Source organism: Dendropsophus ebraccatus, chromosome 12, assembly GCF_027789765.1.
Source record: "Dendropsophus ebraccatus isolate aDenEbr1 chromosome 12, aDenEbr1.pat, whole genome shotgun sequence".
Lineage (NCBI taxonomy): Eukaryota > Metazoa > Chordata > Amphibia > Anura > Hylidae > Dendropsophus > Dendropsophus ebraccatus.
Genome location: NC_091465.1, coordinates 52300466 through 52411146, shown reverse-complemented (window position 1 = coordinate 52411146; position 110681 = coordinate 52300466). Strand labels below are relative to the sequence as shown.

The 110681-nt window shown below is 43.6% G+C and overlaps 2 protein-coding genes across 3 annotated transcripts; both read right to left on the bottom strand.

Annotated features, from left to right (window-relative positions):
- Nucleotides 1–8492: 8492 nt before the first annotated feature.
- Nucleotides 8493–44508, bottom strand: TNNI3 (troponin I3, cardiac type). The gene is made up of 10 exons (XM_069946663.1): nucleotides 44387–44508; nucleotides 24829–24850; nucleotides 22727–22789; nucleotides 20000–20170; nucleotides 19715–19756; nucleotides 19467–19598; nucleotides 17653–17742; nucleotides 9909–10094; nucleotides 9031–9136; nucleotides 8493–8655 (listed from the first exon to the last, which is right to left on the bottom strand). The coding sequence occupies exons 1-9, from the start codon at nucleotides 44506–44508 to the stop codon at nucleotides 9035–9037; spliced, it is 930 nt and encodes a 309-aa protein (XP_069802764.1). The 3' UTR covers nucleotides 8493–8655; nucleotides 9031–9034.
- Nucleotides 44509–53668: 9160 nt separating this feature from the next.
- On the bottom strand, nucleotides 53669–99137 carry DNAAF3 (dynein axonemal assembly factor 3). Of its 2 annotated transcripts, none has more exons than XM_069947091.1 (12): nucleotides 98943–99137; nucleotides 98674–98754; nucleotides 95057–95196; nucleotides 92489–92582; nucleotides 82876–83033; nucleotides 67716–67892; nucleotides 67476–67598; nucleotides 58116–58238; nucleotides 56703–56928; nucleotides 56474–56588; nucleotides 54779–54853; nucleotides 53669–54055 (listed from the first exon to the last, which is right to left on the bottom strand). In XM_069947091.1, exons 2-12 carry the CDS (start codon nucleotides 98747–98749, stop codon nucleotides 53890–53892), a joined length of 1473 nt encoding a protein of 490 aa, XP_069803192.1. In that variant the 5' UTR covers nucleotides 98750–98754; nucleotides 98943–99137; the 3' UTR covers nucleotides 53669–53889. The 2 variants fall into 2 exon arrangements, with proteins under 2 accessions (XP_069803192.1, XP_069803191.1); XM_069947090.1 differs by lacking the exon at nucleotides 98943–99137 and adding an exon at nucleotides 98839–98936.
- Nucleotides 99138–110681: the final 11544 nt, after the last annotated feature.

Sequence of the window (110681 nt, the reverse complement as noted above, 5' to 3'; positions counted from 1 at the left end):
TATTTTAAACCATATGGTGATCTCCGTCAATAAAGGTATTCTCCTCAGGTTTTATTCCCCTCCTTAACAGATTTTGCCATTTCTTTTTATTAGAAAAATTTGAAAAACCTCGCAGCCTGCAGAGGGAGGGGGAAAATTGACTGCAAGTAGGCACTTACCTCTCCTTGTGCCCGTGGGAGTGAGCAGCGGGTGTGTCTGCGAGACCCCTGCAGGGCTCTGGGCTCTCCAGGGTGTTCACGTCATGACCCGGCTGATATATTGGACACTCAGCCAGTCAGTGACTGGGGTGGGACGCCGATCCAGTCACTGATTGGCTGAGTGGCCAGTTCAGCAGTTGGGACAGGCATTTTCCCCCAAGTTGTGATGACGTCACAACTCGGGGGGAAAATGAGTTCCGGCGGGGTTTCACACCAGCTTGGATAGTGGACGTAGGCCAATCCTTGAAGGTCAGCTCACACAGACTGTAGATTGAGAGGAAAGCTGATACTAGGCAGTCAACTATGCTGTGTACATGTATAGAAAAAATAGAGCTCACACAGCACATTCTACAGGCTGTACAAGGTACAATAAAAAGAACTAAGCCAATTTTCATTTTTGCACTTTTGCTTTTTTCTCTTCATATTCAAAAGGCCATAACGCTTGCATTTTTTCACTTATTTTTTGTGACACCAATTGTGCTTCTCAATGACAGACTTAATTTTCCCATAAAATATGCTGCAAAACGGAGAAAAAATTATTTGCATTGTGAAATTGAAAAAAAAGCAATTTTTTTTCATTTCTGGGGTTTCATATTTATGCCGTTCGCCCTATGGTAAAATTGACACATTGTCAATGTTCCTCAAGTCAGTACGATTACAATGATTAAGAAACTTATATAACTTTTACTTTATTTGACAGCTTTTAGAAAACTAAAAGCTTTAAAAAAATGTGTTTAAAATTATTCTACTACCATATAATGCTTTTATTTTTTGGTCTATGGGACTATTTGAGGTGTAATTATTTTGTGCCACAGTCTTTACTCTCTATTGAAATCTTGTAAAATCTTGACAAGTGAATTGACAAGTAAAAGGTGAATGGTATAGAGATACAACACATGTAGAATGTGTATCTGTGCCCTTCTTGTCCCCAGACAGCTGTTATAATGAGACAATGACATATTATTCCCTGCATGCAGCATACTGATGATGACTGGTATGTAAGCCATGTACAGAGAACTTTCAGCACCGCACAAAAGTCTTTCCATAGACAGAAAAGACAATACATAACTAAACAGAATGTGTGAACATCATGCTCATGGAATGAAGGATCTGATTTTTTTCAACTATTAATGTGCATGGAATGAAAGAGTTCATATAAATGACTACACGTACTAGATATGCAGCACATTGCATTAGGGTGTGTCGATGTCCCCGGGAAACTTCATTATATTGTATTTCTTTTATAACTCTGAATGAACTTTCAGTTCTGCTAAACCTATGAGACTCATGAAGACATGGAGTAATTAATGCAACTTTCAAAGAACAGCAGCAAAAAACATGCTGGGGTGCAGCTAGGATTCATGGGGCCCCACAGCAAGAAACTGTACAGGGCCCCATGAATCCTGTACACCCCCTGTCCATACTCACATTCATACTCACTTGCAGTCCCATGGCATTCCGTTCTCCCAGATTCCCAACGCATAAGTGACATCAATTGCGTGCTGGGGAGCTGAAGAACGGAACGCTGAGGAACTGTGTTAGGTCATGTCAGTATGTGCTTTGGGAGGGAGGCGTCTTGTGGATCGAGGTGCAATGCTGCCTTCCTCAACATAAGGGACTCTCAGGGCACTGTCAGTGTGAGCTGTGAGCCATAACTACCACAGAGGCAGCCCCCACTATCTCACTGACCCTGTAGCAGTTGCATCCTCTGCCTCCATGGTAGCCACGCCACTCAATTTATGTTTTCTACTAACCCATTCTTGCGAAACCTTTATGTCAAAAGACAGTGGCTCAGATTTACCATTGCAAATGCAACAGAATGGGTGAAAGTTACATGCAGGCCCCAGGGCCGTCTTAACAGTATTATGGGCCCCTGGGCAGAGGTGCGAATTGCCCCCCCCCCCAACCGCCACCATCAAATCCCCCACATCTTTGCATATAGTGCCCCCCATAGTAGCCAATCCCCCCATAGTAGCCAATCCCCCCCATATAGTGCCCCCCATAGTAGCCAATCCCCCCATATAGTGCCCCCCATAGTAGCCAGTGCCCACATAGTAGCCAGTGCCCCCCATAGTAGTCAGTGCCCCTCATAGTAGCCAGTGCCCCCCATAGTAGCCAGTGCCCCCCATAGTAGCCAGTGCCCCCCACAGTAGCCAGTGCCCCCCACAGTAGCCAGTGCCCCCCATAGTAGCCAGTGCCCCCCATAGTAGCCAGTGCCCCCCACAGTAGCCAGTGCCCCCATAGTAGCCAGTGGCCCCCATAGTAGCCAGTGCCCCCCATAGTAGCCAGTGCCCCCATAGTAGCCAGTGCCCCCATAGTAGCCAGTCCCCCCCCCATAGTAGCCAGTGCCCCCCATAGTAGCCAGTGCCCCCCATAGTAGCCAGTGCCCCCCCCCATAGTAGCCAGTGCCCCCCATAGTAGCCAGTGCCCCCCATAGTAGCCAGTGCCCCCATAGTAGCCAGTGCCCCCCAAAACAACAAACCAGTTACTCACCCGTCCGGCGGCCCCAGCAGCTGATGTCTCCCGTCAGCGCGCACTCCCGACATCCTCCGGCACAGGCAGCGGGGTACGGAGAGACTGCCTGTGCCGGAAGTGACCTGCTGCATGACACATCCAGGACACAGGCAGCGTCTCTGTACCCCGCTGCCTGTGCCGGAGGATGTCGGGAGTGTGCGCTGCCGGGAGAGGAGCTGCTGGGGCCGCCGGACGGGTGAGTAACTGGACTGCCCGCCCCTTCTATCGCCGCTTAGCTGAGTCGATCAGAAGCCCAGGAAAGGGCTGCTCATTGCACTTTCCTGGGCTTCTGATCAGCTGTCAGCTGAGAAGCGATAGAAGGGGGGGGGGCGGAGGGGGGGGCTCAGGGCCGCTCACTATGCATATGCATAGTGAGCGGCAATACAGGGGGCGGGCGGGACGGCTTCCTTGCGGTGCTCAGCACTGCTTGGGAGCCGTCTTTGCTTTATAGGACGCACTTAGTTTTATAAGTGCGTCTTATAAAGCTAAAAATACAGGTCACAAAGGGCAGGGGCCCCCTAGGACGCAAGGGCCCCCGGGCAGCCGCCTACCCTGCCCAATGGATAAGACGGCCCTGGCAGGCCCGTATCTGCCATGAGGCGAAGTGAAGTCTTCGCCTCAGGCGGCAGATAACACAGCCCTTGAGGGGGGGGCGGCATCAGCGTCCTGTGTCCTTATCATTACAACTAGTTACGGCTCAATGCCCAGCCGTGTTTCCTGTCAGTTGCCTCATGAGAAGTGCTGAGGAGGCACTGGAAGCCTCGTATTCACAGGTATTCACATCACATAAGACATAGATATAGTGTCTCCTGCTGTTAACCCTTTCAATAATGCAGAGTTATTATACTCTGCATCACTTACACACTGTAGAAAAGAAAAAGTTAACAGCAGCGGGGACGCTATATTATGTCTGCACTGCCGAACTCCGAGCTGACCTCAGCATAGTGCAAGAGCAGGAGAAGAGGCATAAAAGTAATGTTCTGCTCTGCTGTTAACTCTTTCTGTATTGCAGAATGTAAGTGATGCACAGTAATACTCTATATTCTGCAGTACTGAAAGAGTTAACAGAGCAGCCCGTTTTATGGCTCTTCTCCGGCTCCTGAGGTCAGAGGTCAGCAGTTGCAGATTGTTGTTTGGGGCAGCTGCCTGAAGCTCTCAGGGGGCCCATAGTGGCTTAAACAGTTAAAAAATCTGGTCACCGCACGGCACACACTGTTATCTATAGTCAGTGGCGTAGCCACCGTGGTCGCGGGGGTCGCCGCCGCGACCGGGCCCGCCACAAGGGGGGCCCGCGGGGCCCCCCGATCAATCACTCTTGTGACCGCAAGCATTGTTTTGCTTGCGGTCACAAGAGTCTGGCTCCGTCTTTCCCCGGCTTCTGCGCGGCTGCCGGGGGTGTCGCGTCTTACCCCCGGCAGCGCGCGCATCCCAGAACTCCCTGCGCGCCTTGGGCCCTGACTTCCGGTTTCCGGCGCACAGGGAGTTCTGGGATGCGCGCGCTGCCGGGGATAAGACGCGACACCCCCGGCAGCCGCGCAGCAGCCGGGGACAGACCGAAGGCGAAGGAGTGAGGATCAACGTGGGAGCGCGTTGTCAGGTGAGTTAAGTTTTGTTTTTTTATCAGCCTGTACGGGTGGGGGGAAAGAGGGGGACATCTATGAGGGTGGGGGGAAAGGAGGGGGGCATCTATGAGGGTGGGGGGAAAGGAGGGGGGCATCTATGAGGGTGGGGGGAAAGAGGGGGCCATCTATGAGGGTGGGGGGAAAGGAGGGGGCCATCTATGAGGGTGGGGGGAAAGGAGGGGGCCATCTATGAGGGTGGGGGGAAAGGAGGGGGCCATCTATGAGGGTGGGGGGAAGGAGGGGGCCATCTATGAGGGTGGGGGGAAGGAGGGGGCCATCTATGAGGGTGGGGGGAAAGAGGAGCCATCTATGAGGGTGGGGGGAAAGAGGGGCCATCTATGAGGGTGGGGGGAAAGGAGGGGGCCACCTATGAGGGTGGGGGGAAAAGAGGGGGCCATCTATGAGGGTGGGGGGAAAAGAGGGGGCCATCTATGAGGGTGGGGGAAAGGAGGGGGGCATCTATGAGGGTGGGGGGGAAGGAGGGGGGCATTTATGAGGGTGGGGGGGAAGAGGGGGGCATTTATGAGGGTGGGGGGAAAGGAGGGGGCCATCTATGAGGGTGGGGGGGGGGAAAGGGGACCATCTATAAGGGAGGGAGGAAGGGGACCATCTATAAAGGGAGGGAGGAAGGGGACCATCTATAAAGGGGGGGAAAGGGGACCATCTATAAAGGGGGGGAAAGGGGACCATCTATAAGGGAGGGGGGGAAAGGGGACCATCTATAAGGGAGGGGGGGAAGGGGACCATCTATAAGGGAGGGGGGGAAAGGGGACCATCTATAAGGGAGGGGGGGAAAGGGGACCATCTATAAGGGAGGGGGGGAAAGGGGACCATCTATAAGGGAGGGGGGGGGGGAAGGGGACCATCTATAAGGGAGGGGGGGGGAAGGGGACCATCTATAAGGGAGGGGGGGGAAGGGGACCATCTATAAGGGAGGGTGGGGGGAGAGGGGGCCATTCATAAGGGAGGGTGGGGGGAGAGGGGACCATCCATAAGGGAGGGTGAGGAGAGAGGGGGCCATCTATAAGGGAGGGGGTAGAGGGGGCCATCTATAAGGGAGGGGGTAGAGGGGGCCATCTATAAGGGAGGGGGTAGAGGGGGCCATCTATTTGGGGGGGCAACATAGGGGGAGAGGGAATACACAGAGGGGGGCATATATTAGGAGGTCACATAGAGTCAGGGCTACCCACTAAATGAGGGTGTAAAGGGGACAGTACAGATGTGCATTGTGTAGAGAGATGAGGATGGTGTCAGAGTGAGGAGACTAATATGTCTGTCTGGCAGATTCTGTGGATTCGTGGCTTGGTGAAGTTCTCATAACGGCCCAGGACGGATGGAGAAGATGAAAAGGAAAGAACTCCGATCAGAAAAGACGTCTCCTGTGAGTCACCTGATATATTTGCACTGTAATGTATACGGTGTATAGAGCCTGTGTAGAGCTGGGGCCACCTCTATATGACTGGATGAGGTGATTTAGTATACTGGATTTGGTCAGTAACAATATGGTGGTGATGGTAGTGGTTGTGGTGTGGCGGTAATGTTTCCTCCCTATATACTGGTATTACTGGTAATATTGGTCTCAGTATACAGGATTTGGTCGGTAACAGTATGGCAGTAATAGCTAATATCTGTCTTGGTGTGTGTGTGTGTGTGTGTGTGTGTGTGTATATATATATATACACATATATATATATATATATATATATATATATATATATATATATATATATATACAGTGGTACCTTGGTTTAAGAGTAACTTCGTTTAAGAGCGTTTTGGTTGAAGAGCTCACAGTTTTTCAAAATTGTGACTTGGTTTAAGAGCATTGCTTTGGTTTAAGAACTTCCTGTATTGGGTGGGAGCGCGAGTGGAGAAGGGGCATGGCCTGCATAGCGGGGTCTACAGCACTGTACTCTAAACACCTTCCAAATCATAGCAGATCCCCTTCAGGCTGGGGCTTACATCAGGGGACAGGACTGTGGGGGGGGGGTAATCTCTCCATAGCTGTAACCCCTCTCTCCCCGGACAGAGAGTGCTGCATGTATGTGCCCACATCTGCCCTGCTCATTCCTTCATACTCCCTGCAGTCTCTGTCAGCCCTTGTGTTTCCCATCCTCTCCATTACTGTACAGTACAGAATAATAAATATATTTGGGGTGTGGAACCAATTGTCTGCATTTACATGATTTCTTATAGGAAAATTTGCTTTGGTTTAAGAGTGGATTTGGATTACAAGCACGGTCCTGGAACGAATTATGCTCATAATCCAAGGCACCACTGTGTATATATATATATATATATATATATATATATATATATATATATACACACACACACAACAATAGCATCACTTGGTCGTGAAAGGAGGGGGGGGGGGGGCCCAAGTTGGCCTCTCGCACCAGGGCCCAGGAGACATTAGCTACGCCCCTGTCTATAGTGCTGTCCCATACACACTGCGATGCTGCACTGTTATCTATAGTGCTGTCCCATACACACTGCGCACACTGTTATCTATAGTGCTGTCCCATACACACTGCGATGCTGCACTGTGCCTGTCCTGGATCTTCTCTCCCTGACTATTGCTCTGAGGTCCCTGAAGTTTAGACTGCTGTCAGGTCACAGGATAGGATACTCAGCTGAGGCATTAATCATGTTGGATGGGGGGACCTGGGAGTGCTGGAGTTCTTGTATGGGGAATGTGAGGGGCACTATGGGCATGGGGATGTTACAGGGAATGTGAGGAGGGCAGGGGGCATGGTGATATTACAGGGAATGTGAGGGGCACTATGGGCATGGGGATATTACAGGGAATGTGAGGAGGGCAGGGGGCATGGTGATATTACAGGGAATGTGAGGGGCACTATGGGCATGGTGATATTACAGGGAATGTGAGGGGCACTATGGGCATGGTGATATTACAGGGAATGTGAGGGACACTATGGGCATGGTAATATTACAGGGAATGTGAGGGGCACTATGGGCATGGTGATATTACAGGGAATGTGAGGGGCACTATGCACATGGTAATATTACAGGGAATGTGAGGAGGGCAGGGGGCATGATAATCTTGTAGGGGGAATGTGGGGGAACAGGGATATAATGCTGAAATGCAATTTTTCAGCTCATTCAAGTACAGCTGCTATACTGCTTCATCTGTGTCTTGGTGTATTTTTTCTGCTTATTTAACATAAAAATAGAAAATCGAGATTTAAATATCGCCCAGGGTGGGGTGTGTGGGGGGGGGGGCGCTTTGTCAGTTCTCGCCTCAGGCGTCAGAAAAGCTAGAATCGGCCCTGGTTACATGACTGGTACTACATTTACTAAGGGCCAAGGTATAAGAGGCGCAGTTTAATTTAACTTATAGTTGGTCTATACTGAGGGTGGAACAGCCTTAGCATACAACAGATTTGTCATCGTTTAGGGAATTAGACAGTGTGGGTCAGCATATCTTCCCTTTGTAACAAGTCATAAGCTGTTCTGAACTGTAGGCAAATATTCATATATCTGTTAAAGAGAAGGTGTCACACTCAAAATGTCATCTAATCTGTAGGCAGCATTGTTATAGAGCAGGAAGAGCTGAGCGGATTGATAGTTCAAGGATAACTGTCTGCTCCTTTTGGGCTATATAGAAAAGTGGGTGGTCCTACTTAGGATTGACAGCTATCTGTGTATAAGTGTGCATTTGCTGTCCCACACTCTGTGATTGACTTGTTGATCAACTAACTTAGGGTCTGACCCCTCTATCGGCTGCTTGCCAGTATTAGCTCAGTACAGGTTGTGCTAGGGGAATATAGCATTACCTGGGTTTTTGAGACACATTGGTAGCTATACAATAAATGGTCATACAGTATTTAGTCCCAATGGGGCATATGGAAAGAGATTCTAGATGGAACTACAGTACATCTTTAACCTCAGTGGTGCTTTTATATCAATGTGACCAGCACTGAAGAGGTTCGGGTGCATGGGTAGGTATTGCAACCTGTTTGAACCTGGCATCACTATGGGGTTGGTTCCGGTAAAAATCACCTTTTAAACTGATTTTTATAAAATGTTTGGTCTGTTGAATAGAAGCAAAGTCTGTAGTCAGTGACTGCTTTCACTCAATGGCTTTAGTATACAACTGCAGCTCCATAAACTGTATTTTTTACATAACCTGAATTTTTATTCTTGATGAGTAATACAAAGCCCAGCGGACTTGTGGCTGTAACCTGATTATTCTCCCAATACATGCACAAAATAATAAAATTACAAATACACTTAAGATGACGGAATCCTGGCCAGTGAAACAATTCCTCATATAACTTCATATAGCTTCTTGTTACCTAAAAAAAAGCAAGTAACAAGCTTAAGAATGATGGCAAAAAAATGAGAACTATGTATAGAATACTACCTCTTTAATGTTACACATGAATGAACCGAGCATTCCTACAAAATGCATTACACAATAGAAGACTGTTCCTGCAGGACATACAGCTGCTGATAAGTACTGAAAGACTTTTTAAATGTAATTTACAAATCTGTATAACTTTCTGGAACCAGTTGATTTGAAAACACATTCTTTCTCCTGAGTACCCCTTTAAATAATTACAATTATACACAAAGTATTTTAAAAACCTAAATTGTGCCGTCATAAAATGTATAAATATAATAATGTATTATTATTATAGGGAAACAATAAACATGGACAACATCAATACCTTCTCAACCCTGCACTGCACCAGATGATTCAAATTTCTTTTTCCTTCCCTCCATTCCACTGAGAGCATCAACGTTCTTTCGCCAGTCTCCTACTTCACGTATTTCCTAAATAACAGTCAAAGAACAAATTGTCATGATTACTAATTATTGCTCCAGAACATCATTGCCACACATGGAATACTATGTACAGTTTTGGGTTAAGAAGGACACAGCTGAACTGGGGCGGGTGCAGAAGAGGGCAACAAAGGTCCTTAAGGGAATGGGTGGGTTATCAAGCTTGGGGTTATTTACTCTAGAAAAAAGACGTCCTGGGGCGATCTGATCACAATGTACAAATATATGAATGGACAGCATAGAGATCTTTGTAGTGATCTTTTCTCTCCTAGGTCTGTAACCATGACAAGTCGGCATCCTCTACGTATAGAGGAAAAAAGATTTCACCAGATTCTTTACTGTAAGAGCAGTGAGACTATGGAACTTTCTGCCACATGAGGTTGTCATGGCTGATGCTTTTGCTCAAAAAAAAAAATAATATTACAAGTTATGGGCATTAGATTTCTTGTGATACGTTGATCCAGGGATTATTCTGATCGCCATTGGAGTCAGGAAGGAATTTTCTCCCTGTGATGGGGCAATTGTCATCTGCCTCATAGGGGTTTTTACCTTCCTCTGGATCAACACAGTAAGGTTATACTGTAGGTTGACCAAATGGTCAGCAGCTCCAAAAACAGAATAATTTATATGTGCACATTGTTTCTGTCTGCAGAACAAATCCTGCTAATCTATATTTCTAGTCTAGTCTAAATGGATTAGTGGCTTTAGTGTCCTTTTTTTGTTTGATTTTTTTTCATATATATATATATTGGAAAACTCTTACTTTATCTACATCATCTTTTTTGACTTGCTTCACTTGCTTGAGATTAGCTCTTAGGTCCATGGCAGCTTTGTGCTTGGTACCCAGGAGAGCCCGCATCATGGCATCGGCTGATAGACGCACTCTTCTCAGCGGTGGGCGTTTGAATTTTCCACGCAAATCAAAAATCTTTTGCGTCAAATCCCCAATCTGTAAAGTTAAAAGAGACTAGAACTGTTATCCTTTGTTTTGTTTTCTTAAATGTACCTTAAAGGGGTAGTGCGGCAGTAAACAATTATTCACAGAATAACACACATTACAAAGTTATACAACTTTGAAATGTATGTTATGTCTGTGAATGGCCCCCTTCCCCGTGTCCCACCACCCCCACCCGTGTACCCGGAAGTGTGGTGCGCTATACATACCTGTCACGTGCCGACTCGTCTCCGATCTTCAGTCAGCGATGTCGTCTTCGGACGGCCAGGCCGAATCCCTCCGAGCGCCCTGAGTGTCGGCCGCCCTCTTCAGCGTCATCAGATGCTCAGCCGCGATTGGCTGAGCACAATCTGCTGCTCAGCCGCGATTGGCTGAGCACAGTTATGCTCAGCCAATTGCGGCTGAGCAGCCGATGACGCGGCAGAGGGCGGCCGGCACTCAGGACGCTCGGAGGGATTCGGCCTGGCCGTCCGAAGACGACATCGCTGACTGAAAATCGGAGACGAGTCGGCACGTGACAGGTATGTATAGCGCACCACACTTCCGGGTACACGGGCGGGGGTGGTGGGACACGGGGAAGGGGGCCATTCACAGACCTAACATACATTACAAAGTTGTATAACTTTGTAATGTGTGTTATTCTGTGAATAATTGTTTACCGCCGCACTACCCCTTTAACACAACTTTACTTATGCTTTCTTTATTGCAAAGATTGTTTACACACTGTTATGTATACCCTTGCAACATTTCAATAAAAAATAATATGTAAATATAATTTTTTTAAAAGAGACTGCCTGTTGCTATAAATGCACAATGAATAATTTGAATATTGGATTTGTCTGGTTATATATAAACATATATATTAGGAAACATAACAAAAAAATGCAAAAGTATCCTGTTAAATTAATGTCTGACCCTGTTATATATGGACATGCCATTTCTGCCAGAAGTAACCACAGTTGAGGGGGGAGGGGGGGGGATTTATCAAACATGGTGTAAAGTGAAACCGGCTCAGTTGCCCCTAGCAACCAATCAGGTTCCACCTTTCATTCCTCACAGACTCTTTGGAAAATGAAAGGTGGAATCTGATTGGTTGCTAGGGACAACTGAGCCAGTTTCACTTTATACCATGTTTGATAAATCTCCTCCACTGTTTGTTAATGGCTTTATGATGAAGCAATTTTTGGGGGGTTGGTGAAAATTTTTCTAAAATTACGCAATTTTTAACCATAAATTTTGACACAGAAAAATAATTTATTTTCAAAGTTATGTAAGTTACAAATATTCTAAATATTGATGACTATGAGAATATGCAAAGTGGTACAACGACAGGTGCTTTGTAAAGGAAAAACTATAAGCAGGTTAGAAGCATCAAACCTGCTGATATGTCTCTATAGCGCACAAGGCGCTGGGGATGAAGGTAATTTTCTTAAGTTGATCCTCTGTGCCGTTTTTGGGAACTTTGTAGTTTATTAGATATGTAAGTGAGGTTGTTTGGTGGCACCCCAGCCTCCCAGCCCTCCTAGTGAATATTGGGGCTGCGTTCTGCAGTGACGTCACTCTGGTGCTCATCACTGCAGATCAATATTCATTTGAAGGGCCGGGCTGACTGGTGCACTGGAGGTGGTAGTTACATGTCTAATAAACTACAAAGTTCCTGAAAACAGCACAGAGGATTAAGGTAAGCCTGGGTTCACACATTTTTGCAGTTCGTTTTATGCAAAAAACGGATAAAAAAAACAAATGCATTTGTAAGCATTTTAATCAGTTTTTCAATTGACGTGCATTGTAAAAAAAGGGATAAAAAAACAAACAAAAACACATCCGTTTTTTAGCAACCACAAAAAATGTGGTCAACCAAGCTTTTTCTGTACGCTAAAAAACGGATGTGTCTTAATCTGTTTTTTTTATGATGGGAGTCAATGGAAAAACGGTTTAAAACAGTTGCACAAAAATACATCCTTTTTTATCCATAAAATGGATGAAAAAATGGACTGCAAAAACGCAGTGTGAACCCAGCCTAAGAAAATTACCTTCATCCACAGCGCCCCGTGCACTATAGGGGGTTAACAGTACACAATTAAAAAGACTCTAGAAGTAATCTAAAGCTATAAAAGTTGGGTGGTGCTCAATATGGCCACTGTTTGAGTTTCCAAACATGAATTTCTAGTCAACCTGTTACTAGACATCAACCTAACAGACACATACAATATTTAGTATTTTTAAAGGATACCTATAATTTAGGCTGATACCTATAATTGAGGTTTGTATCGGTTGGTGTCTGGGTGCTGAGATCCCTGCCGATCTTTAGAATGAAGGGGAAGACGCGCAGAGGCGCACACGCTACCTCTTCATCTGTCTCACTGCTAAAGTAGCAGTCGATGGAATTTTACAGCGATTACCAGAAGTTCTATTATAACTATTATTACTTATTTATAAAGTGCCCTTGATTCCAGAGCGCTATACAAGCGATAAGGGTAACAAAATGAAAAAACACATTACATGAAGGTAAATGGCAGACTGGTACATGGGAAAAGAGGACTCTGACCGCGAGGTCTTACAATCTATAAATTTTGTCCACCATTACTTTAGCAGTGAGACAGAGATGAAGAGGCAGAGCCTGCGCTCCTATGCACGTCTGCCCCTTCTAACGATGGAGAGGGGGGGAGCACCCGGACCCCACCAGTACAAACTTAAACAGCGACATGTCAGAAGTTTGTTTAAGGCTATGTTCACACAACGTACTATTTTTGAAATTAATGCAATGCGCTTGTTCCATGTACGCGCTGCAATAAAAACGGCTGTTGTTCGGTGTGGCTGTGCAAAAGAATGATCATGTCAATTAATAATGGCCGCTGTTCCACTACAGTCTGTATATCCGTAGGGTGTATGGAAAACAATGCTTGAATGATTTCCATACACACCTCGAGTGGGCCATACGGACTCTGATGGCCGCAGGAACATACAAATACCTGCCCGTGCTCTGGCCAGTATAACAGCGGCCGTTGCTAAGCAACAGCTGTTATACTATGTGAACATAGCCTAAAGCTGCATTACCCTGGAATAGAAGAGGTTGGGAAAGGGTTAACTGCGCTGCTGTACAAGACTTCTCTTAATATCTAATAAAACATGTCATAGTTTCACTCTATACAGAGGCCCCAGGATGTGGCTTCAGAAGGTTGGGAAAGACAAGTGAGGCAATGTGAAGATGATAAGAGCAGCGCTTCCTTTTTCCTAATAGGGGAAACTTTCTAGTGTCACATAGACATAGCTGAAGAGGACATTGGTGCAGATCTGCACAGTGCTGCTCATCCTGAAAGAGGAACAGAGAGGGAGGGATCTGTGCCAACATTCCTATCACCCAAATGCCTAATTTAGAGACTGAAGTTGGCATAGGGTGGTGATGGTGGTCATGGGGGTTGAGGTTAGCATGGTGGCAAGTTCCTCTAATGCCATAAAAGCTGCATACTCTCCCTTTATAGCAGGTACACTATCTCACTGGCCTGGGCTGGCAGACTAGATCTCAACATTGACATTTAATTCACATCAGGTCACAGTAATATTGTTGCATTACCTCAATGTATCACAATCCCATTGGCCCTAATTTACTGACGTGTCTCCATAATTTATTAATTTCATTCGTTTTTCCCTGTCGGATTCTTCTTTTACCATATTTACTAACATTCTGTGCCACAAAAATCTCTAAAAACTTGCTTCAATTAGAATACTAGTTTTGTATTCTAAAAATGAGCCACCCCTAGTGTTGCGGGAAGGTCGGGTTATAATTTTGTCATGTGGAAAACCTGCCAGATTTACAAAGAGCAATCAGACGCTAAAACCCTGAGGTTTTTATTGAAAATCAGACAGACAATCTTAGTACAGCAGGGTCCTAACCTAATGTTACCATAGAGCAGAGGTGCACAGTTGTTGCATACTTGTCACAGATCTTCCCGGATAACGTCATAGTCAAAACCTGCAGTCCTGTGTGAACATACCCTAAAAGACAATTGTTCCATATTGGAGAATACAGCCCCGAGCAGTACTGGTTTTGAAAATGTTTTTTATGAGTGCAGAGAATCTAAATGTTTTTCTTCACATTTTATTTTAAATTAAAGAAATCATATTTTATCCCATGTATATTACATTAAACTGTGTGTTGCCTCCTCATAGACTGAGCCTGAGGGCCACCTAGTGGCTCCTTCTGGAACATACAAAGTTATTTCATGGCTAGGAGAACACTGATGAGACCTTAAAAACGTGTGTTGCTGAGTGCGTCTACCCTTTCATTTTACCAATCAGCGGTGGTCTCAGCACCCGGACTCCCACCGATACAAACTTCTGACATGTTCCTCTGACATGTAAGAAGTTTAAATCATAGTTACACTGTAGAGCAAAGCCCTGGTTTAGGGCTACACAGCAGTTCTTTGCTCCACTCCTCATGCAAGTGACCTCATAGGTGGATTATTTCTGCCTGTGGAGCTGCTGCTGCAGTCAGTGACCACTGTCTCACACCAAGAGTCCAGGCGGCACCACAGGTAGCCAAAATAGGGTGACCCCAGAGGAAGTTCTCCTGTAGAACAGAACGCATGGGAAATCCTTTCCTCCACTCCCTGGTGAACATTTGCCTTGTTGCCTTTTTACTTGTTTAATCATGCTTGACCCTGCTGGTCTGTTGTGCTTGCTTTTATTTGTTATTTGATGCACTGTAGGCCATGTAGTTTATCTTTTTTGTATATGGGTATGTATTTACAGATATATGTGATTACGTGCAATATTAATACTGCTATGTACCTGTAGGGGGTGAGTGGTGACACACTGTGCTGTATTTTCTATTTTAATTTAAACTTTTTTTAGAATTTTTTTCATTTACATTACATCCATTTTTTCTTACAAAACAGTCCTTTTAATACAAAAAATGCAAACAACCCCCCGCTAAATTTGCCAATGAGAAGGGGAAAAGAACAAAACACACATACACAGATAACTTTGATTATTTGATTATTGCATGTTTTGTAACCTCTCATATATACATACTATGCTATATGTGAGCCAGGATTGGCGTTTTTGTATATGTTTTAAGTGTTTTTAAGCTTTAAGCTGGGCCAGCAGCACTACCACACCGTGTAGGGACAGCAACTCTGCTCAGGCTGCTGTTCGGTCATGTGAGGTGCAGTACTCATCTGTGCTTTTGATTGAGCGCCCGCCACAATACTGCAGCAGAGGAGAAAGTGGCGGGTCCCTTACCCTCTGTGGCCCTTTTTCCTCTCTGGGCCAGGACATATAGCAGCAGACAAAAGCCACAGACAAGGCACAGCAGCACCAGCCGCCATGCGGGCCACCTGGTTACACTGTTCCCTGGCAGTGGCTAAGTTGTCTGCCACTTCCTTCCAGGACCTCACTCCAAAGCTCTGGATCTGGGGGTGTGCAGCTAAAAAACTGTGATGGGTGGAAACGTGAGGAAGAGCGTATTCTACACAGATGTGTAACATGCACATGTCACACTCTCATCTTGTTATCCACTGGAAAACCAAGCTTGGAGAGGGTGGGGCAGTGTGAGGTCTGGGGGTCTTGTGCCCCTTAGCAGTTGGCACGCTGCGTGGTCACCCGTCTCGCACAGTGCTAAAAGGGCAGATATAACTGTTTTGTGGTTCTTAAAAGCACAACAAAATCTTAGACCTTTTACACACAACTATAAAACAGATTTATAATTGCAGAAAGTATGATATCCATTGTTTTCTCTGGGCCAATACACAAATGTAGATTCCACAGTCTCTGCATTTTCTCATAGCCCAGATTACAAGAATTCTGAACAAGACATAGGGGGAGATTTATCAAAGGGTGTAAAATTTAGACTGGTGCAAAGTACCCACAGCAACCAATCACAGCTCAGCTTTAGGCAGTGCTGAAAGGAAAGCTGAGCTGTGATTGGTTACTGTGGGCAGTTTGCACCAGTCTAAATTTTACACCCTTTGATAAATCTCCCCCATTATGTCTTCTGGAGTTGAACTCCTAAACTACTATTGTGGCATGGCACGTATTTGCGGGTGGTCCACTCCAGGGTCATTCATGCATTAAGGGTCCATGGTTTTGCCCTCTTAACATAGCAGCAGTGGTTTTGCAGTCTACAAAACTACGGCTCTGCAATGCATGGATGGCCCACAAAGTGTCATTTGTGGACCACCTGCAAACATGACAGCAAGCCACAATAGTGGTGTAGGAGCCCAGAGGCTGCGGTCTGCTTTGCAGTTATTCATTAGAAGGGATGGGCCAGGGGCAGATCGGTTCACTGGGGCCTATAATCCTGTTCCAGTGCAACAAAACACATAATCTGCATAGTGGTTAAAGAGGTACTCCAGCATTTTTTTTTCTTTTAAATCAATAGGTTTTATAAATGGTAAACAGCTTTGTAATGTACTTTTATTTAAAAATATCAAGTCTTCCAGTACTTATTAGCTGCTGTATGTTCTTTCAGAAGTGGTGTATTATTTCCAGTATGACACAGGGCTCTCTGCTGCCACCTCTGTCTGTGACAGGAACTGTCTAGAGCAGCAACAAATCCCCATAGAAAACGTCTCCTGCTTTAGACAGTTCCTGACGTACAGGGGTGGCAGCAGACAGCACTGTGTCAGACTAGAAAGAATACACCACTTCATGCAGGGCATACAGCAGCTGTTAAGTACTAGAAGACATGTGATTTTTAAATAGCAGTAATTTACTTTCAACTTTCTGACACCAGTTGATTTAAAAGAAGAAAAAATTCACCATAATACCCATTTAAACTGGCTTTGAAGGAAAATTGGATCTCTTTCTATATCCATGATATTGACTCAGGATTAAATACAGAGCCATGATTAAGGGCCAGCAGCTCTAAAAAAGAGCTGGAGAGAATTGTTGTCTTATCTACTATATAGGACCCCAATGCCCCGGGGTATCTTTTGCATGCTAAGAAATTGGCATAAATGCTGTGAGACATGAAGTTGGATGCAAGTGAGTGCTGACCCTTAAGGCCCTATTCCACTGAACTTTTTCGAACGATTATCGTTCATAAAATCGTTCAAACGACCGCTCGTTAACGATATTCGTTCTGTGGAATAGCTGTAAACGAGCGAACGACAACAGCGAAACCGTCGTTGAGTCGTTCACTATTTTTTTTCAACAATTCGCTAATCTTTTCGTTGAATAAAAAAAATCAGTCGTTCTTGAAATGTCTACCTACATTTCCTTACGTTTTAAACGACCATGTAACGATGTAACGACCGCAAAAAAATCGTTACACTACAGATATCGTTCACGTTCCCACTCGTATTATGTGTTATCGTTTGCTTAAAAAAAAATCGTTAAGTGCTCGTTAACAAGCGGTCGTTGGAGCGAGTCTATGAACGATAATCGTTCCGTGAAATAGGGCTATTACATGTGAACTGTGATACTATAATAGATTTCCTTTAAGCACTGAATGGCTATATTAGGTGAGCATAGTATGGAAATATTTATATGGCATACCTTAAAAAAGCATATATTTTCATCTACTTTTTTGACGTAGAAAAACAAGTACCTCCGTAATGTTCTTGTTGACTTTAGCTTCCATGTCATATCTTTCCTCATCCACAACGGCAACCCTTGTATGGAGCTCTCTGCACAGATCCTACCAGATATATGAGAAACTTTGGTTATCATGTGTCAGGGTCTAGGCATTCTTTGCACATTTAGGGGATGTCTGAGTGAGGTCCCACCTCTATGGCACCCCAAGAGAAAACAACAAAAGATAGGGGGGATTGATTAAGGTCTGCGCTTGGCCCAGATGAGACAAAAAACACCACGGTTTGCACAGAATTTGGTAGTTTTTGGGTGACCTGTGCTCTGCTTGCCAAGTAGACAAGAGTAGGCATAACAGCCCCCACCTGCGGTTGTAAATTGTGGAAGAAATTTATGCGAGCTCTGAGCTGGTGTAGATTTCTGAGGATGATGTATGAGCAGATGTACATGAGTCATGCGCACCTTCATAAATCCCATATGATCTTACAATGGCGGATTATAACTTAAAGGAGTAGTCTGGCGTGGAGGGGGTGGGGGCAACAACAAAGAAGGTATATTTACCCATCCCGGTGCCTGCGCAATGCCATGACCTGCTCATGGACCCCGCTGACAGACTGCATATCTCCTCTGCTACTACGTCATGACCCAGCTGATGGATGCCCTGCTCAGCCAGTCAGTGACTCAGACAAAACACCACTGCAGTCACTGAATGGCTGAGCGGGCCAAATCCCACCCTTTGGTAACGTTTCAGCCAGGTCTTGACGTACCCTGAAGCTGAAAGAAAGCTACATCCAGCAGGGTATGGGAGCCCGGTGATGCTGGTTGAAAAAGAGACTAAACACATGAAGTCCAGGCCAGTATAGAGCGTCGCAGAGCTCAATGTGTCAGTCAATCACATGACTGCCTTCTCTGTGAGCGCTCGGATGACCTGGGAAACACTGGACTTCCTGTGTTTAGTCTCTTTGAAAAAAAAAAAAAAAAAAGAGAACACAGGAAGTGCAGTGTTTTCCATGATAACTAAAAAAAAAACAAAAACAATGAATGTAAATTGCTAACTTGCTTTATATCACATCTACTGTTGATTTAGGTTTTGAAAGTTATAATGACAGGTTTACTTTAAGATTGCCATGTGAGACTCCGGTCTTAATAAATTCCTCCAAACTGTACAGTATAGGATTATCTTTTCTTTTTATAGTAAGCTCTGTATATTAGGATATGTGTACTGTAATATACAGTACTGTGCAAATACTCTAAGCAGGTGTGGGAAACCACTGCAAACCACATGCTTTTAGAAATTGAATTCATAATAGTTTTTTTTTTTCATCAACCAACAAAATGCAAGCAAGTGATTAAACAGAAGAGAAATGTAAGTCACACCAATCAGTTCTTCTAGGTAACTTGTACACAGTGTATGAAGGAACTTAGTGACATTGGCTGGATGCTGGATGCCACAGATTAAAGATGTGTAGCCACCTACCTGATGCGAAACATCTTTTCCCACACCCGTGGCACAGTACTGTATATAACCTGAACCTCTGACTACAGGCGTTGTTCAGCTAGTAGAGCATCCTTAGCGGTGTCATCTACAGAATGCAGGTTTGGAAGCCTCTATGTTCTGAATGAATCTACCATGCATAGAGACTATCACAATGAACAAACAAGATCTGGACAGATAAATATTGGTGAACTTTTAAAAATGTGATTTCCCAATATGAGCTTCAGAGTTGCCCCACCAGATCATGACACTTGTAGATTATACTGTTTGGTTCCATGTATATCTTGCATGTTGAGTACATCTCCCTTTGTAATTTGCACTAAGTCTTTATCCTTTACCTGCAGCTCAGAATGAGACAGTCCGGACAGTTGTAGAGGCTCGCAGTGTTCAGACAAGAACCTCTCCTTCTCCTGGGCCCGCTCTTCTTCTTCACGTTCCATCTCATTCTTAGCAATTTGCAGCATCAGACTCTACAACAGATTCTTATTTTATTACCACATTTTATGGTAAAAATATAGCCTATGATTATAATGCTCTGCCATCTAGCAAATACATCATTATTTTCATCATTTATTCACTTTAGTACCTTCAATTGCAGTTTCCGAGATGCAGAAATCTTTGGTTTTCGCTGGGAAAAAAAAACAAAAGATAAAAAATATTTTATTCAGTCAATACTATTAGAAATGTAAGCGACACCTCCAATTATTACTAGGAATTAAGACAACAGTTTATTATAAGGACTGCAAATCCGTTATCTATAAACCCCAATAAGCATTGGGTTGCACTAAGCTGCTGGTTTTCGGTTGGTCAATACTTATCTACAATCATTACTGTTTTTTTCCCCTTGCATCCCTGACATTTTTTTTTTTACCTTGATCTGTGGTTCGGTGGCATAAGAACGATAGTTGGCAGAGGACTTCCTTCGGAGTGGAGGTGGAGCTACAACAGGAGGAGGAGGAGGTGCATGTTTTGATGGCTCAGGTTCTTCTTCTTCTTCCTCTACAATTTCCTCTTCTTCTTCAACATACTCCTCTTCTTCATACTATTAGGGAGAGGCTTTATTGTTATAGAGATAGAGTGTGATACTTTATCAGTAGCAGGTTTATTGAATGGACAGGTTTTAAAGGTTGTAAACTTTAGGCTGTCTAAAGCCCCTATTAGGAGAGCCTATGTTAAAACAATATTTCAAGTGCTCCTATTGAACTAATAAATCTATGTACAGAGCTCCTCAACTCGCTAGTGATGGCTGAATACAGCCAAAATATTTACTTAGAATAGTGAAATAGTGAGTTAAAATTTCTGACAATTTTAATAGAGGCCACTAAAAGAAAAGATACAAGATATGATACAATATGGTTAGGGCAGCACAAACATTCTCATCCACTTTAAGCTCATGCCACAACAAATGAAAGGGGTTTTCCTGGCAGGGATTATTTTTGAAGGGGTCAAGATGTCTTACAAATAAAACATAATGCATACTTGCCCACTTGATCCCCTCCAAAGGTGTCCCGGTCCCCACTGCTCATGGATTCCTGATTATTAGTAAGCATTCAGGAAATTCTCCTTCAGCCAATCAATGGTTTGGCATGGTATGGCTAGTGATTGGCTGATATTTCCTGCATGTGACCAGGAAGCGAGGAGAGAAGCTGGACACCATCAGTGAGAGGTTGAGCCATTTTAATATTGAAAATCAAGCTAATCATTCTATGGTAAGCTAGTAATTGTGTATACCTCTGATGGGAGGCTGCAAGGTATCCTATGGTAAGGATATATAGTGGGATAGAATGTAACAATTTATATCTCTCCATATATGGACAGTTACATCATCTGAGGGAGGTCACCACCGCATCCACTGATTGGCAGGGCAGGCAATTCTATATGCTGACCTTAACCCCAGAAGTGCTACATAGCAGAGATGGAGCTCCTCATGGCTGCTTGTAAGGTAAATATAGCATTTGGCTGGCTGCAGGGGCAGGTAAATATACCCCTTTTAGCATATGTGCCAGATTGTCATGTCCATGATTGAGGCAATGTATCGAGTACTACTGTGGACACTCAAGTATGCTGCCCTTAGACAACACTTGGACAGGGATATGAGTAAGCATATTGAGGAGTTTCTTATTTTACGGAATTTTTTCTTCTTCCTTAGTGGGAGGTGAGGATGATTCATTTAGTTATGGGTGCTATAACTGAAACATTAGTTACAAATATTAATAGCACAGCATTCTTAGTGTACAGAAATCCTCCGCGTTGTTTTTCTTTAGTGAGCAGCTTGTCTGATCTAGTAGTATAGATGTCATGTGACAATATGGTCCCTTTCCGTGTCATGTCATAGACCACTTTACATCATACTACCAATATATCAACTCGGATCTGCATCTGAATGCGTCATCTCTGAGCAATCTCTTCTATGACTCATACCAGCTGAAACCCCCATATGTTATTTTACATCTTGCTGATCCAGTGAAATGTCAGCTTGGATCTGATGGAAAATTCAATTTCTCCCTCTTCACTTTTCATTAAATGAGTATTACCAAAAATAGAAACACATTATCTTCTATGCTAAAGATCTTATTAGAGGAATCCTAGCCCAGAAAGACAGTTACTGTCTTACTGCTGGATAGTGGCACGCATTGTAACAACTCTCAATTCATTAAGACCTTGTTATATTTAGGAACTGCAAAAAAGCTAAATAGACATTAAATATAATGAGTGTAATGAGAAATCCAGAATTCAGTCATTTCCATCGGGCATACTCCGAGATAATTTTACTCCAAAACGATAAGATTAGAGGTATTTTTGGTCTTTAGGATTATATTCATTTTTTCATATGTTACTGTTTATTTTTTATAATTAAAGTGGGGGGGGGGGGCAAGACAGAAGGTAAAAACCCCTTAACTTAAAAAAAAATTCTGTGGAGCTGTACAACAACTTGTTTTTTGTGCACTTATCAGTAGTTTTCATTGGTACCATTTTAGGGAGTGTTCGATAAATGAAAACCTTCATTCTGCCAGTTGCCAGTTTTTCAGAATTGTAAAGTGCTACAGAATCTGTTGGCGCTATCTAAATAAAAATTATTATTATTTCTCATTTTTCTTAATTTTTGGCAGTTACATGGCATTTACCATACTAGATACATAATGTCATATTTTAAAAGTTCTGACAATTATGCATGTAGCAATATGAACTAGTTTATTTTATTTTTATTTTTTTTTTTTTGAAAAAAGGAAAAAGGAGGAAAATTTTTTTCTTATTCTTTTTAAAAACATAAATTCCCCCCTATACATTTCTAGTATACATATGTATTGTAGTGTACTGTCAAACTTCCACTTCCATTCCTCCATTTCCATACCTATGGAAAAGTGTCATAGAAGTTTTATCAGAGGCCCGGGTGCCATAACAACCAATCAGTGCCCATCTACCTATAATAACTGCCTAGATGTCGTTTTGCTACAGTATTTTTGCTAACAGAATATTTTTAAAAAGAAAGATGGCTAATTCCTGCTTTTATATAAGAATACTGGGAGAAATGAAATAAAGAGAAATAAATGTCGCTAAGTCATATAGAAGATTAAATAGAACCACACAAAATACTTACAGTTGCCTCTTCCCTGCAAGAAATAGAAAGAAAAAATACATTAAAAATCAGGTTTCTTAGTTTCTATCGGCTGTGCCAATACAGTAGCAGCAGTCCCTACACTGCTAAGTGCTGGGGCTGTCAGGGGGAGAAAAATGCACAGTACGTGTTAGAAACCACCAATGTAACGGCCATAAATAAGAATGAAGAGAGTAGTCAGAACCAGGAGAGACAATACAGAATCGAATCAAAATCAAAGGGGAAACTGTAAGCAAGCCGAGGTCACAACACAAACTAGAGTGCGGTACAGAATCAAGAGACAAAGCTGAAGTAAAAAAAGAACAAGCAAAGGGTCAGGATACAGAGAGTTAGTCAGATATAGAATGCTAGTGGCAAGCCACAACTACCACAGGTATCTGCTGCATGCTGTTTAAATATTCTTTTATAGATAAGTGCAGGAGTACCGAGTCACACGATTAGCCCGGTGCTCCTGCATCACTCATAGGCTAGTGTTGCTGAGGCCGACCACCCTGACACTCCCCTGGCTGCTGATTCGCTTCATGCAGATGAACCTCAGGCCTTTGCCCTGCTCCTTATGCCGCAACAAGGACGTAATGGCCAAATTCCTAACAATTTCTTTTTTACCAAAAATTAAATGGTGGACATAAACTTTTATTAACATATTACATTCTGTGGGGGCATCAGTGAGGCATAATTTGAGTTCTGCTATAGGGTCCATATGATTTTTGCAGCCCTGGCAGCATGATCACCGAGCTGTGTAATAGGCTCAGTAAATGATCAACTAGATCAGCGTCCATTTATTAAACAACTCTAAGGACTATTATTACTTTTTTTTTTTTAGCGATATGCCACAGTATGGCTATGTCACAAAACGTCAAAAAAAGAGAAAAGGTGTCTGCCTTTTCTATTTAAATTGACGTCCGTTATTGCCCCAATTTAATCCAGTGCACACAGTGAATTAAATAACAGATGCTGTCTGCGCGGACATCAAAACAATGATCAGGTCTATTATTTTCAGACGTCTATTGCAAACAGTGGATGTTATTTTTTAGTTCACACTCGGTTTTTGTTTTTTTCACCGTCCTTACTATTAAATTCAATGAACTGTTCAATTAAAGACACACCCAAAGGCCAATTAGTCTACCTTAGGGCCCTATTCCACAGTAACGATAATCGGCCGGATCGGCTCCATTTGGCCCGATTCAGCCGATTATCGCTCGCTGAAAAAGAGAGAACGATCAGCCGATGATCATGTCATCTAATCATCGTTCCCCCACCGCGCATCGCTACGGTTGAATAGTGGTGCGCGGCGGGCGACCGACGATTTGACAAGCAGCAGCATCATACATTACCTGTCCAGGCTTCTTCTTTGTGCTGTCTTTATCCCCGGGTCCCGCGCTCTATCTTCAGAATGGCCAGTCAGCTGACGGAGCGCTCCGGCCTGTGATTGGCAGAGTGTGGCCTGTCAGCTGACCGGCCATTCTGAAGATAGAGCGCGCGGGACTCGGGGATGAAGACAGCGCAGAGAAGAAGCCTGGACAGGTAATGTATGATGCTGCAAGGGCTGCAAGGACATCGGTAACAATGTCCTTGCAGCCCTCTCTCAACGATCATCGGGCCGTGGAATAGGCCTAGTAAACAAGCGGTGATCTAGCAGATCGCCGCACGTTTACATCGTTGATCGGGCCCTCCTCGGCACGTGGAATAGGACCCTAAGGGTCCATTTACACAGAAAGATTATCTGACAGATTATCTGCCAAAGATTTGAAGCTAAAGCCAGAAACAGACTATAACGAGGGAGCAGGTCATAAAGGAAAGAATGAGATTTCTCCTCTTTCAAATCCATTCCTGGTTTTGGCTTTAAATCTTTGGCAGATAATCTGTCAGATAATCTTTCTGTGTAAATGGACCCTAAACTAGAATAATGTACCAACAGTCATCATTGCACTAATGGGGACCAAACAGTAAAATGATGGACATAATTTTAAACTCAAAATAATAGACTTCATTAAATACGGAGATGTATGTTGAGATGTAAAGAGAAAATGTGTGAACATAGCCTATTAATATTAAGAATATTAATAATATTAGAAAATACTTACCCGTCCGACATCTTGGCTTGATCTTTAAAAAAAAGGAGAGAGAAAAAATTAGATTACAAACATTAAAATAAATATATAACATAATACAAATATTTATAGTACATCATTTGTTCATTTATAACATGGTGACATGAAGGCTACATTGCTGATTTAACTTTTTATCTGCTCAAACAACTGATGTAAAATATGTAATTTTAGTAGTCGTGTGCACAGTCTATGCCAGTGCTTCTCTATTCTAGTCCTCAATGCCATCAACAGGTCATGTTTTGAGGATTTCTTTGATATTTCACAGGTGATATAATTATAGTCAGTGCATCAGGTATTATCACAGGTGTTCTTTCCATGGGATGGCCTCAAAACATGAGTTTTTTGGTGGGCCATGAGGGCTGGAATTGAGATGCACTGGTTTAATGCTATACCTACTTCCATAGTATTGACCAGCGGCTCCTAACCAGCATGCTGTGGCACACTGGAGTACTGAGCGAACCCTCTGGGATGCCATGACATTTCGGTGGGCATGTTCACTTTAAGCCTCCCTAAAAGCTGCGGCCACGCATTCTAGGAATGCTCCGCTTACTATAATGTCATCCTGCTCACTGTATTGCCAATACAGTGAGGGGTGATCGGGCTGAACATTAAAGTACAGAGAATAGAGAATTGTGGAGCTGTCAGCATTCCAATCCTCCATTCATTTTCATTTGTTGCGAGCATGAAGTGCCATTACTATTATGGGGGCAGAGCAGGGCAGTGGGCATTATTACTATGGGGCACAGCAGTGCAGAGGGCATTATTACTATAGGGCACAGCAGGGCAGGGGGCATTATTACTGTTAGGGCACAGCAGTGCAGGCAGCATTATTACTATAGAGGCACAGCAGTGCAGAGGGGATTATTACTATTGGGACACAGGAGGTCAGTGGGCATTATTACTATTAGGACACCTCAGTGCAGGGGGCATTATTACTATGGGGCACAGCAGTGTGGGGGGCATTATTACTATGGGAGCACAGCAGGGCAAGGGGCATTATCAATATGGGGCACAGAAGGGCAGGCAGAATTATCACTATAAGGCACAGCAGCAGAGGGAGCATTATCACTGTGGGGGCACATCAGTGTAGGGGGCATTATTATATGGAGCACAGCAGTGCAGAAGGCATTATTAATATAAGGGGTTGCACAGCAGGGGGCATTATTACTATGTGAGGGCACAGCAAGGGCATCTAATCATATAGATAGGGACAGCAAGGGGCATTATTACTATATGGAGGAGAACAGCAGAGGGCATTATTTCTATATGGTGACACAGTAGGGATTCTACATACAGGGGGCAACCCACATAACACCAAACAGTGGAATAACTGTTGTTTGGGACCCTATCGGAGGAAAAAAGTTAAGGAAATTGCTGGAAAAGTGCAGAGCCTAAGATGTTTGTCTGGCAGGTCCTGAAGAGATAATTTTGTAGCTGGAAGAAATCATCATATAGGTCTGGGCTGGATAGAGAGGATAGAGAACAGATCAAAAGAAGATGCCACCTGTGAGTCATTAAGAGCCATTTTTTGCATTTTGTAGACCGTTATTTAGTTGGGGCACCCTAAGGTGGAAAAGGTTAGGAAACACTGGAATAGCCTGGTGTAGGCTGTACCTGGTAAATACAAATAACAAATACAGATTAGTACTTACACCTAGTCACGCATTTTGCACAAAACAGGGGTTGCAAAAATTGTGCTTTTTTTTTTTTGCAAGATATCGCTAGACACAAAAGTTACACCCCCCCTTAAAGTGCACTTCAGATTTGAATTTATTTGTACAAGTTGAAAATAAATTATTATGCAGTTTTTATTTATCTGTCACCACTTTCTGTGCCATCTCCATCTTTGTATTTTCATAGCAGCAGCCCCTGGCCTCTAGATAGCCACAATGACCTGAATATGCCACTCATAGATATGTCAAGATAAGTTTCATGTATTGACTGACTTTGTTTGTTTCGTGATACTGTGACTAGTCAATCACACTCTCTCCCAGTATCTCTCATGACCTCTCAGGCCTCTGTTCTCAGCTCCATATTTGGTCTGACTAAATGGTGCAGCAGTAAAGAGATAAGAGACAAGAACTTTCTGCTGTGCTTTCATCTGCTAAATTTACTTGCCTGGATGGTTTGCTGACTTGTACAGCCCATGGGGCACTGATGCCATTCAGATGGCAGACAAGACTGTGACCGGTGCCTTGTGACTTGTACTATATATTGTTGGTAATGACTTTTAATCAGAGTTTATCTTCCATTAAACACAGACTTGTAACGCCGGGAGTAGTGGATCCACTGGACCGTCACTAGCGATGGCACTAACCTCACCAGGGAGCAGAGTCTAAAGGGCCGCTGGTTTTCACCAGAGCCCGCCGCAAGGCGGGATGGACTTGCTGCGGCAGGCGACCCCCAGGTTGCTACCCCTGGCTTGGTTGCTAGTGACGGCAGGCGAGGCGTGGCAGGAGCAGTAGGCAGGAGATCAGGCAGAGGTCTGTAGGCGTGATCGCAGGTGGCGGACTGGACTCAGGAACAATGGGAAGGCAGCGGGCAAGGACTAGGGACAAGGACTGCGGACAGGAACAAGGGACAAGGACTAAGGTCAGGAACAACAGGGAGCTGGGCCAAACGCTATGGGAAGCATGCAGAGGCTCCAACACCTGTAGTGGGGCAGGGCTGGAATATATAGGGAGTGATTGGTGCAACTAACCAATTAGGGGCGGACTGGCCCTTTAAATCTGAGACAGCCGGAGCGCGCCCTAGGAGGCGGGGACGTGCGCCGGCCGGCACAGACGGAGACAGGAGCGGGGCAAGGTAAGACGCCCCCCGGGGCCGAACAGGTAGCAACGCCGGGGCCCTGCACAAGGACCCCGGTGGCTGCATGGGGCAGAGGGAGGTCGTGGCGGCGTCCCGGAGCACGGGACGCCGCCGCGGCCGTGACAAGACTGAAACTGAGGTTCCAGAATTTGTTGGTTACCCTAGAGATTGGTTAATCAAGTGTTATACTGGGCTTAAATTCTGAATAATAATGAATAAAGCAGCAAGAAATGGAGATTCATGGAGCAACTATTAAGTATTGCTCCTGCAATTTTCCAGCAAAAGTGAGAATGATTCCAAATAAAATGTAGTACACAGGTATAAGCCATCTGGGTCAAACATTATGGGTCTTTTATTTTCACAGGACTAAACATCGTTGTAAAGACTGCACATTGGGCCCCTAATATAAGGCTGTAAGAACTCCATATGCTGCTTTGTGGTGACAGATATTATATTCCTGCCTATGGTACTAGACTAGAATACTTGTAGCATGCCATGACTTTTCACTAAGGTTTTTCCTCACTGATTTCATGTACCCTTGTGTAAAATCAAAGGCACAAGGTGTACAAAATTGGCCTATATACTTCTAGCAACACCTTATTTGTCTGGGTGTAAGCACTTTGGCTAGACTGGTAAAAATTATTATTATAAAAAAGAGGAAGGGAGCCATCTCAAACACATTTTACCACCTCACAAAATCTAGGCTGACCTAATGAATTCTGAGGAAAGCAGTGTCTCTCAAAGCTATAGTTCTTTGCAGTAGTCTCAGCACCACTATAAAGTACTACAATTATATATTTTTGGCCTATACTATCTATGAACTATACTGTACTGTACTAAGAAGCTTTCAAAATGGATTGTCTGGTTTATAAAATCCATGATGCATAGAGAAGACTACTAAACTCATATATAGAGAGGACGACTTATCCCAGATACAGAACAGAGGTCTTCTTACTGTGCAGTATTTTATATATAAGTGAAGAAAAGGATAGAATTTGCAAATCATTAAATCAGATTTAGCAAAATTGTGTCTGACTTTTATTTTAGACAGATATAAACCAATCACAGCTCCACATAAAATAGCACGTTATGCTGCCCTTTCTTTTTCCAGATGGATAGACAGAAACATGATAGATAGATACATAGATAGATAGATAGATAGAAACATGATAGAGATAGATAGATAGATAGATAGATAGATAGATAGATAGATAGATAGATAGATAGAGATAGATAGAATGTTTTTCAGATATTTACGTGGTCACTGACTCTGACTCACACTATGTATAAAAAAAACAGCAGAAAGTCAGTGTCATCATTCTGGGGCTGGAAAGTAGGAGTAAAATGACGTAATGTGCAATAAAATTTAGTTTCGGTGAACTGACAATGTTTTTTCTTTCCTTTAGGCAGATTGCACACTATGATCTGTAGTCTGCAAGATATCTACAATACCCAACCATACAAGTCATACTCCTAAAATACTGAATAGTGACACATAGTGAGGTGGAAAAAAGACACAGATAAAATATATATACATATATATTTTAATTACATATTCGGTGTAAGAATGTGTACAATACAGAGAACACCCTATTTATACGACTGGTAAATAAAAAACTGTGTAATTGCCTCTTCCCTGCATTTAGTTCACAAAAAATATAAAAAATATTATTGTAGAATTAGTGACATAAAAAATAAAAATGTTATACCTATGAGGAGTCGTAAAAGAAAATCTGAAGCCTGAACAAGTAAAGAACTCACAGTTTCTAGCAGTAAAAGGATTAAATTTCAAACTTTGTGGCATCGCTATTTTTCAAGGTATTATTATTATTACACTTATTTATGTTATTTTTAATGAAACATACAAAAGATGTGTACTATAGCCAGAGCCCTGAGGCTTAAAGTGACACTGTCACCCCTTTTTGCATTCTGGCTGCTCTACACAGGTGTGAAGGTTAGCCAGTTAGCCACGCCCCTTAGTGACGTCATCGCTGCATAGGCCATGCCCCCTCTGCGGCCATTGGAGTGGGCCAATCTAGTGGGGGTGGGGCCTAGAGCTTTAGGCCGGCCCTTCCAATGGCTTGTACCTATGCAACAATGATGTCACGGAGGGGGCATTGCTAAGTGGTGCTTTGGCTGTGAAGCCCCGCCCAGGTATCCCAATCCCAGATGATAAAACATTAAGTTTCACTGGAACAAGCATCATGAGGTATGATAGAAAATGGGGTATGAAAACTGCTAAATTTAACCTTTACCCTCCAGCGGGCATAAAGTAGATAGAGGTGGAGTAGGTAGAGTGTTGTCCCTCTGTAGATAAAATTGCTCTCAGTAGGTAGAGACATATCCACCGCTTGGTAAAATTTCCCCACAACAGATACAGTTATTATTATTTATTTATTAAGAAAGCGCCCTTAATTCCAGAGCATTATACAAGAGATAGGGGTAATAAACAGGAAGAATACAAGATCAACACATTACATAAAGGCAAATGGCAGACAGGTACATGGGAAAGAGGACCCTGCCATTGAGGGCTTACAATCTATAGGGTACTGGGAGAGAAACAGGAGGTAAAGTGCAGCCAGTCAAGTGTGATGCCGAATTATTATAGGTTGTAGCCTAGTTTGAAGAAATGGATTTTCAGGTTACATTTGAAGGATTTGATGGTGGATGAGAGCTGGATGTGTCGGGGTAGTGAGTTCCAGAGTATGGGGGAGGCTCGGGCAAAGTCTTGGAGGCGGTTGTGTGAGGTACGAACAAAGGGGGAGCGCAGAAGGAGGTCACTGGAGGATCGAAGGTTTCGTGAGGAACTGTAGTATGATATCTATCAGGTCAGAGACGTATGGAGGGGACAGGTTGTGGATGGCCTTGTACGTAATGGTCAACAATTTAAAGTGAATACGTTGGGCAATGGGGACCCAGTGAAGAGATTTGCAGAGGGGAGAGGCAGAGGCAAAGCGAGGGGAGAGGTGGATTAGTTGGGCAGCAGAGTTAAGGATAAACTGGAGGGGAGCAAGGGAGTTAGATGGAAGGCGAGAGAGGAGGATGTTACAGTAGTCCAAGCGGGAGATAATGAGAGCATGAGCAGCAGTTTTGTGGAGTCAGGGGTGAGAAAAGATCTGTGATTTTTGAGGTAAAGGCGACAGGAGGTGGTCAGGGCCTAAATATGTGGTTTGAAAGACGGGGCAGAGTCAAAGGTGACCCCAAGGCAGCGGACTTGAGGGACATGGGACAGAGTGCAGCCATTGATAGTGATTGACTGATTAGACGGGATGGAGCGAGGTGGGGGAAAGATGATTAGTTCTGTTTTGTCCATGTTGAGGTATAGAAAGCGGGAGGAGAAGAAGGAAGATATGGCCGATGGACACTCTGGAATCCTGGATAGCAAAGAGGTGAGATCCGGACCAGGGAGGTAGATCTGAGTGTCATCAGCGTAGAGGTGGTACCTGAAACCGTGCGATTCTATGATATGTCCCAGGCAGAGGTATAAATGGAAAAGAGAATACAGAACTTTGGGCAACACCAACAGTAAGGGGTCGAGGAGAGAAGGTGCTGTGGGAGACACCAAAAGAGCAGTTGGAGAGATAAGAGGAGATCCAGGAGAGGGCTGAGCAAGTGAGGCCAAGGGATGAAAGAATTTGTAGGATGAGAGGATGGTCAACTGTGTCGAAGGCAGAAGATAGGTCAAGGAGAAGGAGATTGGCGCGAGGCTTTGTCAGTTAGCAGGTCATTGGCCACTTTGGTGATGGAAGTTTCTGTGGAGCGGTGGGGGCGGAAGCCACCGTTGGCCTGTTGGTGGTGTTGGGGGGGGGGGGAGTCCCTTTTGACTTAGCTCGTTCCAACAAACAGGGTGCAGCCATGTACTAGGTCTTCAAGAAAGCCATACCCTTTAACTTTGTGGAACCCTCAAAACAACCACTTAACCAATGGAAAGCAATGTGACATTAACACTTACTTTTTTTGCTGCAAAAAGAGAGTGTCTTTGTAGCAATTTTTGCTGTAAAAGAGTCCCAATAGTAGCTGCAATAGGAAAGGTGTTGCAATAAGTGGCTGCTGAGGTTAACCTAAACTTTCATGTACCCCTGAAAAAACTGAAAAAAAATCACAAACAGTGATCACCTATATGCTATTACTAGACTATTTTCTTTGTTTTTAAGTTAATCTAATAAATACATCTATTAAATTACTATAAAAAAACAACATCCAGCAACATGGTACTATAGGGAAACATTGTGGTGCACAGCAGCTACAGTTTCTGTGCCAAAGCCAGAAGTGGATTTAAAAGGATTGGGAAATATAAAAGAAGGACTTCTTAGAGATGGATTCACATCTGGCTTAGGTTCAATAACTGCAGTGGCAGTTTTCCACAAAAACTACTGTGTGTGACAGTACCATAGCTCTTGGGTGATAGGGGTAGATGTGTAGCCCTAGCATTAAAGGACAATTCGGGCGTCCCCCCCCCCCCCCCACACACACACCTTAACTAGCACATTATATTTATATTATGTGTGTTAATCAGCTGTTCGGAGGATCCCCCCCCCCCCTGGAATTAACTGTCAACTACATCCTCTTCTCCCGATGGTGTCGCGTCATGAGCTTCTTCCTCTGTAATGAATGGGAGAGAAAAAGCTACTTGCTCCGCCCTGAAAAGCCCTGCAAGCTGGAAACCATGTGATGCAATCCAACCAATGGAAAGGCTGCGGCCGATGAGAGTTTCAAATGGCAATCAAGGGATGGCAAGTATAAAATCTATGTTTGTCACTATTTTTTTTTATTTTTTTGCTAGCACCTAAGTTGTCCTTTTAAAGCAAGACCTGTCAGCAAAAAAACAGGGATGTAAATAATCAAATGGGTAGGTAGGGCTAGTTATTGGGATTCTGAGCATACCTTTATTATTTGTATAGTCCTTTCCAGGGCTGAGATATAATAATTTTTGTTATTATGCAAATTAGGCTCAAAAGCCCAGAGGGTGTTTCCCAGTATGGCCAAAACCAAGGCAAGTCCAGGTCATCTCATCTGTAGACTGTCAGTCAAATATTGAAGATGGATGTGCGCGGCTACAGAATAGGTGTATAAGAGGATATGCACTAGACATGGACTCTTGCCCCGCTAGGGAACACCCCATGGGCCAACATGTTTGAATCTTTTATATATTTTTTACTTTATGTTAAAGAAAAAAAAATCAAATAGAAAAATCACATGAAAGTGTTTCCACATTCTACAAAAGTAGATGTGAAAGGAACATCTTGTTGAAATAATAACATATTGATGACATAATTATCATTTTAGCATCTTTTTTAGTCCACTTAAATGTTAATAATTTGTTGACAAATCTAGTGCCTTCTTTCATTGCTCGGTGTTATTTGGTTCCTGTATTTGGGTGTTGAACATGCTAATGTTTACTATTAAATAAAAAAAAGTATTACCTATAGCAGTCACTAGGTGTCACTAGGTATCAACCTTATACAAAGCAATCTGTCTAATAAGCCTCCATGACTTTTTTTTTTTTTTAAATCGTTTCTGTTGAATTTCTACAATTCATGTATTTTTTTTGTATCAAGATGACCAGTGATTTATATTCAATATTAGATGGCTACCATCATAAACCATGTACATTCAATGATGAACTGTGGTATAGTAATAAAAATCTTAGAATTGTTGCACCTTTAACCTCTCATGGCACAGTATAGGATGCTCCAAAAACCTCCAACTTCAGTTGCAATTATTTTTTTTGTTCAAGATCATTGCATTGCATTTTTCAAGAGTACATTTTGGGGAACATATACTTTATTGATCTCTATTAAGACGTAGGCTACACATCAATTCTTTTTGTGTGAACAGGAATGAATGTGTTACGTGACCCCTTAAAAGGATTGTCCACCCAAAAATTTTTTTCTTTCAAATCAACTGGTGCCAGAAAAATGTATTTCTTTTAAAAATCTCAAGTCTTCCAGTACTTATCAGCTTGTACTTGTCCTGCAGGAAGTGGTGTATTCTCTCCAGTCAGGAGAGCAAGAGAGGTTTTCTATAGGGATTTGCTACTGCTCTGGACAGTTCGTGGAATGGCCTCAGAGTATGGTATCGGACGTTCTGTGTTATTGAAGACTTTAGAAGAGGATGATTTAGAGGTAGTGATTTCTGACAGCCTTAAACTGAGTCACCAGTGCAACCAGATTGCCCTGTTGTTCTCTGTCCATAACTGAAAGTAATGAGCATAAGTGCATCAGAACTGGACCATGATGCAATGGAAAAAGGAAGCCTGGTCTAATAAATGTTTCTTTACATTATGCAGAAGGCCGAGTGCATGTGTATTCTTAATTAAAGGGGTACTACAGTGTGAGAAAATTGTATTTAAAGAGGAACTGTACAATGTTTTACCATATCTGTACGGTTCTGCCACACTGGTAGCTGATAGAAATCCAGGAAGTGAAGAAAATGGCCTTTGTGCAAATCCACATTGTCTCCTGCTCCCCCCCCCCCCTTAGGAGACAGAGATTCCATGCCTCTGTCTCACATTGTGTGTGTTGGCTGGGGACAGGCTGATGATGCAGACAGGGGGCCAGGGCGTAATGTCACAGGAGGCTTGGCTGGATCCTCCAATCCCCTGAGTGATCAACCATCTCTGACCGGCCAGAAGCAGGTGCTGCAACTTCACTGATTGTGCAAAACTCACTATGCTCACACATGTTGGAGTTTCATTGCAGTACTTCAACATCTTCACAAAAATGATGCAGTAACACAAGTAAATGATGCTAAACAGGAAAGAGGATCAGAGCCGGCACTGCCAATCCCACCTGGAGAAAAAATAAGCCATAAAAAGTATATCCCATGTAAGATAATATCGGTTAAGTCCTTATTGTGGGGCTCAACCTCAAAGATAAAAGATGCTTGATTATAATATATGCATGGAGATAAAAATAAAAAAATTTTTTATTAAATTCAAAAAGTTTACTTTACTTTATTCCAATATCGACATTGTAGGTAGTAACTGTGCGCTTTGAGGTGTTACAGGTAGAGAATACAGCGTGCTGTGTGGTGTTACAGGTAGAGAATACAGTGTGCTGTGTGGTGTTACAGGTAGAGAATACAGCGTGCTGTGTGGGTGTTACAGGTAGAGAATACAGTGTGCTGTGTGGTGTTACAGGGAGAGAATACAGCGTGCTGTGTGGTGTTACAGGTAAAGAATACAGCATGCTGTGTGGTGTTACAGGTAGAGAATACAGCCTGCTGTGAGGTGTTATAGGTAGAGAATACAGCGTGCTGTGTGGTGTTACAGATAGAGAATACAGTGCGCTGTGTGGGGTTACAGGTAGAGAATACAGCGCTGTGTGGTGTTACAGGTAGAGAATACAGCGTGTTGTGTGGTGTTACAGGTAGAGAATACAGTGCGCTGTGTGGTGTTACAGGTAGAGAATACAGTGTGCTGTGAGGTGTTACAGGTAGAGAATACAGTGTGCTGTGTGGTGTTACAGGTAGAGAATATAGTGCTGGGTGGTGTTACAGGTAGAGAATACAGTGTGCTGTGAGGTGTTACAGGTAGAGAATACAGTGTGCTGTGTGGTGTTACAGGTAGAGAATACAGTGCACGAACTGGAGAGAATGGAACCGCTGCACATCCCATCTATGGCTGATACTAATGCCGCTAGGCCTATATTAAAGATCAACACCAGAGTGTCTGTATATGAATTGATCAAGCCATATTGCCCCGTGTACCACCGCGCAGGTCCTCTGGTCCACACGGGTCCCTACGCTAACTCCACACCGTGTCGGTCAGCGACAGCCAACCCCGCAAAGCGTGCACGTGCAGGGAAGGGAGGCCATGGAACGGCCCTGCAACCCCAATGTCACAGGACCAGACCCAAAAAGCCCCACCAAAACCCAGCCAGCACCACCGGCGGGGAAGGCTGCCCCCAAACGACACAAGTATGGATATGGTATTACACTTACCATTGCTGCTCTCACAGAATGGGGAAGACATAGGGTATCAGAAGACCTGCACGTGGTACATGAGGCAATATGGTTTGGCCAAATTATATACTAACTTCTGATGTTGGTTTTAAATGTAGCTGAATAAGCTTTCGTGTCAGCCATGGGTGCGATGTGCAGCCATTTCTGTCTTTTTGGCTTGTGCATATTTTATGTATTCTGTCCCTTTTTTCATTGTGGCTAGCACTCGTGCTGTGTAAGACCCATGTGATCCAAATTAGCAGGAAGCACCTGTGTACATAAGGGGAGGATCTCCTAGTATTCTCCCATTCTACCTGCAGAGGAATGGAGAGAGGTAAGAGCTTGTTCACACTTGTGTTGCTTGGCGTCCACTTTTTCCGCCGGTGGCGCCTGCGGGGTTTGGGGTGCCCTTTTGGGTCTGGTCCTGTGACAATGGGGTTGCAGGGCCATTCCGTGGCCCCTCTTCTCTGCTTGCGCACGTTTTGCGGGGATTGTGGTCGCTGACCGGCACAGTGATGATGTTTGGTTAGGGACTCATGTGTATCAGAAGACCTGCACGTGGTACATGAGGCAATATGGTTTGGCCAAATTATATACTAACTTCTGATGTTGGTTTTAAATGTAGCTGAATAAGCTTTCGTGTCAGCCATGGGTGCGATGTGCAGCCATTTCTGTCTTTTTGGCTTGTAGAGAATACAGTGCGCTGTGTGGTGTTACAGGTAGAGAATACAGTGTGCTGTGAGGTGTTACAGGTAGAGAATACAGTGTGCTGTGTGGTGTTACAGGTAGAGAATATAGTGCTGGGTGGGTGGGACTTCAATGAAATGATAAAGTACTGCAAATAATTTAGTAACACAGTGAAACTGCAATGTGTGAACACAGCATAATGTTCAGCAACAGATTTGGGCGTGGAATGGGCAGGGTGGGGGACTGCGATAAACAGCTGAGGGAAAGCAATGCATTCTGGAACCTGTAGTTCTGTGTGCAACTGCTCAACCAGGAAGTACAGCCACACAATACAGAACAAAGACCCCCAAAACAAATGGATTTTTGGTAGTTTAAAAACTGGGTCAGACAGGTAAGCAATGCTACATTGCTTCTGCAGCAGGTTTTATTTTTTCCCCTCTAGCTGGAGTACCCCTTTAGGGGAAGAGATGGCTATAGGATGCACAGTAAGAACAAGACAAGCTGGTAGCAATAGTGTGATGCACTGGGCAACCTTCTTATGGGAAATGTTTAGCAATCATCCTGCTGCTATTTTTATGTGTTTCAGACCAAATATGCTCAATTCTTAAAGGGGTTATCCAGAGCTACAAAAACATGGCCACTTTCCTCCAGAGACAGCCTTACTCTTGTCTCCAGCTTAAGCGGGGTTTTGCTGCTCAGTTCCATTGAAGTGAATGGAGCTTAATTACAAACCACACCTGAACTGGAGACAAGAATTGTGTTGTCTCTGAAAGAAAATGTCCATGTTTTTGTAGCACTGGATAACCCCTTTAACAATGATATCCCCTAATGGGAGTGGCCTGCAAATTTCAGAGCATATGTGAGATATGCAGATATAACAAGTCCAATTCATGAGGACCCCAACCTAAATGGTAAATGGTCAATTCACTTAGACATGAACTGGTGACATTAGGGTGGTTTTACACACAGCTTTTTTATATCATTTTTTTACTCCATTTTTTAACTAAAACCAGAAGTGGCTCCAGTAAGAAGTAGAAATCCTTCCTATTATTTCCAATTTCTTTTTAATCCACTCCTACATTTGGCTCAAAAACTATTGTGTGGGACAGCAGTCTTTGATAAAATTGTAATGTACATTCTATTGCTTTATTTTTTTGTAAACCTAAAGGAGAAGTCCGGCGAAAATTTTTATTAAAGTTTTGTATTGACCCCCAAAAGTTATACAAATCACCAATATACTCTTATTATGGAAAATGCACATAAAGTGCTTTTTCCCTGCATTTACTACTGCATGAAGGCTTCACTTCCTGGATAACATGGTGATGTCACGACCCGACTCCCAGAGCTGTGCGGGCTGTGGCTGCTGGAGAGGATAATGGCAGGGGGACACTGAGGGACACAGGACACTGGAGGGACACTGAGCATCCCTCTGCCATCATCCTCTCCAGCAGCCACACCCCGCACAGCTCTGGGAGTCGGGTCGTGACATCACCATGTTATCCAGGAAGTGAAGCCTTCATGCAGTAGTAAGTGCAGGGAACAAAGCACTTTATGTGCATTTCCCGTAATAAGTGTATATTGGTAATGTGTATAACTTTTGGGGGGCAATACAATACTTGAATAAAAATTTTTGCCGGACTTCACCTTTAAATATGTTTATCTGTTGGAACAATAAAAACTAGTTGCAGATCTGGACAATGAAATTAAACTATTTACTTTAAATTAAATAAATATTTGTACATTTTCTTATAATTATTTGTAGAATTTTCACATTTTTTTCATATTTTTGTTTGGAAGTTTCTTTTTACCTGTCTTTTCACAACACAAAGCGCTCAGGCACAGGTGCTCAGGCACTGTATAACATTGGAGAGGTTCTAATAAGATTGTTTCTACTGTTTATCTGGCAAAATAACAGATAAGCAATCCAATTCCATCTTGGAGAATTGTAGATACCGTTCTCCTAGCGGAAGATTGGAACAGATAGAGAGAGATAAAATCTTACAGAAAAGTATAAGCAAAGCCAGGGGTGATGTGACAACTATTGACAGCCGAAATTATTTTTGTCCTTTCAATTTATTTAGATGACGGCACTATTCTTATAGTTCTCTTTCACAGTAGCATATTACAGTGAATATAATTTATTCTAAAAAAAACAAAAACTATTAAATATAAGAAAAACTTTCTTAGGCCGCATTTACTTCACATTTTGGTGCTACAGTGGGATAACAGGAAAAAGTTATTACAAGTATACCATAACTGTAATATACCGGATGTAATCTACTAGCATGATGTGAATGCCCTAGCTGCATCTGTTTCTAGGAAAGCTACGTGATTACTAATGTGGTCACCCATGTTTCCTAGGCAACTGAATAAAAACTGCATAGTGCGTTTGGTCTCAGCCATGTCACATGACCTAGCTGGACTCAAGTAAGTCTGGGACTGTTCAGATCGCATCCACAAAGCAAGGAGATAAGTGCTTGTCACCCCCCTCGTTTTACTGCTCAACCAGGGTCTTAACACTTTGATATGTCACAGGTTTTTGTTTGGTTTGAGTTGAGAAAATTTCAAGCATGCTCAGGTCCCTAAGGCTGCATCCAACTTTAGCAGCTAATCTGCTAATGAAACGTTGGATGAACCAGTGTGCTCGAATTTTGCTTAACTGTAGTGACAGGTACATTTTATTGCGATGGTCACTACAATGTTTAACTATATAAAAGTTAAAATGGGAATAACCCTTTACCCTTAGAGGACCGGGCCAATTTCAAATTTAGCGTTTTAGTTTTTTCCTCCTTGTGCTTAAAAGGCCATAGCAGTTGCATTTTTTCACTTAGAAACCCACATAGGCCCTTGTTTTTTGCGCCACTAATTGTACTTTGCAATGACAGGCTGAATTTTTTCATAAAGTACACTGCGAAACCAGGAAAAAATTCAATGTGTGGTGAAATTGGAAAAACAACAACATTTATTTGGAGGGTTTTTGTTTTTACGCCGTTCGCCCTGGGGTAAAACTGTCTTGTTATATATGTTCCTCAAGTTGTTACGATTACAACGATATATAACATGTATAACTGTTATTTTATCTGATGGCTTTTAATGGCTCTATTCCCAGGCTTCTAACGCTTTTATCCTTTGGTCTATGGGGCTGTCTGAGTTGTCATTTTGCGCCATGATGTGTACTTTCTGTCGGTACCTTGATGGCGCATATGCGACTTTTTGATCACTTTTTATTACAATTTTTCTGGATTTGATGCGGCCAAAAATGCGCTATTTTGCACTTTGGGATATTTTTGCCCTTATGTCGTTTACCGTGCGAGATCAGGAATGTGATAATTTAATTGTTCAGGCGATTATGCACGCGACTATACAAAACATGTTTATTTATTTATATTTATTTATAACATGGGAAAAGGGGGATGATTCAAACTTTTATTAGGGGAGGGGGCTTTTATTAATACTTTTTTTTTTTTTTTTTACACTTACACTATAAGTCCCCCTGGGGGACTTCTAGTATAAGTACACTGATCTCTCATTGAGATCTATGCAGTATAGTTATACTGCATAGATCAATGAGATCGGCACTCAATTGTTTTCGGCTGCTGCAGCCGAAAGCAATTGAGTGCCGAGTCGGGATCAGTGCCATTACGGCACAGACCCCGGCCGGTGCCGGACATGGGGATAACATAGATAACATAGTGTAAACCTACCCTTTGGGCGGAAAGCGGATCTGTGGCAGAAAATTCTTATATAGTTACATAGTTAATACGGTTTAAAAAAGAAACATGGCCATCAAGTTCAACCAAGGAGGGGATGGATGCAGGGAAGTGGGGTATACAAGGAGGGGATGGAGGCAGGGAAGGGGAATATACAAGGAGGGGATGGAGGCAGGGAAGGGGGACAGATGATCATAGGTTCTATACATATGCATTTATATTATTTTGGTCTAAGAACTTGTCTAGGCCGGTTTTGAATACCTCTACTGTTTTTGCTGTGACCAGATCCTGGGGTAGACTGTACCACAGATTCACTGTTCTCATGGTAAAGAAGGCTTGTCACCAAATTAAACCTTTTTTCTCTAGGCGGACACAGCGCCCCCTTATCTTTTGAGGGGGTTTTACCTGGAACATCTTTTCCCCATATTTCTTATAGGGGCCATTTATATATTTAAATAAATTAATCATATCTCCCCTTAAATGTCTCTTCTCCAGACTAAACAAATTAAATTCTTTTAATCCATCCTAATACCGAAAGCCCCTATTCCACGGGCCGACTGTGAGGAGCAAACAAATGCTGTCTGCGCTCGTTTGCTTATCGTCCCCTGCTCGCTGCCACCGCTACTACACGCGGTGGCAGCAAGCAGGTGAGTGCAGGAGGGTCCTTCCCTTCAACTTAACACCTAGTTCTCCAAAAATTATTTTTAATAGACCTTTTAATAGTCACTCCAATCACCAGCAACTCTTCTTTAAGTCCACTTATACAAACCACTTGTCAGCAAACCCAGCAGAGAGCAAGAATTCTGCTCGGAAATTCTGCAGTATGAACAACAGAGCAGAAATCCCATTGAACCCAATAGGACATTGCTCTGTTCATATTTTACGGGAGGAATTTCAAGCAGAAACTAAGAGCGGATTCTGCTTCAATGTGTGCAAGGGCCCTAATTCTTCATAACATCTCTGTATTGATAAGTTTCTTTCAGGGCTGCCCTTCTGATACAGAAAACCAATAATTTGCCCTAAAATTGTTTCCAAATGTGGGTTGTGAGTTCAAACTGCCATCAGCACATACGAAAGATTGGTTCCCTGAGACAAATTGTATTTGGTCTGAAGCTAGGTGGATATGAGCTATCTTATTTTTAGTTGGACACCACAATCCATTAAGCATGCCTACGATGAAATAGGGTTTTCTACATATATTAAATTATATTGCACATCCCAGCAGATCTGTATCTAGCACTAAATATAGTATCATTTGTGTCATTCAATACAAGGTCACAAGTGTAGGAGTCAGAATATAAGCTGCTATTATATATGACTCATGCACAAACTACGAGGCGATCTTATAGGAATTGCATTGCAGCATTTCTAATTACACATGAGAAAACAGAATATCATTATTTCAGCATATTTGCAATGGCATTTAATCCTGTGCACGTCTAACACTTGGGAAAATAAATCCAGCTTAATTTAGCTTATTGAGAATTCATTGATACCAAACCCTTAAGGCTCTATTACACTAAACGATTATCGGGCGTATTGATCCAATATCGGCCATTACAGAAAACAATTGTCTTGTGTAATAGAAGGCAACGATCAGCCGACATAAACGATGTTGGCTGATCATTGCAGTCGTTTGTCTTTCAACATGTTGAAAGACAAACGACTAATATAGCAGCGATCTGCTGCCAACGCTCTGTGGAATAAAAGCAGCGGCAGCGGACTGCTGCTATCTTCTATGGGTTGCCCGGACGATCTAGCGATCACCCCGGCAGCCCCCCCCAGCGTGCAGTTCCCCGCAGCACCCTCTGCACTCACCCGCGCACTGCCGACGTATGTAATAGCGCCAACAGCGAGCGGGGAACGAGGAACAAACGATGGCTAACAGCTCATTGGCTCCTCTCAGTCGCCCAGTGTAATAGGGGCTTTAGACTGGATTTAGATTATGTGATTTTCGTCATGATTTGTCACATTGATTACTAATTGTGTAAAATTATCACACCCACTAAATCCAAACAAACTGAACTGCAATTAAATAAATCAGGACCACAATAAGGTACAATACAGGCCCATAGCTGACATATGGCCATATTACAGCAGTGTGCATGAGGTCTTACCAACCAGGAGTCATTGCACCCTACAACATTTTATGAACAATGCTTTATTGCAGTATTGCCAACAGAAGAACAGCTGGCATACCAGGGCTACATTTTTAGGATTTATCTTGTATATCATGGAAGACACAGAATAATAAGGCTCTCACTAACATCTCTTTTTCTGTTAGTGCTAGAAGCCTCATCATTCAGCATACTTCATATGCTGGAGAATCTAAACACATGGCTGTATTGTCTTGTCTTGTATACTAAAACATAGTATTAAATATACCTGTATGCATATGAATATACTATCTCTAAAAAACGGCTTGCTGGTAATGGTGCAATATCTGTTGGAAGTACAGTACATCAATAAAATTATGTTGCCCTAGTTTTTATAGCACATTCGTACATGTGCAATTGGCTCAGATTCAGCCCTATTAATATCGACATTGCTAATAGGCGTACTGCAGCGCACCTAATATCGAGTAACTAACAGCACATTCATAGTTTACACTCTTGTGAGTAGCTGCTGTCAGACAGCAGAGGGTTTTTAGCTCCATAATAAATGCAAGAGTCTCGCTAAACTGAGACATTTGGAAGAGAAAATATATGAAGCCATCAAGGATAGAGTTATTTTAGGTCAAGAATATTCTTAATACTTTTTGAAGTGAAACCATTTATATATATGTCCTCTCGATATCAAAAAGAGAAAAACAAACAATGACAGCATAAGTGTAGCTCACTGATTTAATAGATGTTAATTATAAAGCAATTCATACAGAACCAATGTAAATCAGTTATGGTGTTGAGCGCGCCAGGTGGTCCCATCTTCAGGGACGGGAAATAGAAGATCAAATTGTATGAAAAAAAAAGGTTGGCCCTATAAATACGACCACAAACAACGATAATCCGACCAGCCTAACTGCGATTTGGCAGCTTAAGTATATACATTTTTATCAATATGAAAAAGTCTGTAAATAAATTATATGCTAATCTACTAAAATAATTGCAATTTATTTTAACCACTGTAATATTAGCCTAGAATTCCCATGCGGGCCAAATGTAAAAAATGAACTACAAGACATGACTAGTAGATGACTTATAAATGCCCACACTTATTTGCATCACTATGATTAAGATAGTAATGGACAAAATATATTACTATTATTAAATTGTATTGCTTCCTATAAACTTGAATAGAAGTTTGTCCACTCGATTTCCTTACTTGCCACCATTTCAGTTCATAGGCTGTGAAACCTTAGCGTAAATGTAACATACCTTAATGAGCCGAGGTCCAGGATAATGTTCCCAGCTTTTGCAGCCTTTTCAGAAAAGCAGCAGCCAGTCCTGTATACGTGATTGTTATAAAGTGGTGGAGGACTGATCTATTCCTTGTAAGGTATAGCACAGGGGGCCAGGAGTCAACACTCTTCAGCGTTTTATCTTGTAGTTCACTTTATCACATTTCATCATGCCAGACATTCCTCTAAAGCATTGTGTTAGGTGGCATTTAAAATAATGATGATGTTCTGCTGAATAGATTCATGCAATGTAATACAAAAGTGGATAACTGTAACTGGAATTTTAAATGTGAAGACTATTCAGAAATGAATTAGTAAGGACAAAACTTAAAGTAAGTAACTTAATAAGTCCTATGAATCTCCACAAACACAACAAAACAAAAAAGAATAAAATTATCTAGTGATAGACTAGGGGCACTCTATTATACATTGTCGATGTCTACAACTGATACTGTGGTGAGGCGGGGGGGGGGTTGGCCCTGGTCCTGTTTATTCGTCCTCGGCACGGTGGGGGGGGGGCGACTATGCCGCATCCTGGGGGTTGAGTGAGTATAAAGTAAGTAAAGGTAGGGTGGTGGGTGTAGATAATAGAGGGGCGCCCTGCAAGTTTAACCACACGGAGAAAATTAAAAATTTTGTACAAAGACTAGGAATGTCTGGTTGACATTAGACAGGAGTAATTGTTATTTTAGATTGGAGTTGTTGCTTTATGAAGTTCCAAATTGATTGTGGGGTTGGGATAGGGGGGTATTGTTTAGGTTTGTTTTGTGTAAAATAAAAAAATATAAAAAATAAAAGACTAGGGGCACACAGTATTTTTGGACATATATTTTTAGACATCAGTTTTACGAAAACCAGGAGTGAGTCCAAAACACAGAATTGGGCAAGTCTATCAATTATAGTATCTTTATGTTGGTTTTACTTTTGGTTTGGTAAAACTGCTGACCAAAATGAGGCCTAAAATACTGTGTGAATCCAGCCTTACACTTTGGGGGGATACAAGTACACCGGTCTTATATTAGGCCCCACGCCCTTTCCCTCGGCAGGATTCACTAAGAGGCGCATGACTCTTAGTGAATCATCCAAGCAGGTGTAGTTTTCGATCATGATTTACGCCTGCGAGCATGTAAATCATGATAAATGAGGTGCGGAAGGAAGCAACGCCTCCTCCCGCCTTATCATGCCCCCGCAAACTCCGCCAGTCCACCCATCGGGCGAGCGGGCCGTACGGGGGACGTACGTCAGGGAGAAGGGGAGAATCTGCACCTTCTCGCTGGAGTAGGCCTCGGCCGTATGTTTCATAATATGTAATATTCATTACAGAAACTTCTAGACAATTGGAGCAGCCAAAGCAAAGTAAAACCTATTATTGGGCTAAAAACAAAAACATAAAACTAAACCTTGAACTTTTCCTCAAGACCCTTGCAGTGAATGGTTGCATTTAGGCACAACATTTGAAAGTGCTGGCACTAACTATAAAGGCCCTATTCCACCAACAGATCTGACGACAGATTATCTACCAAAGATTTGAAGCCAAACCCAGGAACAGACTATAATCAGAGAACAGGTCTTAAAGGAAAGACTGGATTTCTCCTCTTTTCAAATCCACTCCTGGGTTTGGCTTCAAATCTTTGGCAGATAATCTGTCGTCAGATCTGTTGGTGGAATAGGGCCTTAAGGCTGGGTTTACATTGTGTTTACATTTAACATACAGTTTATACTTATAGGAGCACGTTATAAGTCTGACTTTTTTTTTCAATTCTGTACACACACTGTAGTGCATCTTCTCCCCGCTGTATGTCCCGATCAGTACAGGTCTGAACACACAGACCCACACCGATCAAAGCTTTTGACATGTCTTGGGTAGAGATGAGTGAACCGGGTTCGGGTTCGGGTTCGAGTCGTCCGAACCCGATCGTTTGGTATTTGATTAGCTGGGGCTGCTGAACTTGGATAAAGCTCTAAGGTTGTCTGGAAAACATGGATACAGCCAATGACTATATCCCTGATTTCCACAAAGCCTTAGGGCTTTATCCAACTTCAGCAGCCACCACTAATCAAATACGGAAAGTTCGGGTTCAGATGGACTCGAGCATGCTCGAGTTTCGCTTATCTCTAGTGACTATGTTTTTGCATACAGTAAAATTAAACAAAATGTAATGGAAAGAGTGAAACAAACAAAACACAGTGTAAACCTAGCCTAATGCTAGATACCTGCAAATATAGATGAACAGAATTCTATACCAGGTACTTGTAGAAACTGTGCAGCTGAGTTGGAATCATGGGCCTACACAATGGGATGGAGAGTGGTGGTCTAATAAAGGCAGATTCAGAATGTAAAGATGGTAAGGAGTAATGTGCAGAGCACATGTGGCACTATGGGATAGTGGGACAGGGTTTGCTTTGGCAGTCTTGAAGTTGGCTGATGAATAATAAATAGTTATATAAAAAGACAGTTGTACGCTGACATACAATATATAATAGAATTTATAATATGTGATACCTACTTTACAATCCATAATGATTCCAGATGACATAACTATTCTTCCCCAACATCCAGTTTGCAAAGATACATTTCATCCTCACATTCATACCATCAGTTCTGTGTGTGAATAGGCATTTATTCTATTCATCAGTACAAGTGTATGACAAGACATTGAGAATGTCCTGAACAAATGTGCTACAAAAATGAAGAATTGACAAGACATTTTCATTGCAGCGTACGTGCTTAAGCTGAAGTTTCCTTTATCATGAGTCAGGAAGAAAGCAGTCTTGAAGAATGATTCATATAAAGGATAATATTCAGGTGGACAAAGAGAGTCCTTCGGGTTCAATGTCTGATTTTACAGAACTAATGAGATATAGTGACTAATAAAAGTCTCGCCAGCATTGTCATTCAACAACCTAGTGGGAGGCGAAACAGTTTTTCCAATGTAGTGTAGTGTAAAGCTGTAGAAAATTAGTGTTTCACTTAATACTTATATAAGTCAAGCAAACAGCAATTTGTTGGCAAGCAATGGATACAACACTTGTACAGAGTCTTTACCGCCTTGCTTTAGTGTTATCGCTCTCAGGATTAGGGTATGTTCACACTATGGAATACGCGAAGAAATTTTAAGCAGAGGCTGCGTGGCGGACATGTCAATTCTTTGGACGGACGGTGGATTTAGTAAATAGGACAGGCGTAACTTCAAGTGGAGTCCACCATGTGGCCTCCGCTTGAAATTTCCTTGCGTATTCTGTAGCGTGAACATACTTAGGGTGCGTTGACACGTACAGAATCCGCTGCAGATTTGATGCTGTGTTGGGTTATTTAGTTACTCTAATATCAAATCTGCTGGGGATCCTGTATGTGTGAACGCACCCTTAGGCTGGGTTCACACTACGTATATTTCAGTCAGTATTGTGGTCCTCATATTGCAACCAAAACCAGGAGTGGATTAAAAACACAGAAAAGATCTGTTCACACAATGATGAAATTGAGTGGATGGCCGCCATATAACAGTAAATAACTGCCATTATTTAAATATAACAGCCGTTGTTTTAAAATACCAGCAAATATTTGCCATTAAATGGCAGCCATCCACTCAATTTCAACATTGTGTGAACAGATCCTTTCTGTGTTTTTAATCCACTCCTGGTTTTGGTTGCAATATGAGGACCACAATACTGACTGAAATATACGTAGTGTGAACCCAGCCTAAGTAAAGAGTAATTCTTTCAGCATTCTTCTGCTTTTACTGTTCATACTTAAGTCTTTCAATTTCTTCTGTAATATAGAACAAATGTGAGCACACTGGGAAAAACACATGTACATGTGCACATCTGTTCTGAGGAAGGGAGAATTTGCTCCCGAAACATGTTAACATCGTGCTAAAACTTTCACCTAAAAGTACCAATTTGTTTGCTATACAAATCGGAATACTTGATTGGTTATAGAGGTGGTGCTGGAACATTTGTACCTGCATTTTTAATTTTTCTTGTTTTACTCATCCATGACACAGACCCCGTCGGGAAACATCCCGTTAGAGGGTACGTCCAGCTCAGCAACCACTACTACTGTCACCATCTACTTCATCTGGATATCCACATCAATTGAGTGCCCTATCAGGGTGATATGCTACAAGCCCAAGGGGCTAGAAGGTGAGCGCATTATCTTACACCAGTATCTAACCAGCACCCTTTGGTATCACACAAGGCACCGGTGCCTGTTTTCTCTTCCTTTTTTACTCTTTATTATACCATGTCCTTCTCCTTTATTTAGTATTTATGCTACCATCATCAGATCTTTTTGCTATATTATTACTATCATTATGCAAAGGAAGACAGGATAATGGACCAGCATACTCTCAAAAGCTTCCAATATTCCCTATAATATATCTAATAGTTTCCACCCATGTCCCAAGGCGGCTATAAAGAGATCATTTGGTTCCTATCTGCCCAGTTGTAGGCTTATTCAGCCCAGGAGAGGCCATTGCTAGTGGGAAAATGCTAGCGTAGGGACCATGCCTCGAGGACGCCTTAACGTGGCGACATGGTACACTCTGTTTGATCAAATAGTTTGCTAAGATCCTCCCTTTTCTAAAAAAAATATATATATATATTTTAATATCTACAGAGCAGGTGTTTACTGTGTGTACGCTGGGAGGAGTATATACAGAGCAGGTGTTTACTGTGTGTACGCTGGGAGGAGTATATACGGTAAGCCCTTGCACCTGTGGGTTGCTGTTGCACCTTTTGTTTTTTGTCTGTACTTAAGCCACAAGCAGCGTGCAACCGGCAGTGTGAACAGAGTCATAGATGTGCTGCCAAAATTTCCCTTTTTTTCTGTTGAATGTGGGGGGGGGGGGGGGGTGGCTACCTTTTGTTGGCTTGCACTCCATTCATATCCCAAGGCTGCTACAAAGGAGATCATTTGGTTCCTATCTGCCCAGTTGTAGGCTTATTCAGCCCAGGAGAGGCCATTGCTAGTGTGAAAATGCTAGAGTAGGAACCATGTCTCGAGGACGCCTTAATGTGGCGACATGGTACACTCTGTTTGATCAGATAGTTTGCTAAGATCCTCACTTTTCTAAAAAAAAAAATAAAAAAAAAATAAATTATATTTTAATATCTACAGAGCAGGTGTTTACTGTGTGTACGCTGGGAGGAGTACCCCTTGGAAACAGGCTAGAGATATCTGGCTATCCCGTTTTGAGACTCGCACCAGGATGTTTCACTGGGCCCTGCGGCAGGAGATCCTCCCGGCAGAAAGAATCCACAGCTGAATGATTAATAATACTCTCAGGCAGGTGAACCTTTTGGGGGCCACCAGAAGGACTGTTGCCATGTCTTGTCTCACCTTCTTGATTATCCTGGGTATCAGACAGAAGGGAGGGAGGGTGTAACCTCTCTCTGGACCCCAGTTAAGATATAAGTGGCAAACAAGTCTATGGATGGTGATCCATACCTTTTTGTTATCATTTCAAAAAAATCTTGTAATTGTTGTCCTCCCCTTTTAGATGGAGGGCTGATAAGGAGTCAATGTTCTGTTTTGAAAATGAAAAAAAGTTTAAATGGCAGATTGAAAGGGGGGGGGGGGGGGGGGGGTTTGGACATCCCAGGTCCTCTATCCTACCAGGAGGGGGCCAGAGCATCAGTATGCAACCACCATCCTGGAGCCAGGGAGGTAAGTGCATGTTATTTCTTTCATCCTCTCCAGCAATTGTTCTTTAATGGTGGCAATGACACAGTTTTAGCCTATGGCTTTGCCCCTAACATGTGGGAATGTATTAGACAATATGTAAGATATTTAAAATGTACAGTTGGCACACAATGCACAGTATGGAGAATTCACATTAATTGCTCTTTATTACTTAAAGAGGTCCATAAACCAGTTCACAAAAAAACACAAACAAAATGAATAAATAGTCAGATAAATAAGGACACAGTTAGTATAAAGCTTACTAGGAATACTCCACAATAGGATGATAGCCGGCTCCTGCATGAACACTAGTGGCTTGTCATTTAGACTCAATACTAAATCACAGTGAATATGGAAAAAGAAATTCACTTAAAACTTGAAATTCGGAAATTGAAGTCCCTCTCATTTGTGCAAAACCCACAGGCAAGCTAGGTAGCAGATATTTTAAATCTGCCATTTGATTAGTCATGTAAGTAAATCATCAGTTAAGAGTCACAGGCAGTCTGCTATGGGCCACTATATCTGCTCTACAGTGTGAGGACCCCTTTAAGCAACTCCATATGTGTCAACTTCTAGAGGCACAGTGGGCATGACATGAAAGTGGGATATTTGCAGGAAACTGAGTCACATGTGAAATTTGAAGTTCAATGTACTGTTAATAGATTCCTCAAAACCTAAAACTACAACAAAATGCACTACATATCAGATTAAAGGGGTAGTGCGGCGCTAAACAATTATTCACCAAATAACACATATTACAAAGTTATACAACTTTGTAATGTATTTTATTTATGTGAATGGCCCCCTTCCCCGTGTTTCCCCCCACCCATGCTAGACCCGGAAGTGTGGTGCATTATACTCACCGCATCTCGTGTCAACCCCCGTCCGCTATCTTGGGACAATGACGTAGTCTTCGGGAGGCTGGCCGAACCACTCCATCCGTCCCTCATGTCAGCCCCCCCTCTGCCACGTCCTAACTGTGCTCAGCCGCGATTGGCTGAGCACAGTTATGCTCAGCCAATCGCGGCTGAACTGCTGATGATGCGGCAGAGGTGGGCTGGTATGAGGGACGGCTGAAGCAGTTTGACCAGCCTCCCAAAGATTACGCCATTGTCCCAAGATGGCGGACGGGGGTCGACACGAGATGCGGTGAGTATCATGCACCACACTTCGGGGTCTAGCGTGGGTGGGGGGAAACAAGGGGAAGGGGGCCATTCACATGCATAACACACATTACAAAGTTGTCTTACTTTGTAATATGTGTTATTTGGTGAATAATTGTTTAGTGCTGCACTACCCCTTTAAATTCCCATTGTGCTATACATATAGGAAAGGCTGCCGTCACACAAGGCAATTTTTTTTTAAAACTACCATTACAGTTTTTGATCTAGCAGGGAGGAGAAGTACAATTCCTCTTTATATTTCCCATTGTTTGTACTTTTGGCTCAAAGACTGCAGTGGTAGTAAAAAAATAAAAGTCAACCTCAATCTCTGGGTTTGTGCATATGGCAAAGAGAGTTGGGACACATCCTCAGTTCTATGTGCACACCCTGTAAATGTACAAGAAGAGGCAGCAGCTCTCCGCCTATTCCCTAGACACAACCGCATGATCGGAGATAATGGGGTAAGTCAGTGTAATTGTGCTGTAAAGTTATATGATATTTACCAAGTAGTATAAGTGCCCTTTCTCTTAAGCTCACATGGCAAATGAGCAATGTCCTGGTCTACCACAATGGATGTCAGCTCGGATAAATGTTACAGCTTTGCAGACTACATTGTGCCCTCGCTGACCTATGACTGCTTGTCTGTGTAAACCAAGAGTAAAATACGCACCTCTGTAAAATATTTTATTACCTTATCTTGCCTTTGTATACTTTATTGGGACATTTTTATTTAGTTCAGAGTGAACAAATATTTTGCTGCTAGTAGGAAGCTATGAAGCGGAATTCATTCACTGGATCGCTCATTCTTGGCTTACAGAGGGGGTTGTCTGGCATTTTATGATGAAACGCTATACCATTGATGGTCATATGTTATTGGATGGGTTACTGAACTGGGTTCTTCTTGGTGTGTGTATATATTTCTCAGTTATAAAGCACATTATCCAGGATTACAACATGGCTGCTTTCTTCCAAGTGAGGTATTGCAACCATTCACTTTAATGAAGTTGCAATGCCACACACACACAAGCCCAAGGACAGTGGCACTGTTTTAGGCAGATGTGTTTTTCTAAAGTAGCTTCACCCTTTTGATGCTTGTTGATTGCTTCGGGGCAGCAATAGATTTTTGTAGTACACATGGTAAAAACCAAACGGCAGAAAAAAATAAAATAAATTAAACTATACTTCAGAGACATGGTAATCGATCCAGTGCTAACCAAAGAAGGCTTAACATAAATAGACTACACATTGCACACTTTTTAAAGGGGTACCAAAAAGAAAAAAAGTTTTCAAATCTACGAATGTTAGAAAATTATACAGAACTGCGATTACCATTTAAAAACTTCAAGCCTTCAATTGTTTACAAAGCTATATAAATTTCTCAACCTCTGGAGTATCCCTTTAAAAAGGGATTCCACTGAAACATAACTTTTGATATGTAGCTGCTCGTGTTGAGACATAATTATCTATTTATTCTCCTCCCAGTTCTGAGCTGCTGCTTTCTGCTGAAGATACAAAATCTGTATGTGAGCTTTTCTCTCCCCCTCCATCCTTATGAGATAGCTGATGTAAACAAGTCCCTGACAGGCTTTATCTGCAACATTGTAAATTCTAATGCTGAGAGTTATTCTCAGGTCAAGTTTTTAATTAACTCGGTGATTAACCCTCCCAGCATTACAAAAAAGCTACAATGTTGCAGATAAAGTCAGTCAAGAACTTGTATACCTTAGAAGGGTTAGACAGTGAGAAAGTCTAATGGTCCTTTTACACAGAAAGATTTGAAGCCAAAGATTCAAAGCCAAAGCCAGGAACAGACTATAAACAGATCATGTCATACAGGAAAGCTTGAGATTTTCCCCCTTTTCAAAACCATTCCTGGCTTTGGCTTCAAATCTTTGGCAGATAATCTTTCTATGTAAATGGACCCTTACACACAGTTGCTACTTTCTGCTGAAAACACACAATTCTGAGAACTGGGGGAAGAAGACTGAATTGATGATAACAAGTATGGAATTAATTATTAGTCTTACCATTGGCATCAGCATATCAAAAGTTATGTTTGTTTGTGTGGAGTACCCAGGTAAACACTCTGCAAATATTCAGTAATATTGGTATATAACTCTCAATTATTGTTACTTTTTGAAAAAAAAAAATGCAAAAAAAGGTTGAGACAGATACTGGTATCATTAGTAGGAACATTTTTGAAGCTCTGAAAATGGTCTTTAACACAAAACCATAGTGATGATTTAAGAAAGAGCTTTAAAAAAAAAATAAAAAATAAAAACAAAAACATGTACTGTGAATGAACTATATAGCACCTTGCATGTAAAGGCTCCTATCTCCAGTGGCACATTACAACTTCGAGCCCTGACCTCCATTTTGTGGCTCTCCAGCAGTAAATAAACTACATCTTCTATTATGCCTTGACAGCTGTAGACTAGAAAGTGTTGCAGGAAACCACTGAGCATAATCAGGTAACAGTGAAGGACTTTTCTGGCCTACAACATTGTGATGTAATATGGTTATACTCCCCTCCCTAGTGCCCTCTTCAGATTACATTATGTGCAGACAGGATCTGCCCACTCAGCCTAGTGATTTCCAGTTGCTACTCTCTCTGCCAAACAAATAAAAAAAAAAAAAGTTAGAGAGCACCAGAGACAGGAAGATTTCACAGTGGCAGCGCCAGGGAAGGCAACGATAGCCTCTTTGCTTTCATTGTGCGGGGACGCCTCATCACGCCCCCGCAAGCTCCGCCAGCCCGCCCATCGGGCAAGCGGGGCGCACAGGAGGCATACACCAGGGAGAAGGGACGAATCTGCACCTTCTCCCTGGTATAACATTCATAAATCCGCTTTATCCTTACCTGTCCACGCTCCCTTTGCGTCCTCCTCTGGTGTAGTCTTTGGCCTCCGCTGACTGCAGAGGCTCCGCTTCCAAGAAATTCTTCTTGGGAGTGACAGCTCGCTTAGCAAATCACTGGTCGCGGCGTTTTCCTGTCTCAGTCAGATCACTTCCAAGAAGAACTAGTCTCTGCAGTCAGTATGGGACACAGATGATAACAGATTAGGACACAGAGGGTAAGGATAACATGGACCAGTAAGGATAACATGTTAGTTGGTTTATATGCACCATGAGCAATATAAGGCCAACCACCGAACAAACCTATTAACATTTCTGAAGGAAAAGAAACTCTTATCTAAATTCCTGCTTACTGTGTGGGTCGAGTGATGCAGTGATTGGCAGTTTTCTCTGTCAATCACTCAGAAGAATCACCCGCTAGAATGAAGTTCAGAACGTGCATGGACAGAGATACATTATACCATGTCTTTCCTCATGTAAATATATCCGTGTGCTCCAACATACTGCCTGCAGATCAGACGCCATGTTTAATGTGACACTCGGGCTTTCTCTATTTATAAAAAAAAAAAAAAAAAAAAAAAAAAAAAAAAAGGGTCCAGTACTTACAAGAAAGAACTGCATCACATATAAAAGCAATTAGGTTCTTCTGTAAAAACATGGCCAGCAAATATCTTTGGTCTATTGTAATATAGTTAAGTACTCTGTTCAGCTAGTATTATATCTGTACAACAGTGAGAATCTGGATAGAGTTGTAGAGTACAGTTTATATGTCAGTAGGATTTTTGTTTACAATTCTTTGCGGTCTTCGCGGTCGTCCACACGTTCAAATGTGGCAATGTGATCTCTCTTCCAATCTAGGTTTTCAGTGGTCACAAACCCAGCTTCCTTCGCAACTTTAGTCACGATGGTTACATAGCTTTTTACCTTGTCCACATGTAGATCCACCATGAACCTAGAGACAAAACACAAGCTCAAATACTGGTTCCAGACTCAAAGGCCATGCTGGTAATTAGGTCATTTGGAAATATCACAAGTAACATGTCACTGTAGGTTTATGAGGAAGAGTATAAACTATGACCTGTAGGTCAATAACATCACAACAATACCAAAATAATTTCACTGTTGCCAAACATAATTTATTGGGATTTGTGCTTTTTTTTTTATTACGTTTTGTGGGATGTAGAGATGAGCGAACATCAAACATGCTCTCATTCGGACTTAGGGTCCATTTACACAGAAAGATTATCTGCCAAATATTTGAATCCAAAGCCAGGAACAGACTATAAACAGAGATCAGGTCATAATGGAAAGCCTGAGATTTCTCCTCTTTTTAAATCCATTCCTGGCTTTGGCTTCAAATCTTTGGCAGATAATCTTTCTGTATAAATTGACCCTTAGCATTTGATTACCAGTGGCTGAAAAGTTGGATGTAGCCCTAGGGAAAACAGCTGTAGGCTGAATGGAAATGAACCATTCATTAAATTTCTAGAAGATAGTAGTACATGGAGGGTAGATACAGGACAATGCATGGAAATAAAAGTGTAAACGCAGTACCTTACTGTTGCAAGGTGTTGGTCCTGAGAGGAGCCACCATATACTCTAACCATGTTTATGCCCAACTCTACAAATTTGTCCATGAAATAACAGACTCCCATTACAAGTAAAATAAACTTACTTTGTTAATTCGACAATAAGAGTTGCTTTCCTGGCTGTGATGAGCTTGTAGTCTTGAGTCAAATGGTGAACCATGCTGGAGCAAAGAAATGTATATATTCAATACAGACAAGAATAGCTTTGCAGCAACTGATATTTGTACAATGATTAAGTTTATGATGTAGACTCTGGTAAATACTAGTCTTCCCAATAAACCATTCTGGAGCAGTTTCTTACAAATCTGTGTCGTGCTGTTTTCTGCTATTTCTCCTTAAAATGTGCAATTTAACTCACAATAGGCCGTTTCCATTCAGACACTGCCCAACATCCTACTTTAGCCATACATTTCCAGGAGTAACACAAATGGCACAATGAAGAGCTTTAATAAAAGTCATTTAAGAATTTTATTTATATGGCTCAAAAACAGGTAAAAAAAAGCAAATATTGTAATACGAATGGGCTATGGCACTAGAGGGGAGGGAAAAAAAACCCTTATCATAGTGACACATGAAAAATGTTTTATTACTGGTTTCACACATGGCAGGTTTTTGTGCCAAAATCAGAAGTTGATTCAACAGGATAGAGAAGTACAAGTCCTCCCTTTATATTTTATATCCCATTTAATTTATCTCTGGCTTTGGCACAAAAACTGCCATGTGTGAAACCAGCTTATTAGTGACATCTGAGCGGTCAGTAAAACAGTCTTAGCGCATTCCGTTCAATTTTGTCTCATGTGACCGAGGCAGATGTATTGGGTAAGTCTATAGGACAGTCTGTTCCTGCTTGTTCTACAGGCCAGGATCACAGTCGATGTCAAGGTCTAAACACAGTTTTTTAGCCAAACCAAGGCAAAAAAACATTACCTGCAGTTTAGGGGGAATTGGGGGCTTAACAGTGTAAAGTATCACTTTAAAGCTTTCAGTCAGAGAGCGCACTGAGCTTCAGCATGCACACCTCCTAACCCCCACACAGCCTGCTTGATGACTAGTCTTCGTGCTAGAGCCAAGCCTGTAAAGGTAGCCTTACACCTCGATAACTGGGGGCTAAACAATCCCGATCTTTTTTTGCAAATAGCAGCCAGTGGCTTGGATTGGCTAAACTGTTTTAATTCTTTAGCAGCCAAGTCATGGAGGCATGGCCTAGGGTGTGCTTTCAATCTTTTTTTCTCTCCTTCTGTGTTATGCCCCCAGCAAGTAATTTCCATCATTACAGTATGTGTCATCCTCAACAAACGCTGTAGCATCCAGTGCATACTATGATGATGTAAACACCTGCCGGAAGGAAGGGGGGAGAATAAAAGAATGAGGGGCGTAACAGGCGTAGGCCAAAGAAGCCCTAGGCCACACCTTATAGGCTCAGCTGCTGCAGATAGAAAACTATTTAGCCAAACCAAGCCACCAGTCTTAAAAGACTTCTCTCGGACCAAAGGGGTTGGCTGCGATTTGCCATCGCGGCCAACCACTATCACCACTGACATCTGTCCGTGGATGTTCAGGATGGCCCAATACACCTTAGATTGATGGCCGTCTTGAGTCTAAAAAAGGGGACAGTCTGTGACTTTGCAAAACAGCCATCAGCTAAGGGAAAGGTATAATTTGTTCTATGTCCCTACTGACCAATTCCCCATGTCCGCAGCTCTGTGCACTATATACAGTCCACAGATTTACTTTAAACATAGCATTTATAAAAAGGACAAAATTTCAGCGTAGTGTATTACCTGCAGGAAAAGTAGAGAACATTGAACAAATTCAGAAATTTGCTCTTGCGATGAAGATCAGCCACCCAGCTAAATGGTAGGAAATGTATTACCACATTGTCTATTTTGAGATAATCTAAAAAAAAAAAAAAAAAAAAAAAAACAGAAAAAATAAAGATGTGCACATCAATATATAAATTATACACATACATACACACAGGCGCAACACACAAAAATATTTCTGTCTTACTTGGAGCTTTGCCAGATTTTTCATGAACCGCATCTCCATTAGTTTGAACTTTGGATTCATCCTCCTCTTGGATAGTGGAAGGGCCCTCAGAACCATTGGGTGGAAAATGACATGCTCTTTCCTCTGCACTCCCATTTCTATCTAGTATTGGCAGAGGGCATTTCTGTCCTGTCATCAACTCATGAAACATTAAAGTGATGTTGTATTGAGACACATCTTGAGCAGTCTGGGGGAAAAATAAAATAAATGAGAAAAATCAACTTAATAGTAGCATATTTGGGAACTCTAAGTACAAAAATAAAGAAATAGGTCTTGTAAAATGGTTTACTTATGAACCCATAGACCTGAATTCTTGCCTAAAGGGAATGTGTCAGCACTAGAGATGAGCGAACCAGGTTCTGGTTTGAGTCGATCCGAACCCGAACGTTCGGTATTTGATTAGCTGGGGCTGCTGAACTTTGATAAAGCTCTAAGGTTGTCTGGAAAACATGGATACAGCCAATGACTATATCCATGATTTCCACATACCCTTAGGGCTTTATCCAACTTCAGCAGCCACCGCTAATCAAATGCCGGAAGTTCGGGTTCAGATTGACTCGAGCATGCTCATCTCTAGTCAGCACCTGTTCTGAGGTGCTTACAGTGTGATAAAGGTGCCTGTGTTTCCTTTTTCTGATGGGTGCTGTACTTTGTCCCAAATCTATGCCGTAACTTTCTCCACAAGTGTCAAAGAGGGGTAGTGGTGATGCGTTCGTGCCTCACCACTACTTCCACCTCTCAGCTTCTCTTGAATATTCATTTCGCCCGTCCTACGGTCAACGTCATCTTTAGCTGCGCATGCGCCGTTGAGTTCGAGCATGCTCCCTGGTTCTGTGCATTGTGCACGCTCCTGCGGACTGATTTGCGCATGCGCCGTAGTGCGTCTGAGCGGCACTGAGCGAAGCAATTGAGGGCATAGACTTTACCTCTCAGTGCGAATCAGGCCGCAGGAGCGCGCACAATGCACAGAACCAGGGCGCATACGCGAACTGGCAAGGACGCGCGTGGCCCTGGCTATCAATGGCGCATGCACAGCTAAAGAGGACTTCGCCAGGAGGCCCGGCGCAATTAGTATTCAAGAGAAGCTGGGAGGAGGAAGTAGTGGTGAGGCGGGCTGAAGAGCGCCATGAACACATCACCACTACCCCTCTGATACTTGCGGAGAAAGTTTGATTTTGATTAGTTTATAACTTCTTACCTTCATGAGAATCCACAAGAAAAGATGTAACATTCCCAATATTTCTCCCCCACATCATCTCTGCATCCTTGGCTGATATACCATAAGCTATGCAGTATGGCATGACATAAGGCTATATGAATTTGATTTATACAATTATACACATTGCAGTTAAATATAACAAAATGGTGGCCTACCTTTGTATACAGGCCATTAGCAGTTTTAAGCAGGCTCTTTTCTTCGGTTTCAATCCCATAAGCTATGTAAGGACTAGTGGTAATATCTCCCCAGTATCCTCGAGCCCGCACCTTACCACATCTCTAGGAATCAAGAAAAAAGTTGCTAATTGAGACAGAGCTCCCTTTATTACAAAACTGTGTGGAGGTAACTAGTATTATAGGATGTGAGAGAGGGGTCATATATCCTATGTAGAGGTATCAGCAGGAAGAACCATGTCAGACTAGAAAGAATACACCCCTGCCTGCAGGACATACAGCAGCTGATAAGTACTGGCAGACTTGCGTTTTTAAAGTAATTTGCAATCTGTATAACAGACACCGGTTGATTAAAATAAATAAATTTCTCCCAATACCCCTTTAAGTAAAACTGATCTTGCATGCCAATTAGATTATTAATGTTCACCACATCTAGTCTAACCTTTCAATAATCCAGAATATTGAACTTACTGAGAAACATACAATACACTTGTGAGGGAACCTTCAGGAAGAAATTATGTTAAACACTACTGATATTTATCTTCACAAAATCGTAGTGTAATTTGTACCCAATTCACATCGGAAACTAGATGGGAAATTTATTATGTAGCTAAATGTAAACCTACAATTCCCTGAGATTTTTGCTACTCTGTTTTCTTCATGTGTTTTGGTTTTATTTGTCAATCAGGAAATATTTCCTGATGTGCCAATGTGTATAGAGCCCTGGTGTGCAAAGGTATACCATGCATCTTCTACCACAATAACAAATGTATATATAGCTGAACATATACCTGCCAGGCAGACGCAAACACTCCTGTTCATTGTCTGCGTCTGTCATTTCAGTTTTTTCCCATTCAAGGGAATAGACCAAAAGGGAATGTGTCACCTAATTTATTTATTTTTATCCAGAGATTAAATGGATTTTTCCATTTTTAAAAATATTTTGAAAATGTTCCCCCCCCCCCCCCCCCCAAGTAGAGTCTTGGAACAAACTTCCAGCTGGTGTGGTTGGTGATCTACCATATCTATCTATCAGCATGAGTTTTTTGGGGTAAATAGCACTGTGGCCAGATATTAGCCAAAAGTCAATTGGGGTGGGGGGAACAAAACACAATACCCACAGGAGTTTTTTTTTTTTTTTTTTGCTTTGGCAATTTTTTGTGCATTTGTAGTGTTTCTTTTTCAATTGCAACAGTCTAGGTATTTGGTTCAGGGGTAAATATGCTGGAAGAAATGGCAGGTCTATATACATATTGGTAGTTTGTCCCCAGTTCTTCAATAGAAAGCTGGGAATCACATAACTTGCATTGAAAAAAAGACCACAAGGATAAAATGATAAAAAAATGGCGATGTTATATTACACAAAAATGGGGGGGGGGGAAGCCAGGAAAGCTCCTGGCAGTTTTGGCCATTTTTGTGGCGTTTTTCAGCCCAACGAAACAATGTGCAAAAGTTGTGTCTGGGAGAAGCCTAGCTGTGCTCTAAACACAGTGAAAACCAAATTTAACTGCAGATGAAAGGTGCCGCACTATACTATATGCACATACAAGTATGTCGGACACACTGACAGCTTTTATCTTTATTATTCCTGTCAGTGGATGGGGGGGGGGCAAAAAACTGCTCAGCTATTTACAGATGCTGAGCTTCCCCTGCTTCAGCATGAACAACCTCTGAGCCCCGGCTGTCTGGAATCTATACCAGATCAGTCACAGCCGGAGCAGGGGGAGAGGTAGAGAACTGCTCATGGCTGCTGCATACCTGCTGAGGTCAGTGCTGGGCACAATGCATCTTTTCTAGGAGCTCCAGAAGTATGGCGTTTGGCATCCTCTTAAACTCCATGCGTGCTGTGAGCTGTGCAGGTCAGCTCACAGCTATATTGTAGCAAACCAGACAAAGACATCCATTCTCTATGTACTGTGGCTGCCATAAAACAACTATAAATGTGTTGGTGCAGGAAGACAGATGCTATTGCAAATGGAAACCCCCAATGCAGCACATAAAGCTGAACTACTTATAAAGATATTAAATGAAACAAAAATTATAAATAAAAAAAAAAAAAAAAGTGCCACCTTTTCTTTAAACAGCGCTTTTCTAACCCTTGAACACTTTCTTATTCTATGTTTACATGGAGCGATAATTTGCCAAATCGATTGTTGCTATAAAATCGTTAAACTATCTGGTTTTAATAACAATCAGCGTTTAGACGAAGTGAAAAATTGTTTAAAAAATCATTATTGCGATCGTTTTAAGATTGCTTAAGCCCATCTCACACATAGGGTGAGTCTGTGAAAGAATGGTTAGACGAAGCGATCTGCAAGTTTTTAGCGAACGACCAACAACGATTTGGGAACATGTTGAAAGATCATAATGAACAATTTCTCGCTCGTTGCCTGATCCATTTGCTGTGTTTACACAAGCAGATTATCGCTCAAATGTGATTTTTGCGAAAATTCAAACGATAATCGTTCCGCGTAAATGCACCATTAGTTATACGTAACACTGCATGGTACTGGCAAGGGTTTTCCATAGAGCCAAAATTCATAGGATTGGTATTTCCATCATTTATGGTATGTTAAGCATCAATAAGAGGTATTCTTAGCTGGAAGCAAGTCACTTTATATTCAAGGGAGCACATTAGAAAATCTGGCACGTCTGTGCACTCGCTGGCACCCGGTAATCATTGAAATGCATGCAAAGTATAATATATTTAGTTCAGTAGATAAACAAGCTGCAATGTCTTAATGTGCCCCTGTAGAGTCACTGAAGTGTCCTGATAATCAACCTCATTTTCCCAGTAAATGAAGATAATTTTGTCTCTGGAAAGATGCAGGTCTCCTAGAAAACGCTATCTAATCACAAAACTGATTAGGACTCCAGAAATACAAGAGGCTTTATTACTACCATGGAAAGGGCTTAAAGTAACACAGATGACAGCACTGTGCTTAAAGGAAATCATCAGAAAATACCTTTAAAATAGGCACTCTTAACAAGTTTAACAAAACAATGCAAGCAAAAGTTGTTGTTTTTTTTCCAGGTCGGTCAGTGGTTCAGGGTTATGGAGGCAGAGATAGCGGTCCAACAGGAACCAATTAACTCCACAACCAACCACAAGAACTTTATATCTTTGTTTTACAGGGCAGGCAGAGAGGAGAAAAAGGACAAGAGTGGTGTAAATCAATCAGTAAAAGTTTTAAAGTTTTAAAGAGTCTACAGGCTCTTTTACACAGGCAGGTTATCGGTAAGGAGCATTGCTAGAAACGGTCCTTTGGCCAATAATAAAAAAGTGTAGTAAAAGTACGTGAAAAAGTGTCAGTCAGGAGATTGCATCCGTTTTTACATCCTATTTTTAATATAAAACGGTTATGTTAAATCGACTGCAAAAATGCAGTGTGAACCCAGCCTTACATCATTCTGTGCAGGCAGCCTCCTGATGTCCTCATGGATATTGAGGGCACCAAGTGCTGTCCTCTTCATTATGTATCCCCCTCATATCTCCCTTGTTTTTTATCTCCCTTTCCCAAAGTTATACATACCACCCATGTACTTCCAGTTCAGTCTAGTCATTTTCCCAGACTTTGACCACCTCTCCAGCTGCACTGGAAGTTCTGTAGTTCTAAAAATGTCTATTTGTGTTGTCACAATACATGTTCCTGTCCTCCATTTTGTGCTAATACTTCACAGAACGTGTCATGGCACCAGACAGTCCTGGCAGTGAGTCTTTTCTAATTGGTCCCCTTTCTCATGGTTAAAGGGAACCTGTCACCCCCCCGTGCTGGGGTGACAGGCTCCCGACCCCCGCTAGAGCCCCCTATACTTACCTGATCGTGCTCCTGAGATGAGTCCGATGCTCATAGAGAATGAATGGAGCGTCGGACTCACCAATTCAGTCTCTATGTGCATCGGACTCATCGCAGGAGTAAGTATAGGGGGCTCTAGCGGGTGGGGTTTAGGAGCCCGTCACCCCGACACGGGGGGTGACAGGTCCTCTTTAATTTCAATATGGCTGTCTAAATTCCTATTGTTACACTCTGTATCACATGTTCCTTTTAAGCCATTGACAGTGCTCTTCAGGAACATCACATGGTCCTTTAGAGCCAATAGAATCACAAAAATTGATCCGGCTGCCTAATAGCAGTGTAGCATTCTGGGGAGAAGAAATAGACCATCTGTGCTCTATGGAAGGAGAGAACAACGACCACTACTCCCATCATCATCTCCCCCCATGCAGCAGAGCTTGTACATACATGCAGAGGTAGCACAAGACCTCAGTGGCAGTCAGCTCTTCAGCATTGCATAGGTGATGTAACCCAGACGAGCGGCCATATTTCCGTTCATCTGCACTACAGCATCTATGCAATGTACTGTAGAAGAGCTAACTGTATGTGTTGACTGCAGGGCTGAGGAGTCCTACATAATCTGGGGAGACTTCTGAAGGAATAAGGAAAGATATAAAGCAGATTCTCCTGTGTGTGTGCAGTGGGTGCAGCCAGTCTCCAGCCTCCATGTCCTGAACAACTTACAACTAGACTAGATTGAGCAGGCGGTCTTTCCCTGATGACAAACTTCTATGTTTCTAACTAATATTCACCATACTCAAATATACATGGCTAACAATGCCAGATACCTGTAAGAGAGGGGCCACACACAGTGACAGAGGGGTCACAGAGGGGGCATAGGGATGGGCAAATAGGACTTTTGTTATGAACCAACCACCCCCTGTCCCCTCCTGGATTTTTCACTGTTGCCCAGAACTCTTTAATTTCTGACTCTCTCACGCACACACACACACACATACACACCCTACTGCAGCCATAGCATACACAAATATATACACACACACACACACACCTGTTGCAGCCATTTGTGTGTTTTTCTTCAGTGTTCTAATGCTGCAGCTGTGTGCGTGCTGCACACAGCTGCAGCAATAGAACACTGAAGAAAAACACACAAATCTTCTCCCAGAGACAGAGGTTACTGCTGCACTACTTATGTCTTCTCCTCCTCCTCTATATTACACAGAATATATTCATATTACACTGCTGCTCATATACAGTCATCCAGCATCCAGGGAGAGAACAGCACAGATCTCCCCCACACAATGGACTCCTCCAGCTCAGAAACAAACTGCCAAATAGTGACTGACAACTTTTCCCCGACCACCCTTATCTAATAGGGCCAGTGTCCTATTAGAATGTTCCTCATAAAATATATTGATGAGCAAAACGTATAAAATTCATGTTGAAACTATGTATTCCCTTGCTCAAATGATCCAAACCAGGAAGTCAAGAAAACGTGTGAATAGAAAAACAGTCCCCAAAACTTACTGGATCGTGACAAAAATTGACAGGGGGACTTGGGTAAGCAAGAGCTACTAAAAACCACACTGAAACTGAGGACAAGAGTGGTGCTGCTTCTTGAAGAAAGCAGACATATTGTTCTTAGCCTGGATAACCCCTTTAAGTATAATAGACCTTGCACACCGAAAAAGGAGGCTGAATTTACGAGCGGGGTCCGCGCTGTGGATTCTGCTTGTCACTCTGCCTGTGCCATTTCTTCAATGGGATTTCTCTTGCGCCTCTGCTCTTTGCTCAAAGAATGAACATGTTCATTTAAAACTAGACAAACCCATTATCCTGTCCCATAAGGTTAGAGAATGACAGATTACAGAAGTGTTAAAACATTACTAGGGGGAGGGGTCCAAAGGTTATCTAGCGTCAAAGGTCAACACTCTAATAGAGCTAACCAGAAGGGTGGGCTAAAAATGGCATGATTTAGTCAAATCCTATGCTTAAAGTTAGAAACACAGAAGATTTTCAGAAGAAAAAGACTGGGTCAATCTAGTATGCCATTATAGTACAGTGGTACCTTGGTTTAAGAGTAACATGGTTTAAGAGCGTTTTGGTTTAAGAGCTCACAGTTTTTTAAAATTGTGACTTGGTTTAAGAGCATTGCTTTGGTTTAAGAGCTCCCTGTACTGGGTGGGAGGGGGAGTGGAGGAGGGGCATAGTCTGCATAGCGGGGTCTACAGCTCTGTACTCTGACCCAGGAAGTCTCCCTCACCTTCCAAATCATAGCAGATCCACTTCAGGCTGGGGCTTACATCAGGGGACAGGACTGTGAATGTAATCTCTCAATAGATTTAACCCCTCTCTCCCTGGACAGAGAGCGCTGCATGTATGTGTCAACATATGTCCTGCAGTCTCTGTCAGTCCTGATTGGTCCATGCTCAACATACACCCCTTCTCCATTGATCTCATGTGACCACATAGACCTCTGACAGCAGCCCTGCCTCTCTATTCTAGTCTGTTGTGCTACTGCATTATGGGGATCTGCAGCTCCATCCTCTATCTACTGTACAAACTGCTGCTGTGTTATCAGGTTTATGCGGTTACTATACATTATACGCCACATGATGATTGCTGTACTGTACAGTATCTTATAATATCACATATTCAGCTGTTTATAAATGTTTTTTACATCTGTTTTACATGTTATTCAGAATAAAAAAAATAATTTTTGGGGTGGGGAACCAATTGTCTGCATTCCTATGATTTCTTATGGGAAAATTTGCTTTGGTTTTAAGAGTGGATTTGGATTACAAGCATGATCCCGGAACGAATTATGCTCGTAATCCAAGGCACCACTGTATTTCCTTTCTTACTGCCTTAGGAGAGATATACATATTTAACCCAGGCATATTTATTCAGTTATTAGCAACCATGAAGTAAAATAGTTAAAGGTGTTGGCCACTTTATAGTAAAATAGGTCAGTACAAAGTATTAGTAAGTCTATTCACTGTATATACTCATACCTCCCAACCGTCCCGGATCCAGCGGACAGTCCCGATTTCGGGGTCCTGTCCCGCTGTCCCGGAACGGGCCCCAAGTGTCCCGCTTCCCAAAACATACCTGTCCCTTTAACTGCGTCTGCTCCTGGTGAGCGCTCGCAGATGCAGGGCTGTGCACAGCTTCCTCTAGTGGCCGGAAGCTGCATTCTGCCTCCGGTCACAAAAGGTCTCTCATCCCCTGCGTTCCGGCGCGGAGCAGGAGAGTGACGTCACCAGCAGAGCCGAGAGCAAGGAGACGCTGATGGAGGGCTGAAGAACAGAACTGCAGTGAGTATGTGCTTATTCCAGGGATGGTGGGGGAAGGCTAGCTGACAGGGAAGGTGTTGGACATAGTGAGGGGTCCCTGGGGGGTGCCGCAGTTACATGTGGGAAGGGGGTGCCGCTGCTGCCACACACTGACCACTGACTGACACTGAAGGTCATCTGACACTCAGCAGCTGCGGCCTTCAGTATCAGTCAGTGGCCACTGACAGGTCACATTCTGTCCCTTTCAAAGCCCTAAGCAGGCAGCTCACATACCGCACAGCCCCCGAAGCTCTTATCTCCAGCCCCGCAGCACTGGCATTCCATCTTCTCCCCTGCTTATCTTCTCCTCGCTGCTGATGAGGTCACCTGTCCGGGACAAGCAGGAGAGAAGAGATTGCAGGGGCCGCGGGACTGGACATAGGAGCTGCGGGGGCTGGGAGCTGTGTGTGAGGCTGTGCAAGTAGCCACTACTGGTGAGAAATCCACTGCTGTGCTGCCATGTGAGTATGCTTTTCTATTTTTCTGGTACACAGGGGGGCTTTACCTACCTATCTACCTACCTACCTGTCTATCTACCTACCTCCTATCTATCTCCTACCTATCTGTCTGTCTATCTCTCTATAGTTAGAGATAGATAGATAGATAGATAAAGAAGTGTTTATTCCATCAACATGCAAAGCATTAACAAATAGTGCAGCACAGCAAACAGTCAAACGCTACATTTCGGCGAGTCAATCACCATTTTGAAGTGTGAAAATGGCGATCGACTCGCCGAAACATCGCGTTTATGACTGATTTAGGGGCCTGTCTTGTGGTTTAGGGTGGGGTTAGGGGCGTGACACTTACTAATACTGTACACTGAGCAATTTTACTATAAAGTGGCCAACCCCTTTAAGATCAGAACAGAAGCAACATGAGAAAATAACCTCTCACTGTGTCCCTTTTGTTCTCAAGTTCAAAAATTTTCCTTCAATTAAATACCATTCCCTCTTGAACCTTATTTAGTCCTGTAACATATTTAAAGGTTTTGATTATGTCCCCTCTTTTCCTTTTTTTCTTCTGAGGTCTCCAGAACTTGACACAGTATTCCAGAAGTGGTCTCACCAGACCTCTAGCTATACAGCCCAGCATATGATTTGCTTTCCCTACTGCCTGGTTGCACTTGTGACTCATTTGAAGGCTGTTGGCAAAGACTTCCGAATAGAAGGATTTAGGGGTAGTGATTTCTAACACATAACTACCAATAGGATACCTTTAGGATGCATTATTTTACATTTGGAAACATTAAACTGCAGTTTCTATTGTTTGGATCACTTATCTAGCAAAGCTAAATCATTTTCTATATTACTGACACCTCCAGGAATATCAACCCTGTTGCACACTTTTGTGTCATCAGCAAACAGACAAACCTTACTTACCAAACAGTCACTTACAAACATATTAAGGGTGCCCTCACACCTACCGGATCCGCAGCGGATCTCACTTCTGCGGATTCGAAGCGAGAACCGCTGCGGATCCGGTACTATTCACCCCTATGACAGCACATACTCACAGCGGGATTGACATCCCGCTGTGAATATGTGCTTTAGCCCCCCACTGTCCGCAGCCCCGCCGCCGCATCCCCTTCCACCTATCTCCGGCCGCATCCTGCAGCCCGCCGCCGAGAGCATACAGTACCTGCTCGGCGGCGCGGCTGCAGTGAGGCTCCCAGCTCCGGTCCCGCTCAGCTGGGCTGTCATGAGTATGTGCTATCATAGGAGTGAATGGTACCGGATCCGCAGCAGTTCTCGCTTTGAATCCGCAGAAGTGAGATCCGCTACGGATCCGGTAGGTGTGAAGGCACCCTAAAAAGAATAGGACCCAGAACAGACCTTGTGGCACACCACTTGTAACCAGTCTCTGCTCAGAATATACACCATTAACAGTTGAAGAGATCAGTGGATTGCCCCAACTGCTGCATTTTTTACAAAAAGTGAAAAGCACATTATGGAGTGTACTTACCTATGGATGTGCAGACAGTACCCATCTACATGCCATACATGAAACTCTCCTTGCCATGTCTTCTCTATGGCATCTTGCCACATGTATGAATATGGCACAGAAAGCAGTGTGGTAAAACTGCCAGATAGAGATGCCACAGCTGACCACACTAGTGATCGTCACCATTGGCAGTGTGACAACAAACTACATAAAACCAGTAGTAATCTAAAGCATAGTACTGTAAGAGCTAACAATATCTGAATACTCACATGCGTCACAGTCATATGAGAAGCCAGGGTTTTATTAGGGACATCATAGATTCCTTCACGTATCATAAAAGCAACACCTTTCTCTCTCCAGCGACTGTAATCCATGGTGCTAATCAATGCAGCCTAGAAGACATAGCTTGGCAACTTGTTTATTGTGCAAAAAAATAAAAATCTCAGCATTGTAAAAGGATGAAAAGAGCCTGCATGAAATGGAGCAGTATAGTAAATAAGAGCACTAACCCCTCGATCATGTAGTTTCATATTCAAATCCCAGTCATAAGCGCCTCTCCTGGAGTCGTAGCGTTTGCCCAAAAACTGGCGATTCTTTACTTCCCAATATCTCTCAATAGGAAAGAGCTTTGGTTCGGGTGTTCTCCAAAACTTAAAGATGTATTCTAACTCATCCCTTTCTTTGAACTGCAAAAATACAAGAAAGTAAAAAAAAGGAGGAACTAAGCTATATACACACACAAACACATTACACATTTTTCTTGGCTGACACCACCCACTATTTCTCTTCTCCCTATCCCACCCATGATGATACAGTACTTTATGTAAGAGTTAATCAAGGATCACTATGGTTTTAAAGTTATGCTGTCATTTCATAAAACTGAGATATCATAGAGACATGGTAAAAGCAAAATGGCTCCATAGACCTAGTAAAGAATTCACCTTCTCTAATGAAATGAAATGAGAAGAGAAGTGCTCACCCTAATGCTTTTTCTGGCTCTAACTAACAAATGGTTCTAAACACCCAGAGCACAATCGATAAAGACTCTTGATATATCCCTATGACATGACAAAGTTTTGCTAAATCACAGTAGAGAGGTACCTCGGTTCTCAAACTGTTTGGAACTCAAACTGTATTTTCAAGGAAAATTTGGATGGTGGGTTGTATGTGGTGAATTTAGCACTGGTGAGGCTTCACATACAGTACGGTATAAGACTGCTGGAGTGCATATACAGCACAGTAGAAGTACAGTCAGTGCACCACCATCTCCCATCAGGGCTCCAGATGGCGACCAAAATGGTCGCCAATGCGACTGACATTTTGCAAATGGCGCCCAGATTAATAAATCTGGCCCCGGCGGCGGCGCGCTGGCTCTTTAAGTATCCCCGGCTGATACGCGGCTGCCGGGGGTGTCCCGTCCTATGCCCGGCAGCGCGGCGCATCAGTGAGCTGCCTGGGGCCCTGACTTCCGGCACAGGAAGCGCACGTCAGAGACGGTCCTGTGTCAGAAGTCACAGCCCCGGCGTACAGGGAGCTCACTGACGCGCCGCGCTGCCAGGGATAGGATGGGACACCCCTGGCAGCGCCGCATCAGCCGGGGACAGCGCCTGAAGAAGAAGAGGATCGCCGGGGGAGCGGGTTGTCAGGTGAGTTTGTGTGTTTATTTTTTTTAAATACTGCTTAGCATAGAGGAAAGGGGGGGGGGCATCTATAATGGGAGGGAGGGGGCATCTATAAAAGGAGGGGGCCATCTATAAGTGTAGGGCAAACTGGCTGCAGACACTGGGAGATAGATATATGCACAATTATTATTATCAGGGCCCCTCAGGTGTCTGTATTGTAGGGGGTCACTTGCATTAGTCACTAGGTGAGAGATATATCTATCTATATACACATCTTGTGGGGGGTCACTATGGCTGCAGTCATAAGTCTAGCTCAGTATGTATAGACTGTTGCAAGCTTTTAAAGGGAACCTGTCACCCCCGGTGACGGGGTGACAGGCTCCCAACCCCCTATACTCACCTCATCGCGCCGGGTCCCACTTCTGAAGATGGTCGGGTCACGGAGATCTCAGCTGCTGCAGCCCGGCGCGCACACAGAGATGAGTCCAACGCTCATAGAGAATGACGGAGCGCTGGATTCTCCCGTCATTCTCTATGAGCGTTGGACTCATCTCTCAGCGCACGCCGGGCTGCAGCGGCTGAGATCTCCGTGACCCGGCCATCTTCAGAAGCGGGACCCGGCGCGATGAGGTGAGTATAGGGGGCTCTAACGGGGGGGTTGGGAGCCTGTCACCCCGGCACGGGGGTCGACAGGTTCCCTTTAAGTTCAAGTTCAGAAGAGTAAGCCTCATTAAAAGGCTAGCCAAGTGAAGCTGAAGTACTGAGTCAGACTGGATATGGTTGTCAAGTTGCAAGTTTCCATGTTGAACGTTTTCAAACTAAGAAAAGAAAGGATCTAAAGGAGGAGGCTGCCGTGGCCTCTGCACACAGTAAGTCCCATTTAACATAACATTAATTTTACATGGTTTAAAATGTTGGCGACCAAATATTCTATTTGGCGCCTACATTTTTCAGGTTAGGAGCCAATGGCTCCCAGGTAAATTTTTTAGTCTGGAGCCCTGCCCATACTTTACAGTGCTAGGATGGGGGGACTTCATAAAGTAAAGGATGAGTGAGGAGTTAGGGCCCTATTACACCAACAGACTGACAGATTTTTTTCTAAGCCAAACCTAGGAATGGATTTGAAAAGAGGAGAAATCTTAATCTTCCCTTTGTTACCTGGCTTTGGCTCAAAAAAAAATCTAATGTCCTGTACAGTATAGTGCTATGTACTGTAGAGATTATATTGGGCACTTTTCAATGTAATATATGGGTACTGTAGGTAATTATTAGTTCGTGCTTGAACCAATTAAACACATTTAGATTATTTCCTATAGAAAGACACTGCTCGATTCTCAAACTGCCTTATGGAACCAAAATAGTTCGAGAACCAAGGTACTAGTGACCACAGTGAGACTATGTATGGTTGCTGTAATACATCTGGAAACCAGCTACGTTTTTGCAATGTTTTTTCCATGCTTTTTTTTTTTTTTAAACTGATGCATGTGTGTGCATCCGTTTTGATCAGTTTTTCCATAAAATTATAAAAAAACCCTGATTTTTTTTAACCCCTAGACCACCCAGGGCGTAACTGTATGTTCTGGCGTCGCTAGGGGAGTTCAGAGTGGCCCCGTTCTGAACCACCGCTGTCCCAGGTGCCGCTTGTAGCCCGGGACCACGGCTATTATCAGGCACGGTCCGATCGCTGCGCCCGCTAATTAAGTATTCAGATGCAGCTGTCAAAGTTGACAGCTGCATCTGAATACTAACTACAGCCTATTCCCTGGTGTCTAGTGGGTGTCGTCGCGGGGGGGGGGGAGCGATCCCCGCTTCTGACCTGGGCCAGGGTCTACACCGTAATGGCAGCCGAAAGCAATAGAGGGCCTATCTTATTGATTTATGCAGTATTACTATACTGCATAGAACAGTGTACTTAAAAAAAAAAAAAGTTGATAAAAAGCCCCCTACCCTAATAAAAGTTTGAATCACCCCCTTTTCCCATGTTATAAATAAAAATAAACGTGTTTAATATTGCCCTGTCCGTAATTGCCCAAAATATTAGTTTATCACATTCCTGATTTGGCACTGTAAACAGCACAAGCGCCAACAAATCCCAAAGTGCAAAATTGCGCATTTTTGGTTGCATCAAATTGAGAAAAATTGTAATAAAAAGCGATCAAAAAGTTGCATATGCGCAATCAAGGTCCCGATAGAAAGTACACATCATGGCACAAAAAAATGACACCTCACACAGCCCCATAGACCAAAGGATAAAAGCGTTATAAGCATGGGAATGGAGCGATTTTAAGGAACATATATTTGTTAACAATGGTTTGAATTTATGCTCAGCCAATTGCGGCTGAGCAGCTGATGACGCGACAGAGGGGGGCCGGCATTAGGGACGGCTGCAGCGATTCGGCCGGCCTCCCGAAGATGACGTCCTTGGCAGAAGATCGTGGACGGGGGTCGACACGCGTCAGGTATGTATAATGCACCACACTTCCGGGTACACGTGCGGGGGTGGTGGGACACTGGGAAGGAGGCGATTCACAGACATAACATACATTACAAAGTTGTATAACTTTGTAGTGTGTTATGTCTGTGAATAATTCCTTAGCGCTGCACTACCCCTTTAAAAGCAAATCTGTACTGCCCGATAGCCCAGCCACTCTCCCTGCATGTCCGGTCCTGGGGTCTGCCAGTATTTTGGCGGTGCAGTGGGGTGTCAATGAGGCAGAGCCTAGAGCATCCGTGTCCTAGACCAGCCGTGCTGGGGTATGGTGAAAAAAAGGCAGAGAGGCAAGAATACCAGCCGCAGGAGACCGGCAGACCCCAGGACCTGACATGCCGTAACGACTAGAAAAGGGCTATTGGTCAGTACAGATTGGCTTTGAAAAGACTGGTCCAAACACAGCATTTTGAGCTCCTTTTACATTTAGTTATTTTACAGCAAAAGGTGGACTAAAAAGAAGAAATAAGAAATATAAGGAAAGAACTTTATATTCCTTTCTACTAGGATCCACTTCTGGCTTTGGCCCCTCCAAAAATGAAAAAACAAACAAACAACCTATCACAAAATGCTGTGTGTGACGCTACCCCTTCAGAAAAGCTTCTCCAGTCGCGATATATCATAAGGACGCATCAGGAAAGTACAGGCCTCTTAAGTGTATCTGTAATGTATAGAATCAGCTGAGTTTGTAGACAGTTTCAACCATAATCATTACATGTCAATATGCTCTCTGATCAAGGCTGTCTATAGCCAAAACGAGTCTAGCAAGAACACTATCCACACTGTTATTTTTATGGATTTGTTAATAAAGGATTTGGATTTTAAGGATTCAAGTGCTGGAACATTTTTCTCTTTGCTTGGACACTATGGAATCAATTGTTAGTCTCCAGGAGGTGGTGGTCATTCAGCATGTTGTCTCTAACAACCCCTTTATATTGTATTCCTAATTTCCTTCTAAAAAGAGCAGAGAGAACACAGAAGCAAAGCGGAGAAGTCATTAGACTTGTTTCCTCTGCCGATTCCTGTAGGTCCCTGAGATACAGATCACAAACATAATCCATCTAATGCTATATGAATCTGTGGGTGTTAGATGACCATGGCTCAGAAATGCAGTATTCCTCAGAATTAAACAGTTCCTGACACTTTATATTAAGCAGCCAATACCCACATGCCTCTGTGGGCTGACAAGTTTCTCTAGCAACTTTTGTTCATAGACATAATTATGGCACCGTAAATAAATGACTAATATCCAATGGTAATCTTAACAAGGAAAGGACATGGATAATATAGAACCATTAGGGTATAATGAAGGCAGAAGGAGCTACTAGATACAAGAATAAAAGTAGGTTTGTCCCTGGAAGAGAAGGCACTGCAATATTTCGATAGAAGTTGAGGACCCAACAGCAGTGTCCTCTCAAACAAAATACATCAAACATAACCATAAGCTCCCATTCACCTATACTGTACACAATGCAGTGACATCCATCAAAGATTTGCCACAGGTTCCACTGGAAAACCATCCAGGCATTCCACGTCAGTGTTCCGTGTGAATGCTGCCTTACAGTGTGGGGTCAGACTGTTAAATACAGTCCAAAGTCCACGGAGCCTGGGAGAGAAGCACGTGACAGCTTTTTCTAGTGATCGGTGCGAGGTCCTGAACATCCACCAGACTTTTAGGTAGAGTTTAGTAGTGTTCCCCATACCATGTATTCAAGTCAACCAACCACCAATGCCCACACAAACATATGTAAAGTAATACTTTATCCAAGCAATCTGTACATAGCCATATACTATTCCTGTAATAACAAAGAAAAAAAAAAAACTAAGCGAGCTGCATAAAACTTCTAGTGCCTAACAAGGCAGTAAACTACTGACACACTTCATACGTCACTTCATTGTCCTTTATTCGTAATAGTGAGCAAAGGTGGTAATACTGGGCACTACATACAGAGTTCCTCCTAGAACCAACTTGAAAGCATTACATAATAAATTAGATTACACTTGCTATCATTATAGAGCCATTCAATGACTACTGTAATGATACACATAAGATATCCGAGTACCAGCCTTTTTGCCTCTAATTTTCATGAAAAGGCTTTTAGGAGAGAGCCGCTAAGCATTTGGATATGCCAGACATGCAAGGAAACAAATAACGTCCCATTTGGCACTGATAAAAGCCTCTTTAGTCCAGTCTTATTCTCAGATGAAAGCAGAGTCTTCAACAATACAGCTAAGCTGGAAAGGCATAAATAAGTTAATCTGCAAATGTGGAGCCATTACAATAGTAAGAAAGGAATTGAGCTCATGTTTTTTTGGAAGACTGGAGGGAACGGAGATATGCAAATGAATGAGAACATGCAGAAAGCCAAGAAATTATGTTTTTGCTAAATTGAAGGTGGCCCTGTATTTTCAGAATAAGCTGTCCTGTGGGTGCACAGAAGGTAAAGCAGTACTTTGGGTCTACATGTAACTTGCATATTACTATTAATTGTTTACACAGGAATGTAGTGTCCCACTACGTTTTCTCTTCTCACACCTTGGTAAAATTGTATCACTATAATGTCGCAGGTTAGGACAGGTTGGCTCCTTACTCCAACCACTAGATCTCACTCTAACACCTCTCTCTCTCTCTTTAGTAACAACTTCCCTTTGGTTAGTTAGTGCCCGGCTACAGGCCAGGCAGGACGTGTGTATAGTTATTCCTGACTCTAACCTTCCCAACCTTAATGGGTTGCTAGACCAGATCCCTAAGGAAACTGGAGACAAGGGAGCTTCAACTCTTGCCAAGGACAGGCTAACTGAATAGGACATTAGACACCTTAGAAAGGAACAGTCAAGCTCAAGACTGATCCTGCAGTAGAGCACAGTGCAAGTTCAGCCACTCTACTGACATGCATTCAGCTTTGTAGGAAGAACACTAAAACCCAGCTCCACCCAGAATGGAGACCTATGAGTCGCACTACCCCAATAGGACGGAAACCTGACACTGTGGGGCAGAAGGCGGTTACGTGAGATAACTAGACTCATATGTACTGTATAAGGATTCTGCAAACACTTCACCACATCCCGACAAGAGTACATGGTACAATAGGCAAGGGCCCTCCTATCCGGTCCCTATTACCTGTTACAGTTTTTCCTGTTACAGTTTTTTCTATCAACTTATCTACCTACCTCTTGGAGTATTGGATTGATATTTTTGCATTAAAGTACTTGAGCTTGTAACTGTTTGCACATGCACCTCAAGGTCCGGTTGCCGTGTGTCCGGGGGTGCGCGTTACCGCTCTTGGCCACTGTGACAAGAAGCCTCCAAAACACCAGACCCTGACCAGCAAGCCCAACATCAGTTCCAGCAACCTGGGCCACAGCAGGATGTGCGGCTGATAACAATTTTAAAGCATGTTCTAAAGATATGATGAGCCAAGGATCAGATATTTTTCAGGTCCTCAGCGGATCGCTGTCACTTTTACAAGGGCCAATTAAATCGACCAAAGGATTGTTTCTAGCTCCTGGCACATATTCAGGAAGTTTAAGAGGCCCTAAAAAGGGGTTTCCTCACCAAGACCACAACTATCAGTATTGTGTGTACTTCTTTGTATCTTGCAACTCCTTTTAACAGCTTGCATAAGTCACGTATGTTCTGATCAGGAACCTCATTTTATGTCAGCTATTGCAGGCTCTGAAGGAAACCACAAGAGGTGTCTGAATCAATGATGGAATCTGAGAATAAGAACTAGAAGACCATACTGCATATGTTGCTTCCACAAAGATTGCTGGTTCTAAGAATCACCCAAAGGCATAACAGCACCTGTGGGTCAGATCATGGGCAGACTCTTTAGTCTGCAAAATGTACTTACCTTATCCCACTAGCAGACCATAATATGATTCGACAAGATGGCAATAAACTTTTCCAGCCTAATGTGAACTTTATGCATGCAGCTCATGTCTTATTAGTCAATGCCTCCCAACCAGCATGCAGTGGGAAACTGGTGTTGCACTGCAAAGCTAAAAACCACCACAGGGCCAACAGCCCACTAGAGAAAGGATGTTGTGTCAGTTTTTAAAAAAGCGACAGCTACATGGTATACTGCCGGATAGCTGCAGACTATCCAGACAATTTCAGCAAAGCTAGATTGACCGAGTAAGGTAGCTTGAGCAGATCTCTCATTACAAGTGCTGTTCATACAGAGTGGTATATGTGACATCATATTATAACTAGCTCACACCACCACCTAGTGGCTGTGCTTTTAAAGCACTGTTGTACACTGAATACACAGAATTTAGTTTTTATTGAGTTTTTGTTTCTGAAATATTCACCCCTTGTATACAGTGAACACCTTTTGTATCAATGCACTGCAAAGCCGTCACCAGAATAGAGAAAGTGGTAGGAAACAGAGAAGATAGAAGATATTGCATTAAGGCCCTATTACACCAAGCAATTATCGGCCAATAATTGCTTGGCGTAATAGCAAGTGTTCAAAGGCAACAATCAGCCGACAGGTATAATGTCTGCTGATGTCAGGCATGATATTATCTTTCAACATGTTGAAAGATTTTTGAACGATAATGTTTAATAGGAGCGGTGGCAGCAGACCACTGCTACCTTCTATGGGCTCTTAAGATTACTGCACTGATCCTTATAGAGATGAATGGAGCACATATGTACTGCATTATTCTTCTAGATCATTAGTGCTCAATTACTATGGGCTACTGGGGCCCACAGTAAATCGGATGCAGAACTGGATTAACGTCATTATGGCGCTGACCCTGGGCCACAAGCAAGGATCATGTCTCTGATCGCATCGCAGGGTGAGCGATCCGCCCCCACTACATTCTCATGTATAGAGTCTCAGTAGCATTTAAATGCAGCTGTCAGTTTTTAAATCAGCCAGTACCGACTAATAGCTGCTGTCCCTGGCTGCTTAAAGCAGCTAGGAATGGCGCGATTCAGAACAAGGTCACGGTGTGACCCCTCTCTAAATCCCCCTAGCAGTGCCATGATGAAAGGTTACATCATGGGTCCTCAAGGGGTTAAAGCTGGGCCCAGAATGAACCCAGTGTTATGATAGATAGTATGTAATCGTTTTGATATACAATATAGAGACAAGTTATAGTAGGGATGGGTCGCTAAATACAAACATACACCACCAGGGAGTTAGATAAAGCTCCACCAAATACTTTCTTGGTGAATTACAGCAGCTAACAAACATCTGGAAAGTGGGTGGGGCTATGCTAATAGGCCCCCTATAAAAAGTAATATAAAAATTCCCTGAGTCGGGCTCAGTCAGAGTAAGAGGATTGCTGTGGTAATGTTATCATCAGAGGGTCCACAAGCTTTTGAGGAACTGTGAGGAGATCTTATCATAATCCAGCTAACAAAGTCATAAAGCTATAAGGATTATCTCTTTTTATTATTGACCTGAGAGGGAGCCTGATCAACTTCACTCTACTGGGTACTGTTTTATGCTGAGGGATACATTTCTGGGACTGACTTGCTTAAGTGCCACCGTTTTCTTTTATACCCGAACACCTATCTAACAGTGTTTGCAGCTCTAAGAAGCTAGACTGTAAGCCCTCACGGGCAGGGTCCTCTTCCCCCATCTACCGGTCTGTCTTTTGCCTTCATGTAATGTGTTCTGATCTTGTGTTGTTCCTGCTTGTTACCCCTATCTATTGTATAGCACTCTGGAATTAAGGGCTGTGACGTCCCACACTCCACCAGGAGTACGGGAGGTCAGCTGGGTATTGATTTACACCGCCACCCTGTCCACGTGGGCACAGGAAGACTGGTAAAGCTGCCACCAGCTTCTCGTTAAGATATAATAATACTATATCGGGCCAGAAGCCAGCCCCGAGTGATAGCGTTAGCTTGCGAACAAGGGCGTGTGGGTACGTTGATCGAGACAAAACAGCCACAGATTAAAAAGGATATTTAATTGCCTTAAGGGCGCACTAAACACACAATATACACAGGATAATATATACAGTGGTCAGAGACAAAGTACAGGTGGTAGCACAGACAGTTTTAGCAATTGGTCGTTACCGTAATTTGGGTGGTAAAGCGAAGCATGGGAGGCATGTGCTTGCTGCGTTGGTTTTCAGGAACTTCTCTGACCTATCGTCATGGCCTCCCCGGACAAAGAACAATGGGTCCTAGCTAGCCCCTGGGATATATACACACCTGGCCGCCACGCCCCCCCTCCCAGGTGTGGGCTGGTCTCAGCTACTCCCCCTTGGGCTTACAGCCCAAAACCCCTATAACCCCAAAGTGGGTCATATCTTCCTAACATCGGGTCATAGGGAGATGGTTCTGGTACCACTGGGTCCGGCTGGGCTCCTAGAACGTTTGGAGACCAAACACGACTCCTTTACCCAGCTCGGTCTACCAGTTCTCCGTATCTCCCTATCCAGGGGTCCCAGAGAGGAGTGAGACACAGAGGGACGTTCGGGTGGGTCAGACGATTCAGAAAATATACTTTCCATATGGCTAGGCCGCACGGAAATTCCATAACTCATTATGGAATTCTGGTGCCACTCAGTCTGGAGATATTTGCTCTGATCTAGGTAGGGGAATCTGTTATCAGGGCTTTGGATGTCTGTTGGCCTCTCAGAGTGATACTTTTCACACTTAGGGACCTGGAGGGCTCTGGACACTAGACCCCCTGCGGAGTATGTCTTCCTGGCAGATGGTGAGCCATGGGCTATATTGATATACAGTTATATCAATATATTGATGAACCATACTCCCTTTTCCTCACAAGGGCGCTTTATAAATAAATAAAAAAAATAAAGCTTACAGAATTCCATTAAACTGCCCCAGTCACACCCAAAAAAAAAAAAAAATCAGAAGGAGGACATGCCAAAAATGTTTTATCAGCCAGGGTGTTCAGGAGAATGAGCAGTCCACACAGTCAGCTCCCCACACTTTTAGTGAGAAAAGACACATTGTCAAGTGAACTAGAAGGGGGCTTTACTCCCATATAATAGTTTCCACTACATTAGGCTAATAGCATAAATTATCTAGAGGTGCCAGACAATGGATCTGCAAACCAAGTTATACAGTACATCTCCCAGTATAAGCTGCAGCATAAAGCATCGTTCAGGATCACTTTATTGCAGAATGTCTAACCAAAAAAAAAAGCCAAAGTGGCCCTGTTGCTCTATGTAACAGTTATACAGAGAAAGTGTTTTAAACACTTCTAGTATTCCCTGGTGACTCTTCACACAGTTATCCAGCCTGGCCACTTTAGGAGAAAAACAAAAACAACAACAACTCACCTGTCCCAACCCCCACCACTGCTATTCTGATGTCCAGCCCCCGTTGCCCACCACTTCCTGTCTCGCAAAGAGGAAATGCCAGTTCAGTCACAGTCAGTGGTCAGTGCTGCAGCCAGTGTTTGGCCAGCAGCAGCGGGATAGGTCAGTAAAGCATTTTCATCTTTGCTAGATAAAGTATAAAATGTTGCACACCTGCTGTTCTGCCTATGCCTGAATCCCACTGCTCACCACTTCAAGATCTCCTCATAACAAATAGGAAACACCTGCTTGGCCCATCACTGGTCACAGCAATGACCACCTTATGAAAGTGATGAACTGCCATTTACTTGTTCCAAGACACCAGGAAGTGGTGAGCAGTGGAGACTGGGCATCAGAACAGCAGCAAGGGATTGGGCAGGTAAGTACAGCATTTGTACCTGAAGAAAAAAAAAAAACCCTAACAAAGCACCTTGCACTCAACAACTAAAGAAACATTACAAACAAACAAACAAACTTTTTTTTCTCAGAGCTGTACTCGTGCAGTGGTCTCACTCAGTGTATGCTTACCCTGAGTAATTCAGGCGGAATCATGCCTGCCTCAGTGTGCCATAGCCTGTCTATGGGAGAGCACGTGCTCTGCCGCCGAGAAGTGGCATGCTGCGGAATTCCACCAGAATTACTCAGTGTGAACAAACTCTAAAGGTGGAAATTGCCTTGTCACGTATATTTTTGATGGCACAGCACACTGGGATACCAGTGGGAATTGGGAAATTGTCACTTTAAGCATCCCTAGAAGCTGCAGCCGTACAGCTTCTATGGATGCACTGATCACATTGATGTTCTGCCCGCTCACAGTGACGCAGGGTGGTTGGGCTAAACATCAAAGTGAACAGAATGTAGGAATAGGAACTGTCAGCATCCTGCTCCTCTATTCAATCTTATAGGCTGCAGGCAAATCATGCCTATACCCTATGTGGTGCCAGAACATTATCTCTCCAGCAGGTGCAGTGATATGACATCCTCATGCCTACAAGAGGATCTGTCACTGCAGCTCACCGGACAGGCTGGAGGCCAAAGAGCTGCCCAGATTAAGTCAGTATAATCTTTATTTTATTTTATTTTTTAAATGGTTCATAGCGTAGGGGTCATTACTACCGTGGAGGGAACAACAGGGGTAAAATTACTTTGAGGGGCATTACTACTAAGGAGGGCCTAGCAGAGGGCATTATTACTTTACAGAGGACACAGCAAGGGCAATATTTCTATATGGAGGGCACGGCAGGGGTCATTATTATGATATGGAGGAACCCGCAGGGTATCCTACACACCTACTCACTTTACTGCACATAGAAGCGAGTCACTGAATTAATTTTTGTTAGATTTTGTAGAACATTAATTGGTACAGGTGCACCAAGGTAAATCCCCCCCCCCCCCCCCAAAAGGTGCCGTAATGTGGAAGAGGTTGGGAAACACTGGTTAGTTATATAAAAAGGCATTGTGGTTTCAGCAAAGAATGGCCCAAACTGTTATCAGTTTGTTAAGATATGAAGGCTAAGCTGTGATTGGTTACCATGGGAAAATTACACCAGTTTTTGTTCTACACGCAGATTGATAAATCTAGGTGAGTGTGGACCTTAAATTCTTCTCCAAAATTCTAGCCGCCCGTCTCACCCCCTTGCTCCAGCCTATCATACACCTGGACCAGGTAGGCTTTATGCCTTCCCGAGAGGCCCGGGATAACACCACCAGGCCTTCCCTCCATGCTCCTGTCCACGGACGCTGAGAAGGCCTTTGACCGAGTCAGCTGGCCTTTCCTTTTTGCCACACTCAGACATTTGGGCCTCGGTCCGCATATGTTGGAGTGGATTGGCTCTCTCTACTCTCAGCCTACGACTCAGGTCTCGGTCAACGGTCTTCTTTCGTCAGGGTTCCCTATCGCCAACGGGACCCGGCAGGGCTGCCCCCTGTCCCCCCTCATCTTTATCTTGACCCTTGAACCTTTCCTCAGACATGTCAGGAACAATGTCAATATCACCGGCATTCGAGTGGGGTCGGTGGACCACAAGGTTGCAGCCTACGCAGACGACATTGTTTTTCCTCTCTCAACCTCTTGTCGCCCTGCCTAACCTTCTTTCTGAGCTTTCTCGTTACCAACATCTCTCTAACTACAAAATTAATCTGCAAAAATCGGAAGCGCTAAACCTTTCTCTTCCCCCTGCTGTCGCAACCTCTTTGGAGGCTTCTTTCCCTTTCCGGTGGTTGCGTTCCTCTCTGACATACCTGGGAGTCCAACTTACTCCCGTAATAGCAGACCTTTTTAGAGCCAACTACCTGCCCATGCTCAAGCATATTGAAGCGGATTTGCTCAAGTGGCACGGGGGTACCTTCACCTGGTTTGGGCGTTGCGCGATATTCAAAATGAATGTCCTGCCACGCTTGCTGTATCTCTTCCAAGCCCTTCCGGTTACGGTCCCCCTGTCCTACTTCCGGCAACTATCTACACTCCTCACTAAATTTGTCTGGGCACACAAGCAACCTCGACTCGCCAAATCAGTGCTATACCGCCCGAAAGCAAAGGGAGGTCTGGCTCTTCCTAATCTTTATCAATACTATGCAGCGGCACACCTGACTCTGGTAATTGATTGGCACCGTCACACCACCACTATGTTGTGGGTTGGCCTGGAAATGGCACTCTCCTCAATCCCATTGTTGGCAGCCCCGTGGATCCCAGCTTCTGCGCGCTTCGTTGGCTCTCATCCCACTATCGCTCCCACACTGAAGATGTGCCATAAGCACCTTTCCACTGGCTTCCTGGCCCCCCATCCCTCACCCCTGTTTCCTATCTTGGGCAACCCTGCCTTCCCGACTAGCTTAGAGGATCCGATCTTCCGAACCTGGTCGCGAGCTGGCACCTTTCGAGCTTCCGCTTTCCTTCAGGGCTCGGCGTGGCGATCCCTTACTGATCTTAGGGACCTCTCTGAGCCGGCCCCTCTGGGATTCTGGAGGGCCCTGCAACTTCACCACTTACTCTCCTCACTACCGAACCCTTCTGGTTTTGCTCGCCCCTCTACGCACTTCGAAACCCTCTGTTTGGGCTCTGGCTCTCTCAGACACTCCCTCTCTCTTCTTTACAATCTGTTGGGCTCCCCTCCGGAACAACCGCCACCCCCCTTTCTCACTGCATGGGAGGAAGACTTAGGCATTTCCCTATCGGCGGCCCAGGTTGACAGGGTCTTTACCTGTACCCATTCCAGCTCTATCTCCTCGCGCCTCCCAAGAGGCAGGTTATAAACTACTCTCCCGATGGTATCGGGTCCCCACCCGCCTTCACCGGATGTTTCCGGATGTTTCACCACTGTGCTGGAGAAACTACGGCGAGGAAAGCACCCTCTTACACACCTTCTGGAATTGCCCCGTATTGGCACCTTTCTGGAGGGAGGTGTGGCGTATCTCCTCTACTTTCACGGACCGCCGGCTCCCCTTCTCTCCGGCGCTTTTTCTCCTGCACATTGCGGATATCCCTCTCAAGTCCTACCGCAGTTCTGTCCTTCGGCACCTGATTAATGCGGCACGAGCCTGTATCCCGGCCCTCTGGCGCCGTCCTGATCCTCCCAGTATAGCCATGTGGATCCGAAAAGTCGAGGATCTCAAGCACCTGGAAGATCTCACGGCCCAGTTGCACGGACACAACGCGAAGTTCTTTCGGACGTGGTTCTATTGGGATCAATTCACCGAGACGGATGAGTACAGGACCCTGCTGGCTCAGTGAGGAGAGACCCTACCTGTCCCCCCCCCCTCTCCCCCCCCTTATGTCCTCTTCCTCTTTTTCGTTCTGCCTTTGCTTTCTCATCTTTACCCCTTACTTTAGTGGTCTCCCATAGTGGTTCCCTTGTGGGGCCCCCACCAGTGCAGCTGTATGCCCTGGGCTCTCTGCCCCTCGGGCAAGATCTCCCCTACAGGGAGCTGTGAGGTGTAAAGTGCCTCTCCATATCTATATATATGAGATGTTTCTGTTCTTGGGGTTTAAACAAGTTCGCCCTCTCCTTATCATGGTCCCGCCCTTAGGGGCGTGGTGTGTACCCCTGCTTTTGGTTTGTTTGTCTTCATTGTTTTTTGCTGTGGCTTTTATGTGAAATGTTTGAAAAATGTAATAAAATTGAGAATTAAAAAAAAAAAAAAAAATCTAGGCGAGTGATTTTATATTCTCAAATATGTGCTTGCCGTCTTGGACACAGGGGTGTTTGGCTTATGACAGGTATGCAAATGTCCAGGGGCATTCAGAGGATTTCTATTTATTTTATTTACCTTAATAAAAGCCATATTCAGCAGAGGGAGGACACTCTGTTGGTATTCAGGATCTGTGACACACTTAATAAACAGCGCACATCTGTCTTGTAGGTAGGCAGCAGTCTTACTACGAATCATGCTGTTTCCATAAAGTTCAAGAAACATTTCACACTTCTCTAAAAGGAAAAAAGGACAGAAATTAAAGTATTACACAACCTAAACAGTTATTTTATAAAGCTGTATGTAATATTAGAAGGCTCTCTAGCAAACTCCTTACAGTGTGTTATATAAATAATGAATAATTTATTGTATATTTACTAATAAAAAAACATTATATATATATACATACATACATACATAAACACACACACACACACACACTCAAATGATAAAATTGTCACTTTTATAAAAATAAACTCTTAATAGAATACAAATAAAAACACATGTTCCAAATATTCCAAATATAGGTATTGTGGTGAATAATAGGTATTAAAAGGTGCATACTATTGTCCATTAGTGGCTATGCAGGGCCCTTGCAAGTCGCCGATATTGTCCATATGGCACAGTGTGTTGGAAAAAATGTAGTTGTTCCTCCTCTATTTGATAATTGTAATGTAATTTAAATGGAAAGTTGGTGGAAATCCACCTCTCACCGATCCTGTAGCTGGTATTCAGCAAAGTTCTCAGTCACTACGGCCCTAGAAGATCGGGAGTGTATATGTTGGATTATAGCTTCCGTGCTACTGTGTAGCGTCTAGAAGAATACTTTCCTTCAGTTAAACGGTGAAACAATGGTCTCAAGGGCTGTTGAGCTCAGAGATGTAAAAGATGTTCAATAGCCTCTCTCCATGTGTCCATGTATTCACCCTGTTCTGGGCATTCCTGCCGTAGTTGATGCAGTAATGAAGTTGTTCATAGGTCCTCCAGTGTGTAAATCACGTTACCACTAGGGATTTGGCGTTTGAGACGGACACAATAAATATTGTGATATATTCACCACTAGTGCAACTATTAAACGCGTTTCAGAACAATGCTCTGTTCCTTCCTCAGTAATGAGTTGCAAATGACTTCTATTTGTTTGTAGGGGATTTAAATATATGCTGAGAGCATGCTGATTCCTGGAATGGAATTTATCAGATTTCAAGTAACTGACTGACTGGATTCTTATCGGTTATTTAACCTCATAATAGGAGAGCTGTTATATAGTGTATGGACAACTTATAAACAGAAAAAAAACAAGTGAATTTGTATATATAAAGAGAATTTTGTCCCATAAATTGAAATACCAGGTACAGGATTCGGTGAAAGGTGGATTTCAACCAACTTTCCATTTCATTTATTCACACCTTTATGATACTATGACCAACGGGGACTGTCACTGATAAGTAAACTATACATTACAATTATGAAATAAAGAACGAACTCCTCAAATTTTTCCAACATGGTGTGCAATATGGACAATAATCAGCAACTTGCAAGGGCCCTGCATAGCCGCTAATGGACAATAGTATGTACCTTTATTACCCAATATTCACCACAAGACCTATATTTGGAATATTTTTAAGCTACATGTGTTTTTATTTATATTGTATTCTATTATAAGTTGTATTTTTATACACTGTAAGGAGTTTGCTAGAGAGCCTACTAATATTACATAGAAATTTCTAGTATAGAGGTGCTAACCAAGTAGTGCACTCGCAACATACTTACACATTCCCATCTGCATTATCTGGTAGAGATCTTACTACACCCACTTATTTTATAAAGCTGTAAAATTTCAGCACTTTTATGCATCTATCAGTGTTCCGTTTTATACCTTTACTATTCAAACCTTCAAACCTATACATCCCACAAACGTGAGGCATAATAACCAATACTATGGTGACCAATGTGGACTGCCAAACTACTGAAAGCATCTGACTGAATTATAAAGACTTTTCTGAATGTTCTTGCAGGGTTTGCAGCTGCACAGAAATCGCACTGCGACAGGAGGGGAGAACAGGCCGAAGACTTCCAGACGTTCCAGGTCTTAAACAGCCAAATTGGCCTTGTAAAGAACTGGTTAGGGAATACTATATGTATCCTACTGATGCAAACATATAGAACTGGAAATTTAAAAATATTCAACTGTCACTGACTTTCACTGTAAAAAGAGTCCTAGAATTTGTTTTTAAAGAGCCCTTGATTTCAGAGCGCTGTACAAGTAATAAGGGTTAACATACAGAACGTTACACCAGGAACATTTCAGGAAGCAAATTATATTAAGGGTACGTTCACAGAGGATGACTCGCAGCTGAAATCTGAAAGACCGCTGCGAGTATGTACTGTCAAGAGGCTTGACAAAGCAGCAAACGTGCGTCGAGGCGCACACGGTATGGGGATTTGTGGCTCTGGTCCAGTATAGGGTTTAAGATGTGGGCTGATGGGGAATTACATTAGGACGTAGTAATGGTGTGCCTAACATAATTTTGACATTGTCAATGAATTTAGTCTACCTCTTTGCACAGGCACTTTATATACATATATATACGTCCACAAGTGTTGTATCTGCCGTATATTTATTTTGTTTTTACTCAATTGCACTAGCATTTTATAAGTACATAAATCAACTTAGAAATTATGGAGATAAATTGTGATATCATATTTATTGAATAGATTCAGCCTCACTGTACATTTACTTTATCCTATTTTATTTATATACCGGTACCTAGTTCCCCCCCCCCCCATCTGTATTTTAACGGGTGTTTTTATTTATTGGATTTTTGTGTCAATAAAAGTGTATATTTAATATTTATTTCTTTGTATGTTGTTTTTATTTGCTGGGTGAGAAAATATAGGTGTTACCACCTTAGGCTATGTTCACACACTGTATCAGACCGGCTATTCCGTATCAGAACGGCCAGTCTGTGCCCGGATCATCGCGGCCTGTACTTAAGTACCGGCCGGATGGTCCGGCCGGCCGCAGAGCTCTGATGCGGGCGCATCAGCGCGCACCCGCATCAGAGCTCCCCATAGCAGACAGTGGCCGGAGCCGCTCGCTTCACTGTGTGAACTGACAGGTCTTTCTGCGGCCGGAATTCACTTAATTCCAGCCGCAGAAAACTGACATGTCAGTTATTTGCAGCCCCGTATGGGATAACGGCCGGAGCGTATAGGATGTGTATACGCTTCGGCCGGGATCCCATATCAGATAAGGTTATGTTGCGCTCCGCAAAAAGTACAGCCGTTGTTGCCGATGGCAACAACGGCCGTAATTTTACGTAGTGTGAACATAGTCTTAAAGAGGATTGTTGGCCTCTCCTGACGTGACCTGTCAATTCTGCCAGTTTTTTTTTTGTATTACTGCATTAATTACACATTATTATGATGTTGTATTTGAATAATCTGGACATATTTGCATGTCACAAAAAGTGAAAAGAATGTGGAACATACTGTTTTATATTACAACGAGGTGCTGCAGTTACTTTTGACAAGGTACTTTTACACTTTTTCATTGCTTTTTATTAATTCATTTCCGGGTTGGTAAGATCACCAAAAATTAGAAAAAAAAATGACAATGCCAGAATTGCCGTTTACAGCATTCACGGTGTAGGATGAATAATGATAAATTCAGCAGTTTTAGGCCATGTTCACACATGGCAAAACAGCAGCCGTTCTATGACACAGCTGTGTCACAGAACGACCTCAGTCGGAGAAGTTCAACTGGGCCGATACAGCAGTTATCAGCTGGGTGATTATCATTTCAACTTTATTGTAATGCGGGCACACAGGAGCTGTACTTTACATTGTGAGCATAGTCTAATTGGTGCGGTCGCACAAAATAGACATGGTAGTTCCTGTACGGCCACATGGAATCCCAGCCGTAGTGTATACAGAGTGCATACACTATGGCAGTTGATACATAGCAGTTAATGCGATCAGCCACTTTGATTAACCCCTTAAGGACAGAGCCTGAAATGGCCTTAATGACAGAGACAAATTTTATGAATATGACCAGTGTCACTTTAGTCATTAATACCTTCGGGATGCTTTTACCTATCCGGCTGATTCTGAGATTGTTTTCTCGGGACATATTGTACTTTACATTTCTGGTAAATTGGAGTCGATACTCATAACAAATCTTTATGAAAAAAAACCAAATAATGTGAAAAAATGTGAAAAACTGCATTTTTCCAACTTTGAAACTTTTTTGCGTATACAGAAAGTGGTTATACCACATAAATTATATATTAAATAGCATTAGCAACATGTCTACTTTATGTTGGCGGCATTTATTAAACTATCTTTCATTTTTTTTAGACGATAGGAAGCTTAAAACATTAGCAGCAAATTTCCAAATTTTCAGTAAAATTTCAAAATCAGATATTTTTAGGGACCTGTTCAGGTTTAAAGTGTATTTGAGGGGCCTGTATGTTAGAAAGCCCCACAAAGCACCCCATTTCAGAAACTGCACCCCCCAAACTCTGCAAAAGCACATCCAGAAAGAGTTTTAACCCTTTAGGGGAGTCACAGAAATAAAAGCTAAGTGTGTAAGGAATTTGAAAATTTTAATTTTCTGTGCAGAGATTTTATTGTAATCCAATATTTTTCATAATTATAAACCTATTACCAGAGAAATGCACCCCAACAATTATTGCCCCGTTTCTGCAGTTTATAGAAATACCCCATATGTGGCCCTATTGCGCTATTTGACGCAACCACAAGCCTCAGATATAAGGGAGCGCCTAGTGAATTTCAACGCCTCCGTTATATTTGGTCATTTTTGACTGTACCACTTCAGGTTGGCAGAGGCTCTGGGGTGTCAAAACCTAAAAAACACCCCTAAAGGGACACCATTTAGAAAACTACACCCCTCAAGGAATGTAACAAGGGGTGCGGTGAGCATCTGGACCCCACAGGTGCTTCACAGATTTTCCCAACAATATGGCGTGAAAAAAAGAAAAAAATTTATTTTTTACACTAAAATGTTGTTCTAGCCTTCAATTTTTCATTTTCTTAAAGGGATAAGAGGCAAAAAAAGACAAAAAATGTGTAGCGCAGTTTCTCCCGAGTACAGAAATACCCCACATGTGGCGATAGAGTGCCAAGGGGGCGCAGGACGAGCCTCCAAAGGGAAGGAGCGCCAATTGGCTTTTGGAAGCTGAATTTCACTGAAAAGGATTTCAAGCGCCATGTCGCATTTACAGAGCCCTCGTGCTGCCAAGACACTGGAAACCCCCCACAAGTGATTCCATTCTGGAAACTACACCCCTCAAGGAATCTAACAAGGGGTGCAGTGAGCATATGGACCCCACTGGTGACGGGCACAAATGTGGAACAATGTGACGTGAAAGGGAAAAATTTCATTTTTTCACTTTCATGGCACAAATGTGCCCGTCATCAAGGGGTCCATATCCTCACTGCACCCCTTGTTAGATTCCTTGAGGGGTGCAGTTTCCAGAATGGGGTCACTTGTGGGGGGTTTCCAGTGTTTTGGCAGCACAAGGGCTCTGTAAATGCGACATGGCGTTCATCATCCATTCTAGCCAAATCCAACCTCCAAAATCCAAATGGCGCTCCTTCCCTTCGGATGCTTGCCCTGCGCCCACATGGCGCTTTATGTCCACATGTGGGGTATTTACAGACTCGGGGGAAATTGCTCTACACATATTGTGTGTTTTTTTTTCTCTTTTAACCCCTTGTGAAAATGATAAATTCAAGGCTAAACCAACATTATAGTGTAAAAAATTTAATATTTCATTTTCACGCCACATTGTTCCACATTTGTGCCTGTCACCAGTGTGGTCCATATGCTCACTACACCCCTTGTTACATTCCTTGAGGGGTGTAGTTTCCATAATGGGGTCACTTGTGGGGGGTTTCAACTGTCTTGGCAACACAGAGGCCTTTTGAATGCAACATGGCCCCTCAAAATCCATTCCATCCAAATCCACCCTTCAAAAACGAAATGGTGCTCCTTCCCTTCGGAGGCTTACCCTGCACCCGCATGGCGCTTTATGTCCACATGTGGGGTATTTCCGTACTCAGGGGAAATTGCTCTACGCATTAAATGTTTTTTTTTATCTTTTAACCCCTTGTGAAAATGAAAAAACATGACAAGATTAATAATTTAGAGTAAAAATTTTACAAAAATTACACTAAATGTTGGTCTAGCCTTGATTTTTTTCCATTTCCACAAGGGGTTAAAAAAGAAAATGAACACAAAACGTGTAGGATAGTGTCCCCTGAGTACGAAAATACCCCACATGTGGGCATAATGTGCCATATGGGCACAGGGCAAGTCACCAAAGGGACAGAGCGCCATTTAGAGGCTGGAATGGAGGATGGAGGCCATGTCGCAATTACAAAGCTCCTGTGCTGCTAGGACAGTAGAAACCCCCGACAAGTGACCCCATTCTGGAAACTACACCCCATAAGGAATCTAACAAGGGGTGCAGTGAGCATATGGACCCCACTGGTGACGGGCACTTACGTAGAACATGTGCCGAGAAAATAAAAAATACAATTTTTTTCATTTTCACGTCCCAAATGTGGCCGTCACCAGGGGGCCATATCCCCGCTGCCCCCCTTCTTAGATTCCTTATGGGGTGTAGTTTCCAGAATGGGGTCACTTGTGGGGGGTTTCTACTGTCCTGGCCGCACAGAGGCTTTGTAATTGCATCATGGCATCCTCTAATGGGAATGGCGGCCATACCTACTTAGCTGGAGAAAAGGGACAATTCTAATTTATTTGGGGGTATTAGGCCAATTATTAGTTTATAAGGTTGGAAATGACAGGTGTCCATCAAATTCAACCTGTGTTGATCCAGAGGAAGGCAAAAAAAAAACCCTTGTGAGGCAGACGACTGTAGCCTCATCACAGGGGAAAAATTCCTTCCTGACTCCATAATGGCGATCAGAATAATCCCCGGATCAACGTGACCCCTGAAATAGGAATAAGGGACAGAGTTTAGATAATGTCGAACTCCAATAACGTGTGGTACGCCTTGGAGCGATCCAGTATGCAGAGGCCGGGGTGATCAGGACAGGTGTCACACTGGAAAATGGCGTCCTTCCTGATCCCCCTGTTACACCACACTCTGCACATCTTCTGGGGTCTCCTGTTCTCCAGCGTGGGGGACGTCACCTGGAAAATGTTGCCCTGGTGCGATACGGGGTCCTTCATATCCAGAAGCGCTGGGGCCGCTCCATGGCTGCTAAATATTAGGGCTCTATTACTGCTTCTGATATTTTCGGATCGTGCCGCAAGCTACAGGGCAGCGAGTGACCAGAGGAGGGGGTGCTGGTATAAAAGTTATCCCCGTACAGGTGGTGGTAACCTTTATCCAGCAGTGGGAAGATCAGTTCCCGAACGATCTTCCCACTTGTTCCGAGGATGGGGGGGGGGGGGGGCATCTGGGGGCTGGATTCGAGTGTCCCTTCCTACATACACTCTAAGGGTACGTGCACACTGCGGAATCGCGACAGATAACCCTTCGTGCATTCCGCAGTTGGCACCCACCGGCGGAGTGATGCAGGCCGCCGTCTCCACACGTGTCATAGACTCCATTCTATGCCCGGGCGGATTCCGCTCTCCGTCCAACGTGTTCATTCTTTGGATGGACGACGGATTCCGCCCGTGCATAACATGGAGTCTATGACACGGATGGAGACATGCGCCCGCATCAGTCCGCCGGTGGGTGCCAGCTGCGGAATGCACAAAGGGTTATCCTTCGCCATTCCGCAGTGTGCACGTACCAGAAAATCTGTAAGTGTACCCAGAGGTACGCTCACAGAGTGTGTAGAATTTCACACCATACCGTGATCTCTTATTGGGACGGTACTGGCGGAAAAGACGTGTCTGGGGGGCAGCGTACGCTACGCTACCCCCAGACACGTCACTGGATGATGAGGATGAATGGAGGAAAGAAGGATCCCCCATTCATCCTCACTGGCTGTTTCGGTGTCGGAGGTAATAATAACGTATCCCTCTGACGCCGAAAACACCCTGGGGGCCATCTTTATACGGGAATTAGTATATGGGGTATATAGTGGTGTAGTGTCAAACTTTATTCAATGTAGTGTGGTGTAATGTAGTGTTTTTTACGTGTTTTTTTACAGTAAGTATAAAAAAAAAACCTACGCCAACAAAAGAGTTGCTGATAAATGCCGCACTTATGTGCGGCACTTTTTAGCAGACTGTGGCAGTAGAATATAGAAAAAAAACACCCTACGCCAAAAAGGAGGAGTTGCTGATTAGCAGCGCACTTTCGTGCGATGCTGATCAACACTCAGCGGCAATAGGGTGCGGAAAATAGAAAAAAAAAAATTTGAAAAACAAAAAACAAAACTTTTTCTACATTCTGAACATCCCTGTAGCTGCTGATAAGTGTATTACACATATCAGCCGCTAGAGGGCAGCAGAGCGCAAAATACGGAAGAAGCCGACGCTGGAGCCGAAAATAGCCGAGAGAAGCCGAACGTGACGTCACGGAGGAAGCCGAAGACCCGAACGAAGACGAGGATGCCGCGAACCCGGAAGACGCCGATCAGGAGCCCGGGACAGGTGAGTAATGTACAAATACCTGCTCTGGACCCCTCGGCTACCTAGCTGAGGGGTCCAGGGCAGGTATTTACTATATTGTGGGACTCTGATCGCCGTGCCACCGGCCCGATCGCCGTTCACGGCCGGCCGGCCGTTCACGGCGATCGGGCCGGTGGCACGGTGACCACCATTACTTTTTACAGTAATGGCGGTCGGTGCCGTCCTCGGACAGCACCGACCGCCATTTTTTTCCGGGTCATCGGGTCACCGATGACCCGGAAAGGTTCCGATCGCCGCTATTGGCTGATCTGAATTGATCAGCCTATAGCGGCGATCGTAAGCACGGGGGGTGTTAACCACCCCCCGTGCCGTGAAGCTAAGATGGCCTGCTATAAATATGATTTATAGCAGGCCATCTTCCCCGACCGCTGTGTGTGAACACGCAGCGATCGGGGAAACATCGGGCGTACCCATACGCCCGTTTGCGTTAAAGCCCAGGCAACGGGGGCGTATGGGTACGCCCGATGTCGTTAAGGGGTTAAACAGTCCTTGTTTAATTAAAAAAAAAAAATACATTGTGTGAACTTGACCTAAAAATTTAGAAAAATGGAAAAAAAAAAGGGGGTGCTTGTTTATATTTTTAAAAACTTTTTACCACATTTTTATTGATTTAGCATTTCATAATACATATACATACATTGCAGTTTTTCTATTATAACCTGCATATGTAAAGGCCCTATTACACGGAGAAATTATTGGACAGATATCTTGTAATAGAGACTGCGATCAGCTAATCTTTCAACTTGTTTAAAAATCATTGGCCGGCGTCTGCAGATCGCACAGTGTAATAAGTAATGCACGGCCAATTGCTGGGTAAAGCAAGGGCTGCACCGACACCGCTATCGATGCCCGTGTGATAATCAAGCCGTGTTATAGGCCCAGTGATCAGCAGAAATCCTTACTGTTAAATCTTGAGTATTGCTATAGGTTCCAACAATAACAATTTAATACAGTGCTATACAGCATAAAAGATTAATAGTCACAAATGGCTCAATCATTAAAAATTACAATTTCATGGCAGTGTCCCTTCAAAGTACACATCTTTACCTTGTAAACCCATTTGTTCTGGATTTTCCAAAGCCAAAGTCAAAAATAACATCTGTCGGGCAAGAAGCTCCAGGTCACTCTCTATGATAAAAAACTATAGAAGGGAAGAAGATAAAATATTTATAGAAACCTTTCCAAGGTTGAATATGCTGTCATAAGATTATCAGTCATAAGTAAAACTGCAATTCTACTAGTGAAAGGTACCAATCTTAAAATTAGAAATCAGTGGTGCTGTTCTATTCCTATTTAACTTCTGCATTCATAGTTAGAGTTTATTTTAAAGGAATAACTTCTAAATAGGGGATGTGTATGCAGGGAAACTTTGTAATAATGTAATATACGCAGTCAAGTCATATTAAAGATGTTGTCCAGGGAAAACATAAATGGGTTATGCAGGACTAAATAAAGCACAGCTACTTTCTTGAGAAAAGAGCACCACCCCTTTCCCCAGGGTGTGTGGTATTCCAATTTAGCTTGACGATTGGAGACCAGAGGTGATGTTTCTGGGAGAAAGCAGCTCCTTTAACCCCCTATCCAGTATCAAAAAATTGTATTTACATAAAACTATCAGCCCAAGATATATAACTTCCGAAGAAAGTATTGTCACTAGTACTGTAGTCCCCTCCGTTGTAGTTGAAATTAAAAAAAAATACAAAACATGTATTGTCTACAGCTCCCCAGCTGGATCTTGTCTGAGCTCCAGCCACATACCCAAAGGAAACAAATATGGGTTATTTTCCATATAACGCTGTTCGTGTTATCACCACCTTCCTTTGTTGGTTCCTCATGTTGATAGAGAGCAGACAAGGAGGGAACGCAGCAAGTGCTGCAACCTCGCTAAGTGAAATGTTTGCAGTGAAATGAGATGTTTTGCAACCACTTTGGGATGTGAGGGTATGTGCACACTAAGGAATTCAGACGGAACCTCCGTCACAGAATTCTCAGCTTGCGCCCGCTCGCTCTATGCACGGGTGGATTCTTTCATCCGTCCAAAGAATGCTCAAGTTCATTCTTTGAACGGAGGGCGGAATCCGCCCGTGCATAGAATGGAGTCTATGACACGGGCGCGCGCCCACTGCACTCCTCGAGCGAGCTGAGAATTCCGCAACGGAGGTTTCGTCTTAATTCTTCAGTGTGCACATACCCGGAACTCGTAGTAGTGCTGTGGAAGCAGAATGGACAGGGTGGAAAAAGTGGGTGCTTCTGCCGAATGTTTTTTAATACATTTCCCCCCCCCCCCCCCCCATCAGCATAAAAACCTTAAAGGACAAGTGCCATGAAAAACTTTTTCCCAGTAATTGAAGCATTTTACAAAGTTATATAACTCTGCAATTTGCTTCAATCACCTATCTGCCTCCCTTCCCTGTCTTTTCCCCCTCCACCCCCCACCAGGAAGTGTCCTGACTCACACAGACCTGATTACTGTCGTCACCGTCACCAAGCTCTTCTCTCAGCTCCTTCTCCTGTTACACTAGCCTCCCCCTCCCCTGCCTTGTCAGGTGACAGGCTTGCTCAGCTCCCATTGGCTGAACAACTGCAAGCCATCACTTGTCACATCTCACTTGCTTATCTTCCCTCTGACTGACTCGGGCACATAGGCAGCTCCCCCCTCCCCTCATACCCTCTCTCCTGCTGCCATGGACTCAGTGAAGGAGTCATGTCACTAGAGAAGATAAGCTGAGCAAGCAGAGTCACCTGACAAGGAGGGGGAGGGGGAGGCTGGTGTAACAGGACCCAGAGCAGCCCTCCTGCTGATGACTCATCCTCACAAGAAGGAGCTGCCTGGTGACGGTGACGACAGTAATCAGAGAAGGGAGGCAGATAGGTGATTGAAGCATATTACAGAGTTATATAACTTTGTAATATGCTTCAATTACTGGGAAAAAGGTTTTCATGGCACTTGTCCTTTAATGCTTCACTGCTGATGGGTTCCCTTTTCTGATGTGTCATGTTGTCTACTATATTGACCGGATGGACGTTTGTGTGTCAGATGAGAATCAGAGATCAAAACACCCTGCAACCACTGCTGGAAGAACACAAGCTGATGGTGACAGCGTTATGGTCTGGGGAATGTTTACATGGCCGTCTCTGGGCCCACCTATCCAGATAGAAGGCCCTGTCAACTCGTTTAGATATTAAGCCATCCTTGCAGATTCCATACATGCCAATTATCTTCCTTGTGGCAGATGAGATCTGACATGTCACATGGCTATAAATGTCTGACACTGGTTGGAAAAGCATGACCAAGTAGTACTTTGGCGCCAGATTTCAACCGAATCAAGCATTTGTGGGAACACCTCAATCGTGTACACAGTAGGAACTACTGCAGTTAGCATGACTCCATACCTGTGACAACCTACCAGAATCTTGTGTCACTCCTAGTCTGGCCGCTGTCCATGGTGGTTACTCAGGGTATTAGCTGCTGGTCATAACAATGTCACTCATATGTATATTATTCATTAATTCATCCAGCTTCCTTTCTTCCAATATTATATTTTGTAGAGGGCAGAAGCAACTGAATGTGACAAATAGAGCACACACTGCACAGCATTGTATCGAGGTACTTACGTTGAGCTTTCTCTGGGGCCAGCGACGTGCCTGACAGATGGTTTTGAGAACATGTCTCCCATCACCACATCCTACTAGCAGAATATTCATCTCCGGTATATCATCACTAGTTGATAAATGATGAAGTGTATTCTGAAGACCTACATCGTGGGAAAGAAAAAAAAAAAAAAAAAAAAAGCGCAATGCATTGTATCCTACATGTACAGAGGGCACAGGACACACTAACATTGTTTCCCCCAGAAGTATCTATGACACTAATGTTCCAGTCATGTTGTTTCAGTTAAAGACAATGGCCCAGATTTATCCCAGTATGTAAAACAAAAACTGGTGTAAAGTGCTCATAGCGACCAATCACAGCTCATCTTTCATTTATCCAGAGCTGAATTCTGAGCTGTGATTGGTTGCTATAGGCACTTTACACAAGTTTCTCTTACATACCTTGATAAATCTGAGCCTCTATATCCAGTACACAGTAATACAGTAGGAGCAAAATCTTTTACTTCTGTGTATAACGTACTGTCCTGGTACTGGTTAGTAATACATCTATACAAAGAACTGAGTTTGTTATCTACACCCTCACCTTAATACCTAGCCGACACATTTTAGTCCCTTGCACCAAGACACAGGGTAACTGGGTTGCACAGAAGACTGATCAGATTCATAGTGCATATTCAAGCTGTGCTCACGGTACTCAAAACAACGGCCGTTATTTGATACCTAAAATGACGTCTGCTGTTTTGAGGACCAAACAACAACCGTGGTTTAACATACTGTTGGTATTTTATTTAAATTTAGGTCGAATGATGGCCGCTTTCAAAACCTTTTTGGGTGTGGCCATCATTAAAGGTTTTTTGATAAGATGGTGAAAGGATGGTCAAAAAATAAATCTGTATGAACAGCTTAAAATAACAGCCATTGTTCACTAAATCACTTATTACACTGGGCGACTGAAAAAGCAAACGAGCGCTGTCAGCTCCTCGTTCTCCGCTTGCTGCGGGGTGGCTGTCCGGATGATCGCTAGATAGTCTGGGCAGCCCATAGCAGATATCAGCCGTCTTCTGCCACCACTCCTAATCCACGGAGCAACAGCAGAAGATTGTTGCTATATTAGTCGTTTGTCTTTCAACATGCAAACAACCATTATTCTATGTATTGTGTGAGGGAGTTGCAGTCAGTAAGTGCTGCAAGTACACTTCCTAATACTGTACAACAAACAAATTTACTATAAAGTGGCCAACCCCTTTAAAGGGGTTATCCAGCGCTACAAAAACATGGCCACTTTCCCCCTACTGTTGTCTCCAGATTGGGTGGGGTTTTGAAACTCAGTTCCATTGAAGTAAATGGAGCTTAATTGCAAACTGCACCTGAGACAACAGTAGGGAGAAAAGTGGCCATGTTTTTGTAGCGCTGGATAACCCCTTTAAGCCCTGATTGGGCACCTCAGAAGGTGCACCTCCAAATACCTCAAATTACTTAAAGGATAACTATCATCAGGTTAGACGAGGCTCCCAAATGGGCATGGGGCGCTGAGGGTGAAGGTATGTCTGTTACATGCTGTTTATTCTGAAATCCTCTGCCTGGTAAGCTGTTAGGAGCACTAGGGCTGATGCCCTCCATTGATAGTCATTAGAAGGTGCCGTCCTGCAGAGAGTGTAGCACCCATTAGCCCCACCCCAGTACTCCTAACAATTTACCGGCCAGAAGATTTCAGAATAAACAGCATGTAACGGCACCAAGGATGAAGGTACTAGACATACCTTCATCCTTAGCGCTCTGTTGCTGCCATTGAAAATTGCATTAAAATGAATGCACAACGGCCAGAAATAATTGAAATGTCAATTATTTCAATGGCCGTATAAAAAGTTGTTTGCATTGACTTTAATGCAACACGTCACTATGAAAAAACGGCTGTTTTAATTTAAAATGTAAAACTTTTTATAAAATCTACGTTGTGTGAACATAGCCTTAAAGTGTGTTTGCGAGTACTGGATACAACCCAACTTTAAATAGAATCTAAAGCTCCTATTACACGGGGCGACTGGAGGAGCAAACAAGAGCTGTCAGCACTCGCTTGCTCCTCGCTCGCTGCCGTTGCTATTAGATGCATTGGCAGTGAGCGGGTGGGGGCTGCCCAAGTGATCCCTAGATCGTCAGGGTAGCCTATAGAGGATAGCGGTGGTCTGCTGCCACTGCTCCTACTTCACAGAGCGGCGTCAGCAGATCGCTGCTATCACAGCCGTTTGTCTTGAAAGACAAACGACAGCAACGAACAGCCGACATCGTTCATGTCGGCTGATTGTTTCCCTCTATTACACGGGATGATTACACAACTCCGACTCCACAGCCCTGGCTTAACGTACAGTTTACAGAAGAGAACATGGTGGGCAGCAAGCTAAGCGCCTGCCATGATCTCTGTGTGCCACCAACCGCCCTTTGGCCCACTCACCTCATATCAGCACTAACTTCAAATAGCTGGCACAGAGTGCTTGCTCATGCTGGCTATTTAACTGTACATGTCACAACTGACAGAAGCATTTTCCTCCAGAGCCAATCTATATGCAACAGGGATCAGCTATGTGTATCAGATCCCAGCTGCTAATGACTGCTACCAGCGATCTCGCCAATGGGTCACACCACAGCCGGAGGTCTATACTCACCCTCTCTATTACTGCCAGTGTCTCTCTACTAATCTGGTGTCTGGTCAGACTATTAGCAGAGCACTGATCTATGCAATGCTATAGCAATACTATATAACATTGCATAGATATGAATATGAATTAATTTTTTGAAGTTAAAAGGAACCTGTCACCGGGGACCTGTCACCAGACCCCCCGATGCAGCCCTTATATAACTTACCCTTTCTGAGGAGTCCCGTTTCTGGAGCCGGTCCCTGGACGAAGATATCAGCACCCAAAGCCGTGTGCGCACGCCACTGAGATGGGTAAGATGCCCATAGAGAATGAATGGAGCAGTCATTCTCTATGGGCATCGGACTCATCTCAGTGGCGCTTCAGGCGCTGATATCTTCGTCCCAGGACCGGCTCCAGGAACAGGACTCGTCAGAAAGGGTAAGTATCCGGGGGCTGCATCGGGTGTGGGGAGGCGGGGGGGGGGGGTCGGGCGCGCTCCCCGGTGACAGGTTCCCTTTAAAAAACATCTCATAATAAAAAGTTCTAACAACCCTGCCCCCCTTTCCCATAAAAAAAACCATGAAATATAACTTGGAATCATTGCATGCGTAATTTCCTAAACCATTTACTATGTAACATTCCCAATTCCCAGGGGGTAATAGAAATAACAGGATCTCATGTCCCCGGCTTCAGCGCTGGTGACCGCATACCGGTAATCAGGTCAACGGCCACGTCCTGGTCAGTGGCTGAGGGGGACCATAAAGCAGGGTTTCCCAACATATGGCCATGGGAGTATTAGTTTTGCACAGCTTGAAAAGCCACACGCTGAACAACATCTAAGTTGTTGAATGGGATAAATTACAGGTAATACAGGTATTTTAGAAAGCTGAAAAACTTTATTCGTCTGTTAGAGCAGAAAAAAAAAGTGCATGCAACTATATATATCTCCCTTACAACATGAGACTGCACCATGCATGAGACACTTACACTGCATCTGAAGGTCTAATGCAGGACTGAAGCCCCACAGGGTCGGGTACACCTCTCCACTACCTGCAGCAGCCATGGACACTGAAAAGGAACACAAACACATGACACCCGAGAATAATAGTTCCCAGCCGGACCAGTCCCATCCCGACGCCAGCCGGTACTTACACCCCCAAAGCGGTAACGCTGCATAGACTGGAGGCGACTAAACTACCGCAACTTCTCACAGCCGTTTAAATTAATAAATTAACCCCTCTACCACTAAGGCAAACCTCCGTGTCAGACGAGCGAACGACCAATAGGAAGCTAGAACTGCGTGACGGACGCTAAAGGTGACCAATGAACAGCCTTAGATCGGCGATGGAGCGCGCTAGAGGCCGTCTAGAACGTCTAGCAAGGTTGGTTGTGCTGACAGTGAAGCTTTGCGGTTGCTATGGTGATGGAGGGCTGCAGAATGTTTTGCACCTGTTGTTTCTATAGCGCAGGAGGCGTATGAAGGCCGCTGAGGCTGTGTGTGCCCTGGGTTATTACACTACAGTGATGTCACAACCGGATAATATTATAATATTATACAAGTGAGGAGCTGAACAAGTTATCACTAACAGGGACCTGCTTACAGCTCCCACTGCCTAGACAAATAAGCCTGAATGTGCCACATTAACTCCTTAAAGGGAACCATTTGGTGGTTTAACCTGCACCTATTGCCTAATAATGCTCAATGCAAATCCTAACATATATCTCATGGGTGTCACACTGCCAGCTAACCCCTGAAAACATACTTCTATCATTGCTAGATTACCTGTACTAGGCGTTGGATGGGCTTTTCATCCAAAATAATCACGACTGGTGGAAAATCGTCTGTTATCAGGCTTTTCTGGGGTGTATATATTTTTTTAAATTTTCTTTCATAATTTCAGTACCCTGGTAATTTTTGGGTTGAGGGTACAAACACACACACCATATACGCAGCAGATCTGCAGCATATTTGATGGTGCAGATTTGATGCTGTGTTCAGTTATTTAGATCTAATCTGCTGCATATCTGCTGCGTATCGCAGCAGAAAATACGCTGCGTATACGGTGTGTGTGTGTTTGTACCCTAAAAAAAGGAAACTCTTTAATGACACCCCCATCTTTTTTTTATTATTTGCTTTTCCATTTTTTTATTCACTTTGCCTTCTAAGAGCTATAACTAATTATTCTCTAACAGTAATTTTTCTATGATTATACCATATAATGTAATGTGAAACAATATATATTTCTGTGAGGTGAAATACAAAAGCCATGAACTTTTATTCGGTAGGTCAGCATGATGACAGCAATACCAATTTTCTACAGTCTTTGTTCTGTTTTACTACTTAAGGCTATGTTCACACTATGTAAGTTTCCGGCCGTAGCGCGCTCCGTGAATAAGTGGCCGGAGATTTACGTAGTTTGAGTAGAATGGAAAGTATAGGATCTACGGCTGCACAGTTCACACTACGTAAGAACTTACGACCAGACCGTATGGGGCGCCGTAAAAAATGAACCAGACCATTGTTTCGGGACGGAAATGCTGTAACTTACGCCCGAAGCGTAACATGCGGTCCCGTACGGAGTGGTGATTTCTTCATTTTTACACTTTGATTTGCCGATCCAAAAGGTTCTGTGGGGTGTCCAGGGCTAGCCGAAGATATCCAAGTAAAAGACCGCTGTCAGATCGCTACGTACGCCGCTCGGGAAGCGTACGTAGATTACGGGCGTAAGTTTGCGGACCGTATGTAGCCACTTGCGTAAATCCCGGCCGGAGTTTTACACGTATATGTCCGCCCGCGAAAAATATGCGGCCGGACATATACGTAGTGTGAACATAGCCTTAAGCGGTAATCCAGCGGGGCGGGGGGGCTATTTTGGGATCTGTCCGGGGAGGAGGTGGCTAAGGGAAACAACGTCCACTCACCTCCCTGGATCCAGCGGCGGGTCCCGTGTCGTGGCGCTCCGGTTCCCGGCCGCTTCCTGGTGTCTGATGCGGGCTCGAGACGCCTCTGTCACTGACTGGCTGAGAGGACTTGAGATGTCACGCGCCCGCGTTAGACACCAGGAAGCGGCCAGGGACTGGAGCACCGCGATACGAGACCCGCTGCTGGATCCTGGAAGGTGAGTGGACGTCTTTTCTCTCAGCCACTTCCTCCCTGGCCAGATCCCAAAATAGCCCCCCCCCCGCTGGAATACCCCTTTAAGGCCATCTTCACACGTCGTAAGAGACCGGACGTTCCGTGACGGCCGGTCTCTGAAAAGATCAGTGCAGTACCGGTGGGATGATCTTTCACGCTGTAAAGTTCTGATGCGGGCGAATCTAAGCACGCCCACATCAGAACTCCTTACAGTACACTATGAAGCTTGTGGCGGGATCCGCTCGCTCCATAGTGTGCACTGACAGGGCTTTCTGTGGTTGCTATTCACTGAATAGCGGCTGTAGAAAACTGACATGTCAGTTCTTTGCAGCGCCGTGAGGGATTCCGGACGGAGCCTGTACTATGTGTATACGCTCCGGCCGGGATCCCATAGACTAGTGCTTCTCAATTCCAGTCCTCAGGCCTCACCAACAGATCATGTTTTGAGGATATCCCATACAAAGAACAGGTGTGATGGGCCAGACTGTGCTCTGTAGAGGGGCCCAAGGGGTGTCCTCCTGGTTTTCCCAATCAGCCAATCAGTGTCTGAGGCGGAACCCTGATGCAGCCGCTGATTGGTCAAGCAGTTTCAGCTCAGCCAATCAGCGGTGTCCTGTCTCAGCCGCTGATTGGCTGATCGGAAGAGCCAGAGCTCTGCACACTTCAAACTTAGTGTTTCAGGTTCTGCTGAAGAAAGAACACGTCTATGTTATGAATCCCCCCAGTGTCCCAAAATTGCATAAGACATAAATACTAAATAAGTTCATTACCGGTAGTGGGATGCATGCAGAGATGGCGCAGCGGATCACATGACCTTTCTAGAGCTGTTTTTCCACATTTTGCTGACGTCACGTTTGGGACTGATGACGTGCTGTTTATTCCCTGCACCTGCGCAGTGCGATCAGAGAGAGATAACATTGCACAAACACTCGGAGCTTTACCAATGTCAGACAGCTGCCACATTGCTGTACACAAAGTTCTCCTGCTCATACACAGTAGGGCCACATTCACACAATGTATATTTTCATTAAACGCCTTTGTTGCTGGTTTGCAACATTCGCCGTTATTTAATGACAGCAGCCAATCGCTTTAATTATTATGAAATCCTGGCCGGAGTGTATATACACTCTGGTCCTGATTCCATGCGGTTGCATGGAATTGACATGTCGATTTTGTGCCACCTCTATTCCTTGAGTAGAAAATGACAATGCAGACAATGTAAAGTATGGCTCCGGACGCACTTTACATTGTCTGCTATGGTTAATTGGAATGTGGGCACACCCAAATGTGCCCGCATTCTAATTCCAGGTGATCTTCATCCGGCTGGTACTGCAGGGTGAACTTCCGTGTCACAGAATGGCCGCTGTCTTACAACATGTGAATCTGGCCTAAAGTTATGTTCACACTGAGCAAATGGGGTGGAATTCCCTACTCCGCCGCAGAATCCCGCCTGCTTCAGTGTCAGGCCACCTCTATATGGGGGGGCTTTCACACCTCCGCTCTCCTCTCTTTGAGTGGAGGCGCGCGAGCCCTCCTATAGAGAGGTGGCCTGACACTGAAGCAGCCTGTATAGGCCACATACATTGACATTAAAAGCCTGTATAGGTAACATGGTTGGGAGAGAATGCGCTGCGCATGGACTTCTCCGGGTCCATTGTCCCGATCGGTCTCAGTCACTCAGACCCCGACCAATCAAAACTTTAGATATGTCTCCTTGACATATCAGAAGATGTTTTGTTTTGTTTTTTTGCACATTTAAATCTTCATATTGGAGAATAGACTTTTCTATTACAAAAAATAAAATAAAAATTGCACATATATTCTTGTAATATTTTTCACTTCTGACATACTTAATTATGCAGACAGGGCAGTCTCCTTCTTATTTACTTGTTCTTAGTAGGGAGTAGTTGTGTTGTAGAACTTAATGGACTCTCTAGTGCCACTGCCTTATAATTGGACTAATTGTAAAGAGCTTAATGCTAATTATTCTGGCTGGGAAATAACACTGTAGAACAGTAATAACTTCTGATAAGGCTAATTACTGCCACAGTACGCAGCATCGAGTGTGCTGGGACCAGACTGTACCAGTGTAGGGGGCTGCTGTGACACATTTCCATGGGAACAAAATCCATAGAACTTTCTATGGTCTCAGCAGTTACTTCTATAAGGTATGTATGAAGGTAGGTATAAGGTATGTAAGAAGAAGCTTACAGAACACATATGGCTCAAATTTATGTGTGTAAAACAGAAACTGGTATAAAGAAATACATTATATGTAACTCATTTTCCTGAGATTGGTTTGGTAAAACTTGCAATTCATGTTCCAAACTGCTGACACTGTTAGATGGCTGTTGCAGCGAGGGGATGTATTTCACCTTTCATTTATCTGTCTGAGCTTCCATAATGTAAAAAAAAAATGCTTTTATTCTCCTGCGCAATGAATCACAGGGTTTTCCCAAGACCCAAAGTGCTGAGGGCTGGATGGCCTTCTCCCATTGATGGCCTATCCTCACTGTATAAGTAATTACAGTGCAGTTACTTCCAGTGACCTAAAGGGATGTCTTCTCTCGTTGGAGTCTCTGACTTTCTCTTTTCTTCTCCATCTGGCCCGGCTATTATGAAGAATTCTCCTGGTGACTCCCTGTCTCAGCAGAATCTGCCCCCTCCCCCCCCAAAAAAAACATTTTAGACTATTTTCTTCAGCACCATCCTCAACTCTTTACAAAGACCCCATGTAGAATTTAGGCCCAATTTGGATCCTCAAACACTTTGGCCTCCTCTATACCCTCACAAAGTAGAAAGGCCTCATCTGTGCCCCTAATATAACAGATAACACTCCTTCATGCTTCCATATAGTAGTTAGGCTCCTCTGTGCCCCCACATAGTATGGAGGCTCCCCTTTGTCTATCCATGTAGCAGTTCAGTTAGGCCTTAGTGTGCAGGTAACTCCCTTAGTAGTTAGAATCCCAAAGTAGCTAACTGTGTAAGTAGTAGTGGTGAGCCCACTAGTATGTACTATTGACTAATGCCCCCCCCCCCCCCCCCCCCCAGCTAATGCACCTTAGGTAATTCTCTTGGTAGTTAGAATTATTTAAAAAAACAACACACTTTTAAAATATTTTCTATAGATTCTGACTCTCACAGTGTACCTACAATAAGAATTACAGACCTCTCCATTCTTCATAGGTGAGAAAAATTGCCAGTGTATTAAATACTTATTCTCTCCCTGTAGATTTCTTTATTGGGCCATTTAGGAAGGATGAGAACTGTTTACAGCATGCTGCCCTGTGATTTAATGATGCCAGTAAGTAGGCAATTGTAGTACTGACCAACTGCTCAACCAGGAAGTACAGAAAAGGGATCTGTGGTAACAGACAGGTAAACAATGCTATATGCTTCTGCAACATGTTTTTCACCTGATGTCTGAGAACCCCTTTAATATGACTGACAATGGTTATAGTCAGATAACTACTTTTTGTCCCAGAAACAACCATAACATTACTGCTAGAGATGAGCGAACTGGGTTCGTTCGGTATTTGATTAGCTGGGGCTGCTAAACTTGGATAAAGCTCTAACGTTGTCTGGAAAACATGTATACAGCCAATGACTATATCCATGTTTTCCACATAGCCTTATTGCTTTATCCAAGTTCAGCAGCCACCGCTAATCAAATGCCGAAAGTTCGGATCAACTCGAGCATGCTTGAGGTTCGCTCATCTCTACTGCCCATAAAGATACAGGAGCAAAGAAAAGGAATTTGCTGGAAATAATTTACCTGATCCTAGATAAACTATTACTGTAGCTAATAATCTGATATCTTGTTGAAAGAAAATATATCCTCTTATACCTATCATAATTCATGAATAAATTGTTCTTATTGTTTATATTGTACACAACATTTCATAGTAGTCAAGCAGTTATCAGAGGCAGTGCCCTTACTAGCCTGAAGATGGCACTGTTGATTTTGTCGTACAATTAGTTAATAAATCCTCCATAGAGACTGAGAGCCATAAAGTGAAGGAGATAATAGAAGGAAAAAATGGTCTCAGCAGAGATTTCTTTATGAACATTATCATTCCACCTGCCCTGATTTAATCTGTAATTGCCAGACTGATCCGCTTTACATTTGTGAGCCTTGTCTTCTTTTACTGTTTGCTGCTTATTGTGTTCCCTGTTGATGATGTAATATCTATAGATCATATAAGTGTAATTCATTTCTATGCCAATGCCTTATCTATTTATCTGTCATTAGTGGAAGTACTACTGAGAATTAATTTATGCAATTTGTTTTATTAAAGGGGTATTCCAGCTAATTTTTTCCAAATCAACTGGTGCTTGAAAGTTATGCAGATGTAGAAGCTACCTCTAGTAAAAAAAAAATGATTGGGGCGTGGCTTGCTAATGGAGGAGTGAGGACGTGTCCTGGCTTAGCTCCGTGTCTAACCTCTTCACTGCACCTTACACAGGCTTAACCAGCACCATATTTTACCTCCATGAAATGCACCAAGAGAAAGGGAGATCATCCTGCACCTACCAAGGCATAAACTGGCTCCATTTAGCACTTTTTTGGCAGTCAAGCCAGCTCAGAATCCTGTTCTGTGATTCCTGTGCATGGTGTGTGGATGATGGGTGCATAGTGGATGGATTAGGGGCCCGCTGAGGCTCTGTCAACCAAGGCCCCACAAAAACCTGGAGCCAGCCCTGATAATTGGGATCCAAAATCTTCTATAAAAGTCCCACAAAGATGGACTTTGAGAAGTGCATTACACGCCTGGAGGTGAGCTACAAGAAAGAGGTGGAGGCTATAGGAGGAAAAATAGGGCATAATGGTCATCAAGTACTCAAGCTGGATAAGCAACAAGAGGCCAGTCAAAAATCAAAGTAGAGGAAACAAGGCCAGGTGCTTCGTAATATCTTAGGTAGATGGATGGTGTATGTAGGTGAAATGCTAGTCACCTGGTTGCCCCTTGGGCTTTGTACATATCATCACTTGCTGACCTGGGTTAGGGTATGTTCACACTGAGTAAGTATGGCAGAATTCTGTCAGTTAATGAGAGGGTGCGCTCTCCTTCACAGCTGCTGCTCTCCACTCAAAGAAGTGACATGTCACTTCTTTGAGCAGAGAGCGGTGGCTGCAGAGGAGCGCACGCCCTCTCATTCAAAGACAGCGGGACACTGTGGAATTCCGCCGTTCTTACTCAGTGTGAACATACCCTTACAGTAGACATCCATATTTGGAGCGCGATCAGATGCCAGCTATAATATAAGTGTAGAAGAGCACAAAAAGGCACTGCAAGCTGACTGTACCACTAGAACAGGTTACTCCCAACAGGGGCCTGTGTGTATCATAGATAAAAGAGATAAGTTACTTTTGAGTCAGTGCTGTCCAAAAAGGTGCTCAGAGATGTCTAGTAATAATAAATAAAAAGATTTATTTCATATGGCACAAGAAAATGACGCGTTTCAGGAGTATATACCTCCTTCATCGGATACAGAGTGTACTCTATAGTGATCCCATACAGATGGGGATTTCTTTTCCAACTAATAGTGTGTCACAGAGGTTAAGGCACAAGCACCAGACCTAAAGGAGAAGTCCGGCAAAAATATTAAGTATTGTATTGCCCCCCAAAAGTTATACAAATCACCAATATACACTTATTACGGGAAATGCTTATACAGTGCTTTTTCCCCTGCACTTACTACTGCATCAAGGCTTCACTTCCTGGATAATATGGTGATGTCATGACCCGACTCCCACAGCTGTGCGGGCTGTGACTGCTGGAGAGGATGATGGCAGGGGGACACTGAGGGACACAGGGCACTGGAGGGACACTGAGCATCCCTCTGCCATCATCCTCTCCAGCAGCCACAGCCCGCACAGCTCTGGGAGTCGGGTTGTGACATCACCATTTTATCCAGGAAGTGAAGCCTTGATGCAGTAGTAAGTGCAGGGATAAAAACACTTTATAAGTATTTCCCATAATAGGTGTACATAGGAGTATAACTTTTGGGGGGCAATATAATACTTTAATAAAAATGTTCGCCGGACATCTCCTTTAAAGCCCTTTTATACTGGCCAATCATCGGGCAAATGAGCATTCTTAACAAGTGGCCCGTTTAAAAGTGGCATTAATCAGACGACAAAAAATCCATTAGTTTGGGTTTTTTTTTTGCTCTGTTTTGTGTTTCTGTTCTTCCTGGTTTGGCATTTCCCAGAATGCAATGCTTTCCCTCATGTGATCATCACAGCCCCCACCCATTACAATCAGTAAAATTAGTGCAGCAGCTGCTTCTGTTCGGTCAGAAATGGTGAATCAGTCAGGGGATTGGGTTATCCAGCCAAGCCTCCTGTGAGATCACACCCTGCCCCCTGTCTGCATCATCAGCCTGATCTCAGCAAACACACACAATGTGAGACAGAGGCATGGGAGATTTGTCTACCAAGGGGATAGCAGCAGGAGCAGGAGACAATGTGAATTGGCACAGGCGCCATTTTTATTAACTTCCTGGATTTCTCTCAGCTACCTGTGTGGCAGAACTGTACAGATACAGTAATACATTGTATAGACACATCTATATAACTTTTAATGTACTTTTAATAGAAAACAAGTTTTTCTTATCCCCTTTAAACACTCATCAGACTGGAACAGGATAGCCCTAGCACACCTTGTATATATGATGTTAGGCCCATTTATATAATGTTTTTTGGTTTCTGCTGCTAGTATCTGTTAGGATACTTTTATAATACATAGACAATTACAGACAGGCATTGTCAACAGCAGTGCTAGAACAATAGGGTATAGTATCACTGCTTTATTCACATCCTATTCAGGTTTTATGATTATCAGAAACTCAAACCTATGGCTAGGCATAGGCAGCAGATGTATATATCTGCAACTGACTGCCCTAAAAGAAAATGTATACAATGGCAATGTATACAAACTGGACTAAAAAAAAATACCATTGGCTCTTAAACTGATATATAATATATAATTAATAATAATTAATTTTATTGTAAAAAAGACTAAGGGGGAGATTTATCAAACTGGTGTAAAGTAGAATTGTCTTAGTTACCCCTAGCAACCAATTAGATTCCACTTTTCACTCCTCACAGACTCTTTGAAAAATTAAAAATGGAATCTGATTGGTTGCTAGGGGCAACTAATTGTATACTTTGTAAGAAACTTTTAAGCCCAGAATTGGCACTCTATGACCCTCACATCCCCTGTTCTCATTATCGGCTGGTCTCCCTTCACTTCCAGTCTGATTTGCAGGTGCGCAGCTCCAATACTGACCAGGACTGATGTCACAGAATGAGGTGGGGACAGCTTCTCTGCACTGATGCTGAGTTTAGAAGTGAGGAGCACAGGGAGAATTACCAACTGTTATAACTTCTGATTGTAAGTGGGAGTTTTGAAATTGACATTAGGCTGAACTTCTCCTTTAAGGGGAGAATAAATGAAAACTGGCGAGTTTTTGCAATGTGAATTTTTGCATGTCGCATTGAATCTGCACAGGATAAACAAATCAGACACATGCTGTGTCGAAAATAGGGTGAACTTCACTATATGTGCGTTTGGTTAGCAACACACATTCCTACCAGAAGACAATGCCTATGTGAGGGGAGAGGGGGTTACTACCTGGGAACAGTGGCGTAGCTATAGGGGTCGCATCAGTCGCCATGGCGACCGGGCTCCCCCAGCGCACGGCCCCCCCTTGCCACTTGGCTCTTTAAGCATCCCGAGAAGTTGCGGCCGCGCAGCTTCTCGGGATGCACAGATTGCTTTGATGTTCCGCCTGCACAGTGAGCGGGCTGAACATTAAAGCGAGCAGAATGCAGGAGCAGGACCTGTCAGCGTCCTGCTCCTGCATTCCCTCCCATAGGCTTCCGGCACTTCATACCAGCAGACTATGGGACGCCGGGATGTGACCTCTCCAGCAGGCGTGATGATTTGACATCATCACGCCTGCCGGAGGTCCCGTCCCTGCGTCTCACAAGATGGAGCCAAAAGAGGAGGAGAGCTGCTGCATGCAGCCACACAGCGTGGATTAGGTGAGTAGGATGTTTGTCTTTTTAGGGGCACTTCTGGGGGCATTATTAGATCATGGGGGCACAGCAGGGGATCCTATATACATTCATGGGGGCACCCCTTGGGCCTTATTAGTTTATGGGGGCACATCTGGGGGCATTATTAGTTCATGGGGGCACCTCTGGGGGCATTATTAGTTTATGGGGGCACCTCTGGGGCATTATTAGTTCATGGGGGCACCTCTGGGGGCATTATTAGCTCATGGGGGTACCTCTGGGGGAATTATTAGTTCATGCAGGCACCTCTGGGGGCATTATTAGTTCATGGGGGCACCTCTGGGGGCATTATCAGTTCATGGGGCACCTCTGGGGGCATTATTAGCTCATGGGGGCACCCCTGGGGGCATTATTAGCTCATGGGGGCACCTCTGGGGGCATTATTAGTTCATGGGGGCACCTCTGGGGGCATTATTACTTCATGGGGGAACCTCTCGGGGCATTATTACTTCATGGGGGAACCTCTGGGGGCATTATTACTTCATGGGGGAACCTCTGGGGGCTTTATTAGTTCATGGGGGCACCTCTGGGAGCATTATTAGCTCATGGGGGCACCTCTAGGGGCATTATTAGTTCATGGGGGCCACCTCTGGGGGCATTATTAGCTCATGGGGGCCACCTCTGGGGGCATTATTAGCTCATGGGGACACCTCTGGGGGCATTATTAGCTCATGGGGGCACAGCAGGGGATCCTATATACAGGGGGCATTCCACATTCCTACTCACTTTACTACACATAACACCAAACAGCGCAGTTACTTTGGGAGTCTACAGGAGGGAGAAAGGAAAGGAAGTTGCTAGAGCCTAAATTGTTTGTCTCGCAGGTTCTGAAAAGATGAAACGTATCTGGAAGGAATCATCATGGAGGACTGGACTGGATAGAGAGGAAAAGGGAAAGTGATGCCTCAGATCAAAGAAGACGTATGTCGGTATGACGGTTTTCTTATTTTGTAGAACATTATTTTGGTAGGGGTGCCCCGAGCGAATTTTTTTTTCCAAGGGGTGCCCCGAGGTGGAAAAGGTTGGGAAGCACTGCACTAATCTGTCCTGCTGCGCCCGCTGGCACATGCTGTCATCTGATTGGGCCTCTTACCTAATCAGATGACAGCAAGTAGCAGCGCCCCCTCCTTCAGACATCTGCATTGGCGGCCCAAGCTGTGTCCTATGGCCGTACCTTTACAGCGTTGAGCTCCAGCTTGGGCTGCAATCCACCTCTCCTCAGCGTTGGGTCCCTTCCCCCAGGTCAGATGACATCACTGTACAGCCGGCAAGTAACTTCAGAGAGTACAGCAATGTTGTGATCTGGTGGGGGGGAGCCTCAACCCTGCGGGAACCACTTACACCACTGGGGAGAGGAGAAGTGGACTGCAGGTGACTACTACATTATCTGTACTCAGAGATATCACTGCGTTATCTGTGCTGTTACATAGGACTGCAGGTGACAGCTACTACATTATCTGTACTCAGAGATATCACTGTGTTATCTGTGGTGTTACATAGGACTGCAGGTGACATCTACATTATCTGTACTCAGAGATATCACTGTATTATCTGTAGTGTTACATAGGACTGCAGGTGACAGCTACTACGTTATCTGTACTTAGAGATATCACTGTGTTATCTGTGGTGTTACATAGGACTGCAGGTGACATCTACTACATTATCTGTACTCAGAGATACCACTGTATTATCTGTGGTGTTACATAGGACTGCATGTGACTACTACATTATCTGTACTCAGAGGGACATCACTGTGTTATCTGTGGTGTTACA

Bases quoted from the DNA above. Each gene is read 5' to 3' on its own strand.
- DNAAF3 (XM_069947091.1), bottom strand. From the start codon at position 98,749: ATGGCTGCTGCAGGTAGTGGAGAGGTGTACCCGACCCTGTGGGGCTTC. The intron at 58,239-67,475 runs GTGAGTATTCAG...CTTGATTCCTAG, and splicing joins CTCATATGACTGTGACGCAT to AGATGTGGTAAGGTGCGGGC. The intron at 54,056-54,778 runs GTAAGTTTATTT...TTTTGTCTCTAG, and splicing joins CTTATTGTCGAATTAACAAA to GTTCATGGTGGATCTACATG.
- TNNI3 (XM_069946663.1), bottom strand. From the start codon at position 44,508: ATGATCGAAAACTACACCTGCTTGGATGATTCACTAAGAGTCATGCGC. The intron at 19,757-19,999 runs GTAAAAAAAAAA...TTTTTTTCCCAG, and splicing joins CCACCGAACCACAGATCAAG to CGAAAACCAAAGATTTCTGC. The intron at 9,137-9,908 runs GTAAGAGTTTTC...ACTGTTATTTAG, and splicing joins AAAAAGATGATGTAGATAAA to GAAATACGTGAAGTAGGAGA.